The following is a 136316-nucleotide window of genomic DNA, read 5'->3' as shown; positions in this document are numbered from 1 at the left end:
AAGCACATGAAAATATGTTCAACATTATTAGTCATTAGGGAAATTGCAAACCAAAACCACAATGAGATACCATTTCACACTGACTATGATGGTTATTATCAGAAAATAACAAGTGTTGATGAGAATGTGGAGAAAATGGAACTCTAATCCATTGCTGATGGGAATGTAAAATGTTGCAGCTGGAGTGGAAAACAGTTTGGTGGTTCTTCAAAAAGTTAAACATACTATTATATGTGACCAGCAATTCCACTCTTAGGTAGGACCCAAAAGAATTAAAAGCAGAGACTCAAATGGACACATGAATGTTCATTGCAACATTACTCACAGTAGCCAAAATGTGGAAACAACCCAAGTGTCCATCAATAAATGAATGGATAAACAAAATGTGGTACATATATACAATGGAATATTGTTTAGCCAAAAAGAGAAATTGAAGTGTAATAACTTACTCAATATGGCCCTTCTAGCCATACTCTTTATGACTCACACCCAGTGATTGAGTGGAACTATGCATATAAGATATATGGAACCTGTGATGGTTGGGGTTCTGTGTCAACTTGGCTAGGCCATGATTCCCAGTATTATATGGTTAGCCTTCATTTTGTGATGTGTTGTGACTCCTAGCCTCTATGCCTATGTTTAAGTTAATGAGGCAGGATTAGAGATGCATCTTGAGGCACCACCTTACTAGAGGGTGTGACTCAAGTCACCACCCTTACCCTAGTCACTACCCTTACTTACTAAAGGGTGTGACCCAAGTCACTGCCTTCTCAAGTAGGGTGAGTTTTCTTGAGGGTATGATCTGCATCAAATGTACATGACTGCTCTGGGGAAGTTCTCTGTCTCTCACTCTGGATCCTGCATCTGGTTCATGATCATCTGACCTCCAGTTCTTGGGTCTCGAGCCAGCAGCCTGCCACCTGACCTGCCAGGTCTGGCACTCACCAGCTTCTGTAGCCCGTTGAGCCAGCAGCCTATTGTCTAATCACATTCACCAGATTCCACAGCCTTGTGAGTCAGCAACCTGTCATCTGACCTGCCAGTTTGGGTTCGTCAGCCCCTGCAGCCACGTGGTCAAAAGAAGCCTCCAACCTGACACCTGACTGATGGATTTGGGAGTTGCCAACCTCCACAACTGCATGAGCCATTTTCTTGAGATACGTTTGTGACTTCTGTGAGATGTTGCAGCAAATTACGGAACCCAAAGATGGGAAGGAGAGTATTGAGGGAAGGAGGAGTAGCTGATGTTAGAGATGATAAAGTGGGACAGCAGTTTGGAAAAAGTGGACATTTGGGACATCTTTAACTTCTTCCTCATAGGAACCAGCTTTGTGCTGATCCTTATAAAAGAAATTATTCATTCAGAAATAAAGTTCTGATACACGCTACAACATAGATGAACCTTGAAAATATTACACTAAGTGAAACAATTCAGACACAAAAGGACCAGTATTGTATCATGTCACTTATATGAAATAACTAGAATATTCAGATGCATAGAGATTGAAGTAGATTAGTGATTACCAGGAGGTGGGGGAGAGATGAATGGGGAGTTATTATTTAGTGGGTACTGAGCTTCTGTTTAGGGAGACAAAAAGTTTTAGAAATAGGTAGTGGTAATGGTTGTACAATATTGTGAATGTAATTGACGTCACTGAATTGTACGCTTAAAAACAGTTAAAATGAAAAAAAATCAACTACGCATAAAAAATAAACACAATTAGGTACCACTTCACACCTACTAGGAAGACTATAAACAACAACAAAATAGACAATAACAAGTGTCAGTGAAGATGTGGAAAATTAGAACCCTTGTACTTTGCTGGTGGGAACATAAATGGTTCAGCCACTGTGGAAAACAGTTTGGCGGTCCCTCAGAAAGTTAAACTTAGAAATACTGTATGATGAAGCAATTCCACTCCTACGTATGTACCCAAAAGAATTGAAAGCAGGAACGCAAACAGAAGCCTGTACATCAGTGTTCGTTTTCACAATAGCCTAAAGGTGGAAACAGCCCAAATAGCAATCAAGGGATGAATGGATAAACCAAATGCGGTATATATAGTCAGTGGAATACTGTTCAGCCATAAAAAGTACTGGTACCTGCTACAGTGTGAATGATCCTCAAAATCATTGTGCTAAGTGAAAGAAACTAGGCACAACACGTTGCATATTGTATGGTTCCATTTACATGAAAAATCTAAAGTAGGTAGATTCAGAGAGACAGAATGAGATTGGTGGTTGCCAGGTCCTGGGACAGGGAAAATGGAGAGAAACTAGTTACTAGATAAAAAAAAAAAAAAAAAAAAAAAGTTACTAGATACAGGGTATTAATTTGAAATGATGGAAATGTTTTGGAACTAGATATATATGATAGTTGCACAACACTGTGGATGTAAAAAATGCAACACTGTGAATGTATTAAATGATACTGACTTGTTCACTCTAAAATGGTTATTTTATGTTAGGTGAATTTTTCTCAGTAAATTAAAAGCAAAACAAAAATAACAAATTTCCTTTGTAATAGAAAGATGTAGGAGTCAACAAAAGACTTGATCATAATTAGGTAGTTAAATCTAGGTAGCATAGGCCAGAGATATAGCTACACCTGTGTATCTATGTATCTTTATCTATATACCCATTGCCATCGAGTCTATTCCAACTCACAACGACCCCAATAAGACAGAGTAGAACTGCCCAATAGGGCTTCCAAGGAGTGTCTGGTGGATTCGAACTGCTGACCCTTTGGTTAGCAGCTGAGCTCTTAACCACTGTGCTACCAGGGCTCCCTATATCTCTCTATGTAGCTATATATATTAGTACGTGTCTGTCTGTTTAAATCTTGGCAAAGTCAGCTAAATCGGTAAAATCAAGCAGTTACTGTAAGTTCAAACATAGAGCTTGATCCTTGGAGTGCCAAGAGCACCTACAGAAGAAGCCTTTGTCTACTTTCATATTATTCCTGTACGAGGCAGATAATAGCTATGATTTTTCGAGTACTTAGCATTTGCTGGGCACTGTTCTAAGTACTTTATGTATCTTATCTCACTTACCTTCACAACAACCCTATGAAGTAGATATTATTATTACATCCGCACTTTAGTGAGGATGAAACTGAGGCCTAAAGGATGGCACTTATCCAAGGTCCCACAGCTATGAAGTTGAGAAGCTAGGATTTTAATATAACAGACTGACTACAGAGTTATCCCATCTGTTAACCACTATGCTATACTATTTCCTTAGAGACTTTTTCTGAGATGGTTACAGCTTCTACAGAAGAAACATCTGAATATCAGAGACTTATTTATGTATTTATTGTGCTTTAGATGAAAGTTTATGGAGCAAATTAGGTTCTCATTAAACATACACATATTGTTTTGTGACACTGGTTGCCAAGCCCGCCATGTGTCAACGCTCTCCCCTTCTTGACCTCGGGTTCCCAATTTTCATTCGTCCACCTTTTCTGTCCCTTCCCGCCTTCTCATCTTTGCTTTTGGGCTGGTGTGCCCATTTAGTCTCATATAGATGGTTGAACTACGTATGCTATTGTTAGTTTTGTAGGCCTGTCTAATCTTTGGCTGAAGGGTGAACTTCAGGAGTGACATCAGTACTGAGTTAACAGGGAGTCCAGGGGCCATACTCATGGGGTTCAGAGATTAATTTCTAATCAGGTTGTCTATGCAGGGGGAACTACATGTATTGTTGCTGTTGTTAGGTATAGTCGAGTCAGTTCTGACTCATAGTGATCCTATGTGGAACGGTATGAAGCACTGCCCAGTCCTGTGCCATCCTCACAGCCATGGTTATGTTTCAGTCCATTGTTGCATCCACTGTGTCAATCCATCTTGTTGAGGGTCTTCCTCTTTTTCACTGACCCTCTACTTTACCAAGCATGATGTCCTTCTCCAGGGACTGGTCCCTCCTGATAACAGGTCCAAAGTATGTAAGAAAAAGTCTTCCCATCCTTGTTTCCAAGGAGCACTCTAGCTGTACTTCTCCCAAAACAGATTAGTTCATTCTTTTGGCAGTCCGTGGTATATTCAGTATTCTTCACCAACACCATAGTTCAAAGGCATCAATTCTTCTTTGGTCTTCCTTATTCATTGTCCAGCTGTTGCATGCATATGAGGCTATTGAAAATACCATGGTTTCGGTGGGGCACACCTTAGTCCTCAAGATGACATCTTTGCTTTTTAACACTTTAAAGTATGTAGGAAGACCCTAAAAGAGAAGCTTAAAGTCCAGTATGACTAGAGTACAGAGCAAGCTGGAGAATGGTGTGTGAAGAAACATGAAAGAATACACCTCAGTAGTTACAGACTTTGGAGTCAGGCTGGTTGTGTTTGAATCCTGGCTCTGGCACTAATGTGTGGCCTTAGGCAAGTTACTTAACTACTTGAAGCCTCAGTTTCCTCATCTGTAAAATGGAGACAATAACAGTGTTTACTTCATAAGGATGTTGTGAGGACTAAATGAGGTGATGCATGTAAAGCATTTGGCACAGTTCATGAATCATAGTGAATATTCTATACATATTAGACATTAACACGCATGTTGTAGATAGAGACAGGAATATAAAGAGAGAGAATAACAGAGATAGATAGAAAAGGAGACTGAGTCTCCAGATGTTGGGGTCTTGGAGGGTGTTGTAAACCATGGTTAGGATTTGAAGCTTTATTGAAGAATAATTGGAAGATACTGAAGAGTTTTAAGGAGAGAAGTAATAAAATTAGATTTGCATTTTAAAATATTGCCTTGACTGTACTCTTGTGAAAGTGTTGGAGGGAGGCAAGTATAGACTGGAAAACCCATTAGGATTCTGTTCAGGTGGAAGATGATGGTGTTTTAGACTGGGATAGTGGCTATGTGGGTGGAGATAAAGATAAAAGTGACAAATTCTTCACTGTGGAATACTTAGTGTCAATGAACATTTTCTTGTAGACAACAACTTGCTGGAGAAACAGGTCAATCCCCATCTACTCATTCCCATCTGCCTTTCTGTAAGAGAAAAAATATATATAAAGAACGACTGCATGGGTTACAGTTGGATTTTGGGGATGTGACAGACACTGGTGGATGCCTTTCAAATATCTATTCTCTCCTTCCCTCTTGCTAACAAAACCCCAATTTTAGAACACCTTGTAATCAAGATTGACCAGGTGATCAGTTATGGCCAATGAGGTGTAAGGGGAAGTTGCTGAGTAGGACTTATAGGAACATTTTCTAAAAGAGACAGATTCAGCTGACAAGCACTCTGCCTTTCACCCATTTACTCCTTTGCCATTGCCACTTTCTTCTGATCAGGGGCGTGAGGCTGTAGATTGTGCAACTCCCTTGTAACTATGAAGATGAAAGTCACATGCAAGAATTGTGGACTAGAAAGATGATACTTTTGAGTATCTGCACCAACCCAGACTGCCCAACTCAGGACTTCATGTTATGTGAGATAAATAAACCTATCTGTTGAACCTATTGAAATAATGTTTTCTCTTACTTGCACACGAATGCAATCCTAATAGACAGGGTCCTACAGAGATTAAGGAGTAAATGATGAACTCCCAGATTCATGGCTTGAGCAATGTAGTAGGCAGAATAATGCTCCTCTCCACCAAAGATATCCATGTCCTAATCCTTGGAACTTTGAATGTTACCTTATGAGGCAAAGGGGAATTACGGTTGCAGATGGAACTCAGGTTGCTAATCAATTGACCTTAAAAAGTACAGAGATTATCCTAGATTATCCAAGTGGGCTCAAAGTAATTCTCAAAAGTGGAAGAAGGAGGCAGAAGAGGAGTTTGAAGTAATGCAATGTGAAAAAGACTCAACCCACAAGAGCTTGCTTTGAAGATGAAAGAAGGGGGCCATGAGCCAAGGAATGTGGGCAGCCTCTAGAAGCTGGAAAAGGCAAAAAAACAGATTCTTCTTTTGAGCATCCAGAACAAATATAGCCCTGTCCACACTTTGATTTCAGCTCAGTAAGACCCTTGTCAAACTTCTGACCTAAAGAGTTTTAAGAGAAAAAATTTGTGTTGTAAGCCACTGTGTTTGTGGTAAGTTGTAACAGCAGCCACAGGAAACTAATACAAGCAATTAGGTAGATGAACTTATTTTTAGAAATATCGAGTTTGTGATATCCAGGTGGAGATATCCACTATGCAACTGGGCACACGGGAAGCTCAGGAAGATGCTTGGATTGCAGATTTAGAATTGGGAGTCACTGGCATAAAGATAATTAAAACAATGGGGGCAAATGGAACTGCTTATGGAGAATGAGTAAGGTTAGAAGAAAAAATACCCTACTCCAACATTTAGTGGGTTGGGTAGGAGGAGGAGCCAGAAAAAGAGGCTGAGAAGGAGCAGCGAAAGAGTTAGATATAAAAAAAGAGAGCGTAGCATCACAAAACCAAAGGAAGAAAATGTTTCAAGGAGGGTGTGGTCACTGGTGATGAATGCTGATAAGAGGTAAAATAAAGATTAGAAACTGTACATTAGATTTTGTGGCACAGAGGTAATTGGTGACTTTAGTAAGAACAGTTTAGCTAGGGTAGTATGTGTAGTAGGTATTGAACCTAAGCTGGTATGAGTAAAGGGATGAGTTGAAGATAAATGGAGACAGTGAGTAAAGACAACTAATGTCAGAATTTTCCTTGTGAGGGAAGGGAGAAAGCTCAAGCAACAGCTGCAGGAGGACATGGTGTTAATGGGGTGTGTTTTTGTCCAAGTCCTCCCAGAAGAAGACATAAAGATGGCATTAGACTGTGCAATGATTTTATTATAAGAAATATATGTGAGAGAAAATGGACAAAGAAGCTGGAAAAAGCTGGCAAAGCCTGATCCTGAATGAAAGAGGGAAGGAAAGTGGGGAGGAAGCATACTAGACTGCTGTGCAGCCTAAAGAAGGTTCAGTAAGGCCATAAGGGAGTCCTCAAGCCAAAGTCAGCCATTGGAAGAGTCACAAGACCCTCAAAAATGGGCACACACTAGTATCCCTCCTGCTCTCAGTCATAGGCTAGGAGCAGACTGGGGGAAGCATGCCTCCAGGCAAATGCAGGGCTGGATTTCAGAGAACAGCAGCTGGGACTCTTGGTTAATTATGTCAGAAGTATGTGAGGCACATACTCATGACTACCATATAGGAGTTTCCTTCTTCTTTCTTTCTTTTTTTTTTTTTTAAAGGTTAATGTATATTTCAGTGTTGATGGGATACAGTCAGTAGAGGAACAAGTTAAAGAAACCAAGGATAGAATGAGGGTAATTGGTGGAACAAGGTTCAAGTAAAAGCTGGGGAGGACAGGATTCAAAGCATGGGCAAAAGTGTTCTCCTCAGACAGAATGTGAGACACACTGAAACATGAGGTTGAATGCAAGACCATTTCCAGACTTGGGAGTGCCCATCTAATGGTTTCCATTTGTTCATTAAATTATGAGGTGAGGACATCTCCTGAGAATGGGTGCAAGAATGGGGACAGGTCAAAGCTCAAGGAAAGGTTTGAAATAATCACTGTGGGAAGCTGGAGAGTGACCTATCTTGTGGTTGGATTGCTGGGCAGTGTTTAGGACCCAGGTGAGGTTGCCATTAATCTGCTCCTATTCTTCCAGCTCTTTCATTCTCTTACCCCCACTCAACCTGCTCATTGACCTGTTGACCTGTTAGAGACCTCCATCCATGAATAGCACCAACATTCTTTGAACCACTGTAACTTTTTCTCCCATCTGTGACATCTCATCAGCCTCCAGGTCTGTCAATTTACTTCATAGAAATTGATTTGATCTGTCTTTTCACTCAATCCTTATTCTTGTTGCTCCCGTTAAAGGACTCATAACCTCTGCTTCTAGCTGGTCTCCCTGCTCTCATCTTGTCTCTTTCAAATCCGCCCACCACATAGACATCAGAATGGTCAGTCTAAAACATAAAATCTGACCATGATTATTTAGAACCCTTCAGGGGATCACCATAGCCAATAGGATTTAGTCTAAGCTCCTTTACATGGCTTACAAGACCCCCATGACCTAGACGTTGGCTATCTCTTCATCCTCACCTCTTGTCCTATTCTTTTCCTCCCATTTATACTCGAGTAGTACTTGAAGTTCCTTGCATACTACATGTTGTTTTTCATCTCTGTGTTTTTTCTCCATTCCCTCTGTCTCAAAAAGTCTGTCCCATTCCACCCCCGTTCAAAAAGCTAACCCCCACTCATCTTTTATGACTCAGCTTAGAGATCACATTTTTTAAAGGACTCTTCCTCCACCATTATCATCACTCTTCACCCTAGGCTTGTTTAGTTCTTTAATTTCCTAACCTTCTTATATACATCTTTGTCATTGCATCGATCACACTGTATATCATGGATTGAATTGTGTCTGACATTGTATAATAGTCATTGGTTTTTGTCTTTGTCGCTTCTACCAGTCTGAGCTCCAGGGACTATCTCTGGTTCATTTTTGTACCTTAGCAACTAATCTTAGTTGGTGTGCAGCAAGTGCCTTCTAAAGGAAAGATATGGAGTCCCTGGGTGACATTAACAGTTAAGCACGTGGCTACTAACCAAAAGGATGGCAGTTGAAGCCCACCCATCCTGGAAGAAAGGCCAGGTGACCTGCTTTGAAAAGATCACAGCCATGAAAACCCTATGGAGCAGTTCTACTCTGCAACACTTAGGGTTGCGATGAATTGGAATAGACTGGATGGCAATTGGTTTGTGTTTTTTTTGTTTTTTGTTTTTGTTTTCTTGGTTAAAGGAACAGGGGATAAAGGGAGGAAAGGAAAGAATTTAAAAAAGGAAAGAAGAGGAAGGAAATCAGATTTTGGGACAACTCCACTGCACCACCCAGTTTACAGAAATCATTTAGCAGTTCTTAGTTTAAGGAATTAATCTATAAGCAAATTTAACATTTCAAACAAAATTCATTAATTACATAATGATGCTTTAGTTTACGTCTTTAGATTTATTTAGTAACTCAAAAGGACTCAATATTCTGTATAATGTATTTGAAATCAATCTTCTATGCATTTCACTGAGAACTTTACAAAGATACATATCATAAGTCAGTAAGCAAGTGTTATGCTGAATTTTGGAGATAACAAGTATTTGCTCTCCCTGCTGAGTTGGATATTAGAAGTGAAAGTTTTTCTCTGTGGTCAGAGAGATAGGAGACAGAAAGAAAAATTGAAGGTAGAGAGAGATAAGAACAGATGGAATAAATACAGCAAAAAAGCAAAGTATAATTTAGAGCATAGGTAAATCACAAGCATAGTATTTTCTAAAGTACTCTGAGTACGTTTTTAAAGTGATCAAACAATTATATTTTTTTTCTGCAGGAAATTTTTAATAGTTGGATTTCATCCACATATGTCCTATTCTATAAGGGACGTCTGGCTCTTCAGAACTCGGGTATCCAATTTGTTGTCTTTCTCTTTGAAAGTAGCTTGACTTTGGAACTCCTGGTGTGGAAAAATTCTGCAAGGAAGTTAAAAATAGCAAATGTAATTAAATGACATTTAATAAAATTTCTATTCTCATTTACAAGTGCTTGTGTATTGAAAAATTGGTCAAATAATGGCTGAATCATTTTAGAAATCTGTTTAATCACCTTAAAAATTGGTAGTGATTTAAAGCAACATGCAAATATTTTCTTTCAGCACATGAATTGTTGGTTGCTTTTTTTTTTTTTAAATAACCGTTATATATTGTACTTGTAATACAATTCCACAAGGCAGGTCTAGACACTATACACTGTAGAGTCTCTGCACTGAAGTAGGAAGCAAACATTAGCAAACATTACAGGAGCAAGTTATGATAAAAAACCAAATACCTTTTTTTTTATATTACAGTACCAAAGTGCATACTCTGATCTTGTTCAGTGATGAATGATAGTAATGTATAACTATAAATTTAAATTTGTTGTTTGGAAGTATTCCATTTTTCTTTTATTGTATGATTATATGCACAAATTTTAAATTACATAACAGTAAGTTTCACATATGTTATGATGATGTGAGTTTTCACATCATATGTTATTACAACAGCATTGTTTATACCATACTGTCCATAGTTTTGTCACTGCTACAGAATTGCTTTATGATAGGGGTTCATGATAAAACTTCATTTTCCTAACATGACACGTTAGTTTTTGACAACTAAAACTCTCCATTCACAAATGCATTTCCTATTGCAGACGCCCTAAGGAAATATGTCCATGAACATTTATAAATATCATTTTAAAACAGATCTCAGAAAGTATGAATACTATAGAACTTTATTTTGAGAACATCTTATTGGGAAAAATTCACTAGTCACCTTCTCTATTTGTAAGATAATGGTTCAAAAATTTAAAAACAATAAAGCAACAGCAACAACAAAAAACCTTTTATTTTGACAACCACCCTGTGGCAAGTACTGTGCTTAGCACTGAGAATACAAGAATAAATAAGAGGCTGTTCCTGAACTGGATGAATTCAAAGTCAAGGAGACAAACCAACAGACAAATATACAAATGATAATAACATAATACTTTAGTACAAGAGTGGAGGCAAGAGCACAGTACTATTGAGAAGGCAGAGATCAGAGAACCAACTGTGCTTAGAGATTTTGGAAAGGCTTCATGAAGAATATGATATTCAATGTAGGTATTTTAGAATGAGTAGTTTTCCAGACACGGAAACATAAAAAGTGCATAGTGTGCTTGGGAGAAAGTAAGTTTGGTATGGCTGGGACATAGGGTGCAATCCCAAGAGCAGTAAGAGATGAAGCTGCAGAGCTGGAAAACTAAGGGGTGCTAGAATAAGAAGGGCCCTTTATGCCTTATTGAGGAGTTTTGACTTTGACCTGTAGGCAATGAGGATTGAGTAGGGTCTTTTCAGCTGAATCACAGTAAAATTAGATTTGGTTTTAAGGCGACCACTCTGGCAGCAGTGTGGCAGTAAACATGAAATATAGAGAGTTGGCATAGGAACTAGTTAGCAATGATTTTGAAGGGACATTATGAAGATTTTAACTAAGTCACTGCCAGAGGGAATGAGTTTTCTCAGGGCTGAGGAGGTTCCCAGGATGTGGAACTTAACAGTTTTAAAACCAGGGCAATTCCGAGAAAACTGGAATGAGTTAGGAAGGCAGAGCCAACATGGTGCTATAGACAGAAACACAATGCTGTCCCTCTGCAGCAGACCCAAAAAACTAAGTAAAACAGATACACACGTCAATCCTGGAAACCTAAGCATCAAATGAAGGAATAAAGAACTCAATCAAGCACTGGGTAGAATAAGAAACTGACAGAACAGAGAACGAGGAGAGCTACAGAGTGGAGGTCCCTTACCAGCCAACATGGCAGGGATTCACCATCGTGGACTACAACCACCAAAGAATGCAGTCAGGGAGTAAGGGAAGGCAACTTCATGGAGCTCTGAACAGGAGGTGGAGCACCCGGTAACCTGGGATACATGCTTTCCCACCTCCCACCCTTCTTCCCAGTATGAGGCCTCTGCTGCTTTCCAACAGCCTGCAGTCGCATGGCTGGAGAAACACCAGCTTACTTTGGTCCAGATTTGCCGTCTTGGACCTCAGTCACCAAGGACTGTGGACAGGGAGTATGGCAAGGCAACTTCAAGGATTTCCCAACAGGAGACAGAACACCTGGTAACCAGGGATACATGCTTTCCCCATCCCTACCCCCACCCTTTTTCCCTCTACGCAGCCTCTGCCACTTTCCAACAGGCCATGGTCACTTGGCCAGGAAGACACCAACTCACTGCCACCCAGGTCCACTCTGCCCCCACCAGCAGGCCCCTTCAGCATCATTTTTGTTATATATATATATATATATTTTGGGGGGGGCTTTTTTTGTTGCTTCAGTTTCTCTGTCCCTTCTGCCCTTTCCTGTCTCTCACCCAGCTAGCACAGTGTGCCATCCCCTCCCCTTCTTGATGGGCTGTGCCACACCACTCAGCTAGAGAGCCACTGGCAAACAGCTGCCCTGGGTTTGTATCGCCCCTGCCGGCAGGCTCCCTCAGTGTCATTTTTATTATAATTATTATTTTTTCTGGCTTCTTCTTTCTCCCTTCCTTCCTTTCCTTTCTTCCATCCACCTAGCCCCATGTGATGTCCCTGCCCCTTGTTGGTGTGCTGTGCCACACCGCTCTGCTAAAGAGCAACTGGTGCACGGCCTCCCTGGGTCTGCAACGCCCCTCTGGCAGGCTTCTTAAGTGCCTTTTTTTTTTTCTTTTCTGATCCCTTCTGTGTTTCTCCCTTCCTTTCCTTTCTCCAGCACATCTAGCTGCTCCTTCCCCTTCTCAATGGGCAGTGTTGTACCACTCAGCTAGAGAGCCACTGATACACGACCTCCCTGGGTCCTGGCTGCCCCCGATGGCTGGCTCCTTCAGTACCATATTTTTTTCATTGTTTTTTTCCCCTTTCTCTTTGTTTCCTCTCTCTCTATCCCTTCCTTCCTTTACTTTCTCCTGACCACCTGCCCCATGTGCTATCCCCACCCCTTCTCGATGGGCCTTGCTTCATCATTTAGCTAGGGGGTCACTGGTGCACAGCCTTTCTGGGTCTTTCTTTTCCTTTCTCCTGCCCACCTAGCCCTGTGCACTGCCCATTCCTACTCGAGGGGCCGAGCTGCACCACTCATCTGGAGAGTCACTGGCACACAGCCAGTTGTTTCTTCTCTCTCTCTCTTTTCCTTACTTTCCTTTCTCCCACCAACCTAGTCCCATGCTCCACCCCCACCTCTTGATGGCCTGTGCTGCACTGCTCACTGGAGAGCCTCTGGCACACGGCCTCCCCAGGTCTGTGCCACCACCACAAGTTGGCTCCATCAGAGCTATATTTTTTATTTTTCTTTATCTTTCCCCTTCTCCCTTCCACCTAGGTCCTGTGCTGGCTCTGCCTATTCCTGATGGACCTTGCTGTGCCTCTCGGTGAGAGAGTCATCTGCTCACCACTACCTCAATTCTGCTCTACCTCCAATAGCCAGTTCCCCCACTACCATATTTATTTATTTACTTTTGTTGTCATTGTTGTTTGTTTGTTGGTTGGTTTCTTCTTTCACTTTCCCCACTTTTCTTTCCTTTCTCCTGCACCCCTAGCACTGTGTGCCACTCACATCCCTTATCAACAAGCCGAGCCACACTGCTCAGCTAGAGAACCACCAGTACACAGCCTCACTGGACCTTCCCTGCCAACCACCTGTTGAATCCTACTGCACCACCATTTTTTTACATGTTTTTTCTTTTTTCCTTCATTTTTTCTTTTTTTTTTTTTGCTTTTGTTTCTCTCTCTCCATTCTCTTCTTTCACTCACCAACTTAACTCTGCACATCACATCCTCTCCTGTCCCTCCTGCTTATCTGTACCATGCACCAAGAGCCACACACCTGCGCACCACTGATGCAGTCCCCCAGACATCACCCTGCACTGCCCCCCCAGCCCCACCCTGTCAGCCCCAGTTCATAAAGCAAACTAACCGTGCCCTCCCCTCTACCCCCAGTGGACCCACCCTGCTGTACCATAGCTGAGTGCTCAACCCTGCCCACCTGGACAAGGTGCTGAGAAGTATCGTGCCCACAGGCAAGTAAGCAACAAAACAAGCCCAGCTCACCTGCCCAGACATACCCAAATGAAACAAATAAGCAGGATGAAACAAACAAATCTACAATCAATCAACAAAGTAAATAATTCCTAAATGTCCTGGAGATAGCAGACAATATGAAAACATATTAAAAAACAGGAGAGAATGGCACAAGAAAGTGACCAAAATAAAACACCAGATGATCTTCTGGTACAAGAAAAGGCACTGGAACTACCTAATATGGAATTCAAAACTCTAATATTCAGGGTTATCCAAGAAATGAAGAAAAATGCAGACAAAAATAAGGAAAAATAGACAAAATCATGGAAAATACAGATAAAAATCATGGAAAACACAGACAAAGCAATGGAAAAATTCAGGAAAATAATACAGGACCAGAATGTTAAAATAGATAAAAAACTAGAAATTATACAAAAATAGCAATTAGAAATTCAAAAGATAAACAACAAGATTTCAGAAACAGATAGTGCAGTAGAAGGCTTTAGGAGCAAATCTGAAACGAGGGAAGACAGGATCAGTAAAATTGAAGACAAATTCTTGGATGCCACTTGGTTTGAAGAAAAATCAGAGAAAAGAATGAAGACAAAGGAAGAAACCCTGAGAACAACGTGGGATACAATCAAAAGCAAGGATTTGTGTGTGATTGGAGTTCCAGAACAGGGGGAGAAAATGGAAAACACAGAGAGGATCATTGAAGATTTGCTAACAGAAAACTTCCCTAATATCATGAAAGATGAAAAGCTGATTATCATGGATTGAATTGTGTCCCCCAAAATATGTGTCAACATGCCAGCACTTGATCCCCAGTATTGTGTGATTATCCACCATTTTGTCATCTGTTGTGATATCCCAGTGTGTTGTAAATCCTATCTCTATGAATTAGCTGCAGTTATGTTAATGTGGCAGGACTCAATCTATGAGATTAGTTTGTGTCTTGAGTCAATCTCTTTTGAGATATAAAAGAGAGAAGCAAGCAGAGACAGGGGCACCTCATCCACCAAGAAAGCAGCACTAGGAGCAGAGCACATCCCTTGGACTCGGGGTTCCTGTGTGAAGAAGCTCCTAGACCAGGGAAAGATTGATGATAAGGACCTTCCTCCAGAGCTGACAGAGAGAGAAAGCCTTCCCCTGGAGCTGGCACCCTGAATTTGGACTTGTAGCCTCCTAAATTGTGAGAGAATAATTTTTTTTTTGTTAAAGCCACCCACTTGTGATATTTTTGTTATAGCAACACTAGATAGCCAAGACACTGACCATCCAAGAAACTCAATGAACTCCATGTGGGATAGACCCCAAAAGAAAATCAATAAGACATATTATAATCACACTTGCTAAAACCAAAGACAAAGAAAGAATTCTGAGAGCAGCTTGAGTAAAATGAAAAGTCACATACATAGGGGAAACAATAAGACTAAGCTCTCATTACTCCACAGAAATGATGCAGGCTAGAAGGCAATGGGATGACACATAGAAAACCTTGAAAGGAAAAAAAAAAAAACTGCCAACCAAGAATAATATATCCTGCAAAATGAATATGATGGCAAAATTAGGACATTTTGAGATAAACAGAAATTAAGGGAATACGTAACAACCAAAACACACTTACAAGAATTATTAAAGGGAGCCCTTTGGTTAGAGAACCAACAATAGCAGACAACAACCTGAATCTAGGACATAAGACTGCATCATCCAGACACCAACCTAAATAATGAACTCCCAAGGATAAAACAAAATTAAAATGTTTACAACAGGGAACCAGAGAGATCAATCTGTAAATGAAAACAATATCAGAACAATAAAAGAGGGAATAAACACAGTGGGTATAGCACTTTCAAGGTGAAGTAGAGAAGTTTCAAGAGGAAGTCGAGGTGATATAAGTAATAAAACTTAGGCAGATATGGGTAAATGCCAAGGTAAGCACGAAGAAAGTCAACAAATCTGCTCATCAAAATAAAGAAAAAAACATAAAATCTCAGTAAACATAAAATCTACAAAAATGAAAGAAACAGAAAAATTCATAAACAAAAGGAATTCAGCACAGAAGAATAAGAGAAACAAAGAAAACATTGACACCAAACAAAAGGCACCACAAAAGGGCAGCAATAAACTCACACCTATCAATAATCATGCTGAAATTAAGTGGCTTAAATGCACCTTTAAAGAGACAGAGGGTGACAGAATGGTTTAAAAAAAAAAAGGACCCATCAATATGTTGTCTACAAGAGACACACCTTAGAAACAAAGATATAAATATATTTAAAAATCAAAGGATGAAAAAAAATATATCCAGTAAACAGCAACCAAAAAAGAGCAGGAGTGGCAACACTAATCTCAGATAAAACAGACTTTAAAACAAAATCCACCATAAAAGACAATGAAGGACATTATGTAATGAATACAGAGATAACCCACTGTGAGGATACAACCATAATAAATATCTATGCACCCAACAACAGGGCTCCAAAATACATTAAAAAAAGAAAATTCTAACAGCACTGAAAAGAGACATTGACAGATTCAAAATAATAGTAGGAGACTTCAACACAGCACTCTTGATAAAACACAGAACACCTAGAAAGAAACTCAACAAACATACAGAAGATCTAAAGGCCACAATCAACCAACTTGACCTCGTAGGCATATATAGAACACTCCAACAGCAGCAAAAGACACATTATTTTCCAATGCACATGGAACAGTCTCCAAAATAGACTATATCTTAAGTCACAATGCAACCCTCAACAAAATCCAAGACATTGAAATAATACAAAGGCACCTCCTCTGATCACAATGCCATAAAAATATAAATTAATAACAGGAAGAGCAAGAAAAAAAATCAAATACATGGAAACTGAATAACACCTTGCTTAAAAACCACCAGGTAATAGAAGAAATCAAAGATGGGGGAAAAAAATTCCTAGACACATACTAGATGAAAACACGTCATACCAAAACCTTCAGGACACAGAAGGGCAGTGATTAGAGGTGAATTTATATCAATAGATGCACACATCAAAAAAAGAAGAAAGGAACAAAATCAAAACATTAGCTATACGTCTCAAACTAATAGAAAGAGAACAGCAAAAGAACCCCACAGGCACCAGAAGAAAGCAAATAATAAAGATCAGGGCAGAAATAAATGAAATAGAGAATAGAAAAACAACAGAAAGAATCAACAAAACCAAAAGTTGGTTCTTTGAAAGGATCAACAAAATTGACAAACCATTGGCCAAACTGACAAAAAAAAAAAAAAAAAAAAACAGGAAAGGATACAAAAAACCCAAATAAGAAATGAAATGGGGGACATTACAACAGAACCAATTGAAATAAAAAAAAGACCATACCAGAGTACAAAGAAAAACTACACTCCAACATATTTGAAAACCTTGAAGACATGGACAAATTTCTAGAAAAACATTACCGATCTAAACCAACACAAACTGAGGTTGAGTATCTGAATAGACTCATAACAAGAGGAGAGGTTGAAAATGTTTAAAAAAAAAATTCCCAACAAAAGAAAGCTCTGGCCCAGATGCTTCACTGGGAGAATTCTACCAAACAATCAGAGAAGATCTTGTACCAGCACTACTCAAACTATTTCAGAACATAGAAAAGGAAGGGATACTTCTGAATTGATTCTATAAAGCCAGCATAACCCTGTTACCAAAACCAGGCAAAGACACCACCAAAAAAGAAAATGACAGACCAAAATTTCTCATGAATATAGATGTAAAAATTCTCAACAAAATTCTAACCAACAGAACTCAGCATCATATCAAAAAAATAATACACTATGACCAAGTGGGATTCCTACCAGCTATGCAAGTATGGTTCAACTTTAGAAAATCAATCAATGTAATCTACCAGATAAATAAAACAAAAAAAAAGAATCACATGATCATCTCAATTGATTCAGAAAAGGCATTCGATAAAGTCTAACACTCATTCCTGATAAAAACGCCCAATAAAATAGGTATAGAAAGGAAATTCCTCAACATAATAAAGGGCATCTATACAAAACCAACAGACAAGATCACTCTTAAGGGAGAGAGGATGAGAACATTCCCCCCTGAAAACAGGAACAAGACAAGAATTCCCTTTACCACCACTCCTATTTAACTTTGGAAGTCCTAGCTACAGCAATAAGGCAAGAAAAAAGAAATAAAGGGAATACAAATTGGTAAGGAAGAAGTAAAACTATCCCTATTTTTGGATAATATGATACTATACATACCAAAAACCAAACCAAACCTAGTGCTGTATAGTTGATTCTGACTCATAGCAACCCTATAGGACAGAATAGAATTGCCCTATAGAGTTTCCAAGGAGCACCTGATGGATTCAGACTGCTGACCTTTTGGTTAGCAGCCATAGCACTTAACGACTACACCACCAGGGCTCCATACTATACACTATACACTATACCTAAAAAAAAAAAAAAAAAAAAAACTAGTCTAGAGACCCCAAAAGACTCTGCAAAAAAACTACTGAAACTAATAGATTCAGCAGAGTACCAGCATACAAGATAAACATACAAAAATCATTTGGATTCCTGTACACCAATAAAGAGAACGATGAAAAGGAAATCAGAAAAACAATACCATTTATAATAGCCCCTGAGAAAATAAAAAACTTAGGAATAAATCTAACCAGAGATGTAAAAGACCTATATAAAGAAAACTACAAAACATTACTGCAAGAAACCAAAAGAGACCTAAATAAATGGGAAAACATACCATACTCATGGATAGGCAGACTCAATATTGTGAAAATGTCATTTCTACCCAAAGCAATCTACAGATACAATGCATTCCGATCCAAATACCAACAGCATTCTCTAATGAGGTGGAAAAACTAATCATTAACTTTATATGGAAGGGGCCCCTGATAAGTAAAGCACAGTTGAAGAAAAAGAATAAAGCAAGAGGACTCGCACTACCTGACTTCAGATCCTACTCTACAGCTACAGTAGTCAAAACAGCCTGGTACTGGTACAACAACAGACACTTAGACCAATGGAAGAGAATTGAGAACCCAGATGTAAATCCAGCCACTCATGGTCACCTGATTTTTGACAAAAGCCCAAAGTCCATTAAATGGGGAAAAAGACAGTCTTTTGAACAAATGTGCTGGCAAAACTGGATGGCCATCTGTAAAAAAATGAAACAGGACTCATGCCTCACACCATACACAAAAACTAACTCAAAATGGATCAAAGACCTAAATATAAAACCAAAAACTATAAAGATCATAGAAGAAAAAATAGGCCTCAATGTTAGAGGCCCTAACACACACCATAAGTAGGATACAAACCATAACTAACAATACACAAACTCCAGAAGATAAGCTAGATAACTGGGATCTTCTAAAAATTAAACACTTATGCTCATCAAAAGACTTCACCAAAAGAGCAAAAAGGGAGCCTACAGACTAGGAAAAAATTTTTGGCTGTGACAAATCAGACAAAGGTCTAATCTCTAAAATCTATAGAAATACCCAACATCTCTGCATCAAAAAGAAAAATAATCCAATTAAAAAATGGGCAAAGCATATAAACTGACACTTCGCCAAAGAAGACATTCAGGCAGCTAACAGACACATGAGGAAATGCTTGTGATCACTAGCCATTGTTGTTGTTGTTAGGTGCCGTCGAGTCGGTTCCAACTCACAGAGACCCTATGCACAACAGAACGTAACACTGTCCGGTCCTGCACCATCCTACTTTTCAGAAGTAGACTGCCAGGTCCTTCTTCCTAGTCTGTCTTAGTCTGGAAGCTCAGCTGAAACCTGTCCTCCATGGGTGACCCTGCTGGTATCTGAATACTGGTGGCATAGCTTCCAGCATCACAGCAACACGCCAGCCCCCACAGTACGACAAACTGACAGACATGTGGGGGCACTAGCCATTAGAGAAATGCAAATCAAAACCACAAGAGATACCATCTCACCCCAACATTACTAGCATGAATTAAAAAAAATTGAAAATAACAAATACTGGAGAGGCTGTGGGGAGCTTAGAACTCTTATGCACTCCTGATGGGAATGTAAAATGGTACAAACACTTTGGAAAACGATATGGTGCTTCCTTAAAAAGCTAGAAATAGAAATACCGTATGATCCAGCAATTCCACTCCTAGGAATATGTCCTAGAGAAAAAAGAGTTGTCACACAAATAGACATATGCACACCCATATTCATTGCAGCATTATTCGCAGTATCAGAAGGATGGAAACAATCTAGGTGCCTATCAACAGATGAATGGATAAACAAACTATGGTACATACACACAATGGAATACTGTGCAACAATAAAGAGCAACGATGAATCTGCGAAACATCTCACAACATGGATGAATCTGGAGGGCATTATGCTGCGTGAAATAAGTCAGTCACAAAAGGACAAATAGTGTATGACACCACTATTATAAGAACTCATGAAAAGGTTTACACACAGAAAGAAACAATTTTTGATGGTTACTAGGGAGAGGAGGCGTGGGGAAGGAAAAACACTAAATAGACAATAGATAAGTGGTAACTTCAGTGAAGGGTAACAGTACACAACACTGCTGGAGTCAGCACAACTTGACCAAGACAAGGTCAGGGACGGTCCATAACCAAACTCCCTGAGGGACTGAATTACTGGCCTGAGGGCTGGAGACCACGGTCTTGGGGGACATCTAGCTCAATTGGCCTGACACAGTTTATAAAGAAAATGTTCTACATCCCACTTCAGTGAGTAGCGTCTGGGGTCTTAAAAGCGTGTGTGCGGCCACTTAAGATACTCCTCCAGTCTCACCCTGTCGGGGAGCAAGGGAGAATGAAGAAAACCGAAGACACAAGGGAAAGATTTGTCCAAAGGACTAATGGACCTCATCTACCACGGCCCCCACCAGACTGAGTCCAGTACAACTAGATGGTGCCCGGCTACCATCACAGACTGCTCTGACAGGGATCACAATAGAGGGTCCCCAACAGAGCTGAAGAAAAATGTAGAACAAAATTCCAACTCACAAAAATGGCCAGGCTTACTGGTGTGACAGAAACTGGAGAAACCCAGAGGGTATGACCCCCGGACACCCCTTTAACTCAGTACTGAAGTTGCTCCTGAGGTTTGCCCTTCAGCCAAAGATTAGACAGGCCCATAAAACAAAAAGAGACTAAATAGGCACACCAGCCCAGGGGCAATGACGAGAATGCAGAAAGGGACAGGAAAGCTGGCAATGGAAACCCAAGGTAGAGGAGGGGAAAGTGTTGATATGTCATGGGGTTGGCAACCAATATCACAGAACATTATGTGTATTAATTGTTTAATGAGAAACTAATCTGTTCTGTAAACCTTCATCTAAAAAAAAATAAAAATAAAAAAAGCTGGAATGAGTTAGTCACCCTAGACTTAGGTCAAAATTCCATATGAGTTGTGAATGATTAGATTTAGGGAGAGAAGGTAATCGATTCAGCCTTAGATAAAATAGTTCAGCCTTAGATGATTGGGTAGATGGTTCCATTCCCTGAGATACAGAATACATACAGGAGAGGAGCAGGATGGGGTGAAGAGAAAATAAGTTCAATTTTTTAAATATTGTCTTTATGCGACCTGATAGAAATAGGCTATTAAAATCACTGGTCTAGATCCAGAGAGGCTTTTATGGGTTGAAATTAGCTTTGAAATTGACCAACAATATGAAACTGGAAAATAACGGCATTTAAGTTGTCTTGATTTGGAGGTGTTTCAGAAGGACTTTGGTAAAGAACAGTCAGAGAGGTAGGCACACAAAAGAGTGTTATCCTAGAAGGCAAGGGAAGAATTCAGGAAGCAGTGAGTGTTAAATGCCTACAAAGAGGTCAAGTAAAGGTCAAGTCTGAAAAATAGGCCTTTGGATTTGACAACTAGGAAATTATCAGTATGGTCAATGAGAACAATTTTAATAATGTGGTTTAACACAATGCGGAGATTTGTTTCCATGTATCCTTTAAAACACAGCAGTGCCAATAAGAGGCTTCTTGGGAAAAAGAAAAGTTCAGGTTGGCAGAAGTAACAGAGATGGAATTTTCCCACGGTCGCTTTTCTAAGGAGCTCTGGGCACACTCTTTCTTGTGTAGTGTACTATCTTCCCCTTATCAACATCTGCCTCACATGAATCTCTTTTTCTTGCCTTGCCTCCTCCACCTAGCCTTCCAGTACTACTTTAGCCCCTTTTAAAAGGGGAAGGAGCTATTTACCTAGTCACACTCTAATGAGTGACCCCAATGAGTCACAACCTTGTATAATCTCCTGCCCTTGAGTGTGGGCATAACCTGTGACTTGCTTCTAAGTCCAAGGAATATGAATTATCACTCCCTTGATTGGGTTACGTTATATAAGATTCTGTCCTAGCAGAGGTCCCTGGGTGTTGCAAGCAGTTTTCAATAGGCTGCTATAACCTAAAGGTTAGCGGTTCGAACTCACCCAGCGGCTCTGTAGAAAAAGGCCTAGCAGACTGTTTCTGTAAAGATTACAGAAAAAAAGAAAAAAACCTATGGAGTTTTACTCTGTAACACATGGGGTCACCATGAGTTGGAATTGACTTCATTGTAGCGGGTTTTTGTTTGTTTGTATCCTAGAAGAATGGAGCTAGAGATTCTGCTGGCCTTGAAGAAGTAAGCTGCAATACTGTGAGACTGTCTTGTCCGAGAGCCACATGGCAAATGCAAGTGGCCTCTTGGAGCTAGCGGACAGCCTGCAAGGAAAGTAGGGGAGGGGGCACTCATTTCTACAGCTGTAAAGAACTGAATTCTGCCAAGAACCACATGAGCTTGGAAGAGAACCCCAAACACCAGATGAGAACACAGCCTTCCTGACACCTGAGCAGAGGACTCATTTAAGCCACGCCCAGACTCTGGCTCACAGAAACTGTGAGATAATAAATGTGTGCTGTTTTAATTTGTTAAATCTGTGGTAATTTGTTATACACCAATAGAAAATTAATACACAGGTCAAAACTGATTACCTTGAAGCACACTTCATTAAAACTCAACCAGTTTCCCCTCTGTATTCTCAACATTAGGTTTTCTCTTCTTGGATTTCTGCGTACACAGAACTCATAATGAGCTCATTATCCCACTTTTATTTCTTTCCTTTTCTGAATTAACCTTCCCCTTAAAAGTTTTTCTTCCCAGTTCTGTGTTCCAGAATCACTAGTCCACATGGATGGTACACCTAGTTAATGTCTGCTAACCACATTAGCAATATCAGTTTTTATCCAATCACACATCCTGCATTTTGTCTTCCACTTGCACAATTAACATCCTTAAAACTCCACTTTTTCATTTCCTTAATTTACCTCTCTGAGATCACTCATCAATTCATAGTGGGGTTTTTAAAGGCTATTTTGCCATGTGGTCAGCTGAACCATAAATGCCCCACCCCCCCAAAAACCAAAAAACCAAAATTCAAGATGTCAAAAAACATGAACTATTCATTTTTGTGAATTAGCTTCATTTTTCTATAATTCATTACATTTGTCAAGAAAATTTCTAAAGATTACTTTCAGATGATAATGTTTCACCACATTTTTCTCTGATTGCTTTTTTAAACACTTTAAAAAGAACAGTTTGCCAGTTGATGTTCATTGTTAATATGTCTTATAGCTAGCGATCAACAATTACCTCTTCAGCATTAGCCTGCACAATGTACTATTTAATGTATTAAGTATGCTAAAACACAAAATAGCAGCTGCCTTGTTAAATTCTGAAAATTTAATAACTATAATAATGTAAGACCAGTCATACATATATACATATAATATATAAATGTATACACATTTATGTATTTTTCTATATAAACATATATATAAAAATAAAAAAATATTTTTTATAACTGTATATATATTTATATAAAATACTTATATGTAAAATATATTTATATATATTAAGTACTGTGTTTTGTTTATACTATATTTTTGACCTTTCGTATTTTCTAATCCCTTTTGACAAAATGAAATCGTAGTGATAGTCATACAAGCCAAACTTCCCATATCTTTATCTTGACTGATTCTGTCATATCATTTTACTATAGTGAAGGCTTAGCATTCATACAGTTATCTTTACTGGAATTTTGGTGATGATAACTGTATATAGAAATTGAAATGCATAATACATACGAAGAGTGGGTTCATGTGCATGTTTGAAGAATACTTGTTCCCATAATTCGCTTCAGGCTGAACTCTTCCTGAAGAGCCATTCCAATTATAGGATGGATGGATATAAGGATTGTTCTGTTTGGGCTCATGTAGTATAAAGCTATTTTAAATGAAGAGAAAAAAAAACAGGAAAAACTTGAGAGTACTGAAAAAATCAAACACAGCGTTAAGTGTTAGAAGAGATTGTTATGACTATATTCCGTAGGAAGCAAATAAACGAAGTCATTCAGAAGTCACATAAGATTGATGTAATAGATAAAATAATGGCATATTATTTTACTGAAAGAAATAAACCATTCTCCTTTTATTCTATTTCTCACTAAAACTAGTTTTTTTTTGGGGGGGGTAGTATTTCCTATTTTGTCTCAGAATGTCTGAGAAATTACTGATACTTAGAAAAAAGAAATGAAAGAAGTACATTTAAAAAATCTTACAGATTAATTTTAGTCAATACTATTTCTCAGGAAATATGTTATTTTCTACTCAGGCATAAACATAATTTTATAGATATTCATGATTACAAACATTGTTCTCCCTGACTATGCCCCTTCCACCCTACCCAAACCCCCAATATGCCCCTTCCACCCTGCAACCCCATAAATACATAAATTAAAACTGTAAATACATAAAACCGTCTAGCAAAATTCCTTCTAAGTTAGATCCTGCTCTCTCTCTTTCTCAATATTTATAAGCTTTAACTTCACTTTCAATAGATAGCTTACTCGTAATCTCTTCCAGAGAACTGTGATGGTGGAGATTCAGGTCTTCTAGGAAGGACTCTCTGAATGGATGATCTCCTGGGATTCTGTAAATAGGTAATTTGTTGTTTTTTTAAGGGAGAGAGGAAGGGGTTAGCCACAATTCTAAGGAAATTTGAAATACAACAGATCACATTGATTCTTCATACTAAATATCAAGATATCATCAGGAGTGATCTTAAAAAATATGACAAACCAAGGTAATTTGCTAAAAGGCAATAGTTTAGGAATTACGGTGATAACTTAGAGAATCTCTCTATACTTCTATATCTCTATATAACTACCTTATCTATCAATCGATCGATGGAGCCATTCAAGATGGAGAATGGTTTACCGAAGTGGAAATGCAAATGAAGGATCTATTTCAGCCTCTACTCTAAGCAGCAAGTGACCTTTCTGTCCAAAAGAATTAAATTTAAATCCCCCTTTCCACTGTCGAAGGAGCCTGGTGTCTCAGTGGTTAAGGGCTCAACTACTAACCGAAAGGTCAGTGGTTTAAAACCACCAGCAGCTCTATAGGAGAAAGATGTGGCAGTGGCTTCTGTAAAGATTTACAGCCTTGGAAACCCTGTGGGGCAGTTCTTCTCTGTCCTATGCATCACTGAGTCGGAATCCACTCGATGGCAAAAGGTTTGGTTTGGTCCCATTGTCTTAGTGTGAAAAACATATCCTCAGAGAAAACAGTTCGCAAGAATAACTCGAACATAGAATATGTAGCTTGAATAAAGATTGCTGCAGCATCTAACAGCCCACCATACTGCAGAGAGTATTGGAGGGCAGCTAATGCATTTAAATCAATTGGTAAAAACTTGGTACTGAAAGACTGAACTTTGAGTAAGTGCATAAGCAAAGACTAAACTATGGTAATATGGGCACTGAAGCAAGACATTGGCAATTCAATACAGACATGAGGCACATAGTAGTAGATCCAGACCAGATGATAGTTATTTTGACATGGGAAAATTGTGATACAGCTTATAAAATAAGGCATTATTCTCTCTGATTAAAAAAATAAGACAGTAGTATGTGAAATAAAGGACATCATCCACCCCTAAGCTTCAGCTCATCACCACAACCACTTTCTACGGTGAGATCTTGGATGAAGTGGGGGTTGGCAACAATATCAGGGATGATACAGAGGTTAAATATCTAGAAAGACAAACTGATACAAACGGGAAGAATGAGACAGACCCAACGTTTCTCTTCCGTTGTCTAGATAGCTTTCTTTTCTCTTTCGGCTTTCCTTTTTTGCTTTTTTTTTGCAATCTTCTTTAAAATAAAACAAAAAACCACAACAAAACAAAAAAAGAAAACCATGACTCTTGAAAAAGTTTGAATTCAATGAGAAGCTTGGCCAGAGACCTTCACTTGTGTCTATAGCCAGTCCTTCTGGTCTTTGCTCCGTGATGTCACAATGGCCAGAATCAAGGGCTCTTGACCATTCCATGCCTCAAGTCTTAAAGGGGCTACACATTTCCTTCCATGATGTCCCTAACTCCATCGATCTAGGCCTCTTTCTAGAATAGTGGGCAAGAGAATGTAGTATATCAGATATGATGAAAAGAGGCCTACCTAAAATTTGGATTTGGAGACCATCTTTAGGTGCAGCAGTGTGAATGTGCTGGAGAGAAGGATCTAGGAAGCAATAAAGATCTCAGTATGTAGATAGACTGTTGTATACCTCCCATTTGTCCAGCATTGGCCTAAGTTAAACTCATTAGTCCAGACCTGGCCCTGATACAACTAGGTAAATGTAGAAAAGTGTCTCAGGAAGAACATAAGAATTGAAAATTATAGCGTAAAAGACAGAACCAAAGGGAGACTGACAAGGTGGGGTATTTTTTGTTGTTGTTGTTCTTTTGTTTTTTAATCAGGCCCCGGGGATGATAGTGATTGCAGTGGTGATAGTAGTGTTGCGCTTCACTCTTGTGAATACATGAGGGTTCAGAGAGAACAAACAGCTAGTTAGTAAAAACATGTTCCTCCCGAGTCACTGACTGTATCAGACCCTTGAAGTAGAATGAACACTTATGAGAGTGACCCTGGGGAGCGGGGGTGTAAGGTATTACTATTTATACTGGAACAACAGGCAGAAACTGGGACTGTCCTGTTCACCCTACCTTGAAATTACTGTTGTTGGATTCAAAGCCAGGCCTCCCCATGTTCTCCAGAAACACATTCAATGTGGCTTTCACCTTCTCCACCAAAGGAATACCTCTTCCATATCTTACTTCAGAAAACCTCGAAACATCCTATTCAGTATTACGTAGGCAGAGTCATGGATTCCATTGTTCAGCATCCATAGTGAAGTTGACCCTGTGAGGGTGTGGTGCAGAGGTATCCCATGTAGCATTAAGTCATGGTTCAGCTGACAGTTTCAAAGGACAGGAAACAAGCCAGGTGGAGGGGTCCATTACCACAAATGTGTGGGAAAATCAGCAGATCCCCATCTCAGTTCATGACTAAAGGTCAAAGCATAGTCTAGGGGTTGGGAAAAGTAAAGAAGTCAAGAGAAGCCTCTGTAACTTGCTGACGATATTCCAAAGACCAGTTTGTGTGCAGGAAGACACACCTGGGACCTTCCGGTTCATCTGATCCATCTGGAACAGGCTGAGTAGGTGTCACATGTATTTGCCAAACTAAGCAAGGTAGTTGCCCTATTCATTCTCCTCCAAAATGCCTTTGGAGTTTTTTCCAGTCGTTAGAGAATAAAGGCTTTTTCTAGGGAAGAAATATCTGCAGCCAGGAGTACACTGCACCACGGAAGGCTGGAACTGAGATTTTCAGACAAACTTCAGGTTTTAAAATCTATGCTAAAACATCTCCAGAGGGCCCAACAGCACTGTCCGGCTATCCTACAATTCCATAATTAATTCATTCTCCTGCTCTCTGAGGCAACTATTGCATCACCTCCTCTCTCCCTAAACCTCCAACTTCTTCTCCATGTTCTTTATTCTCACTTCTTACCTCACTAAGAAAATAGAAACAATCAGAAGACAGATATTTCACCCCACCACCAAATCTACCTACTTACCTGTATCTGTGTTTATATACTCTGCCATGGATAAAGTGTCTCTGCTTCTATCAAAGAACAATGCATCCAAATACGCTCAAGATCTCTCCTCTTCTTGCCTCCCCAAGGACTTTACTAGTGCAATTATTCCCACGCTATATAGTATCACTTTCTTCCACTGCGCTGGATCATTTCCATTAACACGCAGGTGTGCATTATACAAATACCCTCTGAACTCCACATTTTCCACCAGATATGGCTCATTTTTTTTCTTCTTCCTATCACTGCGAAAGATCTCAAAAAAGTTTTCAACACTCAATGTCACCACTTCTTAACCCACACCTTTCAGGCCACATCATACTTGCTTCTGTCCCCACCATTCTGCTGAAACTTCTCTTGTCAAGGTTACCACCCCTTCCATTTTGACAAACCCAGTTGCTATTTCTGTGCTCTCATCTGACTTGATCTCTCAGAAGCATTTAATACAATGGGCTATTCTTTAATTCTTTTTTACTGTACTTTAGATGAAGGTTTACAGAACAAACTAGCTTCTCATTAAACAATACACATAGTATTTTATGAGATTGGTTACCAACTCCAACAACATGTCAACACTCTCCTTTCTCAAACTTGGGCTCCATATTACCAGCTTTCCTGTCCCCTCCTGCCCTCTAGTCCTTGTCCCTGGGCTGGTGTGCCTGATTAGTCTCGCTTTGTTTTATGGCCCTGTCTAATCTTTGGATGAGGGGTGAACATCAGCACTGACTTCATTACTGAGCTAAAAGTGTGTCTGGGGACCATACTCTCAGGGCTTCTGCAGTTTCTGTCAGGTCAGCAAGTCTGGTCTTTTTTTATAAGTTAGAATTCTGTTCTACATTTTTCTCCAGCTCTATCAGGGACCTTCTGTTGTGGCCCCTATCAGAGCAGTCGGTGGTGGTAGCCGGGCACCATCTAGGTGTACTGGACTTAGGACAGGGAACAGAGGGGCCCCCAAATATGCAATTCACATAAACAAATTAAAGTAACAAAGTAACAGGAAAAGGGCCAGGGCGCAGAAACAAAGCCATTCACCAGAACAATGGGGCAGGGTATCAGAAAACAACCCGGAAACTTCCTTAAAGTTGTCTTTCAGAAGCAGCCCGATGAAACCAGCCCCAGGGACCTGTGCAGAACATCCACCTGTGACTGCCATGTGACCTTCCACCAGGGGCCGTGAGGGGCTGCAGCCGCAGCTGGGGAATCGAACTCAGGGAGCGACAGACTGCACAGGCGTGACACCCCATAATAAGGCCTGCTATAAATCCCAGCAGCCTCCGGAACAGGAGCCATCTTAGAAAGCTGCTGCGCGGGCACTGTAGTTAACATATCTCCACCAAGACGGGCCACCTCCTGGAAAACTCTGCCTATACTTATGAATAAACATAAATCTTTTCCCGCCCAAAAACCTCTAAGAACACACGCAAATCCTTTGTTGTGTGAGACAGGGGTAAGTATTGCCTAGGCCCTCCTTGTCTCCACTTGCAAGCCTCTTCAGTAAAACTTTGCTCCTATGGAAAATCCTCCGTGTCTTACCTGTTCATTCTTGACCAGTGAGAGGCAAGAGCCTTATTAAAGGCGTAGAAGTGCCGGCAACAGACTCAGTCTGGTGGAGGCCATGGTAGCTATGTTTTATTAGTCCTTCGGACTAATCTTTCCCTTGTGTTTTTAGTTTTCTTCATGCTCCCTTGCTCCCAAAGGGGTGAGACCAGTGGAGTATCTTAGACGGCCCCTCACAGGCTTTTAAAACCCCAAACGCTACTCACCAAAGTCAAATACAGAACACTTTCTTTATAAAGTATGTTACACCAATTGAACTAGATGGTCCCTGACTCCATGGTCTCTACAGCCCCCAGCCCAGTAATTCGGTCCCTCGGGGGCTTGGATGTATCTATGGAGCTTCCATGACCTTGCCTTGTACCAGTTGTGCTGCCTTCCCCAGTATTGTGTAATGTCTTATCCTTCACCAAAATTACCACTTATCTATTGTCTATTTAGTGTTTTTCCATCCACACCCCCGCTCACTTGTAACCATCGAAGGTTGTTTCTTTTTGTGTGTAAACCATCTCATGAGTTTTTATAGTAGTCGTCTCACACAATATTTGTCTTCTGTGATCGACTTATTTCACTAAGCATAAAGCTCTCCACATTCATCCATATCGTGAGATGCTTCCCAGATTCATCTTTGTTCATCATTGCATAGAATTCCATTGTGTGTATGTATCATAGTTTGTTTATCCATTCTTCTGTTGATGGACATCTAGGTTGTTTCCATCTTTTTGCTATTGTAAACAATGCTGCAATGAACATAGGTGTGCATACATCTATTGGTATGACAGCTCTTATTTCTCTAGGATATATTTCTAGGAGTGGCATTGCTGGATCATATGGTAGTTCTATTTCTAGCTTTCTAAGGAAGGGCCATATCGTTTTCCAAAATGGTTGTACCATTTTGTATTCCCACCAACAGTGCATGAGAGTTCCAGTCTCCCCGCAGCCTCTCCAACATGTTTTTCTCTGTTTTTTAGATTCATGCCAGTAATGTTGGGATGAGATGGTATCTCATTGTGGTTTTGATTTGCATTTCTCTAATGGTTAGTGATCGCCAGCATTTCCTCATGTGTCTGTTAGCAGCTTGAATGTATTCTTTGATGAAATGTCTGTTCATTTCCTTTGCCCATTTTTTAAATGGGTTATTTGTCTTTTTGTTGTGGAGAAGATGAATTTACCTGTAGATTTTGGAGATTAGACCTTTGTGGGATTTGTCATAGCCAAAATTTTTCTTCCCAGTCTGTAGGTTCTCTTTTAAATCTTTTGGTGAAGTCCTTTGATGAGTTTAAGTGTTCAATTTTTAGAATATCCCAGTTATCTAGCTTATCTTCTGCAGTTTGTGTGCTGTTAGTTATGGTTTGTGTCCTGCTAATGCTGTGTATTAAGGCCTCTAGCGTTGATCGTATTTTTTCCCCTATGATGTTTATAGTTTTTGGTTTTGTGTTTAGGCCTTTGATCCATTTTCAGTTAGGTTTTGTGTATGGTGTGAGATATGGGTCCCGTTTCATTTTTTACAGATGGACATCCAGTTTTGTTAGCACCATTTATTAAAAAGACTGTCTTTTCCCACATGTGATGGACTTTGGGCCCTTGTTGAAGATCGGGTGATAGATTTGCATCTGGGTTCTCAATTCCGTTCAATTGGTCAATGTGCTTGTCAGTGTACCAGTACCAGGCTGTTTTGACTACCATAGCTGTATAGTAGGTTCTGAGGTCAGGTAGTGTGAGTCCTCCTACTTTATTCTTCTCCTTCAATAGTGTTTTATTTATTGGGGCCTCTTCCCTTCCCATATGAAGTTAACGATTAGTTTTTCCATCTCATTAAAGAATGCTGTCGGTATTTGGATCGGGGTTGCATTGTATGTGTAAATTGCTTTGGGTAAAATTGTCATTTTCACAATGCTGAGCCTATCTATCCATGAGCATGGTATGTTTTTCCATTTATGCAGATCTCTTTTGGTTCCTTGCAGTAGCGTTTTGTAGTTTTCTTTGTATAGGTCTTTTACATCCCTGGGTAGATTTATTCCTAAGTATTTTCTTTTTTCAGGGGCTATTATAAACGGTATTGTTTTCCTGATTTCCTTTTCGTCGTTCTCTTTATTGGTTTATAGGAATCCAACTGATTTTTCTATGTTTATCTTGCATCCTACTACTCTGCTGAATCTTTCTATTAGTTCCAGTAATTTCCTCATGGAGTCTTTTGGGTTTTCTATATACACTATCATATCATCCAAAAATAGGGATAGTTTTACTTCTTTCTTACCAATTTGGATGCCCTTTATTTCTTTTTCTTGCCTTATTGTTCTAGCTAGAACTTCCAACACAATGTTCAATAGGAGTGGTGGTAAAGGGCATCCTTGTCTTATTTCTATTCTGAGGGGGAATGTTTTCACCCTGTCTCCATTAAAAGTGATGTTGGCTGTTGGCTTTGTATGCCAAAAAAAAAAAAAAAAGTTGCTGGTGAGTCGATTCCGACTCATTGCGACCTTATAGGTCAGAGTAGAACTGCCCCATAGAGTTTCCAAGGAGCGCCTGGTGGATTTGAACTGCTAACCTTTTGGTTAGCAGCCATAGCACTTAACCGCTACTCCACCAGTTTCCAAATAGATGCCCTTTATTATGTCGAGTAATTTCCCTTCTATACCTATTTTATTGAGAGTTTTTATCAGGAATTGGCGTTGGACTTTGTTGAATGCCTTTTCTGCATCGATTGAGAGGATCATGTGATCCTTTTCTTTCCTTTTATTTATGTGGTGGATTACACTGGTTGATTTTCTAATATTGAACCGTCCTTGCATACCAGGTATAAAGCCAACTTGGTCATGGCGTATTATTTTTTGTATACGATGCTGAATTCTGTTGACTAGAATCTTGTTGAGTAGTAATGATGCAAGCTTTTCTCTGAATGTTTAGTAGAATTCGCTAGTGAAGCCAACTGGGCCAGGGCTTTTTTTTTTTTTGAATGTTTTCGTATTACCTTTTCAACCTCTTGTTATGGGCTGTTCAGATTTTCAACATCATTTTGTGTTTGTTTGGGTAGGTATTGTGTTTCTAGAAATTTGACCATTTCCTCTAGGTTTTCAAATTTGTTGGAGTACAATTCTTCATAATACTCTGTTATGATCCTTTTATTTCAATTGGGTCTGTTGTCAGGTTCCCCATTTCATTTCTTATTTGGGGTATTTGAGTCCTCTCCTGCTTTTCTTTTGTCAATTTGGCCTGTGGTTTGTCAATTTTATTGATCCTTTCAAAGAAACAACTTTTGATTTTGTTGATTCTTTCTATTGTGTATTTCATTTATCTCTGCTCTGATCTTTATTATTGCATTTTTTTCTGGTGGCTGTGGGCTTCGTTTACCGTTTTCTTTCTATTCGAGTTTTGTAGCTAATGTTTGATTTTGTCCCTTTTTTTTAATGTGTGCATCTATTGCTATAAATTGACCGTTGAGCACTGCCTTCGCTGTGTCCCAAAGATTTTGGCTTGATGTGTTTTCATTCTCATTTGATTGTAGGAGTTTTTTAATTCCATCTTCCATTTCTTCTCTTACCCAGTAGCTTTTGAGCAGAGTGTTATTCAGTTTCCATGTAAATGATTTTTTTTTCCTTGCTCTTCCTGTTGTTAATTTTTACTTTGATGGCATTGTGGTCAGAAAAGATACTTTTTATAATCTCAGTGTTTTGAATTTTGTTGAAGGCTGTTTTCTGGCCTAAGAAGTCGTCTATTCTGGAGAACATTCCATCTGCATTGGAAAAGAATGTGTACTTTGCGGCTGTTGGGTGAAGTGTTCTATACATGTCTACGAGGTCAAGTTGGCAGATTGTGCCCTTTAGATCTTCTGTATCTTTGTTGAGTTTCTTTTTAGATGTTCTGACTTTACTGAGAATGGTGTGTTGAAGTCTCCTACCATTACTGTGGAACTCTCAGTTTCTCTTTTCATTGCTGTTAGAGTTTGTTTTATGTATTTTGGAACCCTGTCATTGGGTGTGTAGATATTTATTATGGTTATGTCTTCATGATGGATGGTCCCTTTAATCATTATATAGTGGCTTTCTTTGTCTTTTATGGTGGATTTTGTTTTAAAATCTATTTTATCTGAGATTAGTATTGCCACTCCTGCTTTTTTTGATAGCCGTTTGCTTGACATATTTTTTCCATCCTTGGATTTTTAATAAATTTATGTCTTTGTTTCTGAGGTGTGTCTCTTGTAGACAGCATATTGATGGGTCTTTTTTTTTTTTTAATCCATTCTGTCACTCTCTGTGTCTTTATGGGTGCATTTAGGCCATGTACGTTCACTATAATTATTGATAGGAGTGATTTTTTGGCTGTCATTTTGTAGTGCTTTTTTTTTTTTTGTGATGCCTCCATTTTCTTTATTCCACTTACTCTCCTGTACTGAATTCCTTTTGTTTGTGGATTTTTTTTCATTTCTATTGTTTTTGTAGATTTCATTTTTACTAAGACTTTATGCTTTTCTTCTTTATTTTGATGAGTAGGTTTGTTAACTTTCTTTGTGGTTACCTTGAAATTTACCCTTATCTTCCCAGGTTTTAACCAGTCTATTAATACTTGCTTATCACCTTGCCTTCCTCTCCATTTGAAAGTTTTATACCTACACCGTTTATCCCCTCTTTAATTATTCTGACTTTCTTGTCATTTACAGATTAACCTCTCTGGTTCCCTGTTGTAAATCTTTTGGTTTTGAATAGTCCTTGAGAGTTCATTTCATAGGTTGATATCTGGCTGGTGTAATCTTGCATCATAGATTTAGGCTGTTGTGTGATGTTGTTTGTTCTCAATTCAAAGGACTCCCTTTAATAATTCTTACAAATTCGACTTGGCGTTTACATATTCCCTTAATTTCTGTTTATCTGGAAATATCCTAATTTCACCATCATATTTGAACAAGAGTTTTGAAGGATATATTATTCCTGGTTGGCAATTTTTTTCTTTCAAAGTTTTATATATTCATCCTATCGCCTTTTTGCCTGCATGATTTCTGCCAAGTAATCAGAGCTTAGTCTTATTGTTTCCCCTCTGCGTGTGATTTTTTTTCTTAAGCTGTTCTCAGGATTCTTTTTTTATGTTTGGTTTTAGCAAGCGTGATTATTATATGGCTTGGGGATTTTCTTTTGGGGTTTATCCTATATGGGATTCGTTGAGCTTCTTGGATGGTCAGCTTTTCGTCTTTCATGATATTAGGGAAATTTTCTGTCAGCAAATTTTCAGTGATCCTCTCTGTGTTTTCCATTTTCTTCCCCTGTTCTGAAACTCCAATCATTTGCGGATTTTTGCTTTTGATTGTATTCCATATAATTCTCAAGGTTTTTTCATTTTTCTTTATTCTTTTTTCTGATTTTTCCTCAAAGTGGTATCCAAGTGTTTGTCTTCAGTTTTGCTGATCCTATCTTCCATTGTTTCAAACCTGCTCCTCAGACCTTCTATGACACTGTCCATTTCTGAAATCTTGTTGTTTATCTTTTGGATTTCAAATTGTTGTTTTTGGATGATTTCTAATTGTAAATTTATTTTGACATTTTGTCCTTGTATAATTTTCCTGAATTCTTCCAGTGTTTTGTCTTTATTTTCCATGAATTTATCTGCTTTTACCATGAATTTGTCTGTTTTTTCCTCATTTTTGTCTACTTTTTGCTTCAACTCTTGGATAGGTCTGAATATTAGAGATTTGAATTCCCTATTAAATTTTTTTTTTTTATCAGATAGTTCCAGGGCCTTCTACTTGAAAGTCATTTGGTGTTTTATTTAGGACGCCTACTAGATTTTCTTATATGTTTTGATATTATCTGCTGTCTTCAGGACATTCAGTAGTTATTCTTTTTGTTTATTGATTGTAGATTTGTTTGTTTTGTCCTGCTTTTTTGTTTCATTTGGTATGTCTGAGAAGGTGAGTTGTGCATTCTTTGTTGTTTGCTTGTCTGTGGCCATGATACTTTTCACCTTTATATCCAATGGGCAGGGCAAGTTGCTCAGCTATGGTGCAACAGGGCAGGTCCAGCTGAAGGGAATGGTCTGGGATAGGTTGTTTGTGGCATGTACTGGAGCCAACAAGGTGGGCCAGGGGTCCATGCAGGGCAGGTTCTGGTAGGCAGTGCCTGGGCTGCTCGGGGGTGCAATGTTCAGCACACAGTGCAGATATGCAGGAGGGAGGGGGGAGTTGTGATGTGTTGAGGTAAGTTGCATATGAGAAAGAAGAGTAAGAGGAGAAATAGGAGCAAAAAAAAAAGTGCTGAGAAAGCATGCCATTGGAGTGGAGAGACAAGGAGCTGAGAAATGAAGAAAAAGAAAAAGAGAAAATAAATAAATATAAAAAAAATTACAAATGCCCCCATGGATCCCACTTGTGACCAGGGAAGGAGCCCCCAGGCTCCTGCCTAGAAGGGGTGGAGATGGCACACAGAGCCAGATATTCAGGAGACAGGAAAAGATGGAAGGTAGAGAGAAACTGAGAAATGAAGAAAAACAAAGAGAAAAAGAGAAAAAATAAAATAAAAACAATAAAGAAAAAAAGAAAGTGCCCCAGGGATCCCACTGGTGTGGCTGCACAGACAGGGGTAGTGGCTCCCAAGCCACACAGTACAGCCTGGCTAGAAGGGGCAGAGATGGCACACAGCACCAGGTATTCAGGAGACAGGAAAAAAAGGTAAGTAGAGAGGCATGAGAAGCTGAGAAATGAAGAAAGAAAAAAAGAAAAAGAAGGTAAATAAATAAATAATAAAAAGAAAAGAAATGCCCCCAGGGATCCCACCTGTGCAGCTGCACAGACAGGGGAAGTGGCTCCTAAGCCAAGCACTACAGCTTAGCTAGAAGGGGTGGAGATGGCACACAGCACCAGGTATTCAGGAGACAGGAAAAGAAGGTAAGTAGAGAGAGATGAAAAACCAAGAAATGAAGAAAAACAAAAAGGAAAAAAGAGAAAACAAACAATCAAAAAGGCCTCAGGGATCCTACCAATGTGGAACGCAGACCAAGGAAGCAGTTCCCCAGTCGAATGGTGCTTCACAGTCTGTCCAGAAGAAGCAAAGATGGCACATGGAGCCAGGTGTTCAAAAGAAAGGAGAAGGAGATGAGAGGTAGGGAAGAAATAAAAAGAAGCCTAAAAAAGCAACACCAGCAACAAAGAAATGGCAACTTTAGGAGCCAGCTGGTGTGGGTGAGGCAAATCCAAGGGGAATGGAGCTGGCCTCTCCCAGCCGAGAGACCTCAACCCACTGGGAAGCGGCAGAGAGAGACCAAGCAGGGGGAAGGCGGGGAGGGTGGGAGGTGGGAAAGCATGTATCACTGGTTACCAGCTGCTCTGTCTCCTGCTGGGAGTTCCGTGAAGCTGCTTTCCTGTACTCCCTGTCCGTTGATCTCCAACAGGAGTCCAAGATGGCATATCCGTGCTGCTTAGCAGATAGGGGACCTCCACTCCTAACTCTTCTCACTCTCTGTTCTCTGTCAGTTTCTTATTCCATTCGGTGCTTGGTTGAGTTCATTATCTCTTCATTTGACTTAGGGTTCCAGGATTGATGTTTGTCTCTGTTTTATCTAGGTTTCAGATCTTTGCTGTGGAGAGGTGGTGTGGTGCTTCTGTCTGTAGTGTCATGTTGGCTCTGCCCCAGCCAGACTGGAACCATTCTTTAATTCTGGAAATATTTTTTTCCTCCCTTGGCTTCCATGACATGACTGCTAAGGTTCTCCTTCCTTTTGCCAGCCCAGCTTCTCCTTTTCTGTCTGACCTGTAAATGTTGGAACACTTGAGGGATTGGTACTAAGTTCCCTTTTCCTCTATATCTATACTCTTGCCAAAAGTGCAGTAACATAACTTTAAATAGCACCCACATCTTGATGACTTCCAAATTTATATCTCCAGTCCATACTTATCCCCTGAGATCCAGAATCATATATCCACCTGCCTACTCAGTACCTCCACTGAATATATCAAAACCAGAAATTTTGATTTCTCCATTCCCAAACCTGCTCATCTTCCACTATTCCATCCCCACCTAGTTGGTCAAACCAAAATCCTTAGAGTCAGTGTTTGTTCCTCTCTTTTCCTCATGCCTCATGTTCAGTCTTTCAGCATGTCTTGTTTGTTTTACTTCTAAAATAGATCTTTTTCCCTAAATTTTATTTATTTTGTTGTTGTTGTTGTTGAGAATATACACAGCAAGATATACACCAATTCAACAGTTTCTACATGTATAATTTAGTGACATTGATTACACTTCTTTGAGTTGTGCAACCACTCTCACCCACGCTTTCTGAGTTGTTCCTCCCTTATTAACATAAACTGACTGCCCTCTAAGGTCTAAAATAGATCTTGAGGTCCATTTTTCTCTATCTTAATTGCCATTACCCTAGTTCAAGACATAATTATCTCTGTCTTGGACTTCTATCAGATTCTGACAGAAGATTTTGAATGCTTCTTCCTGCTTCCAGTCTTGGCTCCCTCCAATTCATTACCTTCACAGCAGTCAGATTCATTCCCATGGAGGAAGTCCTCCAGTGTGACTTTCCACTGAACTGATAAAAAAATCCAAATACCTTACCATATCCTACAAAGCCCAATTTGATGTGCCTACCTCATCAACATTTCAGCAACTGTTGAAGTTCTTTCTTTTCTTTGAACATATCAAGACTGTTTTTCCTTTACAGTTTTTGTACTTGCTCTTCTTTCTGTTTGGAAAGTACTTTCCTTGAATTTTTGTACATACAGGTTCTTCTCAGCCTTTCTTTCTCAATTCAAATATTAGTTTTTCAAAGAGTCTTCCCTATCTATCCTACCTAATGTTGCCCACTCCAGAGTCACTATTACATCATCCTGTTTTATTTTATTTGTAGCATTTATCACAAATATGATACCATCTTATTTACTTGCTTGTTTATTGTATTCCTCCTCCCCTTTCTAGAATGTAAGCTCCATGAGAGCAGAACTTAATCTTGAATACTACAGTATTCCCATTGCATAGAACAGTTTCAGGCACATAGTATGCATTTGATAAATGTTTTTTAATTAATAAATTAACAATGGTATCTAATGAGCACCACTGAATGTGTTTTTATGCTAAGGGCAAAAAGGGGATAACACTGTTGCCTTCTCTTAAGCATTCTGCAATCCCTTTGCTGTGACCATACTTTAATGGCCTTTTGAAATAATTATCTCAAGATAACACCAAATGCTGAGGAGTAAACCAAACAAAAAATAAGAAAGTGGGATTTCAGTTAATCAGAACCCATCTACAGATTATCTAGGACCTTTTACTTCTTTCTCTTACTGACGGCCTGACTTTTGGTGCCTTAGTGTCCTCATCAGAGAATAAGAAGGAGAAATAAAATTTGATACTCAAACTAGCCAGTTTGGTTTCCAGAAGCAGCTTTAATCAAAGGTTTGTAGAAGAAAAATATTCTGAAATTTATTTATTTATTTATTTTGGGGATTTAAAATGCCCACATTTCCTCTATTCTCACTCCTAATCAGGATTAAATATAATTGCTGCTGTTGTTGTTGTTAAAAAGTCACTGTCAAATCAGCCCTCAACTCATGGTGACCTCATGCACAACAGAATAAAATGCTGCCAGTTCTGCGACATCCCTATGATCAATTGCAGATCAGACCATTGTGATCTATAGGGTTTTCACTGGCTGATTTTTGGAAGTAGATAGCCAGGCCTTTCTTCCTAGTCTGCCTTAGTCTGAAAGCTTTGCTGAAACCTAGCAACGAATATGACTCCACTGACTGTGGCTGTGCATGAGGTACATTGGCAAGGAATTGAACTCAGCTCTCCTAGATGGGAGGAGAGAATTCCATCACTGAACCACCAATGCCTCATTAAAGATAATAAAGCATTGGGTATTTAGTATCTAGTGAGTAGTGGTCACCTAACCTGGGGTTAAGAGTGTCAAGGAAAGAGGTGAAAAAGAAAGAGGTAAGTAGTCTTCAACCCCCTACTCTAGGATTAGTCCAACGATCAGAAAGGAGCTATTTCTTTTCCTGTCTATACCCAAAATATAGCCTTATCCACAAAAATAGAGTAACTTTCGGCTCCCTTTGAGCTCTTTTGGATCAGTTGTGAAGTTTTAACTTTTTCAATGTTCTTTAATGCATGCCAGACTGGCTGGTGAAATTCAGAGAAAAGTTTCACACCCATGATTGAAAGGTACATCCATAAATATATGGAAACTATATATAAACGGAGTTAACTCACGGACAGTACAACTTAAAACAGATTAGTTATGATATTAACACACAATAAAATCTTAAAAATGGTCTTTTAAAACTCGCAAAATAGAGCTGAAACTTCCTTACAAAATTTGTTTATTAATATGCTCCTAGGCTATGAATATATGATGGACTGCCAGAAGAATGACCAAATTTGTCTTGGAAGAAGTACAGACAGAATGCTCCTTAGAAGTGAGGATGGTGAGACTTTGTCTCACATACTTTGGACGTGTTATCGGGAGGGACCAGTCCCTGGAGAAGGACATCATGCTTGGTAAAATAGAGGGTCAGTGAAAAAGAGAAAGACCTTCAATAAGATGGACTGACACAATGGCTGAAATAATGGACTCAAACATAACAACAATTGTGAGGATGACACAGGACCAGGCAGTGTTTCATTCTGTTGTACATAGGGTTGCTATGAGTGGAAAATGACTCGACAGCACCTAACAATAACAACAACAGGCTATGTTTAGGAGTCCCTGGGTGGCACAAATGTTTAAACGCTCAACTATTAATTGAAGGGTAGGCAGTTGAAACCCAGCCAGAGGTGCTTCAGAAGCAAAGAAGTCTAATGAAATTAAGCGTTACAAAGCTTTGAGTAAAACTTTTCTCCTACTTCTGATCTAAATCACACGCGCGCGCACACACATGCAATTATATTGGGAGGGGCATTAAAATGTATTCACTTCCTTTGGATGCCATTTAGTACCACAAAACAGTACCCTGAGGTACTGTAGACCAGACGGAGTGAATGAATCTGCCAAAGGTGCACATTTTAAAACTGGTGAGTAATTTAAATCCAGAGAGCATCTGATGCATGTTACTTATAGTTTCCTCCATTGGTACTACACCTAATAGAGAGACCCACATGTCTTAAATTTTAAGAGGGACTTCACTGATTCCATGTAACTTTTTTATAATAATATAAATTTGTTATCTGTATTACCTAAATATGATTTCTTGTCTTTGTAAGACTTTTCATGTAAATAATTACAGAGGTTAAAAAAAATTTTTTTAGACCACATGTCCTGATTTCTAGATCATAAAATATAATTATTATATATGTATACCCTCTTACTTTAGAGAAATTCCTTCATGAATCAGAGATGGGTAAGAGAACACATAATTTAGTGGAATGAGTCTAGGGATCATGGGCGAGGTTCCATTATTATTATACTCTCTTTTTATGCATCTGCTCTCCTTGAGTGATCACATCTACTCCTAGAGTTTGAATTCCTCTTGGAACCTCAATTCCTTCATTGTAAAATGGGAATAATAGTACCTTTCTCAGGTTTCTGTTATGAGCATTAAATGAGATAAGTGCTGAGCTTAGGGCCTGGCAAGGCATATCTTCTCATTGGGTATGAAAGAAAATCTGTAAAAAAGAGATGTAATATCTTCAGTTATTTATGCCATAAATTTTTATTGAGTACTTCCTATGTGTCAAACACCTGGACACAGAGGTAGACAAGGCACAGGTATTATAGTTTAGGGGGAAATGAATGGCAGACAAGCAATTCGTCTTGTCTCTGAAGGATGAGGAGAGAATCAAGTGAAGGAACGTGCAAGAAGTACTTTAAAAATGTAAAGTGAAACATAAGTGTAAGAAATTCTTGATCATTTATACTTACTCTTTTTTTTTAAGTAGTTTTTGGGTTATTGAGATATAATTCACATATCTTACAATTCAACCATTTAAAGTGTACAACTCAATGGTTTTTGGTATATTCACAGATTTGTGCAACCATCACCACAATCAATTTTAGAACAATTTCATCAACCCAAAAAGAAGCCCCATACCTTTCAGCAGTCATTCCCATTCTCCTCAAACTGCCACCACCCGCACCCAGCTCTAGAGCTTTGCCTATTCTGAACATTTTATAGGAATGGAATCATACAATACGTGATCCATTGTGAATAGCTTCTTTCACTTAGCATAGTATTTTCCAGGGTCATCCATGTTGTAGCATGTATGAGTACTTCATTCCTTTTCAATGCCAAGTAATATTCTATTATATAGAAATATCACATTTTGTTTATCCATTCTTCAGTTGATGGACTGTTGCTTGGGTTGTTTCCTTTTTTTTTTTTTTGCTATCAAGAATAATGCAGCTATAAATATTTGTGTACAAGTTTTCAAGTGGGCATGTTTCTGATTTTCTTGAGTAAATATTTAGCAGTGGAATTGCTGGGTTATATGGTAACTCTATGTTTAAATTTTAAAGAAACCACCATACTGTTTCCATAACATCTGCACAATTTTATATTCTCACCAGTAGTGTCTAAGGGTTACAATATCTCTACATCTTTGTCAACACTTATTATTGACTGTCTTTTTCATTAAAGCCATCAAACTGGGTGTGAAGTGGCATCTCATTCTGGTTTGGATTTGCATTTCCCTGATGGCTAATGATGTTGAGCATGTTTTCATTTGTTTATTGGCCATTTGTATGTCTTGTTTGGAGAAATGTCTGTTCAAATCCTTTGACAATTTTTAATTGGGTTATAAATCTTTTTATTACTGAGTTACGCTGTTGTTGTTAATTGTAGTCGAGTTGATTCTGACTCGTGGCGACCCCATGTGTGCAGAGTAGAACTGCTGTATAGGATTTTCAAGGCTGTGACTTTTTTTTGTTGTTGTTTTGACCTTTTAGAAGATTGCCAGGCCTGTCTCCTGAGGCTCCTCTGGGTGAGTTCAAGCCTCCAACCTTTCAGCTCGTAGTTGAGTGCTTAAACATTTGCACCACCCAGGGACTCATGCTCAGATATAGGACTTCTATACATATTTTAGCAGCCCTGGTGGTGCAATGGTTAAGCACTCAGCTGCTGATGGAAAGATCGGCAGTTTGAACCCACCCAGGTTACAGCCTAGAAAACCCTATGGGGTAGCTCTACTGTGTCACATGGGGTCACTATGTGCTGAAAATGAACACAATGACACCCAACAACAACACACACACATAGATTAGATGTAAATTTATTCATTTTGATGCTATTGAAAATTGAATCATTTTTCTTAATTTGGCTTTCGGATTGTTCATTGCTAGTGTATAGAAATACAATTGATTTTTGTATATCCATTTCAATAATCAAGTATTTACTTCTTTGAATTTTTGTTAATACCATATGTTTCCACTAATGGAAGGCATGCTGGTTAAAGGACCAATACAGAATTTTTTGGATGATTTGTAGATTTTGATACCCATTATCTGAGATCACATATGTCCTACAGGACCCTGGATGTTATATATCCTGCTGATATGAGTCAATGATACAATTTTTTAAAATTTCTTGAAAATTTGCAAAACATGAGGCAAAACATGAAGGAACGTGACAATGACTGCATGTACATTTTATTCTAGTCTGCTTCTTCTTAACCTTTTTATTATTTTTCATGAAAATTTTCAAAACATGCTACAATGCATTCTTCCTTACCGCAAAAGCAGTACTTACAACCCAAATAAATAAAGCCAAGAGGCTTTTTTAACCTCAGGAAAATTACCACTACAATGTATTCTTCATTACAGCAAAAGCAGTACTGACAAGGCAAATAAATAAAACTAAAGGAGTTTATACCTCTGGAAAACCAACACTACTATGTATTCTTCATTATAACAAAAGCAGTACTAACAGCTAATAAGCAGAAACAGTTGCCCTGGAATACTGCAGAACTGCCCACAGTGGCGCGTTCCACTTGCTACATGTGGAAGTAATGAATGGTCCCTAAGATTGAATGCAAGGTAAGAATAACTTATAGGAGTTCGAGTTTCTTGAAAAGTACCACTGCAATGCATATTCCTTTTTTGCAAAGGCATTATTTACTGTTCAGAAGCTAGAAAAGCAGGAAGCCAGTAACACCTGGAAACAATGAATGGTGTCAGGGAGAAAATGGCCACTATGAATGAAGACAGGGAATAGCTTATTCTCATGATAAGTACGTTCTCAAGAGAATATAGCAACTGGGAAACATAATGAGGAGGCTTATCTCACAGAAATAAAGGCAAGCCTGTCAAAGTTTAGAAAATTCACACATCCAGGAGGCATCACATAAGATAATGCTCAACCAACACAAAAAAGAGGCTTCTCAGGGTTCTGGAATTTCACACATTTCAAAAAACTCCTACCTTCAGGCTAAACGTGTTAAAATCAGGCTACCTCTTTCCCAAAAATCTCCAGAGGCATAAAAATTGGTTGGAATACCATATATCCCATGGGTCATGCAAAGATATTGATATTGTATCCTGTTTACTTTTTATTATATTCAACCTCATGGCTAATGTGGTTTTGTAGGAATGTGTTGGTTGTGTTCTGCTTCCTTTAAGAGCTAAACCCTGTTTTTTTGTTCTGTTTTGTTTTTCCCCCCAGCCTTGAGGAATGCATACATTTATGGAATAAGTCACCTACCTCTGATTCGATCTTCACATGTTGTCATAGTGACTTCTGAAAAATGCAATTCTGAACATTTCCTCAACTGATCCTCCATAAACAAAAGTATTTTTATTCAGATCCAGGCTTACCTTGTCCCCAGTTTCAATGGAAAATAGGTTCTTTCTGAATCCTACTCCCTCTCACCTTCTCTTTGGTCCTAAATTTTCTTCAGGAATAACATTATTTCTTGAACTCGTCTTACTCGGTCTTCTTAAAAGAGTAGACTACACTAACTTCACTTCTTTACCATCCACTCTCTTTTCAATCTACAGTCATCTTCCTTCTGTCCTCCATCAGTCCACTAAAAACATGTGGTCACTCTGAGTCTAGAGCACAGAAGGAAAATTTGGGCTAAAAGCAAATATTTGAGAGTTATTTACACTCCCAAATGGGTTTAATTACCATATCTATCCTGATAGTTCCCAAATCAATATTTACAGCCAAGATCTTTCTCCCAGACTGCAGACACACATCCGCAACTCTCTACTGTATGCCTCCATCCATAGAGTCAAAACTGTTTTCTCCAAATCTGTTCCTCCCTTTTTATGCCTAGTCCTAGTAAATGGTACTACCAAAAACCCAGTAACCCAAATCAGAAACATAATACTTTATTCAGGATTTTCTCTCTTTCTTAACATGCACATCCTACTAGACATGCCAATCCTATCTTTTAAATATCTTCTTCATCTCCATTGCTACTAAGTTGGTTCAAGCCATTATCACCTCTTGCTTTGATTATAACTGGTGTCTGTGTCCCCAGTCTTATCAATTTTTCCCTCCACTCCATCCATTCTCCATACAGTAACCAGACTAGTGTTCCTAAAATGCAAATCCCATCATGTCACTTCTCTATTTAAAATACTTCAATTCTCCTCCCCTGCTCCGTGCCCCCTGCCACTATCTATCATCAGGATAAAATTCCTTATCGTCATATAGAAGGGTGTTTGAAATGAACCATAGTTTGTTTGTTTTTTCCTTTTTGCTTCCTATATTCCAGATATATTGAAACATGCATATATTGTATGCAGTTCCTCAAATAAGCCACACTTTGACTCACGCCCATGCCTTTTCAAGGATTCTTGCCTCTACCTGGATTATCTATCCTGCATCTTTGCCTAGGTAACTCCTACTCATCTCTGGGAAACTTCCCTTAACATTTCCTGGGTTAGGCACATATGAGTTCACATAGCATTTTGTGAGTAGCTCTGTTACAACATTGATCACATTGTATTGTAATCATTTTTTTCTCCCCCTTAAACTACCAGTTTGAGTGTAGAGACTGTATTATAATAATTTCTTTATCCCTAGCATTTTACACAGTGCCTGCAATCAATTAGGTACTCAATCAATATCTGTTGAATGAATCATATGAACTATAGAGTACCACTGTCCCCTGACTCTTGCATATCTTCTCATACTACATAATTGTCACTAAAGACATAACCATGGCTTGCCTCCAATTAAAACTGCTCTATAGTCTTTGGCTTTTATTTTTTTCAACTTTCTTATTACAGTGAAAGAATCAAGAGTGGAAAGGAGGTCACATACTTGCGATTAAAATAATTGCCCATGATTTAAAATATATACGTAGGTGTTTTATTTGTGGTGTATTGTTTATAATCCATTTAACAAATGTCATCTATAAATATAGTCAAACAACTCATTCAGTATATAAATTTTCAGAACTTACTAGATGCTAGGCACTTTGCTAGACACTAAGGATACAATGAAGAATATGACACAGTCCCTTTCCTCAAACAGCTCACAAACTAATGGAGAATATAGTTGTATATTCTTATAATTCAATGTAGTGAATATGATAGGGGTAGTGTGTATGAGGTGCTGTGGGAGCAAGGAAATGACTGTCTGACTTCATCAGTCAAGGGTTCTGCAATTAATTTTTTTTTTTACTAAACTTTGAAGGACAAGTATGAGTCTGTCAGTATGTGGGAGGAGGGGTCAGAGAAAAGGGAGAACATTACTGGTATACAAAATAGAATATGCAAAGTGTGAAAATGTAGGGAATGTTTGTGTAACTGCAAGTACCTTGAAATGGTTAGAGCACAGGATGATAGATAGAAGAAACTTTGTAGAAAATGAGGTTGGAAAAGAAGGCAGGGAGCCAATCAGGAAAGGCTTTATAAGCTGTGCCAAGGAGTATGGCTTTTATCCTGTAGGTTACTACCCAGAAACAAATGTTTTTAATCATGGCAGTAACAAGATTTGATTTATATTTTGGAAAGCTTATGCTGGCTGCATTACAAAGAATGAATGTGTGGGTTGGGTAGGGCAGAAATGGAAGCTGGTAGATCAGTTAGGGGCTGTGGTAGTAGACCACGTGAAAGATGATGGTTGGTTGAACTAAAACAGTGGAAATAGAGGAGGAAACAAGTTGGTGGATTTAACATATATGAAGAGTTACCAGGTGGGACTTGGTAATTCACGTGGCAAGTGAGGAATAGTCAAGTATCGAGCCCATGTTTCTAGCTTGGGTAACTTCGGTAAGCTACTTTTACTGAGAAAGATTAAGCTTTGAATAGAATTACAGGTATGTGTTTCCATCAAATATTATGTTGAAAGATCACCAAACAGAGGTTTAAAGGATAATGGAGTCATTTAGCTTGTTTCAGGGAATGTAGAAAACAATAACAAATCCCTGAATCATCATTCCCTGTTATATTCTATCACAAAACTTGAATAAGTGCTAGAGACTTGACCTCTTGGCCAAGAGCACTGGCACTGACTGTCCCCAGTTGTATCTCTGCCTCGGAAGCCAGATTGTATACTTCATAGGGAAACTTCCAGTAAGGTTATAACCCTCAATCATAGCCAAGGCTTGACCTTCCAGTGACCCCACAACATTGTGCCAAAATCATCAGCTTCAAATCTGGAGAACATCTCGTTACTATTACTTGAACTTCAAGTAATCCATTCGCATTTTAAAAAAAGGAACAATTGACCTCAATTGACCTCAGTTGAGGCTGAAAAAATAAGTTTGCCAAGGAAACAATGATAACATCACCCAGCTCTGCTTGTAACACTAACCTTTATCCTCATTCAATTCAATACTTTAGCAAAGTCTCTCATGACCAGATGTCAATATAGGTCACATAATGTACATTTGGTATTAATTTTTTGTGTGCATGCCTTATATTAGTTGATACATCATTTTTATTTTGTACCTACATGCATATAAGTTCAAGTTGTGTCTTGTTAGGTTGGGAGTGATGTTCCTTTTAATATAGTATATTAGTCTAAGATGAAAACAAAAACGTTTAAAGAGTATCTTTATAAGCCTTCCTCCAACCCTGATGCTGCTTTCTTCTTTATACAGTCCAGCAAAAAACAGCAGTAACAATTTTGGGTATTTGAAGCACTTTCCTGTATTATCTCGTTTAAGCTTCACCACAGCCTTGTGAAAAATAAAGGAATGGCACATATTCCATCTTCTTTTTGGTACAAGTTGAAACCAATGCATAGAGTTGTGATTTGACTGTGATCATATCACCAAACCCATGGCTTAATGCTCTTTCTGAGAGATGAGGATCTTTGAAATGATTTGATTTTGCAAATTAGATTCAGACCTTGCTTTCAGAGTCAAAGAGGGAAGGACAACACACAATACAGGGGAAGTCAACACAACTGGACCAAAGCAAAAGGAAATAAGTTTCCTAGACACATCCAAACACTTTGAGGGACAGAGTAGCTGGGGCTGGGGCCTGGGGACCATTCTTTCAGGGGACATCTAGGTCAACTGGCATAACATAGTATATAAAGAAAAGGTTCCACATCCCACTTTGATAAGTAGCGTCTGGGGTCTTAAAAGCTTGTGAGCAGCCATCTAAAATACATCTATTGGCCTCATCCCTCTCGGAGCAAAGAGAACGAGGAAAACCAAAGACGCAAGGAAAATACTAGCACAAAGGCCTAAAGGACTAAATGACTCCACCAGCCTGAGACCAGAAGAACTAAATGGTGCCTGGCTACCACAAATGACTGCCCTGACTGTGAACACGACAGAGAGTCCTGGACAGAGCAGAAGAAAAATGTAGAACAGAGTTCAAATTCACTTAAAAAGACCAGAGTTACTGGTCTAACAGAGGTTGGGGGAGCCCCTGAAACTATGGCCCCCAGATGCTCTGTTAACCCAGAACTGAAACCATTCCTGAAGCCTACTCTTCATACAAAGATTTTAGACAGGCTGATAAAACAAAAAATAATGCACGTGAGGAACTTAGTTTAATCATATATACAAGACCAAATGGGCAGCTCCTTTTCAAAAGCAGGATAAGAAGGCAGGAAGGGACAGTAGCTGGACAAATGGACACAGAGAACCCGGGGTGGAAAGCAGGGAGCATACTGTCACATTGTGGGGATTGCAACCAATGTCACAAAACAATATGTGTATAAATTTTTGAGTGAGAAATTAACTAGAGCTGTAAACTTTTACCTAAAGCACAATAAAGTAAATAAACACTAATAGACAAATAGAAAACATTAAAACAAAAAGTCCTCTTTACGCTTAAAGAGAGACTGGTGACTATGAATCAGAAAAAATACACTCCTCACTCCACCCCAGCAAATTGGACAGTCTTCCAATCTTAGGTATATTTGAATTTTCATTTTAAAGATACCAGTTTGGCCTACGGTAGTCACTGGAAATCCGACCCAGAGCTTAGTCATTTATGGGCTCAGAATATCAATAGATGTCTAGAGTCATTTTAAGACCAGCAAAAATGATTTGAATTGCTCTGGGGGCAGGTGGGGATAGTCCCAGAGATCTTGGTCAAAATGGGATTTCCCAGCTCCTCCCAATGCAAAACTGAAATGTTAGGTCAATATCGGAACTATCTCAAGTCTCCAAGTCTCTTGAATCACTCTGGACTTCAGATTACCCTCTGATTCCTCACTAGATTGGACCGGAAATGGACTGCCTACACAGTAAGAGAAAAAAAAAATCACCATTTCCCTGGGCATTTTCTTGGGTGAACTTTTCTCAACATTGGCTTCCAGGAGGGGAATACACACAAACACAAACATACACAGAAATGTGCGTGTGTATTCACACACATATACATATAGTACACTCATCTATTTTTCACTTATTCTTTTGAGTTGAGTTTTTTAACAAATGACATATTTTACTCTTGTTAAGTGATTTTTACAAACTTGGTCAGCACCAGCTCTAAGATTGTATTTAATGTCTCCTAGAGCAATTTTTTTTTTTTTTTTTTTTTAGAGCAAAGAACGGAAACCCTGGTGGCACGGTGGTTAAGAGCTACAGCCGCTAACCAAAATGTCGGCAGTTTGAATCCAACGGGTGCTCCTTGGAAACTCTGTGGGCAGTTCTATTCTTTCCTACAGGGTCTCTATGAGTCGGAATGGACTCGACGGCAATGGGTTTGGTTTTGTTTTGTTTTTTTAAGCAAAGAAGAGAAATTCATTATATGGTTTTTGAGAATGTCTACAATTACATTTTGACTGTTACGACTAAAAACCTGGAAGGGGAACGCTGCTATGTTTGTGGCAAAGTAGAATATCTAAGTGATGTAACAGGATAGGAAAACCGATCAGGAACTTATGAACAAGTAGCAGCTCCTGCTTCACGGGTAATTTTGAATCCAGTCTAACAACTTTTAGCCATCCACCATCTATCCCCTGGCCTCACCTAATATAATTGGAGTATGACTTTAGATCAGGAACGAAACTTAAAATATATAAAAATTATCTATCATTTACTTGGCTTTCATATTTCATATCCTTTGAAAAATTATATAGAATGTCAATAGGGGAGGAAAGGAGTACTGAAGAGAATGGAAAAGCAAAAGACTTTGAAGACAAGAATCTGGTTTTATGTATCTTTGCAATCTGCCTACTCTCCCAAGCTTATTATAAGGCTTTGTACACAATGGATACTCAAGACAGATTTTGAAATTTAAATGTAAAGGGGCCCTCAAACCAGTTACTTATCGCGTTTAAAGGAAAACAAGGGTGATGGAAGAGCTTACTTATCAAATTCTCCTTGACCTCCTTGAAGCATTTGACCCTACTTACTTAAAGTTATTTAACCTGTGTTTCATGTTTCCTTATTTGTAAAACTCATAGGATTAAATAGTAATGTATGTCAAGCATTTACCATAGTTCCTGGCACATAAGTGCTCAGCCTATGCTAGTTATTATTATTGCTTTTTAAATTACTTAGGAGGCAGCCATTGTGTAGTGGAAAGAAAATTGAACTTAGGGTTCAAAGATAAGGTTTTGAATCCTGGCTCTGTTGCTTAGTCCTATGGCCATATGTAAATCACTTAAACTATCTTACCATGGGTTTCCTTTAAAAAAAAAATAGGTGTAATACAATTATGCAAGGCAGTCTTGAAAATGAAAATAAATATCATATGCAATAGATATATTCCATTACTAGGAAAATGCCTGGTATATGGAGGTGCTCAATAAATGTTAGTTCTTCTCTACTCCATTACTTACTCATATTATATCCCAGCATACATTGCTCACAGTAATGGCTTAATCAATATTGAATTGATGGTGGATTTTAAAAAACTCATTGGATACAACAGACTGAGATTTAATAAATTTAACAGGTGGCAAGACCACAGTTACAGAACAATTTCTCAGACTCTGATCACTTGATTCTAAACTGAGAACTTTGTATACTGTACTATAACCCAGGACCTCTTTATATTTAAATTTCAAGGACTAAGGTGTGCCTGACCTAAGCCATGGTATTTTCAATCACCTCATATGCATGGAAAAGCTGGACAATGAATAACGAAGACCAAAGAAGAATTGAAGCCTTTGAATCATGCTGTGGCAAAGAATGTTGAATATACTATAGCCTATCAAAAGATACAACTATTATTCAAATTTATGCACCAACGACTAGGGCCAAAGATGAAGAAATAGACGATTTTATCAGCTGCTTCAGTCTGAAATTGATCAAACATGCAATCAGCATGCATTGATAATTACTGGCAATTGGAATGTGAAAGTTGGAAGCAAAGACGAAGGATCAGTAGTTGGAAAATATGGCCTTGGTGATAGAAACAATGCTGGAGATCGAATGATAGAATTTTGCAAGACCAACGACTTCTTTATTGCAAATACCTTCTTTCACCAACATAAACAGCAACTATACACATGGAGCTCGCCAGATGGAACACACACAAATCAAAATGACTACATCTGTGGAAAGAGACGATGGGAAAGCTCAATATCATCAGTCGGAACAAGGCTACAGGCCGACTGTGGAACAGACCATCAATTGCTCCTATGCAAGTTCAAGCTGAAACTGAAGAAAATCAGAGCAAATCCACGAGAGCCAAAATATGACCTTGAATATATCCCACCTAAATTTAGAGACCATCTCAAGAATAGATTTGACGCATCAAATACTAGTTACCAAAGACCAGATGAGTTGTGGAATGACGTCAAGGACATTATCCATGAAGAAAGTAAGAGGTCACTGAAAAGACAGGAAAGAAAGAAAAGAACAACAAGGATGTCGGAGGAGACTCTGAAACTTGCTCTCGAATGTCGAGCAGCTAAAGCAAAAGGAAGAATTGATGAAGTAGAAGAACTGAACAGAAGATTTCAAAGGGCCTCTCAAGAAGACAAACTAAAGTATTATAATGACACGTGCAAAGAGCTGGAAATGGAAAACAAAAAGAGAAGAACACGCTCGGCATTTCTCAAGCTGAAAGAACTGAAGAAAAAATTAAAGCCTCGAGTTGCAATAGTGAAGGATTCCATGGGGCAAATATTAAATGATGCAGGAAGCATCAAAAGAAGATGGAAGGAATACACAGAGTCATTATACCAAAAAGAATTTGTCGATATTCAACCATTTCAAAAGGCAGTATATGATCAGGAACTGATGGTACTGAAGAAAGAAGTCCAAGCTGCTCTGAAGGCATTGGCGAAAAACAAGGCTCCAGGAACTGATGGAATATCAATTGAGATGTTTCAACAAACAGATGCAGCACTGGAGGTGCTCACTCGTGTATGCCAAGAAATGTGGAAGACAGCTTCCTGGCCAACTGACTGGAAGAGATCCAAATTTATGCCTATTCCCAAGAAAGGTGATCCAACCGAATGTGGAAATTATAGAACAATATCATTAATATCACACGCAAGCAAAATTTTGCTGAAGATCATTCAAAAATGCCTGTAGCAGTATATCGACAGGGAACTGCCAGAAATTCAGGCCAGTTTCAGAAGAGGACGTGGAACCGGGGATATCACTGCTGATGTCAGATGGATCCTGGCTGAAAGCAGAGAATATCAGAAGGATGTTTACCTGTGTTTTATGGACTACGCAAAGGCATTTGACTGTGTGGATCATAACAAATTATGGATAACATTGGGAAGAATGGGAATTCCAGAACACTTAATTGTGCTCATGAGGAACCTTTACATAGATCAAGAGGCAGTTGTTCAGACAGAACAAAGGGATACTGCACGGTTTAAAGTCAGGAAAGGTGTGCTTCAGGGTTGTATTCTTTCACCATACCTATTCAATCTGTATGCTGAGCAAATAATCTGAGAAGCTGGACTATATGAAGAAGAACAGGGCATCAGGATTGGAGGAAGACTCATTAACAACCTGCATTATGCAGATGACACAACCTTGCTTGCTGAAAGTGAAGAAGACTTGAAGCACTTACTAATGAAGATCAAAGATCACAGCCTTCAGTATGGATTACACCTCAACATAAAGAAATAAAAAACCCTCACCTCTGGACCAATGAGCAACAGCATGATAAATGGAGAAAAGATTGAAGTTGTCAAGGATTTCGTTTTACTTGGATCCACAATCAACAGTCATGGAAGCAGCAGTCAAGAAATCAAAAGATGCGTTGCATCAGGTAAATCTGTGGCAAAGGACCTCTTCAAAGTGTTGAAGAGCAAAGATGTCACCCTGAAGACTAAGGTGCCAAGCCATGGTATTTTCAATCACATCATATGCATGTGAAAGCTGGACAACAAATAAGGAAGACTGAAGAAGAATTGACGCCTTTGAATTGTGGTGTTGACGAAGAATATTGAATATACCATGGATTGCCAAAAGAACGAACAAATCTGTCTTGGAAGAAGTGAGGCCAGAATGCTCCTTAGAGGCAAGGATGGCCAGACTGAGTCTTACATACTTTGGACATGTTGTCAGGAGGGATGAGTCCCTGGAGAAGGACATCATGCTTGGCAGAGTACAGGGTCAGCGGAAAAGAGGAAGACCCTCAACGAGGTGGATTGACACAGTGGCTGCAACAATGAGCTCAAGCGTAACGATTGTAAGGATGGCGCGGGACCGGGCAGTGTTTCGTTCTGTTGTGCATAGGGTCGCTATGAGTCAGAACCGACTAGACGGCACCTAACAAAAACAACATCAAAGAACTAACAAGACTGTCTTGGAAGAAGTACAGCCAGAATGCTCCTTAGGAGCGAGGATGGTGAGACTTCATCTCACGTACTTTGGACATGTTATCAGGAGCGACTAGGCACTGGAGAAGGACATCATGCTTGGTAAAGTAGAAGGTCAGTGGAAAACAGGAAGATCCTCAATGAGATGGATTGACACAATGGCTGCAATAATGGGTTCAAACATAGCAACAATTGTGAGGATGGCGCAGGACCGGGAAGTGTTTTGTTTTGTTATTGCTGCTATGAGTCGGAACCGACTCGATGGCACCTAGCAACAACAACTTAACATGAGGAGGGAAATGAGAGAACAGCACGAAAACTACTCTTAGAATTAAAAAAAAAAAAAAGATTACCAAAGAGACTACATGAATTCTTTTCATTGTTTTTTTACTGAGGGAAATACTAAGAACAGTGTTTGTCTCAATGTGTTTAGTAAATCAAATAGGTCAGAAGTATCAGGGAAAATTATTTTAAATGTGTAGGATGGTCTATGCCTGTCTTCAATATGGTAACTGCTAGCCCCATGCAACTATTTGAATTAATTAAAATAAAATAAAATTTTCCTTAGTCATGCTATCTACATTTCAAGTGCATAATAGCCATATGTGGCTAGTGGCTACCATATTGAATGGCACAGATTTACAGAACATTTTATCATTGCAGAAAGTTCTATTTGAAAGCACTTGTCTAGACTTAATCAATGTACTCATTGTAGAAAAATCATAAGGTCCAAGACAGCATCTCCTGAAAAGTTTGAAGGAACTCAGGGGTAAAATTATGGAATAGAGGACTTGGAAGTGTTAACATCTTGTTAGAAGTGACCACTATGCTAACTCTAATCCATACGGTGAGAACCCTGAAAAATAGACACTAATGATTCTTGTTTTTGCATGGTGGATTAGGTGGTAGATTAACAAAGAGTGGGATCATGAAATGCTTTAAGAAAACAACCTAGAAGGTAAAATCAGTCATGATATCTGCAAGGGAAAATTATGACTTACTAAATCAACTAGGGTTCCCCCTCCACCTCCAAGCATTTTGAGTAAGGAAAATTGAAATGGTTAGAATTTATTTAGACTTTGAATATCTTTGACAAGTTTCCACACCAAAGATCTTTTAAAACTTAGGTCACTATGGAGCTAGAGAGATTGTCATTTGAATAGATGGTCTCAATAATTTCTTCCAGACTAACATTTTATGCTGGCCTTCTGGGAGAAAAATTGTCAAATTGACAGGGATAATTGGCATAGATATTTCCTAAGGCTGGGGGAGAGGGTAGAAACTCAGGGGATAATATTCAATGAACTAAATGTTATTTATTAGAAAATGGGCTTCAAAGAGTAATCTTGGCATTTAGCACACTGAGAACACAAGGCAAATAAGAGCTTCTTTGTTTCTCCAGTTATGAAGAAAGCTGAAACAAATGACAAAAATTTAAAGCATGATATGCTGATAAGGACATAGCATCTTAGAATTGACTATCGTATAATTTTAGCCATCATCTAGCATGCTATTCCATCCTCTTCTGGAATACTTCCAGTGGGATAACTTATTTAATTATCGATTGCTCCAAATGCTAGCAAATGAATGTATTACATTGAGCTGAAATTTGCCTCCCTGTAATATTCATCATTGGTTCTGATTCTGCCTTTGGGAACTACACAAAACAAATACAATCCCTCTCACACATAATGCCCTACACATACGTTAGTCAAACAACCACCCACATGAGTTTATTGCACAGTGAGATGTGTTATGGAGAAACATGTTCTTACAAGAGTGTATAACAAAGGAACCTGACCTAGACTTGTCCGTTGTTTCATGGATCTTTATCATGTCCCTGGATGCCATGGACTAATAAATGTCTGTGTTAGTCTGTCTTCCCACAGGTCACAGCATAAGACTGGGAACATAACAGGTGTTCAACCAATGTGTGTATTAAATAGCTTTTTTATTTTCAAATAATTTTAGACTTAAAGAAAATTTGCAAATATAGTACAGCAAGTTGCTCTATTCCCTTGACCCATCTTCCCATAATGTTAACATCTTACATAACCATGGTTACATTACCAAAACTAAGAAAATAACATTGGTTTAAAACTATTAACTGAACTACGGAACTTATGTAAATTTCAACAGTTTTCCCACTAATGTCCTTTTCCTGGTTCAGGATCCAATCTGGAATCCCAGATTGCATTTAGTTGTCATTTCTCCTTAGCCTCTTCTAATCTGTGACAGTTTCTCAGTCTTTCTTTGTCTTTCATGACAAAGAGTACTGATCAGTTATTTTTTAGAATGTATCTTAAATGGAATGTGCCCCTTAAATCATGATGTTTCCTCATGATTTGATTGAGACTATTCATTTTTGTCAACAAAACCACAGAAGTGATGTGCGCTTCTCATTGCATCATATCAGGGGGTACATAATGATGATATGTCTTATTCCTAGTCATGTTAACCTTGATCACATGGTTAAGGTGGTATCTGACAGATGATTTTTAAGTCAGTTTTATTTCTTGGTTAAAAGCACATACACTTCGAAAAAATTGAATGAGTAATAGTTTAAGCAGTGAAAGTTCTTTTTCCTACATCTGTCCTTGAACCACCTCCCCAACCCACTAAGTGGTAACCACTTTTATAACGGCTTGTGTATTCATCCACTGTTTCTTTATATAAATACAAGTAGCTATGAATATATATTATTTCCTCCTCTTTCATACACAAAAGGAAGCATGCCATGCACACGCTTCTGCACCTGTTTTTCACCAAACATGTATTGGAGAGCTCTTCCTATCAGTACAGATATAGCTTTCTTCTTTTTAAAATTTTAGTATCATTCTATTGTATGGATGTATCATAGATTATTTAACCAGCTCCTCTTGAAAGGCACTTGTGATGTTTCCAGTTCTTTCCTATTGCAGTGGATGCTGCAACAAATAATCTTGTAAATATATCAACTTGAACCTATGGGAATATATCTGCAGGATAGGCTCCAAGAAGTGATATTGCTAAGTCAAATGATACATATATTTGTAATTGCCAAACTGCCTTTCTACCAGTATTTTGCTCACAGCCTTGGCAGTAGAATATACACCAGTGATAATATATTAGCAAAATATGGCAATACTAAAATATCTTATTACCCTGTGCCTTTTTTGAAAGTAAAAAATATTTCAGTGTGATTATAGTAATTTCTCTACCTATAATTTCAGTGTAATTATACTCTTTTCTCTCCACCATTGTCTGTCAATTTGTCATACTGTGGTGGCTTGTGTGTTTCTGTGATGCTGAAAGTTATGCCACCGGTATTTCAAATACCAGCAGGGTCACCCATGGTGGACAGGTTTCAGCTGAGCTTACAGACTAAAACAGACTAGGAAGAAGGACCTGGAGTCTACTTCAGAAAAATTGGCTGGTGAAAACATTATGAATAGCAGTGGAACATTGTCTGATATAGTGCCAGAAAATGAGCCCCTCAGGTTGGAAGGCACTAAAAATACGACGAGGGAAGAGCTGCCTCTTCAAAGTAGAGTCGACCTTAATGATGTGGATGGAGTCAAGGTTTTGTGACCTTCATTTGCTGATGTAGCACAACTCAAAATGAGAAGAAACAGCTGCAAATATCCATTAATAATCAGAACATGGAATGTCCGAACTATGAATATAGGAAAATTGGAACTCCTCAAAAATGAAATGGAATGCATAAAGATTAATATCCTAGGCATTAGTGAGCTGAAATAGACTGATGTTGGCCATTTTGAATCAGACAACAGTATGGTCTACTATGCCGGGAATGACAAGCTGAAGAGAAATGGCATCACATTCCTCATCAAAAAGGACATTTCACAATCTATACTGAAGTACAATGCTGGCAATGATTGGATAATATCCATAGGCCTACAGGGAAGACCCCCCCCCCACGTGTCTGTCAGTTTGTCATATTGTGGGGGCTTGTGTGTTGCGGTGATGCTGGAAGCTATGCCACTGGTATTCAGATACCAGCAGGGTCACCCATGGACAATAGGTTTTCAGCTGAGCCTCCAGACTAAGACAGACTAGGAAGAAGGACCTGGCAGTCTACTGCTGAAAAGCATTAGCCAGTGAAAACCTTATGAATAGCAGCGGAACATTGTCTGATATAGTGCTGGAAGATGAGCCCCACAGGTTGTAAGGCGCTAAAAGATGACTGGGGAAGAGCTGCCTCCTCAAAGCAGAGTCAACCTTAATGACGTGGATGGAATAAAGCTTTTGGGACCTTCATTTGCTGATGTGGCATGACTCATAATGAGAAAAAACAGCTGCAACTATCCATTAATAATCGGAACCTGGAATGTATGAAGTATGAATCTAGGAAAATTAGAAATCATCAAAAATGAAACGGAATGCATAAACATCAATATCCTAGGCATTAATGAACTGAAATGGACTGGTATGGGCCATTTTGAAATGGATGATCATATAGTCTACTATGCTGGGAATGACAACTTGAAGAGGAATGGTGTTGTATTCACCGTCAAAAAGAACGTTTCAAGATCTATCCTGAAGTACAACGCTGTCAGTGATAGGATAATATCCGTACGCCTACAAGGAAGACCAGTTAATACGACCAGGTTTCAAATATGCCCACCAACCACTAGGGCCAAAGATGAAGAAATAGAAGATTTTTATCCACTGCTTCAGTCTGAAATTGATCAAACATGCAATCAGCATGCATTGATAATTACTGGCAATTGGAATGTGAAAGTTGGAAACAAAGAAGAAGGATCAGTAGTTGGAAAATATGGCCTTGGTGATAGAAACAATGCTGGAGATCAAATGATAGAATTTTGCAAGACCAACAACTTCTTCATTGCAAATACCTTCTTTCACCAACATAAACGGCAACTATACACATGGACCTCACCAGATGGAACACACAGAAATCATATTGACTACATTTGTGGAAAGAGACGATGGGAAAGCTCAATATCATCAGTCGGAACAAGGCCAGGGGCCGACTGTGGAACAGACCATCAATTGCTCCTATGCAAGTTCAAGCTGAAACTGAAGAAAATCAGAGCCAGTCCATGAGAGCCAAAATATGACCATGAATATATCCCACCTGAATTTAGAGACCATCTCAAGAATAGATTTGACACATTGAACACTGGTGACTGAAGACCAGACGAGTTGTGGAATGACATCCAGGAAATCATAGGTGAAGAAAGCAAGAGGTCCTTGAAAAGACAGGAAAGAAGGAAAAGACCAAGATGGATGTAGGAGGAGACTTTGAAACTTGCTCTCAAAATGTCGAGCAGCTAAAGCAAAAGGAAGAATTGATGAAGTAGAAGAACTGAACAGAAGATTTCAAAGGGTGTGTCGAGAAGACAAAGTAAAGTACTACAATGACATGTGCAAAGAGCTGGAAATGGAAAACAAAAAGGGAAGAACACGCTCGGCATTTCCCAAGCTGAAAGAACTTAAGAAAAAATTAAAGCCTCGAGTTGCAATAGTGAAGGATTCCATGGGGAAAATATTAAATGATGCAGGAAGCATCAAAAGAAGATGGAAGGAATACACAGAGTCATTATACCAAAAAGAATTTGTCGATGTTCAGCCATTTCAAGAGGTAGCATAAGATCAGGAACCGATGGTACCAAAGGAAAAAGTCCAAGCTGCTCTGAAGGCATTGGCGAAAAACAAGGCTCCAGGAATTGATGGAATATCAATTGAGATGTTTCAACAAACAGATGCAGCACTGGAGGTGCTCACTCGTGTATGCCAAGAAATGTGGAAGACAGCTTCCTGGCCAACTGACTGGAAGAGATCCAAATTTATGCCTATTCCCAAGAAAGGTGATCCAACCGAATGTGGAAATTATAGAACAATATCATTAATATCACACGCAAGCAAAATTTTGCTGAAGATCATTCAAAAATGCCTGTAGCAGTATATCGACAGGGAACTGCCAGAAATTCAGGCCAGGTTCAGAAGAGGATGCGGAACCGGGGATATCATTGCTGATGTCAGATGGATCCTGGCTGAAAGCAGAGAATACCAGGAGGATGTTTACCTGTGTTTTATGGACTATGCAAAGGCATTCGACTGTGTGGATCATAACAAATTATGGATAACATTGAGAAGAATGAGAATTCCAGAACACTTAATTGTGCTCATGAGGAACCTTTACATAGATCAAGAGGCAGTTGTTGGGACAGAACAAGGGGATACTGCATGGTTTAAAGTCAGGAAAGGTGAGCGTCAGGGTTGTATTCTTTCACCATACCTATTCAATCTGTATGCTGAGCAAATAATCTGAGAAGCTGGACTATATGAAGAAGAACAGGGCATCAGGATTGGAGGAAGACTCATTAACAATCTGCATTATGCAGATGACACAACCTTGCTTGCTGAAATTGAAGAGGACTTGAAGCACTTACTAATGAAAATGACACACCACAGCCTTCAGTATGGATTACATCTCAACATAAAGAAAACAAAAATCCTCACAACTGGACCAAGGAGCAACATCATGATAAATGGAGAAAAGATTGAAGTTGTCAAGGATTTCATTTTACTTGGATCCACAATCAACAGCCATGGAAGCAACAGTCAAGAAATCAAAAGATGCATTGCATTGGGCAAATCTGCTGCAAAGGACCTCTTCAAAGTGTTGAAGAGCAAAGATGTCACCTTGAAGACTAAGGTGCGCCTGACCCAAGCCATGGTATTTTCAATCACATCATACGCATGTGAAATGTGGACAATGACTAGGGAAGACCGAAGAATTGATGCCTTTGAATCGTGGTGTTGGCGAAGAATATTGAATATACCATGGACTGCCAGAAGAACAAACAAATCTGTCTTGGAAGAAGTGAGGCCAGAATGCTCCTTAGAAGCAAGGATGGCAACACTGTGTCTTACATACTCTGGACATGTTGTCAGGAGGGATGAGTCCCTGGAGAAGGACATCATGCTTGGCAGAGTACAGGGTCAGCGGAAAAGAGGAAGACCCTCAATGAGGTGGATTGACACAGTGGCTCCAACAATGGGCTCAAGCATAACAATGATTGTGAGGATCATGAAGGACCGGGCAGTGTTTCGTTCTGTTGTGCATAGGGTCACTATAAGTCAGAACCGACTCGACGGGACCTAACAACAATAACAACAACAGGGAAGACCAGTTAATATGACTGTTATTCAAATTTAGGAACCAAGCACTAAGGCCAAAGATGAAGAAATTGAAGAGTTTTTCAAATTCCCGCAGTCTGAAATTGATCAAACATGCAATCAAGATGCATTGATAATTACAGGTGATTGTACTGTTAAAGTGGGAAACAAAGAAGGATCATTGACTGGAAAATATGGCCTTGGTGACAGAAACCACACATGACAGAATTTTGCAAGACGAATGATTGCTTCAGTACAAATACCTTTTTTCAACAACATAAATGACTCACATGGACCTCAAAAGATGGAACACACAGGAATCAAATTGACTACATATGTGGAAAGAGACAAAGGACAAGTTAAATATCGGCAGTCAAAACAAAGCCAGGGGCCGACTGTGGAAAGGACCATCAATTGCTCATACACAAATTCAAGTTGAAGCTGAAGAAAATTATAGCAAGTTCACGAGAACCAAAATACAACCTAGAGTATATCCCACCTATATTTAGAGACCATCTCAAGAAAAGATTTGACACATTGGACACTAATGAGCAAAAACCAGATGAGTTGTGGAATCATATCAAGGATAACATACATGAAGAAAGCAAGAGGTCATAAAAAGACAGGAAAGAAAGAAAAGACCAAAATGGACGGATGTCAGAAGAGACTCCGAAACTTGCTCTTGAACATAGAGTATCTAAAGTGAACGGAAGAAATGATGAAGGAAAAGAGCTGAAAAGAAGATTTCAAAGGGCAGCTTGAGAAGGCAAAGTATTATAACAACATGTGAAAAGATCTGGAGTTAGAAAACCAAAAGGGAAGAACATTCTCGGCATTTCTCTAGACGAAAGAACTGAAGAAAAAAATTCAAGCTTCGAGTTGCAGTAGTGAAGGATTCTATGGGCACAATACTGAACGACCAGGAAGTCTCAAAAGAAGATGGAAGGAATACACAGAGTTACTGTTTCAGAAAGAATTTGTTGACTTCAACCATCTCAGAAGGTAGCATACGATCAAGGACTGATGGTACTGAAGAAAGAAGTCCAACCTGCCCTAAAGAGATTGGCGAAAAACAAGGCTCCAGGAATTGACAGACTACCAGCTGAGGCGTTTCAACAAATGGATCAGCACTTAAAGTGCTCACTCATCTATGCCAAGAAATGTGGAAGACAGCTACCTGGCCAACTGACTGGGAGGAATCTATATTTATGCCTATTCCAAAGAAAGGTGATCCAACAGAATGTGGAAATTATTGAACCATATCTTTAATATCACACACGGGTAAAATTTTGCTGAAGATCATTCCAAAGCTGTTGCGGCAGTACCTTGACAGTGAACTGCCAGAAATTCAAAGAGGATTCAGAAGAGTACGTGGACAAGGGATATCATTGCTGATGTCAGATGGATCCTGGCTGAAAGCAGAGAATTACAGAAAGATGTTTACCTGTGTTTTATTGATTATGCAAAGGTATTCAACTGTGTGGATCATAACAAATTATGGATAACATTGCCAAGAATGGGAATCCCGGAACACTTAATTGTGCTCATGAGTAACCTGTACATAGATCAAGAGAGAGTGGTTAGAACAGAACGAGGGGATGCTGTGTGATTTAAAGTCAGGAAAGGTGTGTGTCAAGGTTGCATCCTTTCACCATACTTATTCAATCTGTATGCTGAGCAAATAATCTGTGAAGCTGGACTATATGAAAAAAAATACAGCATCAGGATTGGAGGAAGACTCATTAACAACCTGCGATGTGCAGACGTCAAAACTTTGCTTGCTGAAACTGAAGAGGACTTGAAGCACTTACTAATGAAGATCAAAGACTACGGCCTGCAGTATGGATTACACCTCAACATAAAGAAAACAAAAATCCCCACAACTGAACCAATAAGCAACATCATGACAAACGGAGAAAAGATTGAAATTGTCAAGGATTTCATTTTACTTGGATCCACAATCAACACCCCTGGAAGCAGCAGTCAAGAAATCAAGATGCATTGCATTGGGTAAATCGGCTGCAAAAGAGCTCTTTAAAGTGTTAAAAAGCAGTCACCTTGAAGACTAAGGTGCGCCTGACCTAAGCCATGGTGTTTTCAGTCGCCTCATATGTATGCAAAAGCTGGACAATAAATAAGGAAGACTGAAGAAGAAATGATGCCTTGAACTGTGATGTTGGTGGAAGAATATTGGGTATACCATGGACTAGCAAAAGAACAAATATTTGTCTTGGAAGAAGTAAGGCCAAAATACTTATTAGAAGCAAGGATGGCAAGGCTTTATCTCACATACTTGGGGCATGTTATCAGGAGGGATCAGTGCCTAGAGAAGGACATCATGCTTGGTAAAGTAGAGGGTTAGTAAAGAAGAAGAGGACCCTCAATGAGATGGATTGACAAGGCGGCCGCATCATTGGGCTCAAGCATAGCAATGATTGTGAGAATGGCCTGCATCATTGGGCTCAAGCATAGCAATGATTGTGAGAATGGTGCAGGACCGGGCAGTGTCTCATATTATGATTTGGAACCGACTCCATTGTACCTGAAAACAACAAATCTGATCTTTCTATTCTGCTTTTTTTGACTATTTGTCTCTTCGTGCTTTAGTACCACACTGTTTCAGCTATTAAGGCTTTATGATACATTTTAATATCTAATCAGGGTAGTACCTCCTCTTTGCTCTCCTTTATCAGAGTTTCATTTTCTGTTTGTTTTGTTTTTCACATGAAATGTAGAAGCAGTCTGTCTAGTTAAAACAAAATCTGAAAACCTGTTGTATTTTTACTGAAATAATGTTAACTTTGTTAGTTAACTGAAAGAAAATTGACATCAATATGATTTTAATTTTTCCTATCCAAGAAAATGGTATGCTTTTCCTTTCATCCAGTTTTTCTTTTATGTCTACCATTTTTCAGGTTTTACTCATACAGGTCTCACATTTTTTCTTAAGTGTATTCTTAGTTATTTTATCCTATTTATTGCTATTTTAAATGGAATTATTGCTTCTATTATATCTTCTAAATTATTTTTACATAATGAAGTTATTGATTCTATACACCAATTTTTCAACGTGACACCCTTACTGAATTCATTTTTTTTTTTAATTTTTCACTTGATTCTTTTGGGTTTTCTATGTACATGATTTTACTATTCATAAATAATGGTTGCTTTAACTCCTCCTTTCCAATTTTTGTAACACTAATTCCTTTCTTTTCTAATTATATTGGCTGGTACTTCAAATATTGTATTAATAGTGTGATAGTGGGTATCCTTGTATTGTTCTTTACTTTAGGGGGACTATGTCTATGTTTCAAAAGACTAATGATGACTTTTTCTCTAGAGGAGATATATTTTATTATGTTAAGGAAGTATTCATCTATTTCTATTTTTGAGTGCTTTTTCCATGAATAGGTGTCAATTTTTGTCAAATGTCTTTTCAGTATTCTTGGATATAATTATATACTTTTTCTCTTTAGACCTATTAATATGATTAATATTGCATTCCTGAAATAATTCCAGTTAGTCAAGGTGGGTTATTTTTTTAATGTGCTGCTAGATACTGTTTGCTAATGTTTTGTTCAGGATTTTAGTACATACATTAATAAAAAGATTGGTATATAGTTTTCTTTTTTAATGCAATTGTTGTCAAGTCTTGGTATCAATGTTATACCAACTACGTTACAAAGGAAGTTTTCATTCTTTTTTAACGCTCTAAAATAGTTCAAATATAATTGGAAATCTTCAGTGAAACTACTGAGCCTAGCGATTTTTTCTTTGTAGGGGGAGGCAAATCTATCCATTACCTCTATGGAAATCAATATTTTTGCATTTGCTACCTTTTCTGGGATTAGTTACATTTCCCCAGAAAATCATCTAATTCATCTTTTTATATGTATCTGTATGGAGCCCTGGCGGCGCAGTGGTTAAGAGCTACGGATGCTAACCAGAAGGTTGGCAGTTGGAATCCACCTGCTGCTCCTTGGAAACCCTATGGGGCAGTTCTACTCTGTCCTATAGGGTCGCTATGGGTAGGAATCGACTTGAGGGCAACAAACAGTTTTTGTTTTTTGTTTTGGTGGTATAGAGTTGAGTGAAGTTGTCTATTATGATTCTTTTAATTTCTTCTATTTCTGAAGCTATTCCCATCTTATCATTTATTTTGTATATTTGAAGAAAGCAAATAATTTTTTATCTGGAATTTTGAAAAATTGAAATAAAGGAGAAAAAAGCATCCATAATCTACCACCTAAAGATAAAATTGTGGTTTTTTTTTGTTTGTTTGTTTATTTTGTTTTTTGGTAAATTTATTTCTATTATTTATGTATTGTCTAGAAAAGTGATAGTAGTAGTGATTATTCAGCATCTACAGTTTCATATTTTCCTATTTTTTTACTTGATTGATTCTTGCTTAAAATAGGTTTAGTGTGACAAAAATCATTTAAAATGTTATCAAAACCTTTTGGCATAATTTGATACTGATGGTATAATCTTCTAAACAATTCAGCCCTGAGTCCTTAGGGTTTTTCTGCTTTCAGGCTTTCTTTTCTGCTTAGGACTTTCCCTGCTTTTCTGGGAGGAGGCTCTTCCTCACAAAATGGAGGACATGAACAGTGATATAGGAGTCAATCACTGCCATCTGTTGGTAAAAATAGAAAACATCCAGTGACTTGCTCATGGCATGAATATTTATTGTTTTTTATAAAAACATATTTTTACAAAATAATTCCAGAATACTTAGGGTCATCATATCTTAATTGACATGGCAAGAAAAGCCCGAATGAAATAAGAAGGAACGCTAGTCAAAACATAGTGCTCTTTCTCTTGGCTTTTCTTTTCAATATAGATGTTTATCTTACAGACATACAAATCTAATTTAACCACACTGCTTCCAATCCAGCTAATAACTTGGTAACCAGGTTTTTATGTTTATAAGGTTTCATATAATCAAGGCAATATAATAACAGTAGTTTAAAATATGAGAGTTGTTGTTAAAGTTTTATTTTAGTTATTTAATCTTTTTTGTTGATTCATGTATTTATGTATTTATTTTGCCTACGACATGCCTATGATACAAACCCAGAAGGAGATTTGAAAGAACGGTAGGCCATTTGAAGGCTAGAACTAAAGAAAGCACTTTCATTTCCTTCTATTCTATTACACATAGCATTTGAACTCTCTTAACACCACATTGCTCTCCTTCTAAAAACTTTTACAGTTATGATTACACATTTATTTGTATGATTATTTGATTGATATCTGTCTTTTTACCAGAATAAAAGCTCCATGAGAGCAGAGACAGTTTGTTTTATTTGCTTTTGTTCCAAGTACCTAGTACAGTGTCTGACACGTTATAGGTACAATTAGTATTTTTTGATAAATGTCTATGTGAATGAATGCTATGGTTACACAATTTACCCCCTCCATACATGTATATATCCTATTCACATCACATGTCCACATGTAGACTTCCTTTTTCTCCCAGTAAAAGTCCCAGAGAATTCAAAGGAAAGAAGACAAAAAAATCATTGGTTGATAATTTCCCTTTGTTATTTTTAATGTAGAAGTGGAGAATTCAGGGCATTATGGATATAATGATCTCTTTAAGAGGAAGGATGGTGTTATGATTTCAGGGGCAAATCATTATATACTATGTTATACCTCCTTTCAATCCACAGTGCCAACCAGAAGTTCTCACTACTAGAATGATTCCTTTGACTTAAGGCATTGTCTTTAAGTTATAACTGCAATCTAGACATTAATGCTTACAAATACGTGAAAGAGGATTCATTTACTTAATACAATCCTATTTTGAGTAGAACATGTAGAAATACACACAAGAGACTTTATTCTATATTTCATGAGCAAAAGAACACTAGCTATAAAAAAAATATATAGCCCTTATTTATTGAGTGATTTGGTGCTGTACATAGTTACGTCAAGGTGGGTAGTTTTTGTCCAAATTTTTCAGATGATAAAACTGACACTTGATGAGTTTAAGTGACTTTCCCAAGTTCACACAGCTAGTAAATGCTGGAGTTCTTTATTCTAGATCTTCCGTTCTAGACAATCTCTTTTGTTCTCATCTGTATGCTAACAACTTAAACTTCTTCTATATGGTTCCTTCTCATCACCCAATATCTGTAGACCAAAGGTCTAGCAGCGGCCTGCTAGAGAAATATCCTGGAAAAGTCATAAGATGCAGGCCAGAGAATACACCCTGCTATCTTTGAACATTCCCCCAAGTGTCTGTCAGTTTGTCATACTGTGGGGGGCTTGTGTGTTGCTGTGATGCTGGAGGCTATGCCACCAGTATTCAGATACCAGCAGGGTCACCCATGGAGGACAGGTTTCAGCTGAGCATCCAGACTAAGACAGACTAGGAAGAAGGACCTCGCAGCCTACTTCTGAAAAGCATTAGCCAGTGAAAACCTTATGAATAGCAGCAGAACATTGTCTGATATAGTGCTGGAAGATGAGCCCCCCAGGTTGGAAGGAACTCAAACGATGACTGGGGAAGAGCTGCCTCCTCAAAGTAGAGTCGACCTTAATGACTTGGATGGAGTAAAGCTTTCAGGACCTTCATTTGCTGATGTGGCACAACTCAAAATGAGAAAAAACAGCTGCAACCATCCATTAATAATCGGAACCTGGAATCTACGAAGTATGAATCCAGGAAAATTGGAAATTATCAAAAATGAAATGGAACACATAAACATCAATATCCTAGGCATTAGTGAGCTGAAATGACTGGTATCGGCCATCTTGAATCAGACAATCGTATAGTCTACTATGCTGGGAATGACAACTCGAAGAGGAATGGTGTTGCATTCATCGTCAAAAAGAACATTTCAAGATGTATCCTGAAGTACAACGCTGTCAGTGATAGGATAATATCCATACGCCTACAAGGAAGACCAGTTAATACGACTGTTATGCAAATTTATGCACCAAGCATTAGGGCCAAAGATGAAGAAACAGAAGATTTTTATCAGCTGCTTCAGTCTGAAATTGATTGAACATGCAATCAAGATGCATTGATAATTACTGGCGATTGGAATGCGAAAGTTGGAAACAAAGAAGAAGGATCAATAGTTGGAAAATATGGCCTTGGTGATAGAAACAATGCTGGAGATCAAATGATAGAATTTTGCAAGACCAACGACTTCTTCATTGCGGATACCTTCTTTCACCAACATAAACGGCAACTATACACATGGACCTCACCAGATGGAACACACAGAAATCAAATCGACTACATCTGTGGAAAGAGATGATGGAAAAGCTCAGTATCATCAGTCGGAACAAGGCCAGGGGCCGACTGTGGAACAGACCATCAATTGCTCATATGCAAGTTCAAGCTGAAACTAAAGAAAATCAGAGCAAGTCCACGAGAGCCAAAATATGACCTTGAGTATATCCCACCTGAATTTGGAGACCATCTCAAGAATAGATTTGATGCATCGAACACTAGTGACCGAAGACCAGACGAGTTGTGGAACGACATCCAGGACATCATCCATGAAGAAAGCAAGAGGTCACTGAAAAGACAGGAAAGAAAGAGAAGAACAAGATGGATGTCAGAGGAGACTCTGAAACTTGCTCTCGAACATCGAGCAGCTAAAGCAAAAAGAAGAATTGATGAAGTAAAGAACTGAACAGAAGATTTCAAAGGGGGTCTCGAGAAGACAAAGTAAAGTATTATAATGACGTGCAAAGAGCTGGAAATGGAAAACCAAAAGGGAAGAACACACTTGGTGTTTCTCAAGCTGAAAAAACTGAAGAAAAAATTCAAGCCTCGAGTTGCAATAGTGAAGGATTCCATGGGGAAAATATTAAACGATGCAGGAAGCATCAAAAGAAGATGGAAGGAATACAGAGTCATTATACCAAAAAGAATTAGTCGATATTCAACCATTTCAAGAGGCAGTATATGATCAGGAACTGATGGTACTGAAGGAAGAAGTCCAAGCTGCTCTGAAGGCATTGGCAAAAAACAAGGCTCCAGGAATTGATGGAATATCAGTTGAGATGTTTCAACAAACAGATGCAGCGCTGGAGGTGCTCACTCGTCTATGGCAAGAAATATGGAAGACAGCTTTCTGGCCAACTGACTGGAAGAGGTCCATATTTCTGCCTATTCCCAAGAAAGGTGATCCAACTGAATGCGGAAATTATAGAACAATATCATTAATATCACACGCAACTGAACCAATGAGGAACATCATGATAAATGGAGAAAAGATTGAAGTTGTCAAGGATTTTATTTTACTTGGATCCACAATCAAGAGCCATGGAAGCAGCAGTCAAGAAATCAAAAGACGCATTGCATTGGGCAAATCTGCTGCAAAGGACCTCTTTAAAGTATTGAAGAGCAAAGATGTCACCCTGAAGACTAAGGTGCGCCTGACCCAAGCCATGGTATTTTCAATCACATCATATGCATGTGAAAGCTGGACAATGAATAAGGAAGAATGAAGAAGAGTTGACGCCTTTGAATTGTAGTGTTGGCGAAGACTATTGAATATACCATGGACTGCCAAAAGAACGAACAATCTGTCTTAGAAGAAGTACAGCCAGAATGCTCCTTAGAGGCAAGGATGGCGAGACTGCATCCTACATACTTTGGACATGTCGTCAGGAGGGATCAGTCCCCAGAGAAGGACATCATGCTTGGCAAAGTATAGAGTCGGCGGAAAAGACGAAGACCCTCAATGAGGTGGATTGACACAGTGGCTGCAACAATGGGCTCAAGCATAACGATTGTAAGGATGGCGCAGGACCGGGCAGTGTTTCGTTCTGTTGTGTATAGGGTCGCTATGAGTCAGAACCGACTCGACGGCACTTAAAACAATATCTTTGAAGATTAGGATCTTGAGGTGCTGCCCAAGTTTGATTATCTGCTACAAAGTCCTCAGTCTAGAAAATTTCCTAAGGTAAGACAGCCTCTATTGCTTAAAAAAAAAAAAAAACTGACTATTGAGACATTGACTAGTGGTTTTAGCTGCTCAGTATGAACATGATGGAGAAGACTAGCTATCTGAAAGGTTCTTTTACATTGCCACTGTTGTTGTCATTGTTGTAAGCATCTGAAAGTTCCAGCTGCCTTAATAAACTGAAAACCAAGTTGATGATAGATATTACTAGTCTCTCCACGTGGTCTCCTGTGTATAACTCAGTTAATCAATATTCTCCCTGGAGGAGTCACCCATCAGCAATTATTTTGAGACGGATTTGGGCAGGATTAGCTGTGGGGCCCGCTGAACCAGTTATTGGTCCACAAGCCTGCCTTGTGTTCCCAAGCTTGTCATGGCTTGGACCTGGAGGCAGATATCTGCCATCTTCTTTTCCATAGAGAAAAGACATAGAACATCATCCTATCATCCTTGCAGCTGAGGGAGAGTATATTGAATGGAGTTCGGTTGGTTCTCAGTCTTACCTCACCAACACCAGAAAGTAATTGTTTTTCTGGCGGTCAGCATGACATTATGAGCCAGATACTAGCACACAGTGAGCTACCTTGCCATCACAGAGATTTTTGTTTGGCTCTCTCTTTTATGCTCTTGATACAGGTTCCAACAGGGACAGGTACAGGGAGTTAGCTTCATGGGTTCCTGCTCATCCCAGAGGGATGAGGGAATATGCTCAGGCAGGAAAGACATGCAAGTAGGATACAAACAATGTTTCTATCCCAAAACAAAGATCTGAGTTCTGAGCAGTCTAGAGTCTCAGTGCCCTTCTGGAATTAGGCCAATGGTTCAGGTTCATTCTGTGATAACTGGTGAGCAATAAACTGAAATGTAATGATAAATCAGGCTACTGCCCCCCCTCTCCACTCTCCCTTTGTCCACCCATTGACTTGCTGAATTGTTTCTTTGACTAAGTATTGGTGGAATGTGTTATGCTTGATTTTCAGGACACTTGGGTTACTTTATCTGCACTCATAAGCTTCTAGAATGCAAAGGGGTAGAGTCCATTGCTTGGCTTCTCCTGATAGACAGGAAACAGAACACTTTTCACTTGCTTACTGCAAATAGTAATAACAGACATCATTTCCAGAGTGTTAACTGCATTCCAGGCATTGTTTTAAGTTCTTTGTATGCAATAGCTCGTTTAACCCTTTCAACAATCTTGTTGTAACCTATATTTAATCTAACTTTAAAGGTGAAGACGCTGAGACCTAGAAGGTTAAGCAACCATCCAACAGCTAGTTAGTTCTGGGCCTCTGTCTCAACAGCTTATGTTCCTAAAACAACATTATCATGTTGCCCCATGAAATGTAAACTCTGGCCTTACCTATACAACTGCACTTTGACTTTAACCACACAACTTGATGCTATGTAGTGTAGAACAATTCCCTGAAAATCTTGCAGGTGCTGGAAGCATCAGCAGTTTGGGGAGAGAGTCGGACAGTGGGCAATGTAGTTGCAAGTGCCCTGTCAGTGGTCCCAGTCTCTCCTCTGCAGCTGTAAACTGAGCACCATCAGCAGGGCTTGCTCATCCTGCTGCTCAACAGGGTTACCTGGATATTGAGGTGCAGGCTGTGGACAAGCCAGGTGCCTAAAGAGCCGGGTAGAGAGAGGACAGTTTCCAGCAGTCATAAAAATGCTGGTGAGAATTTTAAAGGAAGTAAATAATGTAGATGACTTAAGTAGGAAAAAGAAAGACACTGAAGGGTGTGGGATAGAGAGGATGGACAGTAGGGAGAAGCGAGCCCACCAAAGTTGTGACTGGAATGTAAACATTTAACTTATCCAATAAATTTGTGTGTCACCAAGTATACTATTTTCTTTTTTCTTAATAACTCAAAACAAAAGAAATTATCTATTAAGATACTAGGAAACGGAAGATCAACAGATTGTTTTTCTCAGTGTTTTGGTTGAATTTTCCCAAAGAACTGTCTCGGGAAGTAAACTCCCAATGCCAAACTCAGCTGTTTAAATAGCAAGGGGGAAATCATTAGATCAGTTTTGCAGACATTTTAAAAGGAGAAAATATCCAAATGTCACATCATGTGCAGGATTAATAACACAATTTTTTTTTTCTTTTAAAATTTCTCTTGCCGTCAATCGTGTCTAACCATCCTTAAGGTGAACTTATCGTTGTTGTTGTTGTTAGGTGCTGTTGAGTCAGATCTGAATCATAGCGACCCTATGTACAACAGAACGAAACACTGCGCATTCTTGCACCATTGTAAGACTACTGTGTCAATCCATCTCACTGAGGGTCTTCCTCTCTTTTGCTGACCCTCTACTTTACCAAGCATGATGTCCATCTCCAGGGACTGGTACTTCCTGATAACATGTCCAAACTATGTGAGACGAAGTCTCGCCATCCACAATTCTAAGGAGCATTCTGGTTGTACTTCCTCCAAGACAGATTTGTTCCTTCTGGCAGTCAGTGGTATATCCAATATTCTTTGCTAATACCATAATTCAAAAGCATCAATTCTTCTTCATTCTTCCTTATTCATTGTCCAGATTTCACATGCATATAAGGGAATTGAAAATGCCATGGCTTGGATCTGATGCACCTTAGTCCTCAAGGTGACATCTTTGCTTTTTAACACTTCAAAGAGGTCTTTTCCAGCAGATTTGCCCAATGCAATATGTCATTTGATTTCTTGACTGCCGCTTCTATGGGCATTGATTGTGGATCCAAGTAAAATGACATCCTTGACAGCTTCAATCTTTTCTCCGTTTATCATGATATTGTTCATTGGTCCAGTTGTGAGGATTTTTGTTTTCTTTATATTGAGGTGTAATCCATACTGAAGGCTGTGGTCTTTGATCTTCATTAGTAAGTGCTTCAAGTCCTCTTCAATTTCAGCAAGCAAGGTTGTGTCATCTGCATAATGCAGGTTGTTAATGAGTCTTCCTCCAATCCTGATGCCCTGTTCTTCTTCATATAGTCCAGCTTCTCGTATTATTTGCTCAGCATACACATCAAATAAGTATGCTGAAAGGATACAACCCTGACGCACAACATTCTTGATTTTAAGCCAGGAAGTACCCTTGTTCTGTTCCAGTGACTGCCTCTTGATATATATACAGGTTCCTCATGAGCACAATTAAGTGTTCTAGCATTCCCATTCTTCATAATGTTATCCAGAATTTGTTATGATCCACACAGTCAAATACCTTTTTATAGTCAACAAAACTCAGGTAAATATCTTTTTGGTATTCTCTGCTTTCAGCCAAGATCCATGACATCAACAATGATATCCCTTGTTCCATGTCCTCTTCTGAACCAGGCTTGAATTTCTGGCAGCTCCCTGTCCATGTCCTGCTGCAACCGCTTTTGAGTGATCTTCAGCAACATTTTACTTGTGTGTGATAGCAATGATATTGTTCGATAATTTCTGCATTGTGTTGGATCACCTTTCATTGGAATGGGCACAAATATGGATCTCTTCCAGCCAGTTGGCCAGGAAGATGTCTTACAAGTTTCTTGGCACCACCTCCAGTGCTGCATCCGTTTCTTGAAACATCTTAATTGGTATTCCCTCAATTCCTGGAGCCTTGTTTTTTGCCAATGCCTTCAGTGCAGCTTGGACTTCTTCCTTCAGGAACATCAGTTCTTGATCATATGCTACCCCCTGAAATGGTTGAATGTCGACCAATTTTTTTGGTACAGTGACTCCGTATATTCCTTCCATCTTCTTTTGACGCTTCCTGCATCATTCAATATTTTCCCTGTAGAATCTTTCAATATTGCAACTTGAGGCTGAATTTTTTCTTCAGTTCTTCCAGCTTGAGAAATGCCAAGCGTGTTCTTCCCTTTTGGTTTTCTAACTCCAGATCTTTTCAGATGTCATTATAATACTTTAGTTAGCCTCTTGGTTTTCTAACTTCAGGTCTAACTCTGCAACTCATCTGGTCTTAGGTCATTAGTGTTCAATGCAACAAATCTATCCTTGAGGTGGTCTCTAAATTCGGGTGAGATATACTCAAGGTCATATCTTGGCTCTCGTGGACTTGCTGTAATTTTCTTCAGCTTCAACTTGAACTTGCATATGAGCAATTGATGGTCCTTTCCACAGTCGGCCACTGGCCTTGTTCCGATTGATGATATTGAACTTCTTCTCCATTGTCTCTTTCCACAGATTTAGTTGATTTGATTCCTGTGTATTCCATTTGGTGAGGTCCACGTGTATGGTTGCTGTTTATGTTGTCGAAAAAAGGTATTTGCAATGAAGAAGTCGTAGGTCTTGCAAAATTCTATCCTGTGATCTCTGGCATTGTTTCTATCACCAAAGCCATATTTCCCAACTACAAATCCTGCTTCTTTGTTTCCAACTTTGACATTACAATCACCAATAATTATCAATGCATCTTGATTGCATGTTTGATCAATTTCAGACTGCAGAAGTTGGTAAAAATCTTCAATATCTTCATTTTTGCCATTAGTGGTTGGTGCAAAGATTTGAATAACATTCATTAACTGGTCTTCCTTGTAAGTGTATGGGTATTATCCTATCACTGACAGGGTTGTACTTCAGGATATATCTTGAAATCGTCTTTTTGAAGATGAATGCGATGCCATTCCTCTTCAATTTGTCATTCCCTGCATAGTAGACTATATGGCCATTTTGAGTCAGACAATCATATGGTCTACCATGCCAGGGATGAAAAATTGAAGAGGAATGGTGTTACATTCATAAGGTGAATCTAGACAGCAAGCACTGTCTTTTCTAATGCCTCTCTTGATTCGGGAATCTTTAATAATGATAAGGTTTCGGAATACTAGAGACACTTTTTTTTTCAGGCTTGGAGTATTTTCACTCTTACATGTATAGGCAAGAAAACCTTGGCATTTTTTATCGTAGGTTGAACACAAAAGTTGAAAGGGGAAGATTTTTCTAAACATGAAAAAACTTGAATGATGTTGCACATTACAAATACGTATTCATTAGCTGTTATTTCAATAAATTCTTGAAATAATGACACCAAAAAAAAAATACAGGAGTTAAATAATGCTTTGAAGCTATTACAAAAATAAAAATTCATAGTTAAGCTTTAGTGTTCTCTACGGATTTAATCTTATGTGATTAAAAAGCTAAACAAGCAATAAAAGACACATTTGGTTCTAACTTGATCACTAATATACTTTGAACAGCACTCTGCCATTTGTGTTGTGATTTACAATACAGGAGTGAGAATAAGCTTGCCCTAATTTATGCCAACTTTCATGTCTGGCCTCCTTTGCAATCAATGGTCAGCATTTATGGCTAGCAACAATGAGCACCTGTTATTACATCAATAGTTCTTAGTTTCAAATCACCAAATACGCATGATTTTCTTGACTCCACAGGTCCCCCTTTTGGTGGCCAGATCATCAACATATGGCATGCATGATAATACATGACGATTTATATGTCTAGTAGAATAAAGCTCATGGGGAGTGTTCATTCATGCATGTATGCATCCTTTCATCTATTCAGGCATTTATTTAGTCTCCATTGCGTGCCCAGTGCTTATAGTAGGCAATGTTGACAACAGAAGGCAAAAGAGCAATTTCACTAATTATCCTCTGCCTAGGCCTCCAACAAAAGAGGTAACTGCTTTCCTTTTATCTTTATATATTTTTTCTTAATTAAAGACTATTATTTTAACTGTATTTGCATTTCATAAATGTTTCACTTTCACGAGTTTCACATTTTACACTAGAATTCAAACTCAGTTAACAGTTTCATATGGAAATTTCTGATCTTCTCAAGGCACGAAATCTGGCTTTATACAGACCAAAATAAAGACTTTAAGATGAAAGTGAAAGCAGAATGTTAATTCACGGCTTTGCTAATTGTCGTTTCCTTCTGTGAACTTTAAACCAAGATCATGTAATACACTATCTGCTTTTCATCAGGGCATATGATTGCTATCAACCATTTTTCTAATCAATTGAGCTAAAATCTTCCTTACTTTACTCTTGATCTGAAAAAGGCAAAGACACAATGCTGCAGAATAATATTCCTGTTTCAATTACTAGAATTCCTTGAGTGTTTCTAGCCAACTTAAAATTATTTTTTCCTAAGCAAAATATTGGACTGGTGGAAAAAGTAATCATAGCAAAAGATGTTATTGATACCTTGATGATTTCCAGTACACTTTACATAATTGATTGTCTTAAAAAAATCATTTCGTGGATTGGATAAGTGATGTATAAGATAAGGCTTTAACTATGCAAATACTCATAAAACTGTGAGTAATCACTTACTGATAAGGCAAAGTTAATGTTGTACCTTTACAATGATACTGCACACTGAATACATAACGATGTTCCTGGTTGTGTGTGTGTGAACTAGCTGAATAAAGAAGATGGTGGTTAACCTACTTTAAAAAGATTACTCAATTCTGTGGAACCCTGATTGAGTGCTAGTTTCAGTTTGAAACTAGAAAGTATCGCTTTGCAGAGAGCCACCTCTGGTGGAGTGCTTGATAATGTTTGATTATTTGAAGATGGTCTTATAACAACCTCTAATGAGAAATTTTTGAAGTTCTGATAATACTTTTATGTATTTAAAGAATAATTAATTGGATATTATTTTCATTTACAGTGAAACCTGTGAGAGCCGGAACTCAATGGGACTGCCTTGTTTTTCCACTTTTCTATGTTCTCTATCAGTGGAAAAGATTTGAGTTTGAGTTTTCCTTCTCTGACAGATTTCTACCTTACACAGGTTCTGGCTTTTGCAGGTTTTGCTGTATTATGTAGGAAAAATGCTTCCCTGCTTTTATTAAACAGGTAACTTAAAGTTTGCCTCATCTCCTCCTACTTTCAATTTATTTTATTTGAAAATGAAATAAATTCAACAATTTTATAATTTTGTGATTACCGTTGCCAAAGTGGAAAATCTGATTGTTAGTCAAAGTATTCTTCCTTTTCAGTGAGCATTTTTCAGTAGTTCTGGACTCCATTGTGTTATCTTCCTTTTTATGCTCTTTAAACCGTGCCAGGGGGCAGTGGTGGTTCAATGATGGAATTCTCACCTTCCATGGAAGAAACCACTGTCAGTTGTGGATTGCGTGTTGCTACGATGTTGAAGAGGTTTCAGCAGAGCTTCCAGATTAAGATAGACTAGGAAGAAAGGCCTGGCTATCTGCTCCCAAAAGTCAGCCAGTGAAAACCCTATGGATCACAATGGTCAGATCCATAACCAATCATGGGGTTGTTAGCTACCCATAAACAACAGTATGACTCAACGGCAGCTAACAATAACAAGCCATGCCAATATTTGCTTCTCTGCTCTTTAGAACATGCACATTATCTGGGCCTTTAACTAACAAATGTAATTATTTTTTCCCCTTAGTTGCTATATATTTTCACCAGATGAAAGTAATTCAAATGTGCTATAACCTGTGAAAAGGGCTGAACCAAGTAAACTTGGCTATAAAGGCAGATAATCTTTAAAACAATATTTATGATCAGAAGAAGAACAACAAAACATAAATAATTACATAGATAGATGATAGATAGATAGATAGACAGATGCAATAATGAATTCTTCTCATAGGACAAAACTATGTAGCACACCTTCCTGCCAGAGATTTACAGAATATATTGGAACTTCACATTATATGCTCATGCTAGGACTGTAACAACTATGAAAGAAAAAAAAATTAATAAAAGACATCTTACTTTGATTTTAAGGGGTTTTTCTTACCCACGAAACCGAAATTAATCATGTAAAAGGTCTGACACAGACTGTAGATGTATCGACTTGGGTTTGTTGGCCAGAAAGTGCTCTGCAGCATTGTCAACTTATGAATAACTAGCGAACTGTTCAATAACAAACCCATTCGCTACCTCCTGACTTAATGAAAAAGACTGTGTGCTTCCTCAATTTTAATTTCAAGAGGCTTTACAGCTAAAAATGGGTAAAGGGTCTCACATTTTCACAAGCTGCTTTTTAATGTTAGCTCAGTAACCATTAGCTCAGTAACCATTAAGTACTCGGTCACCACGGAAACGTCTATTCATTAAGAAAAAAATATTTCAGCTTCTATGAAATCTACATTTCTCTGAAGCATTTTTTTCTTCCTTTTCCTTCATGTAGGCAGACTCGTGCTTCTCCTATTTGTATACTGTTTATTAAATCATGAGACAATCAATTATATTACTGTTTTGAGCTAATTCAAAGTTTATTTTTAACAACTATACCTAGCCTATTTGGAGCCACTTATTTTTAGAAAACAAAATGATTTCCTCACATGCATATAGAATGACTGCTTGAAATAAACCTTATGTTTTAATTATTTTTGACACAACTTTGAAACCAACAAGCCACTCTGTGCTAAATGTAAAAGTGGGTGTGCTGTGGGGTGGGTTGGAGAAAAGGAAATAAATATGTCGTTTTTCCTCCACTCACTCAAATCTAATCTTTACTCAATTAAAAAAGATTAGCATTGACTATTCAAGAATGAACTCGGGCTCTGCTTATCCTGGTTCTTTGTATGTCTGAGCTAGCTGCATAAAGAAAATACTGGTCAGTTTGCGTGAAAAAGGATCATTCAATTCTCTGGAAATCTGATCTGGGCCCTAGCTTCCGAGAAGTCATCACGGGCCAAAGTCAATATTTTTAAATGTACATTCAAAACAGAGTGTATCTAGACACCTTTCTAAACAGTTTAACACAGTTTGAAAGCCTCCAAGTCTTCTGTTAAGTTTTTGGCCTGTAGTCCATTTCTGCTTTCCAACACCTCAAACTTTGGGAAACAATCTGGAAGGGGAAAATATGATAGATTGGTACCAGGCATGGTGGTTCACTTGATGCTTACCTAGTCAAGGAAAGTTTAGGATACGGTCATAGCACTGAAGAGAAAATATTCATGATAGGAGTATTTAGGAAGATTGGGGCAGGAGTGGTGGGGATCAAAATCTATTGAACATAGTCTAAGCGATAGGCATTGTGTACATGGCTATCGCCCTAAATTTCATCCACAATTAGAACGTGTATAGCATGAAGAGATGATGAGAGGAGAGAAGATGAGGTCAACCAGGAGATTTGAGAAATAGATAAGTAGCAGAAGTAACTTAAAAAAAAAAAACCCATTGCCATGGAGTCAATTCCAACTCATAGTGACCCTATAGAACAGGACTGCCTGCCCCATAAGTTTTCCAAGGAGTGGCTGGTGGATTCAAACTCCCAGCCTCCTGGTTAGCAGCCATAGTAATTAACCACTGCACCACCAGGGCTCCTGGAAGTAACTAAACCAAAGAAAACAAATCCTAGGGAGTCAAAATGTAGAGGCTGAATAAGTCAATCCTTAGAAAAGGAAAGGCACCTCCTACCTGCTCAGTTGTTTAACTCCTAGAATCAAACTACAAAGCAATTGGTTACTTCAAGTGAAAAACAGGCAGCCAAAGTCATTTGACAGCCTTACTGTTGAACCTTTTAGAGACATTATTCACGCTAGTAAATTCACCCAGTGTACTTTACCTTTCTTTTATGAAAAATACTGTATATGTAACATGAATCCTTCATAGTGTAACTAAGCCCCAATGCTTAATTGTTCTTACTTGAGTAGAAAATATCTGACCACTATCCTTCATTTATCAAAACTTTATCAACCTTTTACCTTAAGCCTTTTATGAGGTTCAATGTTTAACTGGCCTTGATATTATTGAGAAGGTGCCATATCAGAAACATAATGTAGAATTATTCTGAGGTTGGAGTTTTAAAATCTCTTTTATAGGTCTTAGTCTCTTAAAATATAAAGATCATAATTGGGCATATTCTAGAACTTAATATACCGTAACAAAAAGATGACTGTGGTTATCTTAGGTTTGGTTTAAAATGATAAAATCATTACTGCTGCCTCTGATGCTTGTGGTCTGCTACGACACCCGACTCCTTTTTATATGAATCGAGAGCAGTTCCTAAAGCACAGTGAATTGAGGAGATCCTCACAGTTTTTTTTTTTTTTCTTTTGGAGGATCTATGCTACTGGACACATATTATTAGAGAAGAAGAGATTTTCAGCTAGTACCAGAAAAAGCCACATGGTTCAAATCTTCGTCCACTTATCCATATTTTTCTGGCCCACTGTTAGTGACTTCCTTTCTCCTTCAAGGCTGCCTTTGATATGTGTTTTAACTTGATTTTACGTGGAAACAAATGATTGGGAGGAGAGGCAGAGGACACTCCCAGAGTATTTTGCCCCAGGCCTGGCCTCTACTCCACTGATACATAGCCTGTCATCAACCATATCATACTTGTGTAGTTTGATCTTCTGATAACACTTAATTTTTTTGTCTCCTACTACTTCTTTAATTTCCCAATGTTCTTTTTGTTTCTGTAAGGCATTTCTTTCTTTGGTGTCTTCTGTAAACTTAGTTTATCTGATAAATGAATTTCAGTGTTTACCTGGCCTTGGCCATGTTGAGAAGGCCCCATGTCAGTGTCCAAAACATAGGCAGAGTTATGCTGAGGTTGGAATCCTGAAGAACTCTTCTGTTCTCTGGCACATTTAAGAAAGAACATAGTTAGGACAGAGCATTTGCTTAACTGGCTATAAATCACTTTTGATAAACCCATTTTTGATAATACAGAATAAGTGATCCCATTTTAAATATCTGTTACAATATTCACCAATAGAGAAAGCAATAATAATGGCTGTCTTTGATGAACGTGTTCCATGTTCAAGGTGCTTTATTTAACATTATCTAATTTTTCCCCAACATTTTATTATGAAAACTTCCAAACATCAGTAAAATTGAAAGAATCTTACAGTGAATTCCTATCTACCTACCACTTCGATTTTATCTTCAACATTTTACTACACTTGCTTTAATATATACTTGTCCATTCATCCAGCTCTCTATCCATCCATTAACCCATTTGATTATTTTGATGCAATTGAAAGTAAATTGTCATCAGGATCTGTCCCCAAAAATGCATTATATTACTTTGAGTATTTACAAAAGGCCTGCACAGTAGGTATTATGAACTCCCCTTTGCACATGAGAAAGCTGAGGCTGAAAAATTTTAAGGAAATTGCCAAAGGCCACACAAAAAAGTGATCTATAGAACGAGGATTTGAGCCCCAGTCTGTCTGGATCTGTGTCCATACTTTTTCCACTATACTGAGGAATCTCCCACTGTGTACACTGAAGATATATACAGAATCACTTTGCCGTTTCACAACTCAGGGAATGGCAGAGGGGAAAAAAGGAGCTCGAAGTAAACTATATTTTAACTGGAGGAAACAAGGGCAACTTAATTCTTTACCCAAAAGCCTACAAATAAACCCAAATGTTTGAGAACACTACTACTATCCTAAATTATAATGAAGCGTTTGTGTGCCTTTGCTTCTCATTTGGTCCTCACAACCACAGGGAAATTAGGAAATGCATGATTCCCCCTTCCTATTTATAAAGGGGAGTCCTGGTGGTGCAGTGGTTAAGAGCTCAGCTTCTAACCAGAAGATCAGCACTTTGACTCTACCAGGCACTCCTTGGAAACCCTATGGGGCAGTTCTACTCTGACCTACAGGGTTGCTATGAGTCGGAAACGACTCAACAGCAACAGGTTTGGGGTTTTTTTTTTGTTGTTGTTGTTTATTTATAATGGAGGAAACAGGGGCCAAGTGATTCACCTAAAGTCACAGCCAATTAGTAGAAGAGAGAGTATTGGAACACAAATCCAGTGTTCTCGGAAACTTTGGAAGATAGAAAACTACGAAGAAGGCTTATAAACTGAGTTGTTTATATGTGTGATTTCCAATCATCATTCTTTAACATCTCAGGGAGTTTCTTACTTATGTCAAGTGGTGACGTGAAATTCACCACATTAATGTTCCTTTACAAAATTAATGTTGATTAATGCTGACTTTATTCCTATACACATGTGTACCACATGGTACATTAAAGAGCATGGAACAATGCTGTTATAAAAACAAAACAAAAGCAAGATTAGAATTTTGAAATAACCCAAAGGTTAGAGAGTTTATCTCTTCCCAGAGACAACCTAAGGCTGTTCAAATCCCTGATTTTACTGCAATTTGCAAGTCTATTCTTAGGAGTACAAGGCTCACACTACCAGCCACTTTCAATTTTAAAAGTAATATTTCAAACTATCCTCATACTGCGTAAAGGGTAACATTATCTTGTCACTGGAGAATGCTATTCCAAAGTAAATGCTGATTTGAATTAACTACTAAAAAAAATTGATGAGATTTTACTCAACTGGTATTTACCTCTGTTTTTTTTTTTTTTAACTCTATCACTCAGAGGCAGTGTAAGTATAAAGGGTACAGTTTGCTACTAAACAAAGAAATAGAGAATCCAGCAGAACTTTACAGCTTTCAAAACAGCGTTTTATCTCATTAGATTTCATTAGTATAAAACCCGTTGCCGTCTAGTCGATTCTGACTCCTAGCGACCCTATAGGACAGAGTAGAACCACCCCATAGAGTTTCCAAGGAGTGCCTGGTGGATTCAAACTGCTGACCTTTTGGTTAGCAGCTGTCGCACTTAACCACTACGCCACCAGGGTTTTCTTCTGGTACAGACTAGCTCTGTAAACTGCACCAAGTTACTTGCCTCAGTAATATAGGCTTTCACTTTATAGTGCTGTTGTGAGTATTAAATGAGTTGATACGCGTGAAACATCTAGAATTCAGCCTGACACACATAATAAACCCTCAATAAATGGTTCCTGGAGCCCTGGTGGTGCAGTGGTTAAGATCTCGGCTGCTAAACAAAAGGTTGGCAGTTCAGATCCAGGAGTCGCTCCTTGGAAACTCTATGGGGCAGTTCTACTCAGTCCTATAGGGTCGCTAGGAGTTGAAATTGACTCGAGGACAATGTTTTTTTTTTTTTTTGTAATGATCGCTGCTTTTGATATTATTCTCATCATCTCTGTTAAGTGAGTAGGCCAGATTATAATCATGTCTATTTTACAGTTGAGGAAATTGAAGTCCACTGAGGCAGAGTCAGACTACAGCCTGGATTCTCTTTTCCGTTTCTCTGACATAGTTGCTTGAGGGTTGGGAGTGGGTAGGCCATACAGGTATAGCAGCCCCCCTCTCACTCACACACACTGTTAGGACAATATATGTGGTACACAAAGGAGCCCTGGTGGTGCAGTGGCAAAGCACTCCTTTGCTAACAGAAAAGTTGGCGTTCTGAATCCACCAGCCACTCCTGAGGAGAAAGATGTGGTAGTCTGCTTCCATAAAGATTTCAGCCTTGGAAACCCTGTGAGGCAGTTCTACTTAGTCCTTTAGGATCACTATGAGTTGGAATCAACACCACAGCAATAGGTTTGTTTTTTGTTTTGTTTTCATGCGGTATACACAAATACTTCCTTGGTGAAAGGAACGCACAAACAGAAGAAGGACAATTATTCAGTAAAGTATACTTGGCTCGCATTCGGGGGTAAAAGTTTTTGCTCTCTTCAAATCCTGAGCAAAATATATCTGGTTTGGCAGTGTTAACATGGCTTTTGGTGGAATTTAATTAAAATATTGATGAATATAAGAGAGAACATATAAGCTATATTTATGATTCGTTTGCTGATCTCACAAGAAATTTCTCATCTTTTTCAGAGGTATTTAGAAATGTCTTACCGGTGGTCATCTACATTCTTTACTGATTTCTTTTTACAGTAGTGGATGGTCTGGATTGTTACACCAACTATTAAAGCCAGTCCTATCCCAGGCAACGTTGCTACTAAAATCAGGTCCAGAGTATTCCAGAGTTGGTCACATTTGGCCCCCATGTACCAGTAATTTCCCCATCGACCTCTGAAATTTGGACATCTAGAGAGAAATAATAGAAATAGAAAAGGCTCACAAATTAGGAAAAAACAAATTGTCTCCCTGAATGAATCAAACATTCCATTGTTACTCAACCATGAAATTTCCCTTTAAAGCCCTCAAGAGATATGGGTTGTTTTGTTTTTCACTTGAGCAAACACACTAAAACCTATAGGTTCAAACAAATTGAGCCAGCATGCAGAAGGCTGTCAGGATTTTCAAACCATTAGGTAACGAAGACGTGGCACTTAGAAAAAGGAAAAAAAAAATTCACCTAGAATGGCTGTCTTAAGACTCCTTTTAAAACTATCCAGGTTTTGCCCACTGCTCATATCTCTATTCATTCTGGCTACTCTAGTTCTACGAATTCTAGGAAGAGAGTTCAAAGCAGCTTAGTCTACCAGTTCTGTAACTGCAGTCTAGGTATTCCCCCACCCCTTAACACAGTGATGAATGCAGGTTAACAGACTGCCTTTGCCACTTGGCAGTAAATATAAGAAGAAACATGAAGAGTTAAGACTAGACTGTGCCAGCAAAATCTGTCTGCCCCCATTTTTCCCATAACTCCAGATTTTCCTCCTCCATTTTGTAGAAATAAATGACTGAGATCCGAACTTCTAGTGTTTTTTTGAAAAAGCTTGAGACTGCCAAATAATCTGAATGTAGTTTTCTGGTGTATAGATTGAAAACCTAATGGCATGCACCTACACAGAAATGCCGATGGGTTTGTGATGAGGAAGTATAAACTTCTCCCCCGTCTCCCATAAACCAAACCCTTTGGCATCAAGTCGATTCTGTAGTGACTAATGGAGAGGTTTGTCCATGTAGCATCTTTAGATATTGCTTCATTGTCCCCTACAGAACCGATACAGGATTACCACTCTGAACAGTAAATGTCAGATCTTAAGCATGGTACTCTTGGTTTATATTGTTCCAATATATTAAGGAATATTGTAGCGGCTAACATGGAGGGATTGGTTAGATGATTATTAGAATCTTTTATTGCTCTGATATTCTAGAATTCTCTGAGAAAATCCATCTACCAACTTCAGGTAATAATCTACTCACTTAATAGGGCATGGCTTTTAATATGTAACACAATGCCATTCATTTAAGGAGGTCAAAGCCCATTTTTCAAATATGTCTTAGCCATCCTCATAGATTTCTTACTAGAAAAAATACTTTTGTAAAACTACATTTCTTTGTAGTTTTGGAGTGAATCACAAAGGAATTATATATTATACAATGCCATTTGATTCATTTATTCAACATTAATTGGGTAGTGGTGGTTCCATGCAGGAGACCTGGGTTTGATTCCTGGCCAATGCACCACTTGTCTGTCAGTGGAGGCTTGCCTGTTGCTATGACACTGAACAGATTCCAGCAGAGCTCCCAGATTATGATGGACTAGGAAGAAAGGCCTGGCAATCTATTCCAAAAATCAACCTATTAACACCCTATGGATCACAAAGGTTTAATCCTTAACCAATCATGGAGAAAAAAAAGAACTGGGTAGTGTTTCATTCTGTTGTGCATGGGGTTGCCAATAATGGCAGCTAACACCAATAACTGTGTGCCAAGTACTGTTCCAGGCATTTGAGATACATTTGAGATACACTAGAGAAAAAAGCAAAGATCCAGGTCCTAAAGGAGCTTACAATCTAGCAAGGGGAGACAGAAAACAAAAATAAGCATAATTAGTAAATTATCTAGAAGGTTTGAAGATAATAAGTGCTATGGCAAAAAGCAAAAGTAGAGCAGAATAAGGGGGATTGACCATGTGGGAGGCAGGGTAGTGGGGCAGGTTGCAGTGATATAATAGGGTAGCAAAGGGCTGGCTTATTTGAGAAGGTAACATTTGAACAATGACTGCAGGAAGTGAGGGAGTTAGCCAAAGAATAATTTGGAAGAAGAATATTCCAAGCAAAGGCAACATCAACCACAAAGGCTCTAAAGCAGGAGGCAGTATGATTTTATGTTTGAGGAACACAAGAAAACCAGTGTGATTTAGGGAAGTATGGTAGAAGGTAAGGCCAAGGACGTAGGGAGGCCAGATCACAGAAAACCTTATAAGCCATTGTAAGGACTTTGGCTTTTACAGTGAATGAAATGAGGAGCTAGTACAAGGCTTGATTTTGGATAGTCCTTAAGTGTTCATTTCCTGCTTTGGTATCTGGCTGGTACAATCTTGCGTCCTAGATTCAGGCTGTGGTCTGATGTTGTTTGTTCTCAGACTGAAGGACTCCCTTTAATAATTCTTGTAAGTTTGTCTTGGTTTTTACATATTCTTTTCATTTCTGTTTATCTGGAAATGTCCTAATTTCACCATCATATTTGAACGCAAGTTTTGCAGGATATATTATTCTTGGTTGGCAATTTTTTTTCTTTCAAGGTTTTATATATGTCATCCCATTGCCTTCTTGCCTGCATGGTTTCTGCCAAATAATCAGAATGTAGTCTTATTGTTTCTCCTCCATATGTGACTTTTTGTTTTTCTTGAGCTGCTTTCAGAATTTTTTCTTTATCTTTGGTTTTAGCGAGTGTGATTATGATATGCCTTGGTGTTTTTCTTTTGGGGTCTATGCTGCTAGTACAAGGCTTGAGAAGGGAAGTGACATGATCTATGTTTTAGAAGGATCACTATGTCTGATGAAATGAAAACAGAGTGTAGGGGACAAAGGTAGAAGCAGAGAGAAGGGTCATGAAGCTGTTAAGTAATCGAGACAAGTGATGATGTTGGCTTGGACCAGAGTGATAGCAGTGAAGGTAGGGAGAAATGGTTGATTTCTGGATATCTTTTTAAAGACAAAACCAACAGGATTTCCTGATGGGGTGTGTGAGAAGAAGAAGTCAAGAATGACTTCAAAGGTTTTGGCCTAAACAAATGGAAGGACTGAGTTGCCAGCAACTGAGATGGGAAAGACTAAAGGTAAAACAGGTTTAGGGTGGTGGTGGGAGTTCAGGAGTTCGGATTTGTATTTGTTGATTTTGAGATGGGTATTAGATATCCAAGGGGAAATGTTGAATAGGCAGTTCTGTATATGAGCCTGGAGCTATGATTTCCCAGTTCGGATGGTAATTAAAGCCATAATACTGGCTGAGATGGCCAAGGAGAGGTATAGATAAAGAGGACCAAGGACTGAGCCCAGGGTCACTCCAACATTAAGTAGGAGAGGAGAAGAGATGAAACTGGAAAAGGAAACTGAGAAGTGGCCAGTAAGGCAGAAGGAGAAAACCGGGAGACAGTGATGTCCTGGAAACCAGGTGAAAATTCAAGAAGGCGCAAATGATCAACTGTATGCTAAATGCTACTGATGGGGTAAGTAAGATAAGGACTGAGAAATGACCATTGGGCTTGGCATCATGAAGGTTAAGAGCAATAAACTAACTTTTTGGAGAACTTCTCTGAGCCAGTTACTATGCTAGGAATTTTAAATATTTTATCTTTTTTAATTCTCACAGCAATCTTGGGAGGTTTATAAAATTATTTTTTGTTATCGTCAATAGGAAATAAAATCTTTATATAAAAATACATTTCAATGTAGTCCACATTTTTTTTTCTCACTAACTAGTAGGCATATGAGAAATGTGAACACTGGTTTTAAGGTATATTACCTGTTCCAAATAAAAGTGCATATTGGAGTGTGCTTTTTTAGTTTAGCCAATTTTATTAAGTTGTCTATCTAAATATATTTTCAATTTGGCTTTTTTTCAGTGCCTTTATTTGAATGAAACATTCAGAACATCAGTGTGTGCGGTGGGATATATCCTTAGGCAATTTTTGCAGTGTCCTTAAAATGTTCTAAGAACTTAAAAATAATGACTACATCATTTAGTTTGATACATTCAACCCTGATTTGGTAGTGCCTAGCTATGATTATGGAGTCCTGGTTGTGCAGTGGTTAAGAGCTTGGCTGCTAATCAAAAGGCTAGCAGTTCGAATCCACCAGCCGCTCCCTGAACACCCTATGGGGCAGTTCTACTCTGTCATATAGGGTCGCTATGAATCGGAATTGACTCGATGGCAATGGGTTTGTTTTAGCCATGATTACAATGTTAAAACTAACTGACCCAACCTGTGTGGTGTTAAATAATTTAATAATAAAAACAATCTTTTGTCTTCAGATTGACATTCAAAGAACCTGACGTGGATACCATGCATATATGTGCAGGGGCACACCAAGCCCAGAGCAGTTATGTTTCACACTGATATCCACCACTAAAATGAGTTAATTTGTCCAAATCAACTTGGTGGAAGAAAATTTCAAAGTAGATATAACATCAGTGTGATGTGGCAATTAATAATCATAAAAAAACTTGTAAAAACAAGTTAGGCAAATAATTATAATAAGGATTAAGAAGATAGGTAAAGGGTGATTAGCCTCTGGCCAAAATTTTGATTAGATGCCTCCAGAATTATTCCAATTCTGAGTTTGCAAATAGTATTAATGTCTCTAAGGTTCATCCATGTGGTAGCATGTATCAAAACTTGATTAGTCTTTATGACTGAATATAAAATATTATTTTAAAATAAGTATTGCATCATTGGATAAGAAAACAAATAAAAAGAAAGTGAATTACTACTTGCAATATATTCTTACTCTTTTTCAACAGCATATATAACCACTTACTTGCAAAAAGGCTCTTCACCTTTGCATGCACAAACAATATTCTCTGGACAGAAACCTGTTATATCCCCTGTACAATCATCAAAGTCAGCCACAGATGTACAATTGGCTGTAAATAAGAAAATTTGAAAACCTTTAACAACACAGAACAAATATTTCAGACTTGGCTTATACACATGTGAAAACTTCTGTATGTTAGGAAAAAAGGTTTATGTTAAAGAAAGATTTTTAAAACATGAGTATGAAAATAACTTTGTGGTACTTTGGGAATCTTCAAATATCATAATTTCAAGCACCATCCTTCCAAAAACAAGACAGACAACACAACTTTGTCCCATTATTATTTACCTGATGATTTTTACAGTATGGCTTAAAAACAGTCAATACACCACATTATGGCCCAAAAAAAGGACATCTAATATTTGAATTAAATTTATTTTTGACTAAATTTGAGTGTCTTCTGGCTAAGATGAGATAAAACAATATACCTAAAGGTATGATTAACATAGATAACAGTTTGCTAGGACAGTTCTGGTTTATGCCTGCTGTCCTGGCATAATTATTTATGGTGCCCCTTACTTTCAAAGGGTCCTGGTTTACACAGATTAAATGGCCATCCTACTAGTAGGACACTGGAGGTAGCAGGCACCTCAGCCCCAACCTGTTACGATTTTTTGATGTTTCCAAGGCTACCCTGAATAATCATTCTGCCAGTCCTACGGCTGCAGTATCCCTTTCAGCAATCTGAACTCAGAAAAGTTTTATAGTTGCTGAAAACCAGTGAGCAAGAAACTTTTGTAGAAGTCACAAGACCAATAAACATGCACAGAAACTAATTTAAAGAAAGGGAGAACTATTTTGACTCTCTGACACTTTAAACACAAAGAAGAGATTCCATAGAGTGAGGTTTTAGATTGCCTGAGTCCCAGGCCTCTGAGTATCTGTTTGGAATTGGGGGTGATAGGCAAAAAGAGGAAATGTCTCTGATAAGATCAGGTCTATAGAATCAAAGGAAAGCTGGTTGCCCTTTGTAGAGCATATTCTTCTCCTAATATAAAACATAACAAATTGATTTTACTACATAAAAAATATTTCTAAAAGAAACAAAAGGGTGACATCAGAAAATATAATGCAGTTATTAAAACTGCAGTACAGTATTTTAAAATACTTTTACTCCAATTTTTTAGTATGAAAACAACTTCAGTTGACCAAAATGCTCCACTGACCCAACACTGCAAAGTTCCTTCACAAGAATCACTGGGTGAAATGGGGCTCTTTGGAGAAATTTCAGTCACAACTACTTTTAGCAGGGCAATGTTTTGAAAAAGAATTGTGCTGCTTGGCTTGGCAAAGTTTTTGTGTCCTGTTTTATAAACATGATTCTATAATTTATTTTTATGGCTATCTCCTTATGTTTTACAGAAATCCACATAGTTTTTATTATATGAGGTAAGGGTAAGTTTATTTTTCATACATTACAGATAGAAAAATTTCTGAAAAACAAATGAAGCCTTTATATATTCTGAGAAAGAAAGTTAAATATAAGTAGCCTAAACAATCACATCCACAATCAATGCCCATGGCAGCAGCAGTCAAGAAATCAAACAAAGTATTGCATTGGGCAAATCTGCTGCAAAAGACCTCTTTAAAATGTTAAAAAAAAAAAAAGCAAAGATGTCACTCTGAGGACTAAGGTGCACCTGACCCAAACCATGGTGTTCTCAATTCCCTCACATCCATGCAAAAGCTAGACAATGAATAAGGAGGATCAAAGAAGAATTGATGCCTTTGGTTTATGGATTTGGTGAAGAATACTGAATACCAAGGACTGCCGGAAGAATGAAAAAAATCCGTCTTGGAAGACGTACAGCCAGACTTCTCCTTAGAAGCAAGGATGGTGAGACTTCTCACATACTTTGGACATCTTATCTGGAGGGACTAGGCCCTGGAGAACGGCATCACGCTTGGTAGGGAGTCAACCAAAATGAGGGGGACCCTCAATGAGATGGATTACACAGTGGCTGCAACAATGGGCTCAAACAGCAACAATTGTGAGGATGGTCCAGGACCAGACAACATTTTGTTCTGCTGTACTTAGGGTCACTGTGAGTCAGAACCAACTTGATGGCACCTAACAACAACAAACAATCACTAATAGTAACACAAGTAAAAATACAACTAATCTATAGATTTAGTTGCCAGTCTACAGAATTTTTCATATTATATATATATTTTATTATTACTATCCTATTATTATAATTGCATGCTATTTCATATTATTCATAAAAAAATAAATACCTTTAAAAATAATATACTTTCACATTTGTGAATTTTAAACAACAGATTCTCTGATTGGAATACCCATCTAATTCCATATGCTTGATTACTACTACAGCCTTGATTCACTGTCTAATTCAAATCTAATTCATGATTTAATTTTTCATCCTATGGAAACAAAACAATTAAAAAAATTCTTACGTTGTGCACAATGTACAGTCAGAAAGAAGCAAGAGATGAACAGGATTCGAGTCAATATGAACATGTAATCCACCATCCTGAGAGTAAAACAGAAACCCATGCTGTCCTAATAACAGCCCTTAAAGACTATAGCAATTATGAGAGTGGTTTATATAGGAGATAAGTGAACATGGATTTTGAACTTTCCTCCCCCACACCCCACGGCCTGTGTAAATTACTAGTTAACTTCTTGGTGGTTGTTCCACTTGCTGCTTCCCCGTATCTACAGTTTCCGTAAACAGAACATACACGACTTGTCTATGAGTTATACACTCCTTTATTTTCTCACAGCTATTTGTTGCTTACAAGAGCCATTCATTCATCTTTTACTGGGTTTCATAATGTTTTATTATTTGTCAGAAAAAAACTTTGCTTGAAACATATTGCTATGAGCGTGGCTTTCAACTCTGCTCAAAATCAGAGATCTGTGAACTTTGAGCCACCGGGGTTGCTAAATAATAATCTGAGGACATCACTGTTTATCAGTGGCAGGGAGAAAAGATGAAGAAGTGGAAGAAGTCAGAAGAAGAAGTAGTGGTAAGAAGAGTTACCCAGGAAGAGAGAAGAAAGGAGACTCAGGGAAGGAAGCTTCAGGCAGGGTAACAGATATGGACGTAATCTAGTTCAGATTTATTAGATTATATGCTCACATCGATATTTCTCAGGATGTTAGATCACATTCTGCTGACTATATCTGCCATATATTTTCCATTTAGGTCACTTTGACAAGTTATTTTTAACCTCGTACCCCTGTGTATCTGGAATTCTACCACTTTCCCTTCGTATTGGCAAGTATATTTCCTGTACTACTTCAAAAGCGGCTGCAGCAGTACGTCGACAGGGAACTGCCAGAAATTCAAGCTGGATTCAGAACAGAGGGCAGAACCAGGGATATCACTGCTGATGTCAGATGATCTTGACAGAAAGTTGAAAATATCAGACAGATGTTTACCTGTGTTTTACTGACCAGGCAAAGGCATTCGACTGTGCAGCTCATAACAAATTTTGGATAACATCAAGAAGAATCGAAATTCCGGAACACTTAATTGTGCTCATGAGGAACCTGTACATAAGTTAAGAGGCAGTCGTTCAAACAGAAAAAGGGGATGCTGCGTGATTTAAAGTCAGGAAAGGTGTACGTCAGGGTTGCATCCTTTTACCATACTTATTCAATCTGTATGCTGAGCAAATAATCTGAGAAGCTGGACTATATGAAGACGAATGTGTCTTCAGGATTGGAGGAAGACTCGTTAACAACCTGTGATTGCAGATGACACAACCTTGCTTGCTGAAAGTGAAGAGGACTTGAAGCACTTACTGATGAAAATCAAAGATCACAGCCTTCAGTGTGGATTACACCTCAACATAAAGAAAACAAAAATTCTCACAACCGAGCCAATAAGCCACACCATGATAAACACAGAAAAGATTGACGTTGTCAAGGATTTTGTTTTACTTGGATCCAAAATCAACACCCATGGAAGCAGCAGTCAAGAAATCAATGACGCATTGCATTGGAAAATCTGCTGCAAAAGACATGTTTAAAATGTTAAAAAGCAAAGATGTCTCCTTGAAGTCTAAGGTGCACCTGATCCAAGCCATGGTGTTTTCAGTTGCGTCATATGCATATGAAAATTGGACAATGAAGAAGCAAGACTGAAGAGCTGATGCCTTTGAATTAGGTGGTGGTGAAGAATATTAAATATACCATGGATTGCCAAAAGAATGAACCAATCTGTCTTGGAAAATGTACAGCCAGAATGCTCCTTACAAGCAACGATGGTGAGACTTAATCTCACATATATTGCACATTTTATTAGGAAAGGTTAGTCCCTGGAGAAGAACATCATGCTTGGTAAAGCGGAGGATCAGCAAAAACTAGGAAGACCCTCGACAAGATGGATTGACACAGTGGCAGCAACAATGGGCTCCAGCATAACTACGATTGTGGGGATGGTGCAGGACCTGGCTGTGTTTCCTTCTGTTGTATATGGGGTCATTATGAGTTAGAACCGACTCCACCGCACCTAACAACTTCCTTCTCGAAATTTTCCACTGTGCATCATCATTCATCCTTTTCCTGTTGTTGTGCTGTTAGGTGCCTTTGAGTTGGTTCCAACTCATAGCAACCCTATACACAACAGAACAAAATACTGCCCGGTTCTGCACCATCCTCACAATCGTTGCTATGTTTGAACCCATTGTTGCAGTCACTGTGTCAATCCATCTCATTGAGGATCTTCCTCTTTTTTGCTGACCATGTACTTTACCGAGCATGATGTCTTTCTCCAGGGACTGGTCCCTCCTGATAACAAGTCCAGAGTACGTGAGAGGAGGTCTCATCATTCTGGTTTCCAAGGAGCACTCTGGCTGTATTTCTTCCAAGACGGATTTGTTCATTCTTCTGGCAGTTCATGGTATATTCAATATTCTTCACCAAGACCATAATTCAAAAGCATCAATTCTTCTTTGGTCTGCCTTATTTATTGTCCAGCTTTCACATGCATACAAGGTGATTAATAACATGACTTGGGTCAGACGCACTTTAGTCCTCAGAGTGACATGTTTGCTTTTCAACACTTTAAAGAGGTCCTTTGCAGCAGATTTGCCCAGTGCAAAATGTCATTTGATTTCCTGACTATTGGTTCCATGAGTGTTGATTGTGGAGTCAAGTAAAATGAAATCCTTGACAGCGTCAATCTTTTCTCCATTTATCATGATGTTGCTTATTGGTCCAGTTGCGAGGATTTTTGTTTTCTTTGTGCTGAGGTGTAATCCGTTCTGAAGGCTGTAGTCTTTTATTTTCATCAGTAAGTGCTTCAAGTCCTCTTCACTTTCAGCAAGCAAGGTTGTGTCATCTGCATAAAGCAGGTTGTTAATGAGTCTTCCTCAAAGCTTGATGTCCTCTACATATTGCAAGTTGTTAATGAGTCTTCCACCAATCCTGATGCCACATTCTTCTTCATGTAGTCCAGCTTCTTGGATTATTTGCTCAGCATAGAGATTGAAAAGTATGGTGAAAGGACGCAACCCTGACTCACAATTTTCTTGATTTTAAACTATGCAGTATGCCTTTGTTTTCTTTGAACTACTGCATTTTGATCTATGTACAGATTCCACATAAGCACAATTAAGTGTTCTGGAATCCCTATGCTTTGCAATTTTATCCGTAATTTTTTTATGATCTACATAGTTGAATGCTTTTGTATAGTTAATAAAACACAGGTAAACATCTTTCTGATAATCTCTGCTTCCAGCCAGGATCCATCTGACATCTTCAATGATATTCCTGGTTCCACATCCTCTTCCGAATCCAGCTTGACTTTCTGGCAGGTCCCTTGTAGATATACTGCCACAACCTCTTTTGAATGATCTTCAGCAAAATTTTGCTTGCGTGTGATATTAATGATATTGCTCTATAATTTCCACTTTTGGCTGGATCACCTTTCTTGGGAATAGGCATAAATATGGATCTCTTCCAGTCAGTTGGCCAGGAAGCTGTCTTCCATATTTCTTGGCATAGACGAGTGAGCACCTCCAGCACTGCATCTGTTTGTTGAAACATCTCAATTGATATTCCATCAATTCCTGGAGCCTTGTTTTTTGCCAATGCCTTCAGTGCAGCTTGGACTTCTTCCTTTGATGCCATGGATTCTTAGTCATATGTAATTCTTGAAATGGTTGAACATCGACCAATTTCTTTCGGTACACTGACTCTGTGTATTTCTTCTACCGTCTTTTGATGCTTCCTGAATCATTCAATATTTTGCCCATTGAATCCTGCAAAATTGCAACTCAAGGCTTGAATCTTTTCTTCAGTTCTTTCAGCTTGAGAAATGCTGAGAGTGTTCTTTCCTTCTGGTTTTTTAACTCCAGGTCTTTGCACATTTCATTATAATATTGTACTTTGTCTTGTCAAGCTGCCCTTTGAAATCTTCAGTTCAATTCTTTTACTTCATCATTTTTTCTGTTCGCTTCAGCTACTCAGTGTTCAAGAGTAAGTTTCAGAGCCTCTCCTGACAACTGTTTTGGTCTTGTCTTTCTTTCCTGTCTTTTTAATGTACTTTTGCTTTCTTCATGTATGATGTCCTTGATGTCTTCCCACAACTTGTCTGGCCTTTAATCATTAGTGTTCAGTGCATCAAGCCTGTTCTTGAGATGGTTTCCAAATTCAACTGGATATACTGAAGGTCATACTTTGTCTCTGGTGGACTTGTTTAAATTTTCAACTTTAACTTGCGTATGAGCAATTGATGGTCTGTTCCACAGGCGGTCCCTGGTCTTGTCTTGTCTGATGATATTGAGCTTTTCCATAGTCTCTTTCCACAGATATAGTCTATTTGATTCCCGTGCTTTCCATCTGGCGAGGAGGTCCACGTGCACAATCACCGTTTATGTTGTTGAAAAAAGGTATTTTCAATGAAGAAGTCTTTGGTCTTGCAAAATTCTATCATGCAATCCCCGGCATCGTTTCTATCACCAAGGCCATATTTTCCAACTACCAACCCTTCTTCTTGGTTTCTAACTTTCGCATTTCAATCACTATTAATTATCAATGCATCTTGATTGCATGTTTGATCAATTTCAGACTGCAGAAGCTGGTAAAAACCTTCAATTTCTTCATCTTTGGCCTTAGTGGTTGGTGCATAAATTTGAATAATAGTCATATTAACTGCTCTTCCTTGTAGGTTTATGGATATTATCCTATCACTGACAGCATTGTACTTCAGGATAGATCTTGCAATGTCCTTTTTGATGATGAATGCAACGCCATTCCTTTTCAATTTGTTATTCCCAGCACAGTAGATCATATGATTGTCTGATTCATAATGTCCAATATCAGCCCATTTCAGCTTACTAATGCTTAGGTTATTGATTTTTATGTGGTGCATTTCATTTTTGATGACTTGGAAGTTGTCCTTCTTTCTAGCCAACAGTAAAGTGAGAGTTTCATAACAGTTCTAGGTTGAGCTTTTATGCTGCCTGTGAATACAGATAATTTTTTTATCTACATGGCCCACCTTGATGCAGTGTACTTTGTTTATTCTTTTTTTTTTCTTTTTAACGTTTACAAATCCAATCAGTCTGTCACATTTAAGTTTACATACATCTCACTCCCTACTCCCACTTGCTCTCCCCCTCTTGAGTCAGCCCTTTCAGTCTCTCCTTTCTTGACAATTTTGCCGGCTTCCCTCTCTCTCTATCCTCCCATCCCCCCTCCAGACAAGAGTTGCCAACACAATCTCGAGTGTCCACCTGATATCATTAGCTCACTCTTCATCAGCGTCTCTCTCCCACCCGCTAACCAGTCCCTTTCATTTCTGATGAGTTGTCTTCGGGGATGGTTCCTGTCCTGTGTCAACTGAAGGTCTGGAGAGCATGGCCGCCGGGATTCCTCCAGTCTCAGTCAGACCATTAAGTTTGGTCTTTTTATGAGAATTTGGGGTCTGTATCCCACTGATCTCCTGCTCCCTCAGGGGTCCTCTGCTGTGCTCCCTGTCAGGGCAGTCATCGATTGTGGCCGGGCACCAACTAGTTCTTCTGGTCTCAGGATGATGTAGGTCTCTGGTTCATGTGGCCCTTTCTGTCTCTTGGGCTCTTAGTTGTCGTGTGGTCTTGGTGTTCTTCCTTTTCCTTTGCTCCAGGTGGGTTGAGACCAATTGCTGCATCTTAGATGGCCGCTTGTCAGCACTTAAGACCCCAGACGCCACATTTCAAAGTGGGATGCAGAATGATTTCATAATAGAATTATTTTGCCAATTGACTTAGAAGTCCCCGCAAACCATGTTCCCCAGACCCCCGCACTTGCTCCGCTGACCTTTGAAGCATTCATTTTATCCCGGAAACTTCTTTGCTTTTGGTCCAGTCCAATTGAGCTGACCTTCCATGTATTGAGTGTTGTCTTTCCCTTCACCTAAAGCAGTTCTTATCTACTGATTAATCAATAAAAAACCCTCTCCCACCCTCCCTCCCTCCCCCCCTCGTAACCACAAAAGTATGTGTTCTTCTCAGGTTTACTATTTCTCAAGATCTTATAATAGTGGTCTTATACAATATTTGTCCTTTTGCCTCTGACTCATTTCGCTCAGCATAATGCCTTCCAGGTTCCTCCATGTTATGAAATGTTTCAGAGATTCGTCACTGTTCTTTATCGATGCGTAGTATTCCATTGTGTGAATATACCACAATTTATTTACCCATTCATCCGTTGATGGACACCTTGGTTGCTTCCAACTTTTTGCTATTGTAAACAGAGCTGCAATAAACATGGGTGTGCATGCGTCTGTTTGTGTGAAGGCTCTTGTATCTCTAGGGTATATTCCTAGGAGTGGGATTTCTGGGTTGTATGGTAGTTCTATTTCTAACTGTTTAAGATAACGCCAGATGGATTTCCAAAGTGGTTGTACCATTTTACATTCCCACCAGCAGTGTATGAGAGTTCCAATCTCTCCGCAGCCTCTCCAACATTTATTATTTTGTGTTTTTTGGATTAATGCCAGCCTTGCTGGTGTGAGATGGAATCTCATCGTAGTTTTAATTGGTATTTCTCTAATGGCTAATGATCGAGAGCATTTTCTCATATATCTGTTGGCTGCCTGAATATCTTCTTTAGTGAAATGTGTGTTCATATCCTTTGCCCACTTCTTGATTGGGTTGTTTGTCTTTTTGTGGGTGAGTTTTGACAGAATCATGTAGATTTTAGAGATCAGGCGCTGGTCGGAGATGTCATAGCTGAAAATTCTTTCCCAGTCTGTAGGTGGTCTTTTTACTCTTTTGGAGAAGTCTTTAGATGAGCATAGGTGTTTGATTTTTAGGAGCTCCCAGTTATCGGGTTTCTCTTCATCATTTTTGGTAATGTTTTGTATTCTGTTTATACCTTGTATTAGGGCTCCTAGGGTTGTCCCAATTTTTTCTTCCATAATCTTTATCGTTTTAGTCTTTATGTTTAGGTCTTTGATCCACTTGGAGTTACTTTTTGTGCATGGTGTGAGGTATGGGTCCTGTTTCATTTTTTTGCAAATGGATATCCAGTTATGCCAGCACCATTTGTTAAAAAGGCTATCTTTTCCCCAGTTAATTGACACTGGTCCTTCGTCAAATATCAGCTGCTCATACGTGGATGGATTTATGTCTGGGTTCTCAATTCTGTTCCATTGGTCTATGTGTCTGTTCTTGTACCAATACCAGGCTGTTTTGACTACTGTGGCTGTATAGTAGGTTCTGAAGTCAGGTAAGGTGAGGCCTCCCACTTTCTTCTTCTTTTTCAGTAGTGCTTTGCTTATCCGGGGCTTCTTTCCCTTCCATATGAAATTGGTGATTTGTTTCTCTATCCCCTTAAAATATGACATTGGAATTTGGATCGGAAGTGCGTTAAATGTATAGATGGCTTTTGGTAGAATAGACATTTTTACTATGTTAAGTCTTCCTATCCATGAGCAGGGTATGTTTTTCCACTTAAGTAAGTCCTTTTGAATTTCTTGTAGTAGAGCTTTGTAGTTTTCTTTGTATAGGTCTTTTACATCCTTGGTAAGATTTATTCCTAAGTATCTTATCTTCTTGGGGGCTACTGTGAATGGTATTGATTTGGTGATTTCCTCTTCGGTGTTCTTTTTGTTGATGTAGAGGAATCCAAGTGATTTTTGTATGTTTATTTTATAACCTGAGACTCTGCCAAACTCTTCTATTAGTTTCAGTAGTTTTCTGGAGGATTCCTTAGGGTTTTCTGTGTATATAATCATGTCATCTGCAAATAGTGATAACTTTACTTCTTCCTTGCCAATCCAGATACCTTTTATTTCTTTGTCTAGCCTAATTGCCCTGGCTAGGACTTCTAGCACAATGTTGAATAAGAGCGGTGATAAAGGGCATCCTTGTCTGGTTCCCGTTCTCAAGGGAAATGCTTTCAAGTTCTCTCCATTTAGAGTGATATTGGCTGTTGGCTTTGCATAAAAAATAGATGCCCTTTATTATGTTGAGGAATTTACTTTCAATTCCTCTTTTGGTAAGAGTTTTTATCATGAATGGGTGTTGGACTTTGTCAAATGCCTTTTCTGCATCAATTGATAAGATCATATGGTTTTTATCTTTTGTTTTATTTATGTGATGGATTACATTAATGGTTTTTCTGATATTCAACCAGCCTTGCATACCTGGTATAAATCCCACTTGATCAGGGTGAATTATTTTTTTGATGTGTTGTTGGATTCTATTGGCTAGAATTTTGTTGAGGATTTTTGCATCTATGTTCATGAGGGATATAGGTCTGTAATTTTCTTTTTTTGTAATGTCTTTACCTGGTTTTGGTATCAGGGAGATGGTGGCTTCATAGAATGAGTTGGGTAGTATTCTGTCATTTTCTATGCTTTGGAATACCTTTAGTAGTAGTGGTGTTAACTCTTCTCTGAAAGTTTGGTAGAACTCTGCAGTGAAGCCGTCTGGGCCAGGGCTTTTTTTTGGTTGGGAGTTTTTTGATTACCGTTTCAATCTCTTTTTTTTGTTATGGGTCTATTTAGTTGTTCTACTTCTGAATGTGTTAGTTTAGGTAGGTAGTGTTTTTCCAGGAATTCATCGATTTCTTCTAGGTTTGCAAATTTGTTAGAGTACAATTTTTCATAATAATCTGAAATGATTCTTTTAATTTCATTTGGTTCTGTTGTGATGTGGTCCTTCTCATTTCTTATTCGAGTTATTTGTTTCCTTTCCTGTATTTCTTTAGTCAGTCTAGCCAATGGTTTATCAATTTTGTTAATTTTTTCAAAGAACCAGCTTTTGGCTTTGTTAATTCTTTCAATTGTTTTTCTGTTCTCTAATTCATTTAGTTCAGCTCTAATTTTTATTATTTGTTTTCTTCTGGTGCCTGATGGATTCTTTTGTTGCTCAGTTTCTATTTGTTCAAGTTGTAGGGACAGTTCTCTGATTTTGGCTCTTTCTTCTTTTTGTATGTGTGCATTTATTGATATAAATTGGCCTCTGAGCACTGCTTTTGCTGTGTCCCAGAGGTTTTGATAGTAAGTATTTTCATTCTCGTTGCTTTCTATGAATTTCCTTATTCCCTCCTTGATGTCTTCTATAACCCAGTCTTTTTTCAGGAGGGTATTGTTCAGTTTCCAAGTATTTGATTTCTTTTCCCTAGTTTTTCTGTTATTGATCTCTAGTTTTATTGCCTTGTGGTCTGAGAAGATGCTTTGTAATATTTCGATGTTTTGGACTCTGCAAAGGTTTGTTTTATGACCTAATATGTGGTCTATTCTAGAGAATGTTCCATGTGCGCTAGAAAAAAAAGTATATTTTGCAGCAGTTGGGTGGAGAGTTCTGTATAAGGCAATAAGGTCAAGTTGGTTGATTGTTGTAATTAGATCTTCCGTGTCTCTGTTGAGCTTCTTACTGGATGTTCTGTCCTTCTCCGAAAGTGGTGTGTTGAAGTCTCCTACTTTAATTGTGGAGGTATCTATCTCGCTTTTCAATTCTGTTAAAATTTGATTTATGTATCTTGCAGCCCTGTCATTGGGTGCATAAATATTTAATATGGTTATGTCTTCCTGATCAATTGTCCCTTTTATCATTATATAGTGTCCTTCTTTATCCTTTGTGGTGGATTTAAGTCTAAAGTCTATTTTGTCAGAAATTAATATTGCTACTCCTCTTCTTTTTTGCTTATTGTTTGCTTGATATACTTTTTTCCATCCTTTGAGTTTTAGTTTGTTTGTGTCTCTAAGTCTAAGGTGTGTCTCTTGTAGGCAGCATATAGATGGATCGTGTTTCTTTATCCAGTCTGTGACTCTCTGTCTCTTTATTGGTGCATTTAGTCCATTTACATTCAGGGTAATTATAGATAAATAAGTTTTTAGTGCTGTCATTTTGATGCCTTTTTATGTGTGTTGTTGACAATTTCATTTTTCCACATACTTTTTTGTGCTGAAGCGTTTTTCTTAGTAAATTGTGAGATCCTCATTTTCATAGTGCTTGACTTTATGTTAGTTGAGTCGTTACGTTTTTCTTGGTTTTTATCTTGAGTTATAGAGTTGTTATACTTTTTTGTGCTTACCTTACTATTTACCCCTATTTTTCTAAGTAAAAACCTAACTTGTATTGTTCTATATCGCCTTGTATCACTCTCCATATGGCAGTTCAATGCCTCCTGTATTTAGTCCCTCTTTTTGATTATTGTGATCTTTTACCTATTGACTTCCATGATTCCCTGTTATGTGTATTTATTTTTTTTTAATTAATCTTAATTTGTTTGTTTTTGTGATTTCCCTATTTGAGTTGATATCAGGACGTTCTGTTTTGTGACCTTGTGTTGTGCTGATATCTGATATTATTGGTTCTCTGACCAAACAATATCCTTTAGTATTTCTTGTAGCTTTGGTTTGTTTTTGCAAATTCTCTAAACTTGTGTTTGTCTGTAAATATCTTAATTTCTCCTTCATATTTCAGAGAGAGTTTTGCTGGATATATGATCCTTGGCTGGCAGTTTTTCTCCTTCAGTGTTCTGTATATGTCGTCCCATTCCCTTCTTGCCTGCATGGTTTCTGCTGAGTAGTCAGAACATATTCTTATTGATTCTCCCTTGAAGGAAACCTTTCTTTTCTCCCTGGCTGCTTTTAAAATTTTCTCTTTATCTTTGGTTTTGGTGAGTTTGATGATAATATGTCTTGGTGTTTTTCTTTTTGGATCAATCTTAAATGGGGTTCGATGAGCATCTTGGATAGATATCCTTTCGTCTTTCATGATGTCAGGGAAGTTTTGTGTCAGGAGTTCTTCAACTATTTTCTCTGTGTTTTCTGTCCCCCCTCCCTGTTCTGGGACTCCAATCACCCGCAGGTTATCCTTCTTGATAGAGTCCCACATGATTCTTAGGGTTTCTTCATTTTTTTTAATTCTTTTATCTGATTTTTTTTCAGCTATGTTGGTGTTGATTCCCTGGTCCTCCAGATGTCCCAGTCTGCATTCTAATTGCTCGAGTCTGCTCCTCTGACTTCCTAGTGCGTTGTCTAATTCTGTAATTTTATTGTTAATCTTTTGGATTTCTGAATGCTGTCTCTCTATGTTCTTGAATAATCTTTTTGAGTTCTTCAACAGTTTTATCAGTGTGTTCCTTGGCTTTTTCTGCAGTTATCCTAATTTCATTTGTGATATCGTTAAGCATTCTGTAAATTAGTTTTTTATATTCTGTATCTGATAATTCCAAGATTGTATCTTCATTTGGGAAAGATTTTGATTCTTTTGTTTGGGGGGTTGGAGAAGCTGTCATGGTCTGCTTCTTTAAGTGGTTTGATATGGATTGTTGTCTCCGAGCCATCACTGGGAAACTAGTTTTTCCAGAAAATCCGCTAAAAAAAAAATGCAGTCAGATCCCTATCAGAGTTCTCCCTCTGGCTCAGGCTATTCAGATGTTAATGAAGCCGCTTGCATCCAGTCCAAATCCCTGCAGGACGGTTCCCCAGCTCGGACGCTGCTCTTTCTGCTCCAAGACCAGTCACTGCCTCCCGGGGACTTCTCCTACTGGCTGCGTCCCACGCCGCCTGTGGAACCGGCTGGTCCCCCTCCCGGGGTTAGTTCAGGGGGGTGGAGCAGCTCTCTGTGCTTGTGCCGTACCTGACTGGTACGCTGGCTCCAGGCTCTGGAAACAATCGCTGCTTCCCCGTATTAGTTCATTCTCCGTCCCTAAATCTGTGTTTGTTGTTCAGGGTTCGTAGATTGTTATGTATGTGATCGATTCACTTGTTTTTCCGAGTCTTTGTTGTAAGAGGGATCCGAGGTAGCGTCTGCCTAGTCCGCCATCTTGGCTCCGCCCCCCGTGAATGAGCTTTTAACCATTCTACGTCTTCCCTTGCTGGGGTATGAAAGTATCTGTCTTGTCTCCTTCTGAAAGAATCTGGTCCCTTGTTTATTCTTAATAACAACTTCATTTTTAAAACATGATCTTTGTTTTACAACATCATAGCAGTAAAACATGTACTTAACAGAAGTATTACTAGATTGTTATGAGAATATACACGTCCATTTTTGCAAAGAAGGCTGTTGTTTATTTGTTTCTATTACCGTGAGACCCAGGTCTTTATCTGAATATTTAGTAAGATATAGGATACAAAGGGCTACAAACCACGGATAGAGCCTAACTCTCTCCTTCACTGCTGCATGAATCCCCTCTACAAAAGTCCACTGTCTTTTAAGATAAATGTCAGCTTCTCTTGGTTCAGATTTTCTAGATTACCATTGTCACTAAAGTGTGTTCTGCTTACACATTCTGGTGACAGGTAACTCAGACCCTCTGGAAGCAGCTAGCTTACAGCCCTATCAAAACATTCTTTTTTCTGTTAAACTAAAATCTACTTTCCTGAAACTTCCAGTCTATATGAAGCAAATTCACATATAAATTCCTGCCATATAGTGAGTCTTCAGAAACATGGTAGCATTAAGATTATCTGATAGAAAAGTCATGGGAAGGGAACATTTCAGCTAACACATCAGATTTACTATGCACGTAGTTAATATCTTTCTTCTTCATCTCTATCCTTTCTTAGACCTTAAGGTTAGCTATAAATTTTTTTATGTGAGGCTCTCAATGGTGGTTGCATATCCAAGAGCAAGTCCCCCGCCTCCCCCAGCCTAATAAACACATTCTTCCATGCAGGCAAAAGCCTATCTTTCCCAACAGAAGCTGAAAATGCCAAATATTTGCTTTCTCGGTCTAACTTGCAGTTAGTAGTGGCCATGTGCCATAATTCTAACCAATGATACATAAGAAGAAGTCTTCTGATGCCTCTGAGAAGTTTTTCCACCTTGATTAAAAAGAAAGAGGAGAGTGCTCTTACTGCCTTCTCTTGCAGCACCCTTTCTTCCTCCTTTGCACATAACCATGTCAAGATGTAATGCTTGGAATAGCTGCAGCCATCTTGCAACCATGAGTGGAGCCATGCAGACACACTGGAGATGGTAGAGTAGGAATGATAGAAAAAGTCTAGTTCCTTGATGACCTCATTTAACTACTGAATCAATCAAGCTTAGGATCACCTAATTTCAGATTTCTTGTTACGTGAGATTTGTTAACAAATCTCTACAGTTTAAACTACTTTTACCTGGGTATTCTGTTACTTGCAGCCAAAAGTGTCTTAACTGATACACTATGTTAGTCAAAGGGGACAATGATATGAATTATCCAAAGTGGATTTTTCTTTTAATTCTAGAGACGTAAGGTAAATATTTTGTACTGTAACACACCAGGAGAAAAAGTTATACGTACGTTAATCTGATGCATGAAACAGAAGTCAACTAAATCCAAGGTTAACAATATGAAATAACATAATGGGGAATTCACTGCGGACTGCAATTAAAGTGTAATCAAATGTGAATATATACAGTGCATTTAAATAATTTGGTAAATGTAATTTTATAATAACAAGAGCTCATCTATATGATTTGGTATTTATCAGCCTGATCTAGATATGACCAAATACAGTATCTCAAAATAACAAAAAATTTACCCTGGCTCTCCATTTGCCAGCTGGATGGCTTTGGACAAGTTATCTAATTTCTCCATGTCTCAGTTTCCTCTTGTATAAAAGGCAGATTATAATAACAGTACCTCCATTACAGGGTTGTTATGAAGATTAAACATGTAACACATATAGAACAGTGCCTGGAACATAGTAAGCATTCAATAAGTGTGAGCTATTGTTATTATTATTTGTTATTTTATAGTATAAATCTAGTTCAAATACTAGATTTGAAAAAGTCAGAAGAGCAAAAACAGTGTCTATTTAGATAAATAAGATATGATATAATTCAGCTTTCATTCTTGAATAAGTCGGAAAGAACATCAAAGACAGGCAAGGAATAAATAGACTGATAATGAGAGTACAGTGAATTAAAAATAATGTGTTTAGTACTCCTGTTCTATCTCCTAGTTCTCTGTGTCATGCCTAGGGCCTCAAAAGCTTTCAAGCAGCCATCTAGGGTACAACAATTGGCCTCCATTCATATGGCTTAACAGAGAAAGAAGGAGAGTCAGAAATAGGAGGAGGATATGGAATGTGTGGCTAATTGCCTCCATAAACAACTGCCTCCTTTGCCATGAGACCAGAAGAACTAGATGGTGCCTGGCTACCATTATTGAACATTTTGTTCAAAGATTCCGTACAAGAATCCTGATCAAAAACAGAAAATGCAGAACAGAATTTCAAATTCCCATTGACTTCTGACATTCTAGAGCCATGGAGGGTGGATGAGCCCCTGAAAATATTGCCCTGAGATTGTCTTTAAAGTTTAAACCAAAAATATCCCCTGAGGTCTTCTTAAAAACAAGTAATAGTTTAGCTTAAGTAGTAAAAAATATCTGCCTTGAGCATTATGCTCTTTTAAGAACTATCTATATGGGATAAAATTGACAACAGCAACTTGAATGATTAGGAGGCAGTGAGTTTATGTTAATGGGGAAGGAACAACGCAGAAAAGAAGGGTGGAAATAGTTGCACAACTCAAAGACTGTAATCAATGTCGCTAAATGGTACATGTAGAAACGGTTGAATTCGTCTAGGTTTTGCAGTGTATATTTTAAACAACAAAAAACAAATAAAATTTAGGATAAAAGTAGGTTGGATTTAAGTTTGAAAATATACAAACCTAATAGTGGTAAAGTACCTAAGAATAAATTTAACCAGAAAGATGACAGACTTGTGATACACTGAAAAGTATAAAACAATCACTAAAAGAAATTAAAGAAGATGCAAATTAATAAAAGGACATTCTGTGTTTATGGAATGGAATGCTTAACAGTGTTAAGATGGCAATAGTACCCAAAGCAATCTACAAATTCAACTCAATTGCCATCGAAATTTCAAAAACCTTCTTTGCAGAAATAGAAAAACCAATCTTCAAATTGATGTCGAATGGCAAGGGATCCCAAATAGCTAAAGCAATCTTGAAGAAAAATAAAGTAGGAGGACTCACACTTCCTAATTTCAAAACATAGTATAAAAAAAAACTACAGTAATTAAAACAGTCTGGTACTGATATAATAATAGACATATAGACCAATGGAATAGAATTGAAATTCCAGGGATAGACCCATACATCTATGGTCAACTGATTTTCAACAAGGGTACTAAGTCCATTCAATGGGGAAGAAAGAGTCTCTTCAATAAATGGTGCTGGGAAAATTGGATTTTCACATGGAGAAGAATGAAATAGGATCCATGCTTCACACCATACATAAAACCCAATTCAAAATGGATCAAAGTCCTAAACGTGAAAACTAAAACCATAAAATTCTTAGAAGAAAATATAGGGGTGTGTCTGTAGGATCTAGTTTTTATGGATGGATTATCAGATATGACAACAAAAGCAAGAGCAGCAAAAGACAAAACAGATGATTGTGACCTCATAAAAATTAAATACTTTTGTTTATCAAGGGACTTTACCAACAAAGTGAAAAGACATCCCACACATTAGGAGGAAATTTTCAGGAACTGTAGATCTGATAAAGATCTAATTATATATATAACTTCTACAACTTAGTAACAAAAAGGCAACCAACCCAATCAAAAAAATGGGTAAAGATGAAAACTCTCAAGAAGATTAAAATAGAAGGGAAGTTCATTAATATATTATTAAGGTCACATATGAAAAACCAACAGCCAACAATACACTTAATGGAGAAAGATTGAGAGCTTTCCCTTAAAACTGAGAACAAGACAAGGGTGCCAATCTCACCACTTCTATTCAATATTGTGTTAGAAATCCCAGCCACAGCAATAAGATAAGAAAAAGAAATAAAAGATATTCGGATTTGGAAAAGAAGAAGTAAAATTATCTCTATTCACAGATGACATGATCCCATATATAGAAAATCCCAAAGAGTCCACAAGAAAGCTTCTAGAGCCAATAAATGAATTGAGCAAAGTTGCAGGATACAAGGTCAACAAACAAAAATCCGTTGGGTTTCTATATACTAGCAATGAGAAATATGTAAAGGAAATTATGGAAACAATTCTATGTATAATAACATCTAAGAGAAAGAAACGCCTAGTAATAAATTTAACCAGGGATTTGAAAGGCTTATACAGTGAAAATTCTAAAACACTTCTGAAAGAGATTAAAGAAGACTTAAAAAATGGAAAGATTTTCCATGTTCATGGATTGGAAGATTTAATATTATTAAGATTACTACCCAAATCATTCTATAGATTCAACACAATCCTGATCAAAATTCCAACAGCCTTCTTAAAGAAATGGAAAAAACCAGTCCTCAAATATATTTGGAATGGCAAGCAGCCCTGAACAGCAATGTTGAAGGAAAAGAAGAAAGTAGGAGGACTCACACTTCTTGATTTTAAGACATATTATACAGCTATAGTAATCAAAGCATCCTTGTACTGGTATAATAACAGACACATAGACCAATGGAATAGAATTGAGAGTCCAGAAATTAACCCACACATCTATTGTCATCTGATTTTTGACAAGGGTACTAAGTTCATTTGATAGGGAAAGAAGAGTCTCTTCAATAAATGGTGCTAGGAAAATTGGATTTCCACACACAGAAGAATGAAATAAGATCCATGCCTCACACCATACACAAAAATGAATTCAAAATGGATTAAGGATCTAACTGTGAAAACTAAAACCATAAAATTCTTAGAAGAAAATGAAGGGGCAAGGCTATTGGGCCCAGTCTTTAACAATGGATTTTCTAATATAACCAAACTACAAACAGCAAAAGACAAAATAAATAAATGGGACCTCATAAAAATTAAAAACTTTTGTTCATCAAAAGACTTTACAAAAAAAGTGAAAAGATAAGCTACCTACCGACTGGGAGAATATCTTTGGAAACAATATATTTGATAAGAATCTAATAGCCAAAATATATACAAAACTTGGACAACTTAACGACAAAAAGACAACCCAATTAAAAAAAAAATGGGCAAACGACTTGAATAGGCATTTTACCAAAATGGCAACCAAACTTATGGAAAGATGCTCAATGTCATTAGCCATCAGAGATACAACTCAAAACCACAATGAGGTACCATTTCACTCCCAGTAGGATGGCTAAGATTAAATAAATAAATAACAAATGTTGGAGAGGATGTGGAGACATTGGAATACTTATTCATTGCTGGTAGGAATGCAAAATGGTATAGGCATTATGACAAATAGTGTGGCAGTTCCTCAAAACAGTAAAAATAAAACTATCATATGACCAAGCAATTCCGCTACTGGGAATATACTCAGAGGACTTGAAAGCAGTGACAAGCGCAGACGTATCTACACTGATGTTCACTGCAGCATTATTCACAAAAGGCAAAATGTCAAAACAATCTAAATGCCTATCAACAGATGAATAGATAAACAAATTGTGGTACATACATACAATGGAAAACTACTCAACCAGAAAGAGAAATAAATTCTTCATACATGCTACAACATAGATGGAGCTTGAAGACATTATACTAAGTGGAATAAATCAATCACAAAAGGACAAATATTGTATGGCCTCACTTATGTAAAAAGTCAAGAACAGGCAAATGTATAGAGACCAAAGTTGATTGGTGGTTACCAGGGATGGAAGTGGGGGGGAGGGCTTATGGGGAGTTATTGCATATAGATCACTGATTTTTGGTTTACAGTGATGGAAAAATTGCTTTGATTAAGGGTAAGAGTTGCACAGCCAATGAATGTAATCACCCAGAAAACCAGTGCCGTCAAGTCGATTCCGACTCATAGCGGCCCTATAGGACAGAGTAGAACTGCCCCCCAGAGTTTCCAAGGACCGCCTGGTGGATTTGAACTGCCGACCCTTTGGTTCACAGCCATAGCTCTTAACCACTATGCCACCAGGGTTTCCAAATGAATGTAATAGATGTCAATAAGTTGTACAGCTGTTAGAAGTTGAACTGGTAAATGTGTCTGATAGAGATATTTATACCAACAACAACAAAAAGGAGCAGGTGCTGAGGCTTCTTATGTATAATCAAACACCTCATGGGATTTGGTTTCTTAGTTTGGTGGTTTAGGGTCATGGTTTTATAGTACATTCCAGTTAATTGGCCTAATATTGTGTTTAGTGCTTCTGTTCTACCTCCTAGTTAATTGCATAGTGCCTGGTTTTTTAAAGCATCCATCCAAGGCACAACAACTGGTCTGTATTTGCCTGTAGCAACAGAGGGAGAAGAGTCAGGAATAAGAGGAGGATATGGAATGTGTGGCTAATTGTCTCTATGAACAACTTTTGCCCTGAGACCAGAACTGGATGGGGCCTGGCTACCATTACTGAACATTCTGATCAAAGATTCTATAGAAGCATCCTGATCAAAAGAGGGAAAATGCGGAACAAAATTTCAAATTATTATGGAATCCAGACTTTTTAGATTCGTGGAGTCTGGATGAGCCCCCAAAACTATTACCCTGAGATAATCTTGAAGCCTTAAACCCAGAATATTCCCAAACAATAATTTAGCTTAACTAGTAAATAATGTCTGCCTTGAGTATTGTGCTCTTTTAAGAACTAGGCATGTGGGATCAACTTGACAACAGAAACTCTAACGATTAGGTAGAAAACCCTTAGGGGGCAGTGAGTTTATGTTAATGAGGGAGGAACAATTCAGAAAAGGAGGGTGAGAATGGTTGCACGACATGAAGAATATAATCAATGTCACTGAAATTCAACATGTAAAAATTGTTGAATTAGTATATGTTCTGCTGTGTTAATCTCAACAATGACAACAACAACAACAAATAAAATACATTTTTTAAAAAATGGGCAAAGGACTTAAGTAGACATTTCACCAAAGAGGTTATACAAATAAACAAGCACATGAAAAGATGATCAAAGTTGTTAGTTATTACCAAAAACCAAAACAGTTTCCATCAAGTAGATTCGACTTATGACAACTCCATGTATGCAGAGTAGAACTGTACTCCATAGGGCTTTCAAGGCTGTGAACTTTTGGAAGCAGGTTGCCAGACCTTTCTTCTGAGGTGCCTTTGTTCTGAGGTGGGTTTGAACTGCCGATATTCCTATTAGTAGTTAAGGGTTTATCCAGTTGTGTCACCCAGGGACTCCTCTTTAGCCACTGTTATTGTTTTGTTGTGTGCTGTCCAGTCTATTTTGACTCATAGCAACTCTGTAGGACAGAGTAGAACTGTCCGACAGGGTTTCCTAGGCAGTAATCTTTACAGGAGAAGATTGCCAGGTCTTTTCTTCTGCGGAACCAATGGTGGGTTCAAATTGATGACCTTTTGGTTAGCAGCCAAGCGTTTAACCATTGAGCCACCAGGGCTTCTTCTTTAGCCATTACCAAACCACCCAGACGCATTGCCGTAGAGTCGGTTCTGACTCATAGTGACCCTATAGGACAGAATAAAACTGCCCCATATTTTTATAGGGCTTCCAAGAAGCAGCTGGTCGATTCGAACTGCTGACCTTTTAACCGAGCTCTTAACCACTGCGCCACCAAAGCTCCTCTTTAGCCTAGGGAGATGCAAATAAAAACCACAATGAGGTACCACCTCACCTCTACTAGAATGGCTATGATTAAAAAAAAAAAAAAGGAAAATGACAGGCTTAGGTGAGGATGTGTAGACATTGGAACCCTCATCCATTGCTGGTGGGAATCCAACATGGTACAACCACTGTTTGGCAGCCCCTCAAAAAGTTGAACATAGAACTCTCACATGACCCAGTAATTTTAATCTTAGGTATAGATTTGAAAGCAGGAATGCAAACAGAAACCTGTACACCAATGTTCACTGCAGCACTATTCACAATAGCCAAAAGGTGGGAAAAGCCTAAATGTCCATCAACAGACAAATGGATGAAGAAAATGTGGTATATACGTACAATAGAGTATTAAACCCAACCAAAAACCAAACCCGTTGCCATTAGGTCAATCTGACTCATAGTGACCCTATAAGACAGAGTAGAACTGCCCCCATAGGGTCTCCAATGCAGTAAATCTTTACAAATGCAGACTGTCACATCTTTCTCCCACAGGGCAGCTGGTGGAGCTGAACCGCCGACCTTTTGGTTAGCAGCCTAGCACTTAACCACTGCACCACCGCGACTCCTAATGGAATATTACTCCATGATAAAGATACATGCCACGACATGAATGAACCTTGAAAACATTATGCTAAGTGAAGTAAGTCTGTCACCAAAAAAAAAAAAACAAATACTGTATGACCTCACTTATATGAAATAGGCAAATATATAGAAACTAAAGCTTATTAGTGGTTACCAGGGGTGGAAATGAGGGGGAAAGGGGAAGTTACTGTTTAAGAGGCACAGAGTTTATGTTAATGGTAGTGGAATAATTCGTAATGGATATAGCGATAATGGTTGCACAACATGAAGAATGCAATCATGTCCCTGAATTATACATGTAAAAATTGTTGAATTGACAATTGTTTTGTTATGTATATTTGTACCACAAATAAAAATTTTAAAAGTTCGATTTATGTTGACTGAACTGAACCACATCTCCAAGGAGAATACTACCCCTGGCCAGAGCTTTGTAAATGTCTAATCCCACAATCAGATATGGTCTTCCCCACTTTTGAATAATAATAGAGCCATTTTAAAACTTAAAAAAAAAAAACAAAAAAACCCCAAACCTCATTCAGGTTTCTCCCACTATCCAAAAGCAGAGGGATCCTATGAAAACTTTCATAAGCTGAAATGGTGTAAAGCGAAGACGCAATTACAGGCATACCTCGTTTTATTGCACTTCACTTTATCGTGCTTCACAGATTTTGTGTTTTTGAAAAAATTGAAGGTTTGTGGCAACCCTGCATGGAGCAAGTCTATTGGCACTATTTTTCTAATGGCATGTGTTTACTTTGTGTCTCGGTGTCACATTTTGGTAATTCTCTTGGTAATTCTTGCAGTATTTCAAACTTTTTCATTATTATCATATCTGTTATGGTGATCTGTGATCAGTGATCTTTGATGTTATTATTGTAATTGTATTGGGGCACCACGAACCATGTCCATATAAAAAAAAATTTTTTTTTATAACAGAGCAAAATTAATAAACTTTGTGTGTGTTCTGACTGCTCCAACAACAGGCAGTTCCTACGTCTCTCTCCCTCACCTTGGGCCTCCCTATTACCTGGGACACGACCATATTGAAATTAGGCCAGTTAATAATCCTACAATGCCCTTTAAGTGTTCATGTGAAAGGAAGAGTCAGTTTCACTCTCTCACTTTGAATCGAAAGATAGAAATGATTAAGCTTAGTGAAGAAGGCATGTTGAAAGCTGAGATAGGGCAAAAGATAGGCTTCTTGTGCCAAATAGTTAGCAAAGTTGTGAATGAAAAGGAAAAGTTCTTGAAGGAAATTAAAAGTGCTGCTCCAGTGAAGACGTGAATAATAAGAAAGTGAAACAGCTTATTGCTGATATGGAGCAAGCTTCAGTGGTCTGGGTAGAAGATCAAACCAGACACAACATTCCCTTAAGCCAAAGCCTAATCCGGAGCAAGGCCCTGACTCTCTTCAATTCTGTGAAGGCTGAGAGAGGTGAGGAGGCTGCAGAAGAAAAGTTTGAAGCTAGCAGAGGTTAGTTCACGAGGTTTAAGGAAAGAAGTCATCTCCATAACATAAAAGTGCAAGGTGAAGCGGCAAGCGCTGATGCAGAAGCCACAGCAACGTGTTCCGGAGCTCTAGCCGAGGGCACTGATGAGGGCGGCCGCGCTCCACACCAGGTTTTCAGTGTGGATGAAACAGCCTTATATGAGAAGGAGACATCACCTAGGACTTTCATAGCTGGAGAGGAGAAGCCAATGCCTGCTTTCAGGACTTCAACGGACAGACTGACTCTCTTCTTAGGGGCTAATGCAGCTGGTGACTTTAAGTTGAAGCCAATACTCATTTACCATTCCAAAAATCCTAGGGCCCTTAAGAATTATGCTAAATCGACAGTGCCTGTGCTCTATAAATGGCACAACAAAACCTGGATGACAGCACATCTGTTTACAACATAGTTTACTGAATATTTTAAGCCTGCTGCTGAGACCTGCTGCTCAGAAAAAAAAAAAAAAAAAAGATTCCTTTCAAAATATTACTGCTCATTGACAACACACCTGGTCACCCAAGAGCAATGAAGGAGATGTATAAGGAAATTAATGTTTCTGTGCCTGCTAACACAACATCCCCCTACGTATCTGTTAATTTATCGTGCTGTGGGGGCTTGCATGCTGCTGTGATGCTGGAAGCTACGCCACCAGTATTCAGATGCCAGCAGGAACATGGAGGACAGGTTTTAGCTAAGCTTCCCGACTAAGGCAGACGGGGAAGAAAGACTCAGCAGTCTACTTCTGAAAAGAATCAGCCACTGAATACCTCATCAATGGCAGTGGGACATTGCCCAATATACTGCCAGAAGATGAGCCTCCTAGGTTGGAAGGCACTCAAAAGACGACTGGGGAAGAGCTGCCTCCTAAAAGTAGTGCTGACCTTAATGATGTAGATGGAGTCAAGTTTTGGGATCTTCATTTGCTGATGTGCCATGACTCAAAATGAAAAGAAACAGCTGCAAACATCCATTAATAATCGGAACCTGGAACGTATGAAGTATGAAACTAAGAAAATTGGAAATCGTCAAAAATGAAATGGAACACATAAACATTGATATCCTAGGCATTAGCGAGCTGAAATGGACTGGTATTGGCCATTTTTTTTTTAACTTTTATTGAGCTTCAGGTGAACGTTTACAAATCAAGACAGACTGTCACATATAAGTTTATATACACCTTACTCCATACCCCCACTTGCTCTCCCCCTAATGAGTCAGCCCTTCCAGTCTCTCCTTTCCTGACAATTTTGCCAGCTTCCAACACCCTCTATCCTCCCATCCCCCCTCCAGACAGAAGATGCCAACGCAGTCTCATGTGTCCACCCGATACAAATAGCTCACTCTTCATCAGCATCTCTCTCCTACCCACTGTCCAGTCCCTTCCATGTCTGATGAGTGGTCTTCGGGACTGGTTCCTGTCCTGGGCCAACAGAAGGTTTGGGGACCAAGACCGCCGGGATTCCTCTAGTCTCAGTCAGACCATTAAGTAAGGTCTTTTTATGAGAATTTGGGGTCTGCATCCCACTGATCTCCTGCTCCCTCAGGGGTTCTCTGTTGTGCTCCCTGTCAGGGCAATCATCGGTTGTGGCCGGGCACCAACTAGTTCTTCTGGTCTCAGGATGATGTAAGTCTCTGGTTCATGTGGCCCTTTCTGTCTCTTGGGCTCTTAGTTATCGTGGGACCTTGGTGTTCTTCATTTTCCTTTGATCCAGGTGGGTTGAGACCAACTGATGCATCTTAGATGGCCGCTTGTTAGCATTTAAGACCCCAGACGCCACATTTCATAGTATGATGCAGAATGTTTTCATAATATATTTATTTTGCCAATTGACTTAGAAGTCCCCTTAAACCATGGTCCCCAAACCCCCGCCCTTGCTCCGCTGACCTTTGAAGCATTCAGTTTATCCTGGAAACTTCTTTGCTTTTGGTCCAGTCCAGTTGAGCTGACCTTCCATGTATTGAGTATTGTCCTTCCCTTCACCTAAAGTAGTTCTTATCTACTAACTAATCATTAAAAAACTCCACTCCCACCCTCCCTCCCTCCCCCTACCTCGTAACCACAAAAGTATGTGTTCTTCTCAGTTTATACTATTTCTCAAGATCTTATAATAGTGGTCTTATACAATATTTGTCCTTTTGCCTCTGACTCATTTCGCTCAGCATAATGCCTTCCAGGTTCCTCCATGTTATGAAATGTTTCAAAGATTTGTCACTGTTCTTTATTGATGCGTAGTATTCCATTGTGTGAATATACCACAATTTATTTACCCATTCATCCGTTGATGGACACCTTGGTTGCTTCTAGCTTTTTGCTATTGTAAACAGAGCTGCAATAAACATGGGTGTGCATGCGTCTGTTTGTGTGAAGGCTCCTATTTCTCTAGGGTATATTCCGAGGAGTGGGATTTCTGGGTTGTATGGTAGTTCTATTTCTAACTGTTTAAGATAATGCCAGATAGATTTCCAAAGTGGTTGTACCATTTTATATTCCCACCAGCAGTGTATAAGAGTTCCAATCTCTCCGCAGCCTCGCCAACATTTATTATTTTGTATTTTTTGGATTAATGCCAGCCTTGTTTTTTTGTTGGAGTGAGATGGAATCTCATTGTAGTTTTAATTTGCATTTCTCTAATGGCTAATGATCGAGAGCATTTTCTCATGTATCTGTTAGCTGCCTGAATATCTTCTTTAGTGAAGTGCGTGGTCATATCCTTTACCCACTTCTTGATTGGGTTGTTTGTCTTTTTGTGGTTGAGTTTTGACAGAATCATATAGATTTTAGAGATCAGGCGCTGGTCACAGATGTCATAGCTGAAAATTCTTTCCCAGTCTCTAAAAAAAAAAAAGTCTCTAGGTGGTCTTTTTACTCTGTTGGTGAAGTCTTTAGATGAGCATAGGTGTTTGATTTTTAGGAGCTCCCAGTTATCTGGTTTCTCTTCGTCATTTTTGGTAATGTTTTGTATTCTGTTTATGCCTTGTATTAGGGTTCCTAAGGTTGTCCCTATTTTTTCTTCCATGATCTGTATCGTTTTAATCTTTATGTTTAGGTCTTTGATCCACTCGGAGTTAGTTTTTGTGCATGGTGTGAGGTATGGGTCCTGTTTCATTTTTTTGCAAATGGATATCCAGTTATGCCAGCACCATTTGTTAAAAAGACTATATTTTCCCCAATTAACTGACGCTGGTCCTTTGTCAAATATCAGCTGCTCATATGTGGATGGATTTATATCTGAGTTCTCAATTCTGTTCCATTGGTCTATGTGCCTGTTGTTGTACCAGTACCAGGCTGTTTTGACTACTGTGGCTGTATAATAGCTTCTGAAATCAGGTAGAGTGAGGCCTCCCACTTTCTTCTTCTTTTTCAGTAATGCTTTACTTATCTGTGGCTTCTTTCCCTTCCATATAAAGTTGGTGATTTGTTTCTCCGTCACATTAAAAAATGTCATTGGAATTTGGATGGGAAGTGCATTGTATGTATAGATGGCTTTTGGTAGAACAGACATTTTTACTATGTTAAGTCTTCCTATCCATGAGCAAGGTATGTTTTTCCACTTAAGTAGGTCCTTTTTAGCTTCTTGTAGTAGTACTTTGTAGTTTTCTTTGTATAGGTCTTTTACATCTTCGGTAAGATTTATTCCTAAGTATTTTACCTTCTTGGGGGCTACTGTGAATGGTATTGATTTGGTTATTTCCTCTTTGATGTTCCTTTTGTTGATGTAGAGGAATCCAAGTGATTTTTGTATGTTTATCTTATAACCTGAGACTCTGCCAAACTCTTCTATTAGTTTCAGTAGTTTTCTGGAGGATTCCTTAGGGTTTTCTGTGTATAAGATCATGTCATCTGCAAATAGAGATAATTTGACTTCCTCCTTGCCAATCCGGATGCCCTTTATTTCTTTGTCTAGCCTAATTGCTCTGGCTAGGACCTCTAGCACAATGTTGAGTAAGAGTGGTGATAAAGGGCATCCTTGTCTGGTTCCCGTTCTCAAGGGAAATGCTTTCAGGGTCTCTCCATTTAGAGCGATGTTGGCTGTTGGCTTTGTATAGATGCCCTTTATTATATTGAGGAATTTTCCTTCAATTCCTATTTTGGTGAGAGTTTTTATCATAAATGGGTGTTGGACTTTGTCAAATGACTTTTCTGCATCAATTGATAAGATCATGTGGTTTTTGTCTTTTGTTTTATTTATATGGTGGATTACATTAATGGTTTTTCTAATATTAAACTTTTTTTTTTTTTTGCATACCTGGTATAAATCCCACTTGGTCATGGTGGATTATTTTTTTGATATGTTGTTGAATTCTATTGGCTAGAATTTTGTTGAGGATTTTTGCATCTATGTTCATGAGGGATATAGGTCTGTAATTTTCTTTTTTTGTGGTGTCTTTACCTGGTTTTGGTATCAGGGAAATGGTGGCTTCATAGAATGAGTTAGGTAGTATTCCGTCATTTTCTATGCTTTGAAATACCTTTAGTAGTAGCGTTGTTAACTCTTCTCTGAAAGTTTGGTAGAACTCTGCAGTAAAGCCATCTGGGCCAGGGCTTTTTTTTGTTGGGAGTTTTTTGATTACCGTTTCAATCTCTTTTTTTGTTATGGGTCTATTTAGTTGTTCTACTTCTGATTGTGTTAGTTTAGGTAGGTAGTGTTTTTCCAGGAATTCATCCATTTCTTCTAGGTTTGCGAATTTGTTAGAGTACAATTTTTCATAATAATCTGATATGATTCTTTTAATTTCAGTTGGGTCTGTTGTGATGTGGCCCATCTCATTTCTTACTCGGGTTATTTGTTTCCTTTCCTGTATTTCTTTAGTCAGTCTGGCCAATGGTTTATCAATTTTGTTAATTTTTTCAAAGAATCAGCTTTTGGCTTTGTTAATTCTTTCAATTGTTTTTCTGTTCTCTAATTCATTTAGTTCAGCTCTAATTTTTATTATTTGTTTTCTTCTGGTGCCTGATGGATTCTTTTGTTGCTCACTTTCTATTTGTTCAAGTTGTCGGGACAGTTCTCTGATTTTGGCTCTTTCTTCTTTTTGTATGTGTGCATTTATCGATATAATTTGGCCTATGAGCATTGCTTTTGCTGTGTCCCAGAGGTTTTGATAGGAAGTATTTTCATTCTCGTTGCTTTCTATGAATTTCCTTATTCCCTCCTTAATGTCTTCTATAACCCAGTCTTTTTTCAGGAGGATATTGTTCAGTTTCCAAGTATTTGATTTCTTTCCTCTAATTTTTCTGTTATTGATTTCCACTTTTATGGCCTTGTGGTCTGAGAAGATGCTTTGTAATATTTCGATGTTTTGGATTTTGCAAAGGTTTGTTTTATGACCTAATATGTGGTCTATTCTAGAGAATGTTCCATGTGTGCTAGGAAAAAAAGTATACTTTGCAGCAGTTGGGTGGAGAGTTCTGTATAAGTCAATGAGGTCAAGTTGGTTGATTGTAGTAATTAGGTCTTCCGTGTCTCTATTGAGCTTCTTACTAGATGTCCTGTCCTTCTCCAAAAATGGTGTGTTAAAGTCTCCTACCATAATTGTGGAGGTGTCTATCTCACTTTTCAGTTCTGTTAAAATTTGTTTTATGTACCTTGCAGCCCTGTCATTGGGTACATAAATATTTAATATGGTTATATCTTCCTGGTCAATTGTCCCTTTTATCATTATGTAGTGTCCTTCTTTATCCTTTGTGGTGGATTTAACTTTAAAGTCTATTTTGTCAGAAATTAATATTGCTACTCCTGCTCTTTTTTGATTGTTGTTTGCTTGATATATTTTTTCCATCCTCTGAGTTTTAGTTTGTTTGTGTCTCTAAGTCTAAGGTGTGTCTCTTGTAGGCAGCGTGTAGACGGATCGTGATTCTTTATCCAGTCAGAGACTCTCTGTCTCTTTATTGGTGCATTTAGTCCATTTACATTCAGTGTAATTATAGATAAGTATTTGTTTAGTGTTGTCATTTTGATGCCTTTTTATGTGTGTTGTTGACAATTTCATTTTTCCACTTACTTTTTTGTGCTGAGACGTTTTAGCTTTGTAAATTGTGTGTTCCTCTTTTTCATAGTATTGGACTTTATGTTTGCTGAGTCGTTACGTTTTTCTTGGTTTTTATTTTGAGTTATGGAGTTGTTATACCTCTTTGTGGTTACCTTAATATTTACCCCTTTTTTTCTAAGTAAAAACCTAACTTGTATTGTCCTATATCGCCTTGTCTCCCTCTCCATATGGCAGTTCTATGCCGCCTGTATTTAGTCCCTCTTTTTGATTATTGTGATCTTTTACATATTGACTTCAATGATTCCCGGTTTTGAGCATTTTTTAAAATTAATCTTAATTCGTTTTTGTGATTTCCCTATTTGAGTTGATATCAGGATGTTTTGTTCTGTGACCTTGTGTTGTGCTGGTATCTGATATTATTGGTTTTCTGACCAAACAATTTCCTTTAGTATTTCTTGTAGCTTTGGTTTGGTTTTTGCAAATTCTGTAAGCTTGTGTTTATCTGTAAATGTTTTAATTTTGCCTTCATATTTGAGAGAGAGTTTTGCTGGATATATGATCCTTGGCTGGCAGTTTTTCTCCTTCAGTGCACTGTGTATGTCATCCTATTGCCTTCTTGCCTGCATGGTTTCTGCTGAGTAGTCTGAACTTATTCTTATTGATTCTCCCGTATAGGAGACCTTTCTTTTCTCCCTGGCTCCTCTTAAAATTTTCTCTTTATCTTTGGTTTTGGCAAGTTTGATGATAATATGTCTTGGTGTTTTTCTTTTTGGATCAGTCTTAAATGGGGTTCGATGAGCATCTTGGATAGATATCCTTTCGTCTTTCATGATGTCAGGGAAGTTTTCTGTCAGCAGATCTTCAACAATTCTCTCTGTGTTTTCTGTCGTCCCTCCCTGTTCTGGGACTCCAATCACACGCAAGTTATTCTTCTTGATAGAGTCCCACATGATTTTTAGAGTTTCTTCATTTTTTTAAATTCTTTTTTCTGATTTTTTTTCAGGTATATTGGTGTTAATGCCCTGGTCCTCCAAATTTCCCACTCTGCATTCTAATTGCTCGAGTCTGCTCCTCTGACTTCCTATTTCGTTGTCTAATTCTGCAATTTTATTGTTAATCTTTTGGATTTCTGAATGCTGTCTCTCTATGGATTCTTGCAACTTATTAATTTTTCCACTATGTTCTTGAATAATCTTTTTGAGTTCTTCAACTGCTTTATCAGTGTGTTCCTTGGCTTTTTCTGCAGATTGCCTTATTTCATTTCTGAGCTCATCCCTGATGTCTTGAAGCATTCTGTAAATTAGTTTTTAATATTCTGTATCTGATAATTCCAGGATTGTATCTTCATTTGGGAAAGATTTTGATTCTTTTGTTTGGGGGGTTGTAGAAGCAGTCATGGTCTGCTTCTTTATGTGGTTTGATATTGACTGCTGTCTCCGAGCCATCACTAAGTTATTGTAGTGATTTATTCTATATTTGCTCACTGAGTCTTATCTTGTTTTGTTTTCTTTCGATATACGTGGATGGGCTACTAGATTGTGCTGTCTTGATTGTTGTAGCCCTTGACTTACCAGCTGGTTTGGGCTGTTACCAGATATATATGCCTGAGTCCATTCACTATTCTTGAGTAGAATCTGATTTTGGGTCATTAAGCGTGTGATGCAGACTGTCACCTATTCACCTTGAGAAGTAGTGGTGATAGTTGTGTGCACCAGATCTAGTAGCAGCAGGGGTTCACACTCCGGGGGGGGGCAGGATGCTGACAGGCTTCCCCCAAGTGTCAGTGAGGTAGGTGTGTCTCTGTTCCTAAAGCACCTTGGTGGGTGGGCTCTGCAGCTGTACCTTAGGCCTCCAATGCAATTACCTCTACAGATTGGTAGGTGTCACCCTCCTTTGACCCCTAAGGCAGGAGGCTAGGTGGTCTGGGGGGAGCTTCAGCCCTCAGTTCCCTGTTGTGGGTCAGTGAGGGCACTGTTGAATACACAGAGATATCAAACCCGGGAAACTTGTCTTTCCAGTAAATCTGCTAAAACAAATGCAGTCAGATCCCTATCAGAAATGCCTTTGCATTATAATAGCCACCTTGTTGCCTTTAGGGATGAAAGCCGGAGACTGTGGATCACATATGCTTGGCTGGAGCTGGTTCTGTGTTTTTAGTCCAATTAGGGAAGGATTTTTGGTCCCTGGGTTTTTTGTGGTTGCTTCTCTCAGGACAGAAGAATGGGTTAGGAAAAGACCAAACAAAAAAAAGGAAAAGAAAAACCGCAGAGCCGTTCTCCCTCTGGCTCAGGAAATTCCAATGTTAATGAAGCTGCCTGGGAAGGGGAGGGGAGGTTTCAGATAAACAGGAGAGAGTAGCACCCCGGAATATAGACAAAGTTACTTATCTTGCTTGGGATGACTGTTTTATCTGAGATTCCCGAGGGGCACATCGACTGTGTGTGCTGGCTGGGTAGAGATTGCCCCCAAGGGTCAGGCCCGCGTCCTCTTCTTGCACTGTCTCAGAAGCCATGGTCAGTTCCTCTGCTGCCAGTCCAAAGCCCAACGTCAAGGTTCCCCAGCTGGGACGCTGCACTCCCAGCTCCAAAAACAGTCGCTGCCTCCCGGTGACTTCTCCTCCTGCCAGCTGTGTCACCGCGCCGTCTGAGTGAACCGGCTTGGCCCCCCCGGTCAGTTTAGGGGGCTGGGGCTGTGCCCCGTGTTTGCACCGTCACAGGATGGCGTGCTCAGCTCTCCTGCGCCCAATCCAAAGCCCGGCGCCAAGGTTCCCCAGCTGGGACGCTGCACTCCTGGCTCCAAAACCAGTCGCTGCCTCCCGGCGACTTCTCCTCCCTCCAGCCACGTCGCCACACCACCCGCACAGACCGGCTGGGCCCCCTCCAGAGGTCAGTTCAGGGGGGTAGGGCTGCGCCCCGTGTTTGCGCCGTCACAGGATGCAGTGCTCAGCTCCCCTGCACCCAGTCCAAAGCCCCGCGCCAAGGTTCCTCGGCTGGGACGCTAGCTCCAGGCTCTGAAAACAGTCGCTGCTTCCCCGTATTTGTTCGTTCTCGGTCTCTGTCACTCAGGTCAACTCTTTAAATCTGTATTTGTTGGTCAGGGTTCGTAGATTGTCGTGTATGTGATCGATTCACTTGTTTTTCCGAGTCTTTGTTGCAAGAGGGATCCGAGGTAGCGTCTACCTAGTCAGCCATCTTGGCCCAGGAAATCGGTATTGGCCATTTTGAATCAGACAATCATATCGTCTACTATGCCAGGAATGACAACTTGAAGACGAATGGTGTTGCATTAATCATCAAAAAGAACATTTCAACATCTATCCTGAAGTACAATGCTGTCGGTGATAGGATAATATCCATACGTTTACAAGGAAGACTAGTTAATATAACTATTACTCAAATTTACACACCAATCACTAAGGCCAAAGATGAAGAAATTGAAGATTTTTATCAGCTGCTTCAGTTGAAATTGATCGAACACGCAATCAGGATGCATTGAAAATTACTGGTGATTGGAATCCAAAAGTGAGATCGGTAGTTGGAAGATATGGCCTTGGTGATAGAAACAATGCCAGAGGTCAAATGATAGAATTTTGCAAGACCAATGACTTTTTCACTGCAAATATCTTTTTCACCAACATAAACGACGACTATACGCATGGACCTCACCAGATGGAACACACAGAAATCAAATTGACTACATCTGTGAAAAGAGACGATGGAAAAGCTCAACATCATCAATCAGAACAAGGCCAGGGGCCGACTGTGAGACAGACCATCAACTGTTCATAGCACGTTAAAGCTGAAACTGAAGAAAATCAGAGCAAGTCCACGAAAGCCAAAATACTGCCATGAGTATATCCCACCAGAATTTAGAGACCATCTGAAGAATAGATTTCACGCATTGAACACTGGTGACCGAAGACCAGACGAGTTGTGGAATGACATCCAAGACATCATTCATGAAGAAAGCAAGAGGTCATTGAAAAGACAGGAAAGAAAGAAAAGACCAAGATGGATGTCAGAAGAGAATCTGAAACTTGCTCTTGAACGTTGAGCAGCTAAAGCAAAAGGAAGAATTGATGAAGTAAAAGAACTGAACAGAAGATTTCAAAGGGCAGCTTGAGAAGACAAAGTAAAGTAGTATGATGACACGTGGAAAGACTTGGAGATAGAAAACCAAAAGGGAGGAATACGCTTAGCATTTCTCAAGCTGAAAGAATGAAGAAAAAATTCAAGCCTCAAGTTGCAATAGCAAAGAATTCTACGGGGAAAATACTAAGCGACGCAGGAAGCATCAAAACAAGATGGAAGGAATACACAGAGTCATTATACCAAAAAGAATTAGTTGACATTTATCCATTTCAAGAGGTAGCTTATGATCAGGAACCGATGGCACTGAAGGAAGAAGTCCAAGCTGCACTGAAGGCATTGGTGAAAAACAAGGCTTCAAGAATTGACTGAATATCAATTGAGATGTTTCGACAAGCAGTTGCAGCACTGGAAGTGCTCACTTGTCTATGCCAAGAAACATGAAAGACAGCTTCCTGGCCAACTGACTGGAAGAGATCCATATTTATGCCTATTCCCAAGAAAGATGATCCAACCGAATGTGGAAATTATGGAACAATATCACTAATATCACACGCAAGGAAAACTTTGCTGAAGATCATTCAAAAGCGGCAGCAGCAGTATATCAACAGGGAACTGCTCGAAATTCAGGCTGGATTCAGAAGGGGACATGGAACCAGGGATATCATTGCTGATGTCAGATGGATCCTGGCTGAAAGCAGAGAACAACAGAAGGATGTTTACCTGTGTTTTATTGACTATGCAAAAGCATTCGACTTTGTGGATCATAACAAACTACGGATAAAACTGCGAAGAATGGGAATTCCAGAACACTTAATTGTGCTCATGAGGAACCTTTACATAGATCAAGAGGCAGTTGTTCAGACAGAACAAGGGGATACTGTTTGGTTTAAAGTCAGGAAAGGTGTGCGTCAGGGTTGTATTCTTTCACCATACCTATTCAATCTGTATGCTGAGCAAATAATAGGAGAAAATGGACTATATGAAGAAGAACAGGACATCAGGATTGGAGGAAGACTCATTAACATCCTGTGATATGCAGATGACACAACCTGCTTGCTGAAAGTGAAAAGGACTTGAAACACTTTACTAATAAAGATCAAAGACCACAACCTTCAGTATGGATTACACCTCAACATAAAGAAAACAAAAATCCTCACATGTGGACCAATAAGCAACATCACGATAAACAGAGAAAAGATTGAAGTTGTCAAGGATTTCATTTTACTTGGATCTGCAATCAACACCCATGGAAGCAGTAGTCAAGAAAGCAATCTACACGTTACCTTGGGCAAATCTGCTGCAAAGGACCTCTTTAAAGTGTTGAAAAGCAAAGATGTCACTTTGAAGACTGAGGTGCGCCTGACCCAAGCCATGGTATTTTCAATCGCCTCATATGCGTGTGAAAGCTGGACAATGAATAAGGAAGACCAAAGAAGAATCGACGCCTTCAAATTGTGGTGTTGGTGAAGAATGTTGAATATACCATGGACTTCTGAAAGAAAGGACAAAGCTGTCTTGGAAGAAGTACAACCAGAATGCTCCTTAGAGGCAAGAATGGCGAGACTGCCTCTTACATACTTTGGACACGTTGTCAGGAGGGATCAGAACCTGGAGAAGGACATCATATTTGGTAAAGTACAGGGTCAGCAGAAAAGAGGAGGACCCTCAACGAGGTGGATTGACACAGTGGCTGCAACAATGGGCTCAAGCATAGCAACGATTGTAAGAATGGCGCAGGACCAGGCAGTGTTTCTTTCTGTTGTACATAGCGTTGCTATGAGTCAGAATCAACTCGACAGCAGCTAACAACAACAACAACAAAACATCCATTCTGTAGCCCATGGCTCAAGGAGCAATTTCGACTTTCAAGTCTTATTATTTAAGAAATACCTTTTATAAGGCTACAGCTGCCATGGATGGAGATTCCTCTGATGGATCTGGGCAAAGTAAATTGAAAACCTTCTGGAAAGGATTTGCCATTCTCGATGCCATAAGAACATTTGTGATTCATGGGAGGAGGTCAAAATATCAACATTAACAGGAGTTTGAAAGAAGTTGATTCCGACCCTCATGGATGACTTGGAGGAGTTCAAGACTTCAGTGGAGGAAGCAACTGCAGATGTGGTGGAAATAGCAAGAGAATTAGAAGGGAGCCTAAAGATTTCACTGAATTGCTGCAATCTCATGGCAAAACTTTAACAGATGGGGAATTGCTTTTTATGGGTGAGCAAAGAAAGGAGTTTCTTGAGATGGAATCTACTTCTGGTGAAGATGCTTTGAACATTGTTGAAATGACAACAAAGGATTTTAGAGTGTTACACAAACTTAGTTGATAAAGCAGCATCAGGGTTTGAAAGGATTGACTCCAATTTTGAAAGAAGTTCTACTGTGGGTAAAATGCTATCAAACTGCATCACATGTTACAGAGAAATCTTTCATGAAAGTAAGAGTAAATCGATGTGACAAACTTCACTGTGGTATTATTTTAAGAAATTGCCACAGCCACCCCAATCTTCAGCAACCACCACCCTGATCAGTCAGCAGTCAGCACCATTGAGGCAAGACCCTCCGCCAGCAAAAAGATTATGACTCACTGAAGGCTCAGATGAAAGTTAGCATTTTTTAGCAATAAAGTATTTTTAAATTAAGGTATGTACATTGGTTTCTAGACATAATGCTATTGTGACTTAATAAACTACGGTACAGTGTAAACATTAACTTTTATATGTACCGGGAAACCAAAAAAATTGCATGACTCACTTTATCGCGATATTGGTTTTATTGCGGTGATCTGGAACTAAACCTGCAATATCTCCGAGGTATATCTGTACCATTAATTTACAAGGCAAAAAATTTTGAGCATTCTCAGACCCAAAAAATAACCTACGAAATCATACCAAATAACATCTAAAACCCTTGCAAGCTCTCTTAGGCTTTTCTGATATGTTAGGACATATCTTGCTAATGGATGTACGAAATAAATGGAAATAAAGCACAGACGCTCACAAAGTTCAAAGCTATGGCCACTTGATGCTGAGATGCTGAGTGTAGTTCCTGGGGAAGGAGCTTGGCGATGCCACTCTCGCTGGTCAGAGTGCGTGCTGCCTCTTTAATGGCTTGCTGCAAAAAAAAAAATGAATGCTATTTCCGCTTTTTGCCTTTTTTCTTAAAAGCAAAAATCCTCTTTAGAGTTCTTTCATTTAGCAAAAACAGGTACTAATGCAGGTCTTTCATAAAAGTGAAGTGGCATAAAGTGAACTTTCGAAAAGCAAGGGATACCTGTAGCGGTTATCTTTGGGAAAGCAGTGACTAGTGGGTGGCAAAGTGAGCACATCCAGACCAAGTACCCAGATCAAGTAGATGTGCTCACTTTGTGAAAATGTGTCTAACAGTGCATTTATGATTTATGTAGTTTTATGAATGTAATACTTAAAAAACAGTTATTTCGAAAGAGTGGGTTGGGTTTGCCCATAAAAAGTATAACAAGTTTAATGTAAATTAAAGTCTGATCCTTTACCTTGAGAAAAAGGCATTACATATGTCTTAGTCAGGGTTCTCTAAAGAAATAGAACCATTGAGTCATTGTGTAAGACAAAGAATTTGGTTTGGCCTTTGTCTCTGGTTTCTGAAAATCCCAAATCAATGGGATTTTGTTTTATACAATAGCCAGGCAACACTTAAACATGGGTAGGGAGCTTCACAGGCCCCATCTTGGCAACAGACCCCATCTTGGCCTCAGGAAGGAAGAGGGCATGATGCAGTTGTGCATATTCATCAATTGGATTGATCATAACTATTCATTAAGGCCCCAGTCATGCATATGCACGTGGTCCCAATGACTAAGGACCCTGGACCTTGGACCATCTTCTTTCAGGGCCTCCTGGATTGGTAAGACGGCACTGGTGGCACAGTGGTTAAGAGCTCAGCTGCTGGCCAAAAGGTCAGCAGTTCAAATCCACCAGCCACTCCTTGGAAACCCTATGGGGCAGTCCTACTCTGTCCTATAGGGTCACTATGAGTAGGAATCGACTGGACAGCAATGGGACAGCAGAAATAACAGTCTTTTTAAGTTTTGTGAACCATTACAGAGAATTAACAAACCCACGAGGGACAATGAGACTCTGCCTTAGCTTGGAATAGATAATTCAGAGGAGGGTTTTGAAGGTAGTCATAAAGAGAGCTAGTCCTAACTCATGAGCAGCCAGCTTTGGGTGACTGGTGGACAAGAGGGCTATGCAGGCAGTCAATTTGTGAAGACTCAGCTCTGGGTAGCTGGGTGACAGAGAGAGTCTGCAGTGGCAGTCCATGCAGAAGGATAGAGTCCTTCTAGCATGTGACCTAGCCCCAGGGGACTAGAGGGAGCGGGGCAGACTGGTCCAAAGTGCAGGGAATTGTGCAGACTCCTGAACCCACAGCCAGTTCCTGATGACCAGGCTCTGGGTAGCTGGGGATGTTCTGACCTAACTCTGGGTGGTTAAGGTAAGAGAGGAAGTGCCTCAGACTAAGTGACTGGTGATGGGAAATCAAGATATGGGGAGGTGAAGCCTGGGTCCACTTCCAGCTGGGAATTGGATTTATGCTGGTCCTTGCGATACAGTTAGTAATAAAGGTGAGGCTTGCTTACTTTGCCCCTTTAGTAGGGCAATAAGTCAGTGACAGCGTCACAAACGTGTGTATAAACTCGCTGCTCTTGAGTTGATTCTGACTCACAGCGACCCTATAAGACAGAGTAGAACTGCCCCCTAGGGTTTCCAAGGAGCGCCTGGTGAATTAGAACTGCCGACCTTTTGGGTAGCAGCCGTAGCTCTTAACCAGTCCAGTATTTCCCATGTGTATACACAGGAAACCCTGGTGGTGTAGCAGTTAAGTGCTACGGCTGCTAACCAAAGGGTCAGCAGTTCGAATCTGCCAGGCGCTCCTTGGAAACTCTACGGGGCAGTTCTACTCTGTCCTATAGGGTCGCTTTGAGTCAGAATCGACTTGATGGCACTGGGTTTGGTTGTGGTTTATACACACACACACACACACACACAGAGATTTATTTACTTCATGGGATTGGGATTGGCTCATGCAATTGTTAGGGCTGGTAAGTCCAAAATCCATAGGTGAGGGAGCAGACTGGAGACTCCTGTTGGCTCAAGGGACTGTAGGGGCTGGCAAATCTAGCAAATCCCAAATCTGCAGGTCAGGCAGCAGGCTGGAGACTTCTGCAGGCTTGCATCCAGAGAGAAAGAGAGACATCTGTCAAAACATCTATTTATAGTCTGAAGGCATACCACACCTTAAGGCAGTCCCCTTTCAGCTAATTGATTGATTACATTACATTCGATAATGTTGTGGAAAGCGATTATATTACCTTGCATTAGATTACATTATGAAACAACAACTAGCCTAATGTTTGGCAAAACCACTGGGAACCATAGCCTAGCCAAGTTGACATATAAAATTAACCATCACAACACATTTGACTTTTTTTTTTTTATTGTTTAGGGGCAAAAGTAAATCTATAAATAATGAGCAATAAGAAAGTAGATTAATCTCGGAAGTCTTTCTGAGATATATAAGGATAGGGCAAGATACTGTAATAAGGAACTTAACCCATTGCTGTTGAGTCGGCTCCAACTCATAGCAACCCTATAGGGCAGAGTAGAACTGCCCCATAGGGTTTCCAAGGAGTGGCTGGTGGATTGGAACTGCCGACCTTCTGGTTAGCAGCCAAGCTCTTTAACTACTGTACCATCAGGGCTCCAACTTAGTGTACATTTTCTTTTTGGAGACTGGACTAATATCAATTGTTGAGATCATTACCAGGGCCTTGAATGAATTCTTGCTCAGAAGAGTAAAAAAATTTGTGGTGGGGTTAAGTGCATAGATTCCAGAGCCCAACAGATTGGGTTCATATCTTGGCTCCCCCATTTGCTAGCTGTGTATCACATTGTCTTCATCTATAAACTGGGAATAACGGTACCATCTCTAGCACTGGGTTATTGTGATAATTGGCCTGGCAAGTCCAAAATCTGTAGGTCAGGTGACAGGCTGGAGACTTCTGCAGCCTTGCATTCAGAGAGGGAGAGTTCTGCCAAAATATCTATTTATAGTCTGAAGGAAGATCACAACTTCAAATGCATTAATATATGTAAAATGTTTAGAACAGTGCCCGGCACATAGTAGATACTACATAAGTATTAGTTATTATCAAAAATTCTAGGCTTCCCTCCTTTACAAATGTCATTCCAAACACTGAGGGACTCATACTCTTTGGTAGGATTAAGACTCCATTCTGGTATCCAAGCTATGATTTACCAAAAGGAAAAGCTGGTTATGATGGTGGTTAGCAAGGAGTCAGAAAATTCCATATGGAACAATAGAAATAGTTTCACATGATGTTCTGTTTAAGTAATCAGAAAAGTCAAAGGACACTTGAACACTGAAAAGAATAAAAATATTAATAAAAGTAACAATAATAATAATTGAGACATTACATCTCACCTCCTCTGGCCTACTCAAGGATTTTACCAATTCTTCCCTCTCTCCTGCATTCCAATTTGATCATTCCCATCAACAAACATCTTATAATTTCTCTCAATGCCAAACAAAAAACAAACCCTTGATCCCACATCTACCTCCAGCTATTTTACTTTTCTCTACTCCCATGTACAGCAAAACTACTCAAAAGAGATGTCTATTCTTGTTGCCTCCAATTCTTCTTTTCCATTCTCTCTTGAAACCACTTTAGTAAAGCTTTCTTGTCACCACTCCACTAAAAATGCTCCTGTTATGCTCAAGAAGGATCACCATGATGCTAAATTCGATGGTTAATTCTCAGGTCCCATCTTACATGATCTATCATGGTGATTGTATGTCCTAGTTTGCCCAGGACAGCCTTGGTTTTTGCCTGTTCTCGTACCATGATTATTAATAGTGTTCTCTTCCACTCTTAAAAGTGTCCCAATTTGGAAAGAAAGTTACACAGTCACCCTACCCTACCTATTTGACACAGTTGCTCGCTCTCTCTTTCTTGAAACCCTGTCTTCACTTGGCTTCCAGGACATCCCTCTCTTTTGCTTTTTCTCTTAATCCACTGGCCACTCCTTCAGAGTCATCTTTGGCAGGTTATCCTCTTCTCTTTAATTTCTAAACCTTAGTGTGCCCTGGGCTAAACATGATCCTCTTCTCTCCTCTATCTCATTCCATATGAGATCTTATCCCATCCCAGGATAATGACTCCAAGATTTCTATCTCCAGCTCAAACCACTCTAAGCTCCAGACTCACATATCCAACAACAAAAAACCCGTTGCCGTCGAGTCGATTCCAACTCATAGCGACCCTATAGGACAGAGTAGAACTGCCCCATAGAGTTTCCAAGGAACGCCTGGAGGATTTGAACTGCCGACCAGTTAGCAGCCGTAGCACTTATCCATTGTGCCACCAGGGTTTCCACATATCCAGTATCCGCATATCCAATACCCTACCTGATATTCCCACTTGGTTGTGTAAAAACCATTTCAAATTTATTTCCAAAACATATTCTGATATTCTCCCTCAAGTCAGCTCAGTCTTACTACAGCTGAAAGATACTACACAATCTAACTTTATCTCCTTCTTATTGCCCCCTTACTTACTGAGTTTCAAACCATTACATTGGACTCCTCGTTGTTATCCCAAAATGTTAAGCAGTATTGGTCTCTGGAACTTTGCACTACCTGTTTGTTCAGCCTGAAATGCTCCAATTATGTTGGTGTTGTTATTAGGTGCTATCAAGTAGGTTCTGACTCATAGCGACCCCATGTACAACAGGATGAAACACGGCCCGGTCCTGAAGCATCCTCACAATCATTGCTATGTTTACGCCCATTGTTGCAGCCATTGTGTCAATCTATCTCGCTGAGGGTCTTCCTCTTGTTCACTGACCCTCTACATTACCAAGCATGATGTCCTTTTCCAGGGACTGGTCCCTCCTGATAACGTATCCAAAGTATGTGAGAGAAAGTCTTGCATTCCTTGTTTCCAAGGAGCACTCTTTCTGTACTTCTTCCAAGACAAATTCGTTTGTTCTTCTGGTAGTCCATGGTGTATTCAATATTTTTCACCAACACTATAATTCAAAGGCATCAATCCTTCTTTGGCCTTCCTTATTCATTGTCCAGCTTTCACATGCATATGAGGCGATTGAAAACACCATGGCTTGGGTCAAGCGCACCTTAGTCTTCAAAGTGACATCTTTGCTTTTCAACACTTTAAAGAGGTCCTTTGCAGCAGATTTACCCAATGCAATACGTCTTTTGATTTCTTGACTGCTGCTTCCATGGGTGTTGATTGCGGATCCAAGTAAAATGAAATGCTTGACAACTTCTATATTTTCTCTGTTTATCATGATGTTGCTCATTGGTCCACTTGTGACAATTTTTGTTTTCTTTATGTTGAGGTGCAATCCATACTGAAGGCTGTGGTCTTTGATCTTCATCAGTAAGTGCTTCAAGTCCTCTTCACTTTCAGCAAGAAAGGTTATGTCATCTGCATATCACAGGTTGTTAATGAGTCTTCCTCCAATCCTTATGCCACATTCTTCTTCATATAGTCTGGCTTCTCGAATTATTTGCTCAGCATACAGATTGAATACAGTGGAAGGATACACCCCTGATGCACACTTTTTTTTTTTTTAACCACTCAGTATCCCCTTGTTCTGTTTGAACGATTACCTCTTGGTCTATGTATAGGTTCCGCACGAACACAATTAAGTGTTCTGGAATTCTCATTCTTTGTAATGTTAGCCATAATTTTTTATGACCCACATGGTTGAATGCCTTTGCATAGTCAATACAACACAGGTAAACATCTTTCTGGTATTCTCTGCTTTCAGCCATGATCCCTCTGACATCAGCATATCCCTCATTCCATGTCCTCTTCTGAATCCAGCTTGAATTTCTGGCAGTTCCCTGACAATGTACTGCTGCAACCGTTTTTGAATGTTCTTCAGCAAAATTTTACTTGTTTGTGATATTAATGATATCGTTAAATAATTTCTGCATTATGTTAGATCACGTTTCTTTGGAATGGGCACAAATATGGATCTCTTCCAGTCAGTTGGCCAGGTAGCTGTCTTATAAATGTCTTAGCATAGATGAGTGAGTGCCTCCAGAAACACATCCATTTGTTGAAACACCTCAATCGGTATTTCCTGGAGCCTTGTTTTTCACCAATGTCTTCAGTTTAGTGTGGACTTCCTCCTTCAGTACCACTGGTTCTTGGTCATATGCTACCTCCTGAAATCGCTGAATGTCGACCAATTCTTTTTGATACAGTGACTGTATGTTCCTTCCATCTTCTTTTAATGCTTCCTGGGCCATTCGATATTTTGCCCATTGAATCCTTCAATATTGCAACTTGAGGCTTGAATTTTTTCTTCAGTTCTTTCAGCTTGAGAAATGTCGAGCATGTTCTTCCTTTTTGGTTTTCTGACTCCAGGTCTTTGCACATTTCGTTATGCTAATTTACTTTGTCTTCTTGAGCTGCCTTTTGAAATCTTAAGTTCAGCTCTTTCACATGATCATTTTTCCCAATCTCTTTAGTTACTCTAAAAAAAAAACTTTTTTTTAAGCTACTCTACATAGCAAAAATTCTAGATATCCAAATTTCTCACTTTCTCACCCTTCAGGTTTCTGCTCAAATGTCATCTTATAAGTGAGGCCTTCTGACCATCCTATTTTAAAGTTCTATCATCTACTTGACCTCAACTCTCCCAAATCACGTTCCCTGCTTTATTTTTCTCCATAACACTTATCATCATCGCCACACTATATATTTTGTTTATTATTTTCTGTCTCCCGCAATTAAGTTTCATGAAGCCTGGTGATATTTGAGGAGCAAGTCATGGGGATGACTAGGTGAAGGGCATTCTTGGTAAGGGGAACACAATGATATTATCTGTCATGTTTTAAAAGGATCATTCTGACTGCTGTGTGGAGAAAATACTACAAGGGGTGAGGGTAGAAGCATGGGGGCTAGTAGAAAGGTTTTACAGCTTTATATTAAAACTCTGACATGTAAAGGCTTGGAAATCATCACTCCCATTCTCAGAACAAGAAATGAACCTGAATATACTGAAAATCAATGGCTTTTCTTAAATCTGTCAGAGAATTGAGGTCACAGGGAAACCTGCCACCACAACAACAAGAGGAATAGGTGAATATAGTGAATCACAGTCCAAATTAGCTTACCTGGAGCAGAAGTCACTGGTAGGAACACTTACCTGCTGGACGCTGAGCTTGGAGAAGTCTGAAAGGTAAAAACTCCTGGTGGCCCAGTGTTAGGGCAGTGGCCATATGCACCAAGAGGGAAAAGTAATCACTTTGAAATAAGTCCAGAATGTTCTGTTTTCAGTAACACAGGCCTGCCTTCAAGGCAAACTACAACAGCCTTATTTGACCTAGGAGAAAGGCAATTACACTAATCCAGCCCCTTCTATAATTTCTTTCTTATATAAGGGGATGGGGGAATACAAAACTAAGAAACACTTCTGAAAGTCACAGCCCAGGGACTCAGGCCTACTAAAAAAAATCTGAGATTTAGTCATAAGATTATAAAACACCTCCTCCCCAATACCCTGCCACCACATCAACAGTGCTTCAGTGTAATCTCAGTGGATTACAACCGAGAGATCTGCAAGACACAGACTCTATTTAGGAAGGAGTTCTTAGGGAAATTCAAAGACTACAGGGGAGACAAAAACAAGGATGCTTGGGGAAACTAAAACCTCTGGAACCTACAGCTACAGCAAATATTAAACATAGCCCAACTCCTAGACATATTAACATGAAACTTCACACTAAAACATGATTGTGATTAATATGGAGCGCTGGTGGTGCAGTGGTTAAAAGATCAGCTGCTAACCAAAAGGTCAGCAGTTCAAATCCACCATCTGCTCCTTGGAAACCTTATGGGGCAGTTCTACTCTGTTCTGTAGGGTTGCTATGAGTCGGAATAGACCCAATGGCAATGGGTATGATTAATATATTAAAGTCTCTAATGGAAAAAGTAGACAATATGCAAGAACAGTTGGGTAATAATCAGTAGAAAGATGGAAAGAATCCGAAAGAAATGCTAGAAATCAAAAACACTGTAACAGGAATGAAGAATGCTTTTGATAGGCTCATCTGTAGACTGGACATTGCTGAGGAAAGAATCAGTGATTTTACAAATATGGCAATAGAAACGTCCTAAACTGAAATGCAAAAAGGAAAAAAAAAAAGAATATCCAAGAACAGAGGGAAAATTATAAAAGGTGTAACTTACATTTAATGGAAATACCAGAAGGAGAAGAAAAAAAGAGGGAGAGAGGGAGGGAGGGAGGGAGGAAAAAGCAAAAGAAATGTATATAATAGCTGAGAATTTTCCAAAATTAATTATAGACACCAAACCACAGTACCAGGAAGCCAAGAGAACACCAAGCAGGATAAACATGAGCTCTGGTGGCACAGTGGTTAAAAGCTTGGCTGCTAACCAAAAGGTCAGCAGTTTGAATCCACCATCCATTCCTTGTAAACCTTATGGGGTAGTTCTACTCCATCCTATAGAGTGGCTATGAGTCGAAATAAACTCAACGGCAACAGATTTGTTTTTTAAATCTACATCTAGATATATCATATTACCACTGCAGAAAACCAAAGAAAAGAAAATCTTGAAAGAAGAGAAAAACAAAATAAAGCTAGTACAATAATTGAGGAGAAAGGTGTTTATGTGTGATGGTTAATGTTATGTGTGAACTTGGCCAGGCTATAATTCTCGGTGGTTTGGCACACGTTGGACTGATTGCACTTCCATAATGTAATATAATGCAATAACTTCAATGATGAGATCTGATATAATGTAACCACCTCCATGATGAGATCTGCTATGAATAGCCAATCAGTTGAAGAGTGAGTTTCCTTGGGGGTGTGGCCTGCCTCCAGTATATAAATGAATGTTCCAGCAAGGCTCACTCTTGCTCTGAATCCTGCAACCAACTCATCATCATCTGACCCCCAGTTCTTGGGACGTGAGTCAGTAGCCTGCCACGTAACCTGCAGATTTTGAGATTCGCCAGCTCCTGCAGCCCTGTGAGCCAGCAACCTACAGTCTGACCTGCCAATTTTGGATTCGTCAGCCCCTGCAACCACGTGAGTTAGGAGAAGCCTCCAGCCTCATGCCTGACCCATGTATTTTGGGACTCACCAGCCTCCAGAACTGTGTGAGCCATTTCCTTGAATTAAATCTTTCTATATATTTATATTTATGGAAATCCTGGTGGTGTAGTGGTTAAGTGCTACAGTTGCTAACCAAGAAGAGGTCAGCAGTTCGAATCCACCAGGCACTCCTTGGAAACTCTATGGGGCAGTTCTACTCTGTCCTATAGGGTCGCTATGAGTCAGAATCAACTCAACGACAGTGGGTTTGGTTTTGGGTTATATATATTTATGGAAACCCTGGTGGTGTAGTGGTTAAGTGCTACAGCTGCTAACCAAAGAGTTGGCAGTTCAAATCTGCCAGGTGTTCCTTGGAAGCTCTATGGTGCAGTTCTACTCTGTCCTATAGGGTCACTATGAGTCAGAATTGACTCGATGGCAATGGGTTTTTTTTGGGGGGGTTATATATATAAAAAAAATTTTTTATATGTATTTATATAGAGAGAGATTTAATTCAAGGAAATATACATTTCACTGGCTTTGCTCCTCTAGAGAACCCAGCCAAAGACATCATGGCTCAGACCAAGTTGGTGGCAGTGGAGGTGGAGAAAAGTGGCTGTATTTGGGATATATTTTGAAGGTAAAGTTGACAGAATTTTCTGATGGGTTTGAAATGGACTATAATAGTAGAGGTGAAGAGAATGGCTCCACTCTTCCTACTCAGTTCGGATCATCACTTCAACTACTCATACCAATATCCTCAAATCCCTCTTCCTGACATTAAATGTGTCTGGCAAAATGTCATCATGGACCAATCAATCTAGCACTCTGTCATCTCTGCCCTGATACCCAGGCTACAGAGCACTGTTGGCGACTTTATACATTCATGGCCCCTAGCATCAGACTTTCCGGGAATTCTTATTCCTAATCAGCTCCTTTAACCGTTTTCTTCACCAGATACTCCAGACTCCAAATAACAATTTTCACAGGATAAAATTGAGGCTATGATGTGAGAACTCCTCAACTTATTGGCCCTTGCCCTTCATACTTCACCTACAAACTTCTCCACATTGGCTTCCATCCTTAACCCCTTCACTCTCATCTCAGTTGAAGAGATGCTTCTCATTCTTAACAAATCCTACCCCTCTGTCTGTATTTCAGATCCCATCCTCTTCTGTCTCCTTACAGACTCTTTTCCATTGTTTAAACCCTGTCTCCTGATTCCTTTCTGTTGGGTTCTTCGAATCAGTGTTTAGATATGTTAAAGTTCTTTCAGACAAAGAGACAGAAAAAAATAAACCAAAAATTAAACTTCCATCGAGCTCACCGCCCCTTCAATTACCACTATTTCTCTCTTCTTCATAGCAGAGCTACTTGGAAGAGTAATTGCAGTGTGATGGATCAGTTTTATATGGCCTTTCTCACCATGGGCTTATAACTCCCACTAAATGATTGGGTTGTTGTCGTTGCAATTGTTAGGTACCATTGAGTCAGTTCCAATTCATAGCAACCCTATGTACCACAGAACAAAACACGGCCTTGTCCTGTGCCATCCTCACAATTGTTATGCTTGAGCTCATTGTTGCAGCCACTGTGTCAATCCATCTTGTCGAGGGTCTTCGTCTTTTCTGCTGACCCTGTACTTTACTAAGCATGATGTTCTTTTCCAGGGATTGATCCCTCCTGACAACATGTCCAAAGTATGTAAGACACAGTCGAGCCATCCTTGCTTCTAAGGACCCTTCTGGTTGTGCTTCGTCCAAGACAGATTTGTTCCTTCTTTTGGCAGTCCTTGGTATAGTCAACATTCTTCGCCAACACCACAATTCAAAGGCGTCAATTCCTCGGTCTTCCTTATTCATTGTTCAGCTTTCACATACATATGATGCAATTGAAAATACCATGGCTTGGGTCAGGTGCACCTTAGTCTTCAAGGTGACATCTTTGCTTTTCAACACTTTAAAAAGGTCCTTTGCAGCAGATAATGATTGGGTGGGGCTATGCAAATAAGGTGCTTGTGGCCCACCAAGGGGATTGAGCAGCTTGCTAATAATACAAATAAGGTGCATGGCACTCTTGTGGGAGTGGGACTATGAAAATAAGGTGTATGAAACCCTAAGGAAGGGATTGGTCAGTTTTGCCATTCTGCCATGCTTCAAAGAGAGCCAATCCCAGAGCAGAGGAGGTCCTCACTACCACTAAGAAGAGATGGAAGTGGAGTGTGTCCTTTGGACCC

General features: G+C 38.9%; 1 long non-coding RNA gene across 1 annotated transcript; it reads right to left on the bottom strand.

Moving 5' to 3' along the window:
• Positions 1-24513: 24513 nt before the first annotated feature.
• LOC111751381 (uncharacterized) lies at positions 24514-88053 on the bottom strand. Its single transcript, XR_002786442.2, has 4 exons — positions 87747-88053; positions 82927-83118; positions 79722-79815; positions 24514-24568 (listed from the first exon to the last, which is right to left on the bottom strand). It is a non-coding gene; the product is annotated as an uncharacterized LOC111751381 (long non-coding RNA).
• Between the last annotated feature and the right edge of the window lie 48263 nt (positions 88054-136316).

The sequence above is a fragment of the Loxodonta africana genome, chromosome X (genome assembly GCF_030014295.1).
Source record: "Loxodonta africana isolate mLoxAfr1 chromosome X, mLoxAfr1.hap2, whole genome shotgun sequence".
In the NCBI taxonomy this organism is placed as follows: Eukaryota; Metazoa; Chordata; class Mammalia; order Proboscidea; family Elephantidae; genus Loxodonta; species Loxodonta africana.
This window is presented reverse-complemented; position numbering and strand designations above follow the sequence as displayed.